The sequence below is a fragment of the Natator depressus genome, chromosome 8 (assembly GCF_965152275.1).
Source record: "Natator depressus isolate rNatDep1 chromosome 8, rNatDep2.hap1, whole genome shotgun sequence".
Taxonomy (NCBI): Eukaryota; Metazoa; Chordata; order Testudines; family Cheloniidae; genus Natator; species Natator depressus.
The window spans coordinates 4932286-5075026 of NC_134241.1; the positions used below are offsets into that span (position 1 = coordinate 4932286).

Here is a 142741-nt window from a genome sequence, read left to right on the forward strand (position 1 = left end):
TCCCTTTGTGTCTCTTCCATGTTCAACCCAAGAGCTGCCTCTAGCGTCAGCTGGACATAACGACAGGTTCAAACCTCAGCGCTTGCACTGGGGTGGAGGAAGCTGCTTCCAGCATGCGTTTGCTGGGCTGTGTAACACCAGTACAGGATCCGCGGGCTGCCGCTGATCCCATCTTTACTACACCTGCCTGCAGCAGCATCCACTTCTGACCGTTACAGAGGCAGATTGGCTTCCATCAGCTCATACAGTTACGTAAGCCGCTGTGCTGTATACAGAGGCTGGTAGCGCCCTCTCTCTTCTCCTCATAGCTCTTGGCTGACTGTGGCTCTTGGGGGAAGCTCAGTGTCTTTTGTAGTTTTACTCACTGTCATGCCAGCGTTAATCATAGCGTAAGGCTGGCTAAAACCCGAACTCCAAACACCTCTGAATCGCTGACGTTTGGAACCAGGTTTTAGCGTTTAACCTGTGGCTTGGGCTCACCGTTAGTGGCAACATGCTGCATGTGATTAGCAGCCTGGTATGATTAGACTAGAAACAGACACCTAGCAGCTGGCTGCTTGTTTAACCAGTTCAAGGGCATTTGGATTTGAAGCAAAACTATGGCACACTACTGCAGTAAATCAGGCAAAATCAGCTGGGGCTCACAGGCAATGAGCTGGCTGCCCCAGTTGCACCTTGCCTCTCTCTGGGGCTGCACTGTAGGTGCCTGTCTGCTTTATATCAGTGTGTGAGAGTAAAGACATGACTGTAATGATCCTCTGGACCAGAGTTTCTCAAGGGCACTCTGAAAGCAGGGAAAGCAATTGTCCACCTCTGATCTGGAGCACAAAATAATCTCTGATGCAGCATAGGAAACTGCATGCAGTTAGGACCCAAGCATCACTGAAAATGTGATGGCATTGTATTCCCTCCTCTTGAGTACAGGGCACAATTTGGGGCCCTGCTGCTGCAAACAGCTATGCATGTGCTTAACTTTAAGCTAGTGAGTCGATCCATTGGCTGCAATGGGACTAATTAGGTGCTTGAAGTGAAGCAGCTCCACACCTGTCTGAAGGATAGGGCCTAGGTCGTCTCACTTTTAAAGAGGCATAGCACAGATTGAAAAGTTTCAGAAAAGGGCAAAAGACGTGGACGTCTATGACAAGACACCCATGACGATCCAGCTTGGAAATGAGATTTGATTGAAGCAGAGTGGAAACATTTACTGCGTCTCCGAGTACAAGCACACAATGAAATGAAAAGGCAGTGAAAGAACTCGATTTATAGCTTACCTGCCATTTGCAATTACAGCCAGATTGCGGGGGCCTTTTTTCTCAAAAGGAATTGATCTTTTTATGCCCACTAATGACATTTGCAGGTCTACACTTTAAGACAGTGATAAGGGTAATCAAGCTGTCATGGTTTAATTTAGATGAAGAGCCTGCAGGAGTCAGGCAGGGATTCCTCTTTGTCTTGTGCTGTATGTTATTAATATTTATTCTCTCTGTCACAGCAGCACCTAAGCCCCCCAACCAAGAAGCAGGGCCTCATTGTGCTAGGTGCTGTACAGAGAAGGAACAAAGGAGGCAATCCGTGCCCCTGGCAGCTGATACACAGGGTTGTATAACTAGCTGGGTGCATCCTATTGACTGGTTTTATTTGCCTGCCTTCCTCTGGAGCGTCAGCTTTTGGCTGTTGCAGGAGACAGGATTCTGGGCAAGGCGAAGCTAGCGCGGCAAGCCCTGTGCTGTATCCCACTGAGGCATGTCACTTTTTTAGTCATGCAGAGACTGCAAAATATGAATGGAGATTAAAAAACAAGCCAATTAACCAAAAGGGAGGGACTGTAGCTGGCACTGGGGGGCTTAAGGGGATATTTCTTAATGGGGCGAGTGGGTGCAAAATCTAACCCTGCCCCTCATCCCAAAAGCAGAGCTGTCAGAGCACTGAGCGGAAGCCTGTACAATTCATCTCATAGCTCGAGGGCAGGCCACGGGGTTGGCTGCCCACTTCAGAGCTGGAATGGCGGGTGCTGCTCGTCCGAACTCTACCAGTGAGGGATCCGGTTCACTGGGTCCCTGAGCTACGGAGTTCGTGCCTCTGGGCGCTGAGCTGCTGGAGGCAGATCAGAGTTGCTCTTCTTGTTGGACACAGCCTGCAGGCAGCTTTGCCTGCGGTACTCCTTGTCACTTGTGCAAACAGCCGGGCTGATACTCTCCACGGCAAGGTGAGCGTCACCCGGTGTGATTGACTGGATAGAGCAGACTGTGAAATGCAGCCACTGCAAATCTGTTCTTAACTGAGTTAGACACGCGTTTAGAGGGACTAATTACAGGCTACAAATGCTGGACAGCTGGGTGGATAGGCCCAGCTGGCTTCCTTCCTTTTCTGAAGGGCAAAGGCAATGCAAGGAGAATGTTTCTGAGTCAAGGGGTCATGCTGTTCTTTCTTTTAAATGAAGGACAAATAATTGATGAGCAGGAGCATGGGAGTTAGGCACTGAAAGACCTTTGAGGATCTGGGCCTTCTGGGAACATCTCCTCTGCAGCTGGTTGGGTGCTTCCCCGCACGGGTAGACAGGCACGTGCTAGCTCACCTCGCGCGCACGCTAAAAAAGCAGTGTGCCTGCGACAGCCTGGGTGGCAGCTTGGGCTAGCTGCCTGAGAACAAACCTGCCCGACACACCGGGTACGTAGTCGGGTGGCTAGCCTGAGCCGCTGCAGCCACTCAGCTACTTTTAGCACCCTAGCTCGAGCCCAGATAGCTTCCAGTCTGCGGAAATGTAGCTTACCACTTGTGCCTTAGTCCCCATCTGTTCAGTGGGGACACCAGCACTGCCCTGCCCTGCCTATCCATGGTTAAGGGTGTGAGCTGCTCAGACAACGTGGTAATGGGGGGCATACTGGAAGCTTTTAAGAACAGTGTATGTGGTCCTGGCCCAGTGCAGGGAATGGACTTGCTAACCTCTCAAGCCCTACATTTCTGTGACACTGGGGTATAGGATCATGAGATGGCTTATGGCAGCTCTGTGCTTATGATCCATAATTCAGTGATTATTTCCCCCACTGTGCTAGGCGCTGTACAAACACAGAACAAAGAAGATAATCCCTGCCCCAAAGAACTTCCAAACAATGTACACCAGCTCCTCTCCAGCCCATTGCTTCATCATGAATCCTGGGTCTCTCTCTCTCCTTCTCTCTTTAGACATCCTTTCTCGTGCTGTCTGCTCCCCACCTGTGAGGTGCGCACGGCCCGGCCAACCTGCTGTGTCTGCCCTCAGCCTTGTTTTCTTGGTGATGCAAGGTCACTTCAACTCAACCCTGTCTCTTTGTCCACAACCAAAACCTTCATTACAACCAATAGCCCACTGATGCTATTTCTTTAGCTTTGAATAACAAAATCCCACCCATAAAAAAAAGCTTGAAGGGATCTGACCTTTAATTAGGTTTATGATCAAAGAGCCACTGTCCAGCAGCAAAAGAGAATCATGTGCAGATAATGAATTAACTCGGCTAGCCAAGCAATGCACGCAGCAAAACGGCTCCTTTAACCTGCAGGGCCATACTTCCACCTTCTCCCAAGCCCCGGTTAAATAAATGGCTTTTGCAGCATGTCTGAAAGGTCATCAAACAATAAAGCAATTCAAATCTAGGAAGGGAACCGCACTGGCTCCATGCTGTGAAAGATTGGCTGTCAAAACCAACTATCAGTAAAGGGGAGGTGATGCGTGCATAGTTCCCATAAGAAACCCAGCTCGGATCTAAGATGGCTGAAGGAAATATTTCCATCTCTTCTTGGCAACCCCCCCGCCCCCCCCATTTATTACCCTTGAGAGTTAAGTTGTCAAAAAATGAAAATAGGAAATTTTAGATGGTGCCACAAAGGTGCTGATGAACCAAAACTCTTTCAAATGCAGATAATTTATGCGGACGTGGGCACCACGGATGGCAAATATGGGGTGAAATATTGAACGGTTCAAGAGAGCGCAGCAGAACTCATTGGACACCCCAGTGGATGTCCTTCACCCCACTGAGAGGAATTTCAGACAGAGAAGACAACTTTGCAGGAGGAATGCTGCGGCCCGAGGAGCTGCAGAACCCGTTGTTGTTGGAGCTGGAGGAGACGTTATCTGCAGAGGGATGGGGACAGACTGAACCTGCTGCCTACCTAGCACTGGGTAGCACTGGGGGCCGAAAGGTCAGAGGCGCAAACGCACAGAAGCAGGATGAGAGAGACCTAAGCACCATTAAATGACCGCAGGCGTCCCCATGAAGTGGAATTACAGTGCCCATTAAGCATTAGACATTATCATTAAGTACCAACGGGCTTAAATAGGTTCCCTGGAAGATGTTTTCATTGAGTCGATTTCCCTGTTAAGCTAGGCTAGGTAGCCGAGGGACATGGTAGATTCTCAACAAAAAGAGGCTGAGTTTCAAACAAGTTAGGTGGACAAATGCATGCTTAGTTTGCACACCGAATGTCTGCGATCAGATAAGTATATACACAAGTGGCCAAATATGGCCATTGGCTTGTGCAGTCAGTCACCCAATTTACCAGTATGATCACCAGAGCCGGTGCTAGGCATAAGCAGACTAAGCAATTGCTTAGGGCCCAAGCAGCTCAAGGGGGCCCCCTATTACTAGTTTGTGTTGTGTGTGTGGTGTGGGGAGAAAATATTCCTGCTTCGGGCCTGCAATGGGCTAGCTGCACCTCTGATGATCACAGTTGCTCCAATTTTGTGCTTGGACATAGCAGCCAGGGGCAGATACAGGCAGTCACTTTCAGCTGCCTTACTCCATTGACAGTTAGAGTAGCAGGAGGCCTATTTTGAGTTTGCTCAGCGGTGTAAAGTCCAAAACTGAGCTTACACCAGAGGAGGATCAGGCATAGCAGAAAAAGGAGAGTTCCCCCGCTGGCTATTTCTGTTCTAAAGCCATCCGTCTTTCAGCTCCTGACAGCAGATGACATACATGAAAATCCTGTCTGGAACCTCTGGGCAGATAGATGCACAAATGTATAATTTACATCTGTATCTGCTGAAGTAAGTGTCCCAATGCAAGCATGAGCACTCAGGTATATGGTTTGAATTTGGGACACTGCAGATTTTTTAGTTCCATAAAATAAATGTTAGTATCTTGAGATAAGCATAATCCTACGCCTTTGCATTAGGCTAATTAGTTGTTTGCACAGGGTTTTGAAAAGGGAAAGGGTTGCATCATTGCTCAGTATTATGATGATCATTGTCAGGCCAGAATCAGCAAAGCACAGGCATCTCCTAGAAATAGGAGAGGTTTTTATTTTTTTTTAATATTGCATATATCTGGCATAAACCAAATGGTGAGTTATACTGTTTTTGAGCACGAACAAAGACATTGTTCCTGTTGTGATGTGTGGGAGTGAAATGCCATGTAACAGCAGAAAATCGAGGGCAGATTCGCAGCTGGTGTCAACTGTCACAGCTTAATTGAAGTAAATGGACTTTTTAGTCCCTACTTTCAGCTGGAACTCTGCTGAAGATCTACTTCAAGCGATAGGTGACTTTGTGTGATGCATAACTTTTTAAAAAAGAAAACATTGGGATACTGCACCATGGAATGATCTTTTGTTTTCAATTCCCTATTGTTACCTTGTTCATCCAGCAAAAACAGGAATTTGTTTCAAATAGATACAAAAGCATGAATATGTTAGCCCCACTTAGGATCTCTGCATAGACCCAGATTAAAAAAACAAAATCTTTTGTGTTTGACTGCTAGTACAGTGTGTCTTGAACCAGCAACATACATTTAAGTGTAGCCCCAAATACAGGGCTAGAAGTCAGTTACTGACTGAACACTGACCCCAGCCCTGATTAGTGTGGATTTGTTACTCCTTCAGCTGCCAGATCCACACAGTAAAATCCACATTGCAGGTGGAGAAGGCTTTGGATTGAATTCCCGTTCTACACATGCAGAAATTGACAATTGGAACCTAACTTTTAGAACATTGTGATCAAAACAGATGGTCAAGTTCTTCTCTCATTTACACTTGTGCAACTCCACTGACTTTAATAAGGTTGCCCCGGTGTCCACGAGAGTGGGATTTGCTCTACAGTTTGCATTTAAAACGTCAATGATAGATCTGACTGCATTTCTACTCAGCATTGGTTTGTACAGTTCACGCTACACTACCCCGCAGGGAGCACCTGAAACTTCAGGGCATGCAAAAACTGTGTGCACACTGCTACACCGCTTTATGGATGCAGATAACTTCCCACCCTGCACGCTGGCCCGCAAATAGGGAGGGCGGAGTCATAGTCCTGCTTCTTCTCCGTCTCAAGAAATGTAAGGAGGAAGCAGCCCCTGCGCTTCTCTCAGTGCAGGAACTGGGAGTCTGCCAGGCCCTATGTGAGCTGAGCAAGTGAGGGGAAGACTTTTTATGCACCCCCACTGCTCGCTGGCATGGCAAGGCAGAATCTGTCCCTTGAAGTTTTAATGAGTCCAGCTATAGATTTGTCTTGTATTAGTTACGTGTCTCCTTCTGTGGAAGGGAAGCTGTGTCAAACCATAGGAAAAAGCCTCCCAAAATCTAAACAGATTAGAATAAATACAGGAGAACAGAACAATTGTCTCTACAGGTGTGGGTCAGCAAATATAGGTTTGAGGAGGCAAGGACTGCAATTGGTAACAGCTGTTTTAGCTTGCGATAAGAAGCAATAAAGAAACCAAAGACCCTGTTGAAATCATGTCAGGGCTGCTGTTCTACAGCCATCTGTTGACGCAGCTGGTAAGAATCGTTACAGACGGCCATGGGGACTCTAGGACATTATAAAATGACAAATCAAAGATTTTATGGCACAAATTGTCTTGCAGATAATCAGATACACAGGCAACCTTTACCAGTTTGCCTAACAGCTTTGCTGGCATTAGCTAAAGACAGCTGTTTATTAACTCTTTATGGAGAGCCCCTCTTTCCCCCTTTCTGATGCAAGAGAATTTAAAGAGATAAAACTCACAGGTTTTTTTGCTAAATTTATTCTGACAATCTACCAATTAATTTTATGAAAGTATGACTCATAATGTTGTTATATAACACAGTCACATTACACTCTACAGAATACAAATAACCAAGACAAAGTTACTTGTAAATACAATCTTGGCTAACGAGTAGAGTTTACAGTACAAAAAACAAATTGAGGTTTGGAAGAGAAGATAAAACAGCCTTGTGATTGTCAGACACATTAGCTGAAGCCAAGAAAAAACATGCATTTTTTTACAAGGAGTTTAACCCCCCCCCCCCCCGACGATGTTTGAGTAATCTTTCCAAAATAAATTTTAGTTAGATGTATCAAAAAGTTCAAGCAGTAACAGATATCACTAACATGGGAGTAACAGGTCAACCTGTTTGGAAACCACTGTGTTAGCGTTCATTATTTGGAAATTATGGGTTCTACATCATCCTGGTTCCCAGTGTCATAGGAATCTGTTCAATACACTCGTTGATGTCATATTAAGGTTCCAACCCTGCTCTGATGAAGTTCAGTGGAAACAAGATTGGGCCCTACACTTCATAAATACTACTTATGTACTGAAAATCCTACAAAACAGCCTCTCTCCCAGAAATGAAATGACTTATTACTATCCAGCACATCATTTCTGTATTTTCTGGCCTAATGGAACAAGTCCTTTCTCTCTGCTACTCAGACACCAGATGAAACAGCTAGATAGGCAAACACAGACTTGGTTTATTAAGAACGCAGTGTTATCTACCTAAACTATACAAATTAAAGAACAGATTCAGTTAAATCGGGAGCTGTTCTCTTACACTGATCGCACATAGCTCCAGTGTCATTTTGTTGCATGCAAGCTGCCATTTTTGATGAGACATCTGTCAATCATTATTGCGTGTCTGCTGGTTTGGAAGTATTTAAAAGAAGCCTTGATTTTACGGTTCCATCTCCAAATTGCATTTATAACATGGGGACAAAAACATCAAGGATGCCGCCACCATATGTAGTGTGACAGTTTGACAGAGGGGCATGGCCAGCTTCTCTGAAAAATAGGCATGGCGAAGTGGAAATCCTATGGCCTGGGGGATGTACAAGGTCAGACTACACGATTACCCCTTCTGGCTGTAACATCTTTGAGCTATGACATTCAAACTCGACCGAAGGAAATTCTTTTCACCAGAATGCACCGTTAGCCTGCAGAATCACTGCCGCCAGGAATCACTGAGGCCAGCGGTTTAGAAGGATGCAAAAAAGGATTGGCCATTTATCTGACTAACAAAAATATCCAGAGTTATAACCATGACTATTTAAGAATAAACAAAGAGCCAAGAGAGGAATATAAACCCTTAAGATGAAGAGGAGCATAAACAACCTCTAGCTATATGAGCGTGAAGAAGAATCTATCACGAAGGACAGGTTATTCCAGATCTACTCCTCTGAAGCACAGCCACCTGTCAGAAACAGGAGATTGGAACAGATGGATCACTGGGCTGATCCAGTCAGCAATTCCTATGTTCCTGATAAACACAGGCCTCTCAGTGAAGACAAGCTCTGCTAGACCTGCGTTGCTTGTGTTTGACTTCAGAAGCTTCTCGGGAAAGAACTTAAAAATGCTTCACCCTCTCGGTCTCTAATACTGACACATAAATATGATTTACTCATGCCATTTATTACAAGGCTGTATTACTGCAGATTCCTCTGCTTTGTAGAATGGCTCTCCTATAACTGTTTGTTATCCACCACCACCCCTCTAAACGTAACCTGAAAACCTCTGAAAAATCTTGAATGTTCCCTCCAGAAACCACTAGTTCAAGTCACCTTTCAAAAATAGGAAGCAAAGAAAGAGATGTGGGAAGCTAAGCGGTGCTCCTGTTGCTAAGTTGTTAAAATTAGATGGCAATATGCTCCCAGCAGTTGTAAGAAAATAATTTGTGGAGTGCTTACAAGCCTTACATACATTTAAATCGCAACTGGAAATAAAGTGTGATTAAAGTGATACACTTGTAAATGTTAAATAAAAAATAAGAAATACAAAATAAAAAAAAGGAAAAGATCAGCACCAAAAAGTGAAACTAGGGGTCAGAGTCTCTTCTACATTCCAGTCCCTAGGGATTGGATCTCCTCCTCTGAGGAATCTCCTGGCACAGGAGAGTCCCTAACTAGCACAGGGCAATGTGTGGTCAGCTCCTGTGCTACATCTCCTTGCAGCTCTTACCATGGGGCTTGCTAGAAATGGAAGAGGGCATGGCCAGACGGGTACTGCACTCCAGTGACTTGCGACTGGCAGATAGCAGAATCAGGGAGCCATAACTAGCCATAACTATCCACAGCTAAGAATCTGGCCCTAAGTTCCCCCCACTTTGCTTGTTAATGTTGTTTAGAAACAACTGCCTGAGACATTTGATCTCTAGATTCTTTTTTTTTAGGACAACCAACTCGTCATTCCTTGCCCACGGCAATGTCAAATACACCACAATCCTTTGGATTTTCTGCAGTGAGTAAAGTCAATAAGGTTCATGGACAGATAATACCAGCAGAGCTGCCTTCCTGTCCTGCCATGTAAAACAGAAACAGGGTACGGCATCTACCAATATTGGTCATTTAACCATGGTGCTGATTATGTCAAAATCAAGATTTAATTTTCCATACGTTACAATGGCATTTTGGTAAGTTTCTGCAGAATCATTAAAACCTTAGAGCCCTGGTTATTCCATAAATTGCTTTGAAACTATGACAATTAATTTAATCCAGATGCACAGTCTGGCACTATTCCTTATTCTAAGTACAGTATGTTTTGATGGCAACACAAAAGCAAAATACACAAAGCAGATTTGCCGAAGCCCATAGTTTTGATGGGCTGCACACATCAAGAGGCAACTCAAAAAGAGCACACCTCTCAAATCGTCGGGACAATAATGCAGGCAGACTTGAATCTGAAAGAATTCAGATTTCTTTGTGTATATGAAGAAACAGTTCACAAAGAAAAGGATCCTATGGCACGTGTTTAGCTCAATTTAGCCACCTCTGATACAGTAACTGAGGTGACCAAGAAATTGAGTGTGAATTATCCCGTTTGTGAAATGCTTCCAGTGGAGTACGTTTGCTTTACAAAATTGTTGCGAAGGAGTATTTCAAATGGCCTCATCTAAGCAGGCTTAAATCTATAGATCGGCACTGAGAAACATAGATGAGGAAACGCACAGATTTAGGTAAAGTTTTGGCACCTCATATTCTGGAAAAAGATTCATTATTTCTTGTGCACATTTGACTAGAGTTCTTTTTTTCTCGACACCCTACAGAAATCAGACGCAGCTTTAATAATCCCACCTCGCTGGATTCAGCAGACCTCTTCTTCGGAAGGTACAGTATGGCAGCTGTCATGGGAAACAGTGTCAATGCTTTGTATTTCTGACTGAAGGTGGACCGATACCTGGACTGCTATTTCTTGACCCTGCTCATTCATGGAGCCATCATCCGAGTCCCCTGCTGGTGAATTACTGCGCTTGAGCTCTGGGTTGATGGGGTAGATCGCATCTTGGGTAGCAAGGGCTTGGGTCTGTTTGGTTTCCTCACCAACTTCATCAGGATCATCAACTCGCACTGCTTCAAAGATCTCCTCCATGAATGCTCTACAGTTCAGGATCAAAGGTGGGAGGGGGATGCTTCTAGCAAGCTCTTCAATGTATCGAGCAAATTCCATGGTCTTAAACTGGGTGACTTTGGCCAGCTCTAAGGTTTTGGCAGATGTGATGATAGGAATGCGCTTGGCGATCTCAAAGGCTTTCTGAAGCTTCTCAGCCCCTTCTGTCCTGAAGAATTCATTGATGGCCTTCTCTGTCTTGCGGAGGTGGCTGCTCATCATACACAGACGGGTGATGTTTAAAATGAGGATGATTGTGAAGGCAACCAGACACACAATCATGTAGTAGATGCTCATGTCCCCGGATGTGAAGATAACCCTCAGGGTGACTGTGTAGTAGGAGGTGCCATTACGATTAGTGGCTGCACAGGTGTACCGCCCGCGGTCACCAAAAGTTACACTGGTAATGTTAAGGATTCGGTCAGTGATCAACCATCTTCCACCTAAAGATCCAAAAGAAACAGGTGCAGTAATGAGACAAAGAGAATTAAGAAAATGTAACAAATTACGCTTACTCCTTTATTGAGATACAGGCCTTGGCACTAAGTACTGCATCTGTAACATAATACAAAGATTCCTCAATGATCATACCTGATGTGGTGGAGATTTTGTTCTGTAGCTTGTTTAGCCTGAATTTACAACTCAGGTGCTATAAGTACACCGGACCCTTGATAGAACGCGGGATTTGGGATCCATGCCCGGGACTGCGTTATAGCGCGGACCGTGTTAAAATGAATTGCAATTAAAGTAATTAAATTTGGGATCCATGGCCACGATTGTATTATATGCGAATTTGCACTATATAGATGCGCGTTCTAGCGAGGCTCTGGTGTACTTTTCTACCGTAAGACTTTGCTCGCATCCCACTCTTTGTTCCATTTTGTATTGTTCCATACAGAGCGGCTGTGCCTTTAGACCGACAGCTCTTTGGGGCACGGATTCCAGTATTTGTTTAGCACATTTTGCCCACGGTACGGTGCTGTGTTTATTTACTGCTCTATATAATTATAACGTCCAATTTTCTATGTGGGTTGACTGAGGCAAAAGTTAAGTGAGCCATGGAAAACGTCACATAGTCAGTAAGGGTACATTTATACACTGCACACTAAGCCCAGGTCTGTGGGACCTGGGCTTGTGGACTCGGTGTTTCCAAGCCCATGCTTGAGCATCCACACTGCATTAAACACCTGCGTTAACAATTGCTGGCCTGTCTCTCACAGCCGTACCAACGCCTCCATATTGCACTGCGCAGACCTTCTGACTTGGGTCTGTGACTTGACCTGCATCCACACTGCAAAACGATAGGCCTTGGATACAAGTCCCAGTGGGGCTTGTACTTTGGTTCTGACTCCCCCCACACCCAGCAAGGTCCTAGCACCTGGATCCTGAGTGCTGCTGACCAGAATCAGACTGAACTGAGTGTGGACAGGAGAGGGGCTTGGGCTCAAATCCGAGTCAGAGCCTGTGTTTAGTGTTCAGTGTAGACATACCCTAAGTAGCTCAGCTGGTGTTAAAACCCATCCCTGGAGACCCAGTCTTTTGCTTTAACCGCTACACAGCTGTGCTTCTTCTACTGACTGACAAAACTCTTGGTAAAAAATAAATTAATAATAATAATGCTGGCTTCACAGGCAATTTCCTACATATTTACTAAATTGGGGAGGACACATTTGTTTTCATAACTCATTCTCTTCATTTACGCTGCTTTCAATTAAATTTCCAGATGGCATCTAAAGATTATTTTAGCTGCACATAAGCTGGATAATACCCCAAATTAATATGCATAGCATTAAGAGGATACTGTCAGGTAGCTCAGACTCACAATTTGACCTAACTTAAAACTTGTTATCTAATGAAGACTGTTCCCCAGATTCTATAAACAGTATTACTTTTTTCTTTTTTTAAATTAAGCACTTAATGGGCTAAGAGAGTGCATCTCCCTCTGTAGCAATGGTTAACTAGCCAAACCATTCCCTGAGCAGTTAAACATCCTGTTGATTTCCATAGAGTTGCTGGCGCATAAACCAGGAAGTAAATTTAATCAAATAATCTCTCGCCTTTAAAAAGGCCGAGAAAGCATGAGAATAGTTTGCCAGCTAGAAAAGGTCACAATTTGAGGAAAATTATTTTTTAATGTATGCTCTTAAGATGTAAAGAGCAGGACAAAATAAAAAATCAGTTATGAAGCTGATACTCTGGATCTTTAATTATGTACCTTTGAACCAAAACAGTTCAGCTCTACAAGATTAAGCATCACAGCAAAAAGGGTGGGCCAGTGGATAGGGCACTAGCCTGGGACTTGGGTTCAGTTCCCTGCTCCACCACAGGTTTCCTATGTGACCTTGGGCAAAACACTTAGTCTCTCTGTGCCTCAGTTCCCCATGTGTAAAAGGAGGATAAACCTCTCACGAGGGTTGTGAAGATAAATATGTTAAAGATGGTGAAGTGTTCAGATACCATCTAAGATAGTAGCAGAGCTTACCTTCATCTCTTTCATTGAGCAGCTGTCCTTTTGAATTGTACCAAAGGATAAATTCATATTGGCTGATGTTCAGTTTACATTCAATTAAAGCACTGGTCCCCTCCTTTGCTATGATATCATGATGTGCTGGAGAATTTGCCACGACTCGGAAGACTGGATGAAGTGAAGCAGTCAGAGAAATGGATCTTGACCCAGGTGTAACTGTCCTGTTAGAAGCTACATTTTCCAGGGCAAAAGCAGCAGGCAGACCCACACTAACAATCAAAGCTAACAGGCAACAACTGAGATTCATGGAAGATTAGAGAAAATTGTTTTTTTCATTTAACTTGGAGTAAGGAGCAGGATGCGTAATATCAAGCTGTCTGCATTAAACCGAGTTCAGTGAGGAGGGTCTTGAGTTGTTCATTGACAAAGAGTTTCTTGGAAATATCTGAATCCTAGTGCACTTTCAAGACCATCGATATTAGTAGTGAAAATGGGAAATCCAACTGTGAAAAAAAAAGAGAATTAGGTTTGTTAATAATACCAAGCTTACGTGGTTTTCAAATCTCATTTCCAGTAAACATATTTCAGACTACAATAATTTAAACTGTCAGCTGAGGGGTTTGGCATCAGAGATGAGCTCAGGGCATGCCAAAGGGATGAGGGTAAGAAGATATTAGCATGATCAGTACTCCAGTCACTTCAGATGTACACTTGTCCTACCCTCCAAAATAAGACATCTCAGGGAGCCTAGGCATTAGGGGCAAAAAGAATGTAACAAAAGGGCCAAAGTGATTAACAGATTGGAAATGCGTAGCTCTCATTGGGATCAAAATGTGGACTGTGTGTATGGCAAAGAAAAACAGTTTTCACAACACGGGGAAGATGAAGGATGAAAATGTAATTTAAAAAAAAAGTGATTTCAAGTCCTGATTTTCCAAAGGGTATCTACTCAGCCTCTTGTTCTGTACCTACAGATAACTGTGGGTGCATTTTATAGCCCTGAGACAAATAATTACCTGATTTGCAGGTACAATCAGTAGTTAGATGCCTAAGTGCTATAAAATGCACCCACAATTTTTTGTTCCTGGAAAACTGTATCTGCAATGATTTGTTTGTTCAAAATGGAAAGTCACTTCTGAAATCTGGCCCTTAACATCGAACTGTTCTTCCTCATGACAACTTTTCTTGCTGCCACATTATCAGACTCCACATTTTTACCATAATTTGATGCTGAAAATATTGCACTAATGGCTACTACTATTTAGCACTTACAGTATGCTTTTCATCTTCAAAGTGCTCTAAAATCTACAAGTGCCAAATTCTGCTCTGCATCTCCTAGTGCTGTCAGAGGGTATTTTGACTAAGGACAGGACCCACAATTTTTAAAATGAAGTTGTGCACAAGATAATGGATGGCATTAGAATAAAAGACCACTATCAATGCTTCTGGTATATATCAGTTTTTTCCACCGACAACCAAGAAGCAAAACATTTCAGTAAATACACTGAACTCCAAGAATGAGTTGGCATGAGAAAGGTTTACATTTGTATATAATTTTCATGAAACCTGACCAGAGAATATTTCTGATCTAGTAAATGTTCTTTGGACTCATCATTCCTCCTAGACTGTCCCATGGCAATGAAAACCAATTTATGATGGGAAAAACCCAAACTAAAATACCCTGGTATCTTAATGAATATCTTACTTCACCCTGTTGAATATCTGACGTCAATCTTTATAGTCTGTTGTTCTTCTACCAATAACACATACCAGCAGGGTTCTATTTCATAACTAGGACAGTACAAAGGATTAAGTAATTCATCGATATGCTTTTTATAAATAAGGCAGCAGGCACTTGATACGTTTTTTTCATCATTTTGACATTACTAGTTGACACTGCTTATAGTAGTTTAACATACCACAGAGGAATAGGATCACGGCACAAAGGATTACTCTACAAATGAATGCACCTATTTTTTGCTCTTTAACTCCTTTATAGAATAGATTAATTAATCACATCCAGGAATTAGGAAATTCATTTACCACATACTATGCCAGCTAAGAATTTTTTATTAAAGGTTATTTGCCCAAGGACAATCCAGATTTCTAATTTGACAAGATAACTTTGTCCCATTATTGGTTGCTGTTGTCAAAAATCAGCTAATTAGAAAAAACAGTATTGTTGTTTGACTCTCCTTCAAGGTTCAGCTGACTGGCATGTCTAAACCTGAGGTGGAATTAGAGTAGGCCCCAACTGTTGTTTCTGTGTAAATCCACTGAATGGCACCGAGCCTGTCTCTCCTCCCCATTCTTTTTTCTGCGTGTCTCATTTCTTATTTCTTCCTTTAGGATGAGGCCGGCAGCTGTGGAAGGAACTCGATTAGTGCCACGCTACTGAGCAGAACCCATTTCCCACAGGCAAGCTGACAAGGAATAGAGCTTCCTCGTTAGCTGCATTCCACCAGTGGCATCTCTGGGAAAGCACTTATGCAAAGAAACTGGTGCTGATCCAGTTCTGCTGGAGCTAGAGCAGGCTGTCCAGGGGGATATTCCGGGGACTTTACTCAGCCCCAAAGGCACACTGTTGCACATACTGGATCTATGAAGCTATTTAATACCTTGGATCCCTCTTTCATCTCCCTTTTCATTTCCCCCTACTCTCTTTCTTGCTCCTGATGCTTTCCCCAATCATCTTGCCTTGCTCTCCTTTTTCTCCTCTCACCTTTGTGCTTTCTCTAACCACCTTACCCATGGCACATCTATCTGCCCCCATCTGCCAGGCGCCCTCTCTGTTCCTTCGAATCCTCCTTGTTCAGCTATTCTTTTTCCTCTTTACTTCTAATCAATAACTCCACAAACGGCATTTCCCTTACCATGGTCCTGAGTTTATCTGGTGTTATTTTGCTGGTAAGCTGTGTGGGATAAGGCACATGTCCTTTTTATTTATGTCTCTGAAGCACCAAGTAACTTTACTACCCTCTCACTTTTATAATGAAATAAATAAATAGTATTGTCAGCACTACAGTTAAAAATCTTGTTTCTCTCGGGTCCATATGTCAGCTGAGAAAACACATTCAGGCTGAACTTGGTATGTAAACATCTTAGTTTAGTAGTAAATTAATGCTTTTAAATGTCTGAGGATACATAACTAAAAATATATAAATCAAAAATGTTAGAAGTTGATGAGTTTAAGATTTGTTTTGTGCTTATATAATTGCAAAACTGCTTTGATTTAAAAAAATATTTTGGCAAGTAACTATTCCAAAATATGAACTAACCACTACTGGTACAATTTAAAAAAAATTAAAAAGTTGAATACGTACAAGACAAATGCAAAGTTTCAGAAGGATATTTTCCACACAGACTTAATCAAGTGACGTGACGTCTGTTCTCATATCTTGTATAAATATGAGAGACACTATTTTATAACACAGAGGTTCTGCTTTTTCTTTAAACTTCCCCCTAACCCACAGGAAATAAAGTGAAATAAACAGTTCTATGTAAAAGAAACAACAAGAGCAAGAAGATTCAAAGTTTATATTGACACACAATCTTTCACTCATTTTTTTTTGGTGGGGTGAAGACAGAACAATAGTATGAATGAAGGCCAAAGTGTTAACCTACCCTTTGTCTTTCATGTCATAACTTAAATGTTATTTCAACTTAGGGGTTGCAGCCTACAGACCCTTACTCAGATGAGTAGGATGCTCTCACGAATAAGCATTACTCATGCGATTAAGGTTTTACAGCATCAGTCCTAGTTTTGTCATATGAGATCTGATTCAATAAAGGTTGTGGAAACCTAGTTCATTTCAAAAAAGGTGTTAAACATAGTTTCAGATACTACATGTTTCCACTGCCAATCTTTGTGGCCTTACTATCTTATTTTTTCTATTTTTTAAAAAAAGATTTCCCTCTTTTTCTTACTGTTGTGTGAAAGACCATTCTGACAGGGTAAAAAAACTGACAATACAGGGGAAACAGTGAAATTGACTATAAGCAAAGTGCTGTCAAATGCTCAAAGTAAACACATTGAAAAAAAGGAAATTATTTTTTTATTTCCTCTCTTTCAGTCACAGTAATCTTAGGAGTGGCTTATAAAAATTATAGCTAGAGCAGTTTCAGATAAAAATGCTCCAGGGGTGAATGTTTTTGGAAAGTATGAGCAAAATCCGGACACATTTTTCAGTTAGGAACAAAACATTTCTATTTTAAAAGGTTTTAAGATTTGTTTTCTATGCAAGTATCATTCAAAAATATCTGAACATTACAAGTGGTGTGTCCTCCTTCCTGAAAAATAGTAACTAGGGCCCTGGTCCTGCACAGACTTACCCGTGTTTATCTTTACACACTGTAGGCCAGATTCTGTATCACTAATGTTGGTGAGAGTTTTGACATTGACTTCAATAGGGGCAGGATGGGACCCTGTGAGCAATCCCACTGACTTTAACAAAATTACTCACAGTACATGAAGTTAAACACGTGCTGCATAAACTTTTGTATGACCAAAGCCCAGAAAGAAAAATAAAGGATAAGAAATGAAAAAAGAAAACAAGCAAACAAAAGGGTGTGTGCATTGGAACATGAATAGTACAAAATATTCCCATTAAGTTTTCAGTGGATATTATTTATGTGACTATGGAATCACATAATAAATATAAATATCAATTTGAACTCCCTATGTGTGGTTTTTCAGCTGCTATTTCTATGTGTAGTTACAAAACTGACTAAGTGCTTGGCTATGAAAATGGAAATATGCAGCACAAGCTGTTGAGTGAATAATGTTTTCCTGCACCGATGACGTGGGTTTTAGCCCACGAAAGCTTATGCCCAAATAAATTTGTTAGTCTCTAAGGTGCCACAAGGACTCCTGGTTGTTTTTGCTGATACAGACTAACGCGGCTACCACTTTGAAACCTGTTCAGTGATTGTTAGTTATGCTGTTAAATGTAACTTTTATACACAATGGACTCAAACCTGCCACCAGATATATACACATAGCTCCATTTGACTTCAATGAGAGTTACAGAAGGTGTATCTGAGGGCAATTTTGGTTCTGATAGGTGCAAATGGAGCATGTTGCAATTACTACATGACAATCAAGTTCTACATTTCCTCAGTTCGGAGTGTTTCAGGGCCCAGTCCCACAACTGCATGTGCAGGTGGACATCCCTGTGCCTGAAGGATCAAAGTCTAAAATGCTAATCTTAATGCAACATTAACATATATTTCTGCAGTCTGTACAATATATTCAGATAGCAGATTTAGGGTATATCTTCACTCCAGAGTTAACCTGAGTGACTGAGTTAACTCCTCTTAAATTAGCCCAGCTAGAGTGAGAGCAATCACACTGCGAAATAACACTGGAGCTTTACAGAGGGGTTGTGTCAGCAGCTGATGAGTTGTGCTAACTTGAGCTATAGTCTAAACCCACTCAAGATAAAAGCACCAGCATACTTGGATTAACGATTTTATGTGGTTGGGATTTGAGTTAAGGGCGACACGCAGGTTAACTCTGCAGTGAAAACAAGTCCTTATTTTCCTTATTGAATCAGACACAAAGAGTATCTTATTATATCAAATCACTGTAATCTCCTGTCTAATGATGTTTTAGAGAATCAGTGGAGATAATTCTAATATCTCCAATGGTTTTCTTGTGATAATTTCTTCATTTTGAATTATTAAATTTAAATTATTAGATTTTCAAGTTTTTTTAACTCTATTTCTAACCTGACATTAGAAACCTAAGTCAATTATTTCAACACCGGAAATATCTAGCAACATTTTCCCTCAGAAGAGTGAGCTAATTATCTTCAGTAATTGCATATGCTAATCCCTATACGTGCAATGAATCTGCATAATGTATAAAACATCAGGAGTGATGGGTCATTGAATTTTACCATTAAATTCTTGAAGGTCTGATTTATTATAAATTGTTTGTCACATTTTCCTTTTTGCAAACCCATTATTATTAAGCAGACAAAGATCTTTCATTGTCAACTGCTGGAAGAGAATGTTTTGCTAAATCCATATTACTCAACCATCACATTTATGCAAAACAGCTTCTGAAGCTGATAATGGAGTTAAAAAGAGGATAAAACATGAAAAGTGCAAACATCACAAAATCTTCAAGAAAGTATTAAAACCAAGGGAAGAGAAAGCATCCACAGTAGTAATTGGAATGGTTTATGTCTGAACCTGAACTTAAGATCAACATATTTAACCTTTACTGAGCCATAAGAATGGTCATACTGGGTCAGACCAAAGATCCATCTAGCCCAGTGTCCTGTCTTCCAACAGTGGCCAATGCCAGGTGCCCCAGAGGGAATGAACAGAACAGGTAATCATCAAGTGACGGTAGCCTTGAACTCTGAATTTTCCTATCTACAACAACAAATATTTAGTTTTCACTTAAACCACAAACCTACTTTTTCATTACTAGAAAATATTCTCTTACTGTATATATCATCTTTGTGTAGCCTGTCAAGTAGTTTGTTATAATACACCTTTGAAAAAAATAAAGTTGAAATTAGTGTATGACAACAGACATTTTTTTCTACATGATAAATGTGATATAATACATTAGAATCTATAGGGGATTTCAACATTGACTTTACGTAAACTGAAAATTGAGCCTTTTGAAGGCCCCACACTGCATGTATTTATGCATTTGCTTAATTCTACTCATGTGAGTAGTCCTAGTGAAATCAGTGTGACTTCTCACATCAATATGCATAGTTTCAAGCATAAAATACTGATCAGTAGGCCCACTGATTTCAATGTGCTTTGAATTAGACCTTCAGCACCTAAAGTCCTGATTCAGAAAAAGACTTTCAATACATTCTTAAATTCATCTCAATTCAGGGAAGCACATAAATCCGTGCTTAATTTTAAGCATGTGTTTGGTTGCTTTCCCGAATCAAAGATTAAGGCTTCAATTGAGCGTTCCGATTCATGCAGGCAGACCCCTCCATCCACGGTGGAGCTGTACGGATGGCAATGGGGCTCTGCAGGATGACTGGGGCCTGTTTGCACAGATCAGTTGACAGGATTGAGGCGTAAGACTTAACCATTCTCTTTCTCCCTTTTCACATTTTATAAGAGGGGCAGACGGCTCTAGAGACCGTATGCTGTCCTGGTGCCCATGTCACTGATAACCATAGCGGCTGAGCGTGAAATAAAGATACATTTCATGTATTTTTTTTAAAACATTGCAATTTAAAACAAATCTGCCAGCAGCTGCACCTTTCTCTGCCTACGTTTTAAAAGCGCATCACTGGCTCAAGTGACATTTTAGAACATACTAAAAAAGAAAGCAAAATCCAGGCAAATCCTGAAACCAAAACGTCACGGCCAGGGCCCCCCGAAGTGCCACGAGAGCCGTGCCGGCACAGGGCGCGGCGGAGCGATGGCTCGCTGTGACGCCACGAGGCCTCGCCAGGCTGACGCGCCGTGATGTCACGACAGAGCCCTGGGGAGAGGGGACGGGTTGGGACACCCGCCATGGGGCTGCCCTGAATTAACCCCCGCCTGCCCCCAGCAGATCTCGAGGGGAACACGATGCGCTCCCCCTCTATGTCAGCCTCACTGCAGAGCACACGTCAGGGCAGTGACGTCATGATCGCGTGACGTCATGCCCGCGTGACGCCGGGCCGGGGCGCCGCACCTTCCCCCTAGGACTTAACAAGGCTTCGCCGAGGGGCCCCCTGACGTCACTGTGACGTCACCGCAACTTACTGATAGGTTGAAGCTGGTGGGAGGCGGGTTTGGCCGGAGCCCCGGGAGCGCTCACGCCCCTACGGTGCAGAGAAGCCAGCGGACCTTTCCGCCCCACTGCCAACCCGGAAGTGCCTCTGCGGCAGGGAGAGGCGGCTTCCGGGTCAGCGTGCCCTTCCGGGGTCAGCGCGGGGGCGCGCCTGTTTGTCCCGCAGTCTCTATGGCGCTGGTCCTCCGGCGGTGCGTGTCCGCGGGGGGCGTGAGGGGGCACGGCTGAGACGTGGCGGCGACTGTCACTGGCAGGGGCGGAGGCGGCCGGGCCGGGGCCTGCCCTGCAGGTGAGGGCCGGGGGAGCGAGGGGAGGCCCTGGGGGGCGGGGGTGCTGGGGGGGATCCTGGGGGTGCGGGGGTGGGGAGTGCTTGGGGGGATCCTGGGGGGGACAGAGGGAGAGGGGTGCTAGGGGGTACTGGGGGGCAGGGTTGCGGAGTGCTGGGGGGGATCCTGGGGGTGGGGGGTACTAGGGGGGATCCTGGGGGGCAGGGGTGCGGAGTGCTGGGGGGGATCCTGGGGGGGACAGAGGGAGAGGGGTGCTAGGGGGTACTGGGGGGCAGGGGTGCGGAGTGCTGGGGGGGATCCTGGGGGTGGGGGTGGGGAGTGCAAGGGGAGACCCTGGGGGAGCGGGGTGCTAGGGGGGGATCCTGGGAGGCGGGGGTAAGGGGTGCTAGGGGGGAATCCTGGGGGGCAGGGGTGCAGAGTGCTAGGGGAGATCTTGGAAGGGGGACAGAGGGAGAGGGGTGCTGGGGGGATCCTGGGGGGGGCGGGGTGCTAGGAGAGACCCTGGAGGGGGGACAGAGGGAGAGGGCTGCTGGGGGGGGATCCTGGGAGGGAAGGGGTGGGGAGTGCAAGGGGAGATCCTAGAGGGGGTCAGAGGGAGAGGGGTGCTAGGAGTGATCCTGGGGGGCAGGGGTGGGGAGTGCTAGGGGAGAGCCTGGGGGGGGACAGAGGGAAAGGGGTGCTAGGGGGGATCCTGGGGGGTAGGGTTGAGGAGTGTTGGGGGAGACCCTGGAAGAGGGGGTCAGGGCAGAGATGCTAGGGGGGATCTGGCGGAGGAGGGTTAGGGGGCCAGGGTGGGGTGTGTTAGGGAGGGCCACGGGCAGGAGGCCATGTTTGAGAAGATATCTAACAGTGAACGTGATCTCTCAAACTAGTCCGTGCTCTAGTCACTTTGGGGTCGTGCACTTTCATCTGGGTGGGTGAGTAACTGGGAGCATGAATGTTGAACCTTGGGAGGGAATTGGAAAGGTATTGCACTTGTCAAGCTTTTTACATCCCGTGTGTGATGGAGAACGTGTGTCTAAATCCCATGGGCAAGGGCTTGAGGCTGCGTGTGTGTTTGTAAAATACCAGGAGCGTAGAAATGTCTCTGGGACATGTAGGTGGGGAATGACGAGACAAAGGGGGAAATGGGGTCATGCACCTAGGATTTTGGAAATGTCATCTTAAATTGACAGAGTAGTGATTTGTCTCTTCTTTTTTACTAAGAGAAAGGTGACCAGTGCATTACAATGTAACAAGCTGATCTGATTGCATCACCAGTGGACTTTCTGGGACTTATAAATAAATGTAAAATGGAATGTTACTGTTTTGATTTACCAGAGATATTTTAGTACACCAAAGTCGGGCTACTTAAAGTCTGATTCCCATAGCAGCCATAAGCTGGCATCTTTTGGCACATATAACGAGCTTCATTACAATGTCTGGTGTTGCATTAACATCTAACTTTTAAGTATTAACTGACTTGGAGTTAATGAAATGATGACTGTTTGGCCCATTAATGATGGGGAAAAATCTCGTTTACAAGTGGTGGTTTATAGGTCCTTATCCAGCAATTGGATTTGTATGGCAGCTTGCGACTTCAGATGCAAGTTGTCAGTGACAATGAATTTCCAAATTGTTTGTACGCTTTAAAAAAGCTCTGCTATAAATGCACAACGCTCAAATAAACGTGCTGCAATTTACTCAACTGCCCAAGTTCTAATAGTGCTGTTCTTTCATATTTGGCAAACGCTTTTCAAAAACAGTCCACCAAAGCCGTCTGGGTTAGTGAGACAAGCCATAGATTAAATTATCTGCACACCCTTTGGACTTGTAGTGCAGCACTTACAGATATTGCTCAGTTCCTTTCCTGCTGGGAGGGTACGGCTCTTAGATAGAGTGATCTCTCGTATTTGGAAGTTTAAAGTCCTGTCACACTGTTTCCTGTCAATCATGCATAGCTCAAACTGACTGAGAGAGCATTCTGCTTCCTTCCCCAGACCTGAGGAAGAGCTTGAAAGCTTGTCCCTTTCACCAACAGAAGCTAGTCCAATAAAAGATATTACCTCACCCACCTTGTTTCTCAAAAAATTAATTGACATATAGAAGGCGAGTGGGAGCCTATATATGGGGAGAGGAAGAGAATAACAGTGTCTTCTCACTTAGCTATTCAAGAGAGCACTGTAGCATTTTAAAGGAATGTCAAAAATATCCTAGTGGGTTGGTGTTATTCTTGGAATCACTTTATTTTCTAGGAGATGTTCTAGTAATGTCTGAAAAAGATGGAAGTGAAAGCCTGAAAGCAGGTGCCTCCCAGAAGGATGAGAATGGACAGACAGTGGAGGAAGCTGGGTCCGTTAAGAGCAATGGTAGGGAAGAGGATGAACCTGAACCTGTGGCTTTGACTCGGAAAAGACCCGAAGCCAAACCCTCCAGCAAGCCTATTGCTGCAGAAGAGCCAGTGGATCAAGCCCTGAAAGTATGTTTCTGTGCTGACTCTTTGAACATGCAGATTGGTAAATTGCACAAACTTTGAACACAGCAGAATCCTGGTTGTGTTGGAAACAATGATGAAGCCCTTTCATGTAGAGTTGTGGCAGAATAGAGTTTTGCACTGAGAAATCCTGAAAATGCATTATTTTAAATGTCATTGGTTTGAATGGGTTTTGCATCAAACCTGGCAACTGGGTCTCTGACTTCTTCCCATGAGTGGCAGAAAGTCATGGCATTATATTAGAACTGCACAGATAGGATAGCTAAGAACTGGCTTCTTCTCATGGGGGGTTAGATAAGGGTGGAACAAATGACATTAGAACACTGACTGTACTAGAAAGGGACAGGATGGGGGGGAATGAACTTGTGAACCTTTAAACAAAAAAAAACAAACTGACCTTCCTCTTTCCTACCTTCCTTCCTGCTTCCATACCCCAACCTTCTCACATTTTGCAACCCCATTTCTTTTTTCTTAAAGTAGAGAAAAGTTACTTTATGGTCAAATACAAATCGGATAGCTCACCATTAAACTTTGATATTGCACATTGTTACTGAGAGAGGGTTGCATGCAGAAGAGGAAGGTTACAGGGTACCAACATTAACGCTTCTGCTATTCATTTCTGCTCTCCCTTTTTCTTCCTCCATTTTTATCGCTAGTACAGTAGTGTCCAAATTCCTTCCCTCCCAACTCCGAAATAATGCCCCACCTAAACTCCATTTAGGGTTTAGGAAGAGATCTTCATTGGAAAGGGGAAAGAGTACCCCACATTTGCACGTTCTTCCGAAGCATCTGGTGCTGGCCACTGTCTGAGACAGGATGCTGGAGAAAATGGACCACGAGTCTGATACAGTGTAGCAATTGCTCTGTTCACTTATTCTGGCCTTGTTGCAGGAGGGTGAACTTAACCCTAACTGAGTAATTGTATGATACTTACTGAAGATCAAGGAGGTCACAGATTGATATGCAATATGTGTTCATGTTGGCTGAAGTTCAGTGTTGTTACTACTGTTAAAAAAGAGGTTCTCAAAGATACAGTTCAGAGATCAGTGAGTCACTTTGCTGTCTTTCATCTCTGTTTCTCTAAATAAAGGTCTCTGATTCCACTGATGCATCTCAGACAGGATGGGGATACTGGGGGAGCTGGGGAAAGTCACTTCTCTCCACTGCCTCTGCCACAGTAGCTACAGTAGGTAAGGGCTGCTGGCATTTTGCTAATTCGATATAATTGGATCAGTTGATGATTACCTGTTTTGCTCATTCCCTCTGGGGCACCTGGCATTGGTCACTGTCGGCAGACAGGATACTGGGCTAGATGGACCTTTGGTCTGACCCAATATGGCCATTCTTATATTAACTCTTTTTGCAGTCTAAAATCAGGCTTCAGTTTTCATGAATGTCTCCAGCTTATGCTGTCTTGCTTGCTTCAAATTCAGAAGCAAGAGTTGGCAAAAATCAAGCACTCTGTTCAAAATACAGGGGAAAAAATCAAAAAGCAAAACGAGAGGTAGGGAGACATGGACAGCAGAATAACTTTCAGGCTTTTAAGGAGCTGGCACAAACAATGGCCAGCTGAGGTATTAAAAGATGTGACAAATTTCTGAGACTTTCCCATCAGTGGGATACAGCATAAAGCTGCAATGTCGGATGAATTCTTTATGCTGGTCAGAAAGCAAGCCAGACTGCAACTGCTTTTAGTATTGACTGTGTGGTTAGTGCTTATATATTTATATCTGTATCTCCAGTGGGCAGTCCCTGGTGGTTAATCTTATTTCTGATTCAATCACTGCTTTCTTAGTGGCTAAAGTGAATGCAGTTCTGTTTTAGAGTTGAAGTAACAGCATTGCCTTCTCTAGGACAAGGTATTTCGAATGTCATCGAAAAAGCAGAGACGTCCTTTGGGATCCCCAGCCCTAGTGAAATCTCGTCAGAGGCCAAAGTTGTTACAGGAGGTCAGTTTTTATTATTAAAAATAAAAAATGTAATTTTTGAATTTCTCCAAATGTGGTCTAAAAATAGCACCATCTTACACTCAACAGATCTGCTCGGTGTGTACTGAGATTGACATCTGTTTACTACAATAATGTTTCAGTGCTTATTTCTGTTAGCTCTGCAGAGTCTGAGTTATAGCAGAGTGATCTTAACTCTTTCTGTCTCACGTGCTGTGGCCCTCTCTTCTGTCTGAGATTTGTGCATTTGCCTGCCTGAAACAGACGATATCTATTTACAATCTTAACTTTTTTGTTGTTTGCAAGTTTTGAAAAATAAAACACCTTTTCCCCCCCTCTCCGGTGCAGGAAGGCAGAGAGCTGAAGCAAGCATTACAGGCGGAGTTGGTGACAGCAGTTCCTCGCCCATCAGTGGAGCTTTCGGAGTTTTATCCACTCTTTCTACAGCTGTTCAAAGCACAGTGAGTGGGTGGGTGGGGAGCCTGGGAAATAGGCTAAAATCACTTATTTTTCTTTGACACTGAAGCCTCATACCAACAAACCTTGATTCTACTCTTTAATTTATCCGGCCTTTCTGTATGGCCTTCAGATCTGCAGCATAGAGTGTGTCACCCCAATGCTCTGCTATCTTTTCTGGTTCACTGTAGAATAACGGGCTAAATTCAAGGGCAGAATCATTCCTGGAGTAACTCCACTAACTTCAGTGACGTTTCTAGGAATGACTCCAGTCCTCCTCTTCATAGTCCTCTGTGGGATTGACCCAAATTACTTGGGGTGGGGGGCGACTCGTCCTACTGACCATAGCTAGTTCCAATGGGACTCTTTACCCTCAAGCGTAAAACTCTGACAGAGCTTTCCTGGTGACTGGCCCATGACTCTAGAAGAGAAGCCTCACTACCAGCAGAGCAAAATGCAAAGCCCACTTCTTCTTTTTGGTTTTCAGCAACCGTCTAATAACACACTTTAAAAACGGATAAATGAACATAGTCGAGCTTCTTCTGACTGAAGGGAAGAGAGAGAAGGATTTTTTTAATGTGTGCATTTTATAAATTCAGGATGGCTGTTGCAACTGTGATGGTGGGCCGTATTCTCCAGCTGAGCACTCCCATTAAAACATTGGCTATTAGTGTCTCTTCCTTGTTTCTCATGCTCTTTACTGTATGGGGATCGGGGTGTCTAGCTTGGGCTTGAAACACGAGCATTTGGCCCACATCACTTCTGGTTTAAATCATATTTTAATAATACATTTAAACTAACTGTAGCTAGACAAACAGAAGTATGATTTACATGCATTCTGTCAATTTGCAAATCTGCTTTCTAGGGGAAGAGTGTTATTAGTGGCGGTTTGGATGCCTTGGAATTCATTGGGAAGAAGACAATGGACGTGATAGCTGAAGGAGACCCTGGATTCAAGAAAACAAAGGGCTTAATGAACAGGAATTCCACACTATCACAGGTATTGGTTTCTCTCAAACCCTGACAGTGAGACTCTCAGCAGTTTGTCTCTCATTTTTTTTCTTCCCTGTGTTTTCCTTTTAAGGAACCTTCAGTATTAGCATCAAGTGAACGCTTCCGAAAATTGTTCACTGGGGCCTTCGCCTCCCTTAGCCAATTTCTCTACGTGCTGATTTGACGCCTCCACTTTTCCTTTTCAGGTCTTGCGAGAGGCAAAGGAGAAAGAAGAGCAGCGGACAGCTACTGAGGTTACCATGGCTACCGAGAAGAAAGCCCATTATGGGTTACTCTTTGATGAGTTTCAGGGTCTTTCACATCTGGAAGCCTTGGAGATGCTTTCCAGAGAGAGTGATTCAAAGGTAATGGCTTTGAGCAGTTTCCTTTCTAGTTCCTATGTGCAACTGAGGAGGGAAAAGGTTATATTTATGCACAAAAACCTGTTTAAAAAACATTATTATGGTTGCAATGTCAAGCACTCAAAATTTGGGAAATGCCAGAATTAAGGTTGCCCGTGCAACCTAATTTGGCCCCCTTGTGCGTATGCATTATGATATTGTCTGATTGTATGATCACACGTAATTAACTCCATCTCCTCACCTCCTTTCACTCCCCCCCCCCCGGCTCCCAGACTCGATGTGCTTACCCAGCCAGTACCAGTTTTTGCACCCTTCAGACTCCTTGTCCCAAATTATTCTGTCTCCCCACTTGCTCTGAGAACACCGGAGAGACAGTCTTCCTCCTCTCAGTACACATGCCCAGATCCAGCACAGCCCAGAGCTGCAATTGCAGGGAAAGTCCTGCTCAGCCTTGGGGCTAGAGCATGCATTTGTAGACGTAATCTTCAGCTAGAATTGAGCTGCTAATATCTAAGAAGTCTCCAGTGAGCATTAGCAAAGTGCAATACAAAAATAAAGACTTATAATTGTCCAAATTGGGGTGGATTTTCACAGGGGTGGCAGGAGGCACACTCCAGACACAAGGGACACCCCTCCCCTCTGCCAAATTTCAAGTCTCTGCTCCAAAGAATTGGGGTGCGAGAGCATTTAAAAAAAAAATCACCAGAAATCAGTGAACATGAGCAGAATGTATTTTCCCCTGGAATGGCTGAACCATTCTAGCTGAAATCTTCCCAGAAAAATGCATCCTGAGGCAGACAACTTGGCGTGAAAAACTTCAGCCCAAGTGGCTAAACAACTGAAAACAGGGTTGTCTTATGGGAAGTGTTAGGCAATCTTAATAATAGTGCCACGAGCCTCATCTACATTATATACATAAAAAATAAGTCTGATGACTTGTACCTTCAGGCTGAGCAGAATGCATGGACAGGAAATGGAAAATGGTAAGCGCCAAGCCAAGTACAGTATGATGTAGTTTAGCCTGTAACAAAGGAGCCACTCTCTGTTTTTTGTTTCCTTTAAATATGAATTTTCCCCAGCTGTCATTTGTCCTCTGGCCAACAAGCCAATGCTTCTTCATTCGCAGCAAATGCCTGTGCTCAAGTAGTTAGCGGCAGGTACAGCTCTCTAGTGTCACCTCAACCCCTGATTCCATAAACCTGACGCTTGATTGGCACTGGGTCACATGATCCCTTCCTTGGACACACAATTCTATTCTTCCTAGCTTTCCTGACGTGTGGGCAGTGTGATATTTTTCAACCTTGGTGATCCTACTGGGTTAACACAAATTGTATCCCAGCTATTCAATTTTTGGCAAATATCAACTGAAACATGAAACATCAGGAAGCCCGGTAAAGAATCAATTACTCCTTAATGGGGCCTGGCAGAGAACTCTGTCCTAAAGGGACAGCTGCATTTGGTATCAGCGTGTCATTAATACTGCTGCACTGTATCATTTCCATCTTGTTTCTCTTTCCTGTTGCATTTATGGCTCTTTTTATGGCTGTGTTGCTCTTAACTAGGTGAAGTCAGTTATAAATGCCCTCTCTGGAGAAGAGTTAGACATGTTAAAAGTGGAGTTGGAGCAGCTCAAAGAAGCATTTTCATTAGCTGAGTTTTATGATGATGAAGAGGAAGAGAAGAAGGGTAAGTAAGGGGATTCGCGTTTACAGGCGGGGCGGCTGGTTTTTAAACTCCAATTTAAAACCAACTAGCCTTCCACAGCAATGTGTGAAAGGCCCAGGTTTGGTTATTATTCAGCTGGTCCCTTGATCCTCAACCTATCAGCAGTTGGGAGCACTGTTGAAAGGCAGTGCCCTTAATCTCTGTGAGGATAGGGAGAACTCCTCCTTTGCAGGGACCCATTGACAGTTCAGGAATGGAACTGATAGGCTCATCCAGTGCACCTTGGGCAAAAGAAAGGAGGTCCCTCTGATGCAGGGTCTTATGAGAGAGAAGAAAATGAGGGGTGGACTTGTGGTGGGGGAGTGAAGGGAGAGCTATGTAGGATATCCCAAGAGATTTACTTCTTCCCAACTGCCTCCTTTCCTGGCGCTAAGGGAAACCTATTAGTAGCATTATCTGACTTCAAAAAAGGCACTTTTTTTGAAAGGTGAAAGTTTCTACTAGTGTTGGCCACACAGTTTGGAGGGACATCGTAAAGCTCTGAAACAACCTGCACAGCAGGGAGCATCCAGTTGTTGAAGCTTTCACTAATTTGAACATAAACGACTTTCTTGTTTCGATTTTACCCAAGTGGCCAAACAAAGAGGGCTGGCGCATTCAGTGTTAGGTACTCTAGAGCCTTATTTATAATTTTTATCTTTGTACATGATGGATCCAACAGGTTTTTTCCTGTTTTTGTCAACATCTGGCCCTGCATATATAATAGGAAAACCATTGGCTTTAAATGGCCTTAAAAATTCTCTAAGGTGCTGTGCAAGCAGATGTCTTCTGAAATGCAGAATTTATGTTGTTTGTGGTTGGATGCTAGCTGTAAAAATAGAATTACCTTGGCCGAAGGCTTGTTAGTCTTAGTGACATATCTGTAGGCCCTCAAAACCAAATAATGCCCAATAAATTGCATTAAGAAAAAACAAGTTTGAGGAGTTTGAATCCTTTGTTGAATATGTTTCAGAGTAACAGCCGTGTTAGTCTGTATTTGCAAAAAGAAAAGGAGTACTTGTGGCACCTTAGAGACTAACCAAGTACTCCTTTTCTTTTTGTTGAATATGTGATTTAAAGATGAATTAAATGCAGCCATTGGTTGTCAGCAGTTGCTGAACCCTTGAGGCATGTGGGCAGAAACAAGCTGCATGGCTATACACTGTATATTTCCTGATTTATCACTTATTTGTGTAGTACAGACTGTCTTACTCTACCGAGTCTTGCCAACCTGCTTTGTTTCCTTCAGGAGACGAAGATTTCACAAAGGAAATAACTGCGCTTTTCTTCGAACTGCACGTCTCAGCCAAGCCGGACAAATTAGCCACGGTGAGTTAGCTTTGTGTCCTCTGATGGCTGGTGGGTAAAACTCAGGAGACCAAGTCCTGAACTCCTGGTGAAGGTGTTAAAAGTATGAAGCACTGTTCTTCCCCCTGTGGATTACAAAATGGTAAGGAGCATTTAAATGTTGGAGCCCTTGATAAGATGAGCCCAGGTCTCATAAGAACGGCCATACTGGGTCAGGCCAATGGTCCATCTAGTGTCCTGTCTTCTGACAGTGGCCAATGAACAGAACTTGTAATGATGAAGTGATCCAACCCCTGTTGCCCATTCGCAACATCTGGCTTTAAAATCATCTCCTAGCTTTAAAAGTGTGCCTTCCTCAGAAGATTATATCTGTAACAATGGCCCTTCTGTTGAAACTACGGAAAAGGAGCAAGGGCTGTCTCTCTCTGTATAGAAAATATATAAAAATTACAAATGTTCCTTATATGTTGTTGAATAATTCATAAATGTCTCCAGGGTTCTCAGTACTGGAATTATCAAGTATCTTATTTACAGTTCATGCACTGGGTTATTGCTGATCAGTTTCATGATCCCATAACCCAGTGTCTGAACTCCTCTTAAGGCAACTTTCTCTCCGTCAGACCAGTTAATAAATTTAGAGGAATGTCTCCTTTTCTTACCCTCTTACAATACCATTGTGGTCCACTGAGTGGCAGTAACATCTGTTGGAAACCCTAAAAAAACCTCTTGATCACAGTCGTGCTGTTAAAACAGCACATGTCGTGGTACATCTCGTAAGAAAGAAAAACAAGTGCCAAAAGTGTGTGTGCACAGTAGCCAGTTCCCTTGTATTTCACTCGACCCACTGCAAAGTTCAGCAGGTAACTGACTTGCTTGTCCCATTTCTTTCCACCAATGTAGGGGTAGTAACCATTTCTTACAAAGAGATCCACTCTTCCACCTTCTGCAGCGTGCAGGAGGATCTCATCCCAGTCTTTAAGTGCCATGCTGATGTGTCTCTGCCTCCTATTACACAGGCAAGGAAATCTGCTCATGAATGGATTGAAAGACTCAACATGGAAACTCCAAAAGAGAGGAAAACGAGCAAAGAAAACCAACAGCTGGATTCAGGGGATGCTGATCAAGATGTTAAAACATCAGTAGAAGTAAGTGGGCAAAGGAGAGAGAGAAAATGAAATCTAACTGTGGAGGGGATGTCAATATAGGATAATGTGCCAACTGGTTGCTTATGGCTTTCAACCCACAGTTAGAATCTTTACATTAACTCCTAGAGATGGGGGTGGGGGAGGGGGGCAGAGTGGAGAGAAGTCTTATTTTAAAATAATAGCAAACCTATTAGAATGAGCTCTTTGTAACTCCTGCAGGATATACATGCATTTGCCATTAGAAGTCTGGCTCAACTGACAGCCTACTCCATTGAAATGTTCCACAAAACTGCAGCATTAGTCCTACATGGTCAGAAGCAAGAGGTGTCAGCCACAGGCCGAGCCAAAGCCCTTTCACAGTAAGTCCTCTGAATTATGCTATAGTACCCCTGGTTAGGTTTGCATCCTGCTGTTGGTGTAGGCATTGCTGTGTGGGTTCTCTCCACAGTTCTCAGCCAGCAGTTTATGCCTGGTTGCATTTATGTTAGAAATTGCTAAGGGCAGTATTGTCTTCACTAAACAGAACTTGACTGTCTTTTGTATATACAGGAATTTCTTGACAGGAACACATGGAGAAAGGAAAATATTATGTGACTGCTTTCATGCTGCTCTGAGAAGGGAATTCTGCCCTAAATGTGTGCTAGTTTAGTAGACAGGCATTTAAAAAGAAAAAAACTGGAGCCCACAAAATACTCTGTTTAAAATAGTGTAAAGAGAGCCATTCTCTTTATATAAAATGATTATTCAGTACCGTTTTGCTAGCCTGTTGCTAGCACATTAGATGCCTAATATTAAAATCATCCTGAGCAGACTTATCTCCCTGATACTGCTTATGACAAGCAGGGACTTGTTTTATTAAGAGGCAATTGGTGAGCATGTAAAAGAACTATTTCTCTTTTACAAACAAGATGACACTTCCTGCTTGTAACTAAAATAGCAAGTTAGTAATGTTCCCTTCAGACCAGGCATTCCTGTTCTCCAAAATCTGCTTCCAAGTTTCAGCTTTGTTCTCTTTTCAGATATTATTTGGAACTTCTCGTTCTTTAGACGCTTTGTTGTTGGACCCTTAAACATTTATATCTATCTTTTCGTTTTTAAAGAAAAATGTACATTTGGAAGTGGGTGATTTTGTTTTGCAGATGACAATGGCGAAGTAAAGGGGATTTTTTTTTTAAAAGTGCCTTTACTACATAATTTTCCTTTTTCCTTTTCCAGAATGACTATTGTGCTATGTAAAGAATTGTGTTCTCTATCTAAAGAGTTCACGACGTGCTTAACAACTGCAGGGGTAAGACCTACTTCTTGTTTAACAGGAATGAGATTGGTTGGTCCCGCTCAACCTCTTGCTGCATTCAAAACAGACTGTAGTGTCCCTGAAATGCCCTCATGCCCTTTTGTTCCACTGCACAGCTTCTCATGCTGTCTCATCTTCTGTATTTTTAAAATACGCAGGTGTGTTATCAGTGAGCTTTGCTGCATCCTAATTCATTACGACCTTCAGATTTTTCACATTATCAGCCTGTAAAGCTAGTGGCTTTTCAGCCTGGATTGGAGTTCAAAGTGAACTTTACTGAAATAAAGTCATCCAGCTCAAACAACTCTTTCCATGCTTTGAGGAGACTAAGTAGCTAATGGCTGTGATGATGAAGGTGTAATTGTTGTAGGGTATTATGTACCCCTCTCACACGTTGGTAGCCGAAATGGTGGGGAAATTCTGTTGTATGCATCTATGGTTTGTGGCCCACCTCTCAGGGATACCTCCATGATCTTCTCCTCTGCAGAGACAGAGAGCTGTCTCTGAAAGGAACCCACTATTTGCATATATGCACAGTGCTCAACTCATACACAAGAGCTTTCCATTGTCCTAAGCCTAGTTCATACCAGCCTACAGTTGCTTTTGTTAGAAATATGTCACATTAGCTTGCTTTAATTCTCCCCAGTTCATCTGGAAGTTCAGTGCACATCATTGTATAAAGAATGCTTTCGGTATATGCTGGGACTTGTGCAAGTCTATATTTTCATATTATGGTCCACATCCTCAGCTGGTGTAAATCAGTGCAGCTTCACTGACGGTGAAAGGGCTATGCCGATTTCTAAAGTAGGTGAGGATCTGGCCCTGTGTTTTGCTGAAAGGAAATGCAATCAGATTGTCAAGTACTATGATCTGTCTCTAATCTTTCCAGGTCAAAGAGAAGGCAGATGTGCTTAACCCATTAATCACTGGAGTGTTTTTGGAGGTCAGTTATGATACACTTACAGCTACTAATGTGGGAATGTGGATAGACTAGTCAATCCCCACTTCATTATCCCTATTCATGTCCAGTTTTCTAAACCATGGCTTAAGACTGCTTCCCCAACTGGTAATTTACAAGTCTTAATAGATATCTGAGGGAGCATTGCTACTATAATCTGTGCCAGATGTGCAATGTATTTGGTAAAGTATAAACATGATCCCTTCAGAACAGTGTAGAGAAGGTGCAGCAGAAGGGAATGTCATTTTGTAAAACGTCTGCCTTTCCTGTCAGCTAATTGGCAATTCTCCTTCAAACAACTCCCAAATTTCAGCCGGTAAACATAAGAGATTCTGCAGATTCAGACAAAACAAATTAGCTTGTCTTTCTAAACATTGTAATTTAATAAGATTTTCAGTGGTAGTCTTGCCAAGAAAACTTGATTCTTGTGGATTTTTTTCAACATGCATCTTTCTTGCAGTTAAATAAGCAGTAACCATTTCTCAAATAGAAGCAAGATAGAATTGGAATATTTGCAAGCTACCAACAAACAAACAAACGTGCTAAAATATTAGAGACAGTCCTTACATGTTAATCCTGGCCTACTAATGAGACTGAGCTGAAACTTTTCAGAGGGCTCATACTATTTTAATTTTTCTAGAGAGAACTTGTTCTAAATTGATGTGATGAAAAATCCATGTGCATTTGTGTGGATGGGGAAGGGTTACAGCTTTCAGATAGTCACATGTGGTGTGAAATGTTGCATTAGAAATTTCAAACTTCCCCACTGAAAGTTTAGTTCTGAGTAGCTATCCCCATTTGCCTGGAGTACCTGAGTAGGGGTTCTGTTGCTTGAAAGCAAAGGATTTATTATTAGCAGAAATTGCTGGTTTCTGTTTTTGCAGCTCGCTTTTCCCTCAGGATCTGAAGCTGTTCACGCGTTCAGGGGTATCGCCTGAGTGCACAGCTGATATTCACAGCCCAGGAGGCTGTGGGGCTCTAGGAATTGCTAGAGCTGTGCAGGCCTGCCAATAGGAAAGTCATCCTGTTTTCTGTTAGAAACTCAGCCCAAGTCTGTTGAACGCCTGTAAAGCTTCCAACTGGACCATGGATGACTTGTGTAATTTGGCATGAAACTTTGTTTCAGTTGATGATAGATAGCTTTGCGTGTGAGCTCCAACCTGAAATGTTTTGTGAACCCCTGTGGCTCAAAATGCTAGACTTTACCGCAGCTCCAGCGATTACAGCAACGGGCTAGAAACTGCTGTGTTCAGACCTTGGACAAGTCACATCATTCAGTGTGTGACAATCCATACGCTTCCCAACTAAAGGGATTCCCAATGGGTAACTTCTGATTGAGGGGGTTAGGAAGAAATGTTCCCTGTTGGTGTGTGCTTCCTTTCTACAGCAGAGTTTCTTATGCCTTCCCCTGGAGCAGCTGGTACTGAGTATTCTAGGGGCAGCATACTGAGCTAGGTGTATCAGCTCTGAAATGGTATGGCAATTCTTGAGTGTCAGTTGGCCACCTTTTGCCCAGTGGGATAAACTGGGGTTTAAAAAGTAGACTTAACTGAAAAGAAATTGCTGCATCTGAAAGTAGTAGCCTGATATTGCTTAGGTATATTAATAATCAGTGACCATATAGTACATGCACATCAAGCAGTAATGAAGACTGGTACCATGAATGTCTCTAATGTAGTTTGTTTTGTTTTGTAGGCTTCAAACAGTGCTTCGTATATCCAAGATGCCTTCCAGCTACTCCTGCCTGTGCTACAGATCTCTCTTATCCAGACTCAAACTGAATTATCACAGCAGTGAATGAATCTTGCTAGTCAAGCAGAAACCACATCTGCCCACTTGATCATTCCCTTGCCTGGGAATGGGGTAGGAACAGAAAATAAACGAAGCTTTAATCACTGGTACCACAGTGGTGATGACAAAATGCTGACTGGCCAGGTCTTAGCTGTACAATTTGTCAAGAGACATGAGGGATGCAGTTAGCATAGTCTAGGCATCTGGGCAATCTGGCAAGTTAAAAGTGCAGGTTGTTTCTTAGGGTAAGTCTACACTTAAACCACTACAGCAGCGCAGCTGTGCCTCTGTAGTACTTGAGTGTAGACACTACCTATGCTGACTGAAGGAGTTCTCCCATCAGTGTAGGTAATCCACCTCCCCAAGACGCAGTAGCTAGGTTGATGAAGAATTCTTCTGTCGACTTAGCTGTGTCTCTCAGGGGTGTGGATTTTTCACACCCCTGAGAGACGTAGCTGTGCCGATGTAAATTCCCAGTGTAGACCAGTCCTTAGTTTTGGCTGACTGTTTATTACTCTTCTCTCTGCGCTCCCATAGCTGAGTATGTTAACAAGCTCTTTCAGGAACGACTATTTTGAGGAAGACTGAAGCTAAATCACTCTAGAGGAAAGACTAGGGTAACTGGTTAATGAGAATTTAACCAAACTCTCCAGCTGAGTTTGAATTCCGAGGCACATACTTCTGTTCCTGCTAAGTGTGTGCTGGGTACAAGATACGGCAAGGTTCAGGGTCTCAGGAATGATTTCAGCTTTGAAAGAACAGAATCTAAGGTCCCTGACGCTCTGTATATACAAAAGCAGCAGCTTGCTGAAGGATGCTGGTCTCTTATGTACATACTGAGTTCTTGGATGGGGCTTGGGGATTTTGACGAAGACTGTGTTTCTCTTTCCTGCAAGATGTTTGCTTCAAGAAGACAAGGGTTGCACACAGGGTTACAGGTGGCCCCATTAGTGAGAAGAAAGCTGTAACAGGACTGATTTGTTCAGAACAACAGGGTGCGTGGCCCTGTAACAATAAATGAAAAGCAACTGGAAGGGATGGGTTCCTGTTCAAGTAACAGAGCAGAGAATTTCTCATTACCTTTCAGTACAACGTGACCCATCAGTCACGGTCTGTGTGTACAGACGTTTGTCACGTACCACTGAAGGAGTTTCTTAGGCTACTGTATAAAAATGGTGCACTGTACTACTTCCTGTCCCAGTAGGAGGCGATTAGAATACGTCCGAGAGGAAACAGCTTGACAATGGCACTGGGACGCCTCATCTGCTCCACAAGTTGCTGTTCCACACAGGGCATCTTTTCCTTTGTGCTTTAAAAACTTCCTTATTTTGTTACTTTTTGCACTCTGTACCTTTTGAGCTTCTTCACTGGAAGGGAACAGCCTCTGCTGCACCGACAGGGAAAGAAAAAGGTGGCTTAAATGGAATAAAAAGGGAGTCCTGGCAGCTAATGAGAGTAGACTGTCATACCTGCGTTCCTCAGTACTGGCTCATCAGTAATGATGAATCTCTAGTCCCAGCCTTAGCCGTCTCCAGGTTTTAGCAGGTCTTGCAAATCTCTACTCTTGGGTTCCGTGCTTCCCTGCGCTCTGCTCCATTGATACAGCTTGTTGCCAAGCAGAGAGAGTTGGTTTTTACTATAGAAACACCTTTTGGCTAATAGCTTCTCCTATTTTGTATAGCTGGAAAAATCCTTGCTTCAGTTTTGGTTGAATGATCAAATCTGTGGATGGATTGACTTTTCTATTAATAAAACCATACATAGAATAAGTGTTCAGGCATTGCCCTGAGAATCCTACATCATATCTGGGGAGAGGTGTGGGGGAGGATCAAAGGGATGGGGAGGAAAGAACACCCCCCCCCCCCCCAACACACATACTCTATGCTCTTTTCTTTCATGGAGCCGTTCTATTCTGTATCGGTTCTTATATTGTGCTCATCACCATAATGTCTGAATACCTGTGAGTCATTTTTTCTGTGGCCAGAAGCTGAGTTAAATGCCAGTGCTGTTTCATGTATCATGAACTGGCAATAACTAATCTGGCAGAATTGCTCTGGGGTGCCAATGCAGTTGTGGCCCCACTCTTACCTTCCTTCTCCCCTGCCCTATGGCTGAGCAGTGTTTTTATATATGTATATAGGAGGGAGGCCAGAGCTCCATTCTCAACCTGGGGCGACAGTTGCCACAGATGCTATCAAGGAAAGTGCACTGATGCTTAAAGTATGCATTGTTTTCTCTTGAGTTCCCTTTCCCAGCCTCTAGCTGTGGTTTTGAGCCCCATATTTACCAGGTCTTATATTGGTACTGGGGTGTTTTATCCCCCACAGTTAGCCAGAGAGAGACAGGCTCCTTGGTGGATGTAAATTCTCTGAGATGTGCTACTGTTTCAGTGATGTAGACTTTATAAGCTCATGATTAAAAGGAAGTTTCTGCACTAACTGACTGAACACTATTTTTGTTCTGATGTCACTGTTCCAAAACCAAACACTGAGCCAGAATCTGGATTAGTACCATGAAGCTGACTGAGCATTTCCTACAGCAATAAGAGAAATGCAAGAAGACAGTCAGAATTAGATGCGTCCGTCTTCACTTCCCTCTTTGACTGCTGCTGCTGGTCAGGTTCAGCTGCCCCTGTTCACAGGGTATGGGATTTTAGCAAGTAGTCTGCATGTTTAGTGCCGTTCTACACAGGCAAGCCCATTGAAAGCAAACGGGAGGCAGAATCAATCTCTGTAGAGAAGCAGGATTAGCTGAACTCGGGCTGCTAGTACCAGCGTAATTGTGTGTGCTCGTCTAAATCCAGGATGTCAAGTGGGAAATAAGCAATGATGGCAAACGAGGTATTTAGAAACCACGCTTGAGTCTTTGCAAAATGCCAACCTCACTGATCAAGCCGACAGGTTGAGAAATGCAGAAAATGATAGACGAGCAGAGCGCATGAAGGAGAATGGGTTTGGATGGGGCAGCAGCAGCTGCTTTTCAAATCCATAGGGGTCTAATCAGAAACACTCCAAACAGCTACATTTCTTTAAGGCATAAGATGGCAGGACTGTCGGGCTAGATATTCAACAGGAATGCACTACAGTAACAAATAGCCAACGCTAGAATAGCCTCATTCTTGCTCATACAAGTAGTCAATCAGGTTTACCAAAGAAAACAGCTATAGAGTCAATGCAAGTGCTTACTCAAAGGCTTTGTCTGGCTGCACTGTTTTCAAATGAATAGAGATCCTGTTACTCAGCCTTGACTGGTGCCTGAACTTGATGAGAGCTGGAAGTAATGTGAGAGCTCCTGGTGCTTGTTCTTTGAGGAGGTGAGAGGCTATCTAGACTAGATAAGGGTCAGATAAGATGGAGGCTGGGCAGTGGGAAAAATGTAATTATTTTCTTTCATTCAGTGAGATTCTGTTACACGTGGACTTTAGAAAACAGCCCTCCACCAGCTGCTGTGCTAATGTAAAAAAAAATAAAACAAATCTGTATTCGGTACTGGATGGAATTAGGATATTTCCTCCCAGGGCTTGCCTGGCTATATCCCTGCTTGTTAATTTTTTTTATTATTAAGATACAAATGTGGATAATCAGAAAAATGTTTTCTGCGCCTGGGGAGTGCAGTCAATTTCCAGCTGGCTTGCAAAGGAAGAAACAAAGGTCTGCTATCAGCAAGTGGTGGCAGAAGGATTGCCAGCCAGGCGACCAAAACCTCGAGTGAGTAAGGAGCTGGGCTGTCCCGAGTGGCTCAGATAAATACTTAAATGGCATGACTCAGAACTAAAGAGAGAAGATGTGGGAGGATAGTGACTCTGAAATCTTTCTTGAAGGTGCCCGAGTGCTAAATAAATCAGCTTGTCTACACAACATGGCAATGTCTTGGTTTTGGCAGTAGCGTTGTCCATGGAAGGATGGGCTCAAGAGTGAACAACTGTACCCCGTTTATGGACATGACTAAAAAGAGTCTCTCAGATCTTGTCTAGATGGGAAAAGTTTTTGTTTGGAATAAATTTAGGTTTTTTGGGGGAGGGGTGTGTGGGAAAACTACCTTGAATCCACACACTGAAAGTTCCTTTTTTTGAACTATCTGGCATCTTACTCTGCGTTAATTAAGCCCCTTTGGAAATGTTAACAGACTGCTTTAATCAACACATCCATGCTCCAACTTATCCTGGCAGAGGCTCAATGCAACAGACTGTAACAAGGTGCACCTGTCATTTGGGAGCTGGCCAGCTGTTTGTACACATCTCCCATGGCACTGCTTCAAGTTAACAATCTGTCTCCCAGCAGGAAAGGTGGGTAGTTGCATGCATGCTAATAGCCAAACTAGACATTCCACCTGGCTGAAATGTCTCAAAACTAACTTTATGGGCGATATTTTACTCCCGCTAGGGATAAGTACTTTGGCTGTGTGACTACCTTCCCCTCCTGCTTTGCTTGGTCTTCAATGCTCTGTTAAGTTCAGCACACGTGAAAGTGATGAGTATCACACTGAGCAGAGTCACGCATAGTTCAACCCTGGGAGCAAACCAAAAAGAGTGTTTCAGCCAACTGTACTGCTACAGTCTGGCCTAGATAGAGAGGCGGTCTCTGACACAGTCGGCTCGTGGGCCTTTTACGGCTTCCTGGGCAATCACTGTCACATTAAATTATATCCAGATGATGTGAGAAATGTGATGGGCTCATGTTGACCCACGCGGTTGAAACAGCGGCGACTGATATTCTGCGCTAGCTGAAGCTTCTGAGTGGACATCAAGCATAACCCCAAGTTGAACAGTTTTAGAGTCCAGCCTGGAGCCGGCAAAGGCATGGATCACCATGATGAGGTCACCAGCAGAAAGGAAAAGCTGCAATCTCTACGTCAGAAGGCATGTTAAGCCACTGCTGTCACCTGAGAATTGCAACGAATGGGGTTGGATCCCGTTGTCTGCTGTGATTGCAGACTGAGTCCCCAGGCTCTCTTCTTTCAGCTGAGAAATTTTAGGTGCACCTCAAACCCACCAACTCCATGCCATAAATACTCACAGCAGATCACATAATTTCCCTGTAGCCTTCTTTGTCCTCTTCTAGAGATTCAAGTTTGTTGTGCTTACAACACTCCAAGCTCCCTGGGCCCAGGTCTTGGATTCGAGCCTGGTCTTGTGCCATAGCAGGATGGGCTTTTTTATATTTCATCTTTAAACTGTACTGGTGGTTGTAAGAGATGCTCCGGGTCAATGGCCAGGAATAACAACATGCAAAGCAGAGTTAATTACATTATAGCAATGCGTTCTTTATGATGCCTTCTGGAGTGATTCCTGTTGAGCGGTAAGCGTTTGAAGGCGTTTGCCTGAAGGGAGACCAGTTCAATTCCGGAGGCATATCTGGTGTAGCTGGGCTTGATCATTAGGAGAATAAACTTTGCAAATTAGAGCTGAGCTCTGCAGGGGCCGCCCAGCTAGCCAGCTCGGGGAATCTCCTCAGCAGAAAGGCAATGCCCATGAAGTTAAAGGCCAGCTGAATGGCTCCACTCTGACCACCCCATGTCGGGACATGCTGGAGATGGATTGGGCTAGAGTGCAATGTGGTCTGGCTATAGGGTGTCCTGCTGCCTGCAGAATCCAGGAGGCACAAGGACATGCCCTCGCTGCCTGAACTCAGCTCAGAACTGGGGCCACAACTTGCAATGAATTATTTACTTGGTGAACTGAATCCTGTGTGTGTGAATTCTAGGGCAGCAGTGGGGGCAAAGAAACCTAATGTTTTAAGACTGAGCTTGATAAATTTATAGAGGGGATGGTATGATGAGATTGGCTACAATGGCTTATGGCCCATCCGCGACTGCTATTAGCAAATATCTCCAAAGCTGGAGTTGTGACCCTCGACGGGAGGGCTCCGAGTCACTACAGAGAATTCTTTCCCATGTGTCTGGCTGGTGGGTCTTGCCCACATGCTCAGGGTCTAACTGATCGCCATATCTGGAGTCAGGAAGGAATTTTCTCCTAGGTCAGATTGGCAGAGTCTCTGGTGTTTTTTGCCTTTCTCTGCAGTGAGGGGCATGGGTCATTTGCTGGTTTGAACTAGATTAAATGGTGGATTCTCTGTAACTTGAAGTCTTTAAATCGAGATTTGAGGACTTCAGTAACTCAGCCAGAGGTTATAGGCCTATGACAGGAGTGGGTGGGCGAGGTTCTGTGGCCTGCGATGTGCGGGAGGTCAGACTAGATGATCATGATGGTCCCTTCTGGCCTTACAGTCTATGAGTCTATGAATTTTCCCCAACCAATTTTACTCATTCAAAGTGGCAAAGGTAATTCCCACTTCCCGGGGGTGTTGCAAGGCTGAATTCATTAATTTTTGAAAGGGCTTTGCAGTTCCACAGCCCTTAAAGTATTGTCATCGTTCTTTCATTGTATCAATATTGTTGGAAATGAGGACGTTGCTTGGAAGAGGAAAAGCAGGGAAGAGCATGTTTAGAACTAATACTTTAAGATTATTGGCTAACTACTGTCGTTAGGTATTTAGCTAGTTGGAACTTGGAATGAAAGATTGCTGCAGGGGCAGACATTAGAGGGTGCCGTACATGAAAGGGAACTGTCCACTCTAAAATATTCATCTGTCTGTCATAGTGTTTCATGTGTCAAGTACACAGCCTTCCTGGAGTAGCTGTCGGCCTGATTGCATATGTGAGAGCGAATATGACATAAGTAGGAGAGAGAGATTCCTGTCTTAATGGCTCTTCAGGCATCCTGGATGACCAGCTGCTGCCATAGCATTCCAAGCCAGGGGGTTTGGATTGAGTCTTAGAAGCCTGTTCCTGCTTCCTCTGAAGTCAATGGCTCAGCTCCCATTGTGCTCAGCATGGCAGGATCAAACACTCAGTGTCCATGTGGTGGGTGTTTCCAACCAACCAACATAGCAGCCGTGAGCTGCCTAGTGTGGGTCAGAAGTTCTTGAATGAGTCAGTGTAAGGCAGGCAGACAGGTTACTGCGCACCTGGGCTGGGTCACTTGTGTTTCCGGGGATACTGTGATGCCAGAGGAGGATGGTGGAACCAGTTTTTCTGCTCTGGCAGTGGAACTGGGGAGGAGACAGTACAAAATGACAAGACAGGAACTGCAGAGCTACTGCTACCAACTGAAAACTTGGGAGGCCACTTGCCTTTTCCCCTGCCAGGTAAGGCCACTTTCTTCTCCTCGGTGTCTTTCTGGGGATTTACAGCCTGGCTTTGTTACATGGGAACTCTGAGCAGTGGGGAAATGCGGGGTGTGATTTTGTTTGATTTCAGGCACTGAGACACACACATTTTTGCTTTGAATCCTGTTCTGCAGTACTTCTGGAGTGGGGAAATTGCTGTTCAGAAAGCAGTCCACCTGGACAAGGCTATAGCAGGGGTGGCTGTTATCATTTGTAAATTCTTTGTGCCCACAGGAAATAAGTAAATACAAATTAACATATTTGCATAGGCTTTATGAATATGCAGCTTTGTTTTATTTGGTCTATAGGGCATTCTGGTTTGACCTTTTACTTTGGTTTATTCAGCCTCAAGGCAAAACTGCAATTTGCCAATTACATGTTTATTGTCGCTGTCTGCTCACCCACTGTATAATCCAATAGTCTGGCGATGTGACTGCAGCCTTTTAAAAAATTATTTTGCAGAAAGTGGGGTGAGCATGAGAATGAGCGCAGGCTAGAACTGGCCAAACAGATCTGGCTTTGGAAATGGATTAGAATATCTATTGCTTTCATCTCAGCCTCCACCCACGCAGTCAAATGCATTGCAATCGAGCATTAAAGCAAACAAGCCTGGCTAAATGCTTGACACTGAGATTGGATCACGTTCGCCAGGGCGAGGGGGGTATGCCCTGCTCCTGGAGATCTAGCAGGACTGACTTTTCCCAAGTGAGTGAAGACTTGTGAGATGCGATATGGGTGACTCCCAGTTGTACATGCTCAGCATGGCAGCTTTTGGCCTTTCCTATTTGCTCACCAATAGCAGTTTCCATTCTCTGCTGATACAAATATGCGGCTGTATGGGAGGTTTGAGAAAGGGAGGACTCTGTGACTGGCTCAGTCTGCTCGCTGCACCCACTTCCCAGGCAACGGATATGACCGTAACTCACTCAGAGTGACGCTGTAATGCTGTAGCCCTTGGGGAGCTCCAAACAACTAGTCTCACCTTAACACTCAGAGACTCGTTGATTTTAAGGCCAGAAGGGACTGTTGTGATCACCTAGTCTGACATCCTGCATAACACGGGCCAGAGAACCTCCCCAGAGTGCTAATTCCTGCATTAAGTCCATGACTGCTGGCTGGGCTGGAGTAGATCTTTTAAAAGGCCATCCAGACGTGATTTAAAGACTGTCAGTGATGGAGAATCTGCCACAGCCCTAGGTGAGTTGTGCCACTAGTTAATTTACGCTCATTTTTGAAACGGGAATGGTCTCATTAAGAGGGTTTCCATTAACCCAGGAAACTAACCATTCTGGAAGGTGTTAAAACATTCAGCGCTCATCCTTAACCTGCAGGTTAAAGGAAAGCAGAAAGGTGAGTGTTGGGGACCCAGAAACAGTCGTTTTAATGCTGCAAAGCTCAGATCAATCCTGAAAATCACATAGTATTGTAACTTCTCTCTCTAACCCTATCCTTGTCTGGGGATGTCTCTTTCCTAGGTGTTCTGAATCGACGTGCGAGAGCCAGGTAGCTGCTGCAGAATGTCTTCAATCTTAAAGAGTGAGCGGCTTTGCATCCGGGCAGGGAAACCACAGCAGAATTGAGTCGTGAGCATGATGTGGGATAAAGGGGTGTTGTGGAAGCGAACTCTCCCTCCATCCTACCTGCTTCAGGCCCACAGGGCCATCAATCCTCACAATCACACATCGCAAGTCACTTGTCACATTGCTAACTGCACGTAACCCTATGCAGTAGTCACTAAAGGGACCAGCTAGGTGTCTATCTGAAATCTCATTTGGGAAGACCCACTGCCAGTTCCTCTTTCCACCCCCACAAGCTCTCCCCTTGTCCTGCTCCTGGAAATATTCCACTCTGCTCCCTGTTGCCCAAGCTTGGAACATTTCACCTACATCTCTACTCTCATGTTGGCCTCCCACTCCCTATGCTCTTCCCAACCCTCTTACCGTAGAGATTATGTTGGGACGGCGAGAGGAACGTCTTGCTCCTCTGAGAGTTTACACACTGCAGAGGGGATCGTGTTCTGGTGCAAATGGAGGTGTTGCAGAAGGAGCTCAAGTGCTAGGCATTGACTTCTGTGGTAAATGGCTACAAGACTCAGTTCTCTGCCCTCTCCCTCCTTTGTGAATATACTAGGTGGAAAAGGGGAGGGTGTGCACAAAGAACGGGCGAGTGTGAGGTTGTTGGGATGGTGGGGTGCAGGGCTCACTTCCAGTTTATGTCTTATGGTCCTCAAAGCTCATGCTTCTGGGTTTCAGACAGCCACCGCAGGGGTCAGGAAGGGATTTTTAAAAACCTCTTAGCGTATTCTGGAAGGGTTGTTTTTGGGTTTTTTAAATCTTCTTCCTCTGAAGCAGCAGGAAGATGGAGATGGGACATTGGTAGGGTGGGCCAAGGCTCTAAGATGGTACCAGGCATTCTGTCTCTCAGGAGCTTGGCTGGTTGGTTCTTGCTCACATGCCCAGGGTTCTAACTGATCGCCCCACGTGTGGGCTCGGGAAGGAATTTTCCCCCAGGTCAGATTGTCAGTAACTTTGGAGGATTTTCACCTTGCTCTGCAGCGTGTAGATGTGGGTCACTTGCCAGGATTATCTGCGTTTATCTCACTTAATCATTTCCCTGCCATTGCAGAGGCCTTGAGCACTGGTGCACCTCGGTCCCTCCTGTTCTCTGAGTGTGGCATGCCATAGCCTCGTCTCCTGCTAGTTGTAAATACTATGGCCTCATTCTGGTTGTTGGGTTTAGTGTGAGGGTGGTGGGTCATGTTGGTGGCCTGTGCTATACTGATCAACTTGATGCATTCTTAAACACAGTCCCTCCCTCATGGAAATGAGGCCCATGTCCCCTCTTTACCTTTGCTGAGCTGGAATCACATGGAAGCCATGCACCGTGTTGTCAGGGGTGCAGGATTGGGGGTCCCTTGCGCTCCTTGTCCTTTCGCTCCTTTCTACCTTGTGCTTCGATGTGTAACACTTGGCACACAGGCTGCGTGGGATGAGCTCCCTCTGGAGCTGGTGGGGAGTGCCAACCGACCTGTCCACTCATTCTTCTCCTCAGTGTTCGGAAGAGAAGACCAGAAGGATCAGGGAAAAGAGAAGGAGAAAGACAAGAAGGAAGAGAAGGAGAAAGACAAGAAGGAAGAGAAGGAGAAAGACAAGAAAGAGGGAGACAAGAAAGACAAGAAAAAGAAGAAGAAGGAGAAAAAGGTGAGGAACTAGTGGAGAATTCCCACATTCCGTGTGTTGTCTGGGCATTTTGGATTCCCCATTGGAGCAGCGTGACTAAAGCTGCCATTTCAGTACCTCAGAAACATTAAGGAATAACAAATTCCAACCTCTTTTTGACTCAATTTCGGAAAGTTTTCCTCCCCCAGCATCGCCTCCAAACACAGCCGAGTGCCATTGTGTGTTGGGTTCGTGCGTGACAAAGGTTCGGCCAGCTCAGCGCTCAGGCGGGTTGCACATCCCTGGTGCTCTTTGGGCAATTGGATGCTGTGATAGTCCCGGGTGCAATTCTGTGAGCAGACTGCGTGGTCCTAAGAGTCCCTTTGGGCCTTATATGCTCTGAATCTCTGTGCGTGTTTGATTTCCCACCTCCTAGGATGGTGGCACTGTGTGTGTTACAGCTAGTACTGAGCATGAAAACCATTTCTCAGGGCAGGGAGGGGAGAGTCAGACAGGCTGTCTGATCATTGCCCCATCTCCTCCCTGCCGAGGCGCTCACCGGGAACAGAGGAAGTGAGAGTTAACATTGGCCTTTGTTGTAAAAGCAACAAAACAAAATGCAAGTGATCACTCTTCCTCCGCCCAACCTGCCAGCAGGAGATGAGCCAGGATGCCTCTGGATAGACACTGACCCCGGCTGGGAAGCTTTGTTCCCTGTGCAGTGGTGCTATCACCAGGGTAGTCATGAACCCTTTCTTCTGTGCCCCTTAGGGAGAGGGAGATGAAGATGATAGCAGCAGCAGCAGCAGCAGCTCCGACAGTGATTCTGAAGAGGTAACTAGGAACTGATCAGTGCCTGGCAGATCTACTGGGCGGGTTTTCCCCTTGCTTTAGATTAGAATGTCCTTGTCCGGCCTGGGTCTGGTCACTACTGTGGCAGTGTAAATTCTTTCCTTTCCTCCTCACTCCTTCTGAGAGACAAGCATCTGCTGGCCGCTGCCAGTCTAGGGAAGGAGGGACAAAATCACATGGGCGCACTGTAAGGAAGCCCTGCAGCTACCATGTTAGTGCTACAGCCGGAGTTTGCAGGTGGTTCTGGGGACTCTTCTTCTTCCCTTTCCTGGAGGTGTGGTGTGCATGGGGTGGCCACCAAAGAGCATGAGAAGAGTTCAGAGTGGGGTGACTTTGAAAATACCCCCATGGGTAAGTCAGATCTGCTATGGGAGCTGCTGAGAATCAGCTCCGAGCACAAGCCTAGAGCTTGCAAGCCCCATTCTGCCTCTGGTACCCAGTGTGAATGCTCACAACACATCTGCAATCTCGGAATCTTGTGAGCCGCTGGAAAAGAGGCTCCACCCCTGAGGTTTTCTGACTGGCTGCCAGATCCACTTCCCCCACAATGCACCAGACAGTCTCCTGAATTGTGTAATGTTTTTGCTCTTAGAAGCCCTGGCGAATGTCATCCCCCAAAGCCTCCGGTTATAAAGGATGCCTGAATGACAGCTAGCCATGTCATGTAAACAGCTATCCACTGGTCTCAGAGGCCCATCCAACCTCTCAGGAAACCTTGTGGTCTGGGTAACACAGCCATCAAAAGATGATGTGCCACAATCACTCTTCTCGTCATAACTGCAGTGGGCTCAGTTCTGCCATTGGACTCATCCATGCTACTCCCATCGAAGTTCTGTGTCCATGGGAGCCGTGTGTTTGTATCAGGGTAAAATTTGGCTAGTGGGTGATGCAAGCCCATTGGTTCTAGCTGAGGATCACTGTAGTTCTGTGTTTATCCATCCAGATGCCATGAGAGTGAGCAAGAGAGAGGGACAAGGAAACACACATCAGCTGCCCAGGCTCTGACACACCCTCTTGTTTCTCTTTGACTGATCCCCTAGGGTCACCATGGTGACAAGAAGGAAAAGGAGAAGGATAAAGAATGACTTCTGAGGCGCCAATGGAGGCCACATTGGTGTTTCCTGCCTTCGCCCAGGTGCTGGGTAGAGTGAAGGAGAAGGGGATCAATCGTGAAAAGATGTACCTGGTGCTGAGGTTTTTTCATCCAAATAAAGTTGTCTGAGTACTAAAAAGACACTCTGTTTATTGACCAGTCAAACTCCACCCTTTCTCCCCATCAGTACTGAGCTGTCACTTCCCTCCTTTTACTAATAATTACCTGGTAACATTTTCAAAGCTATGTACCAATAGTGGAGCAAATTTAATGCGGGCCATTGGAATGGGCACGGGACTGGGAGCCAGGTGATCTGTGTTCTGTCCCTGGCTCTGACCTACTATGTCTCCTTGGTCATGTCACCTCACCTCCCTGAGCCTCTGGTTCCCCTCCCACTCTTTGTCTGCTTGTTAGCTCTTCAGGGCTGGGATTGGCTATTGCTATGTGCATGTACAGCACCTTGCACAATGGGGCCCTGATTTCAGCCAGGACCTCTACCATAATACAAATAATAATGGTGTAAGCTCCATCAGAGCTAAGGGGAGGTATCACCAATTACACCACAACTGAATTTAGCCTATGGACTTCTGCAGCGCAGATTTTCCCTGGGTTCTTATGCAGATGGTGTGACTGTGCACTGTCCCTGAAAGGTTATGGGATGGGTGAATATTGTTATCCCCAATTTATAGCTGGATGCTCTCCTGAGACCAAGGATGGATCCAGGGATTCACCCAAGCGATCCTGCTGCCCAGTCCTGTGCTTAGTCCACTGGATTAGGCAGCCTTTGGCTTTGCATGTGTTCCCTTTCCCTCTGTTCAGTTACTGGTTCCTCCCCCTTCTGGCACTCACACAGCACCTAAGGAAACAATCAGCATGGGCAGCTCCTTTGGAAATCCAGACCTCATGGTCTGTGATGGATCTGTCAGTCAGAGATGCCCAAACACAAGCCAGATATTTCAAAAGGGCACAGAACATTCAGGGCTACCAGGCTGTTAAAACCAAATCTGCTTTGAAATTTGCTCTTTTATGTTAAAGTGAAAAACGGGTAGGTTTTGAATGTTTTGCTCTTTGAAAACTTAAACATGGCCTCAGCACTGAGGTGATTAACCAGGTTCTAGGGCACTCTTCAGCCCACGGTGACACACACAGCTGACAGCTACGCCGCCCTGCATCTGACAGTGACTGATTTATTTATGGCAATCGAGCCATATTCTTATAACCACCACCCAAGGTGAGGGAGCTGCCCTTAAAAATGAGGCATCACCTCCATCTACTGGTGAAATGGGTTTCTTGCAGCTAATCTAAATGTTCCATAACCATTACCCCACATCTGTTTTATAAGGCTTCCCTGGCAAACCACATGGGCGCACAGTCTCTGAGAGACCATAAAAAACCATTAAAGATTCCAAGCAGGCTGCTGGCACTTGTTTTTTCTGTGCTCTAATTGTTTACGTTTTGAGAGTGTATCTCCACACAGTTAGTAAATTATATATGTATGTACAGTCGTTAGTACATTACATAAATACTGTATAATTAATATGTGGTATGAAACACTGCAAAGATCTTACCTAATACACCACAGACCATTTCAAATGGGGAACGCTGCCACAGATCTCTGCTGGCTTTGTAATTTGGCAGCTGGCATGTTTAAACACCACCAGCAGCAGGAGCAGCCTGAGCTAGGCTCCTTGCCCACCCAGGCAACCCATCTATATTAAGGCCCTGATGCTACAAAGTCTTATGCACCTGCTTAACTGACACTGCACTGACTACAGGCTCGTCTACCTGGGGAAACTGACCGGAAAGCTAACCCCGAATAGCCACTGTGCTTTAACTTCACAACCTACCTTACTTCCTTGTGTCGATAAGCCCCTACTTTAGGGCTGGCCACAGCCCCTTATAGGTGATGGGCATCCAGGAGCAGCTGGGGTGTCAAATGCTCCAGATCCCCTCCTTCCCCCACCTCCATTCCCAGTACAGCCTATACTGAGGGGATTCAGTGTAGCACCATTGTGCCACCACCGTGCCAGGCAGGGATATTTTCCACGAGGAGCCTTTCTGGTGTTGTAAAGAGGCCTTCGAGTAAGAGAACTGGGCCCTAGGTTTTAATACCGATTGCAGTTTTTAGACTGTAAAGTCTTAAGGGAAGAGATCATATTTTTGTCATGTATTTGTACAGCTGCTAGGACAATGGGGGGGGGCCTGATTCATTATCGGTGTCCATCGGCACGACTGCAATACAAATAAATAGTACTAATAATCATGAACTGAAGAAATACCATTTGTACAAAATAAAGCGAGTGCTCTCCAAATTTGGAAGATCGGTTTGCTTGTTTTACAATGAAAAGTATATTTTACATTTACTTTGCTCAGCAAAAGGGGAAAAAAGAATTTGTTGCTAAAATGGATTTCAGACAAACAAGTGTTTAAAAGCCAGGATCACTGAGGTTTTATTTAAACCAAAGAACACAACTGCAAATATTGGTTCCATGTAACATATACAGCAGGCTCTGAAACAGTCACAACAAACAGCAGAAAATAAGTTACAAAATACTGCACTAATTATAGACTTTGGTGAAAAAAATTATAGAACGGGGGCAGGGGGAAGAAAAGGGGGAGGAGCTGAATTGCTTTTTCAATGCACTGCAAGCAGTTGTGGTTTACTAAGCAAACACCAAATCGAAACTTTGTGCTTTAGTTATATTTAGGCTTGGATGGATTCGATTTCTAATTGGTAAATGTCAATTTCACCATACACACACAAAGGGATGGAAAAATATTTCCACTGATGATAATCAAAAGATACGGAGAGGCAAAGTAAATGAAATGCTGCTTGAGAATGCAGCGTTTGATTTAAGGATACTTACTGTGTATAGTTTTGACGTGTGATGCTGACAATTTGTGGTTTACTGGTTATAAAAGTTTTTAACGTTCCGACCTGCAGCAGCTACTGTCAGTGAATGATTATTGTGCGCCCCCACCCCCACTGTCTGATCCTTCCCTAATTCAGCACAACTGTGAACATGTAGATCACTACAAATAAAAACAAACGCTGAAAAATAAACTGATGTTAGTTGTCAATATTATTACAAAAACGACCGCCTTCTCCCAAGCCCAGTTCGATTAACATGGAGCCCTTAATAGAAAAGACCGTTACTCAGCATTCTCTGCTTCCACTTCTAACGTGCAGGACACGTGGCAGAGATTTGGCCTAAAGCCAAATATTTGATACATCAGAGCATTTTATGCTCAGCTGAGGCCTTACTCAAGGCCAATGGGCTTCTGCGGGAATACTTTCTGCGCAGCCTACAAAATTAAGGGCTTCCGTGTGCCTTTGCTTCACGCAACCATGAGGATTCCCCTTCACCACTGAGTAGCTGGTGATGGATTCTCCAGAATTACAGACCTTTGTTCCAGAGAGTGCAGGGGGTTGTTCCTCTGATAAGTCCCTCTGGGGACAACTGGGTGGGGAGTGGGCAGCAGGTTGCGGCACAGTTCTGCACCCCCATCTCCCAGCCAGCAGTGGGTCCAGCTGCAAATTATTCTCCCTTGCCACACTGCGCAACATGGGTAAGGATTTAAGAGGCAGAGTCCCCCTTCCCCACGGGGCTGTGCAGCTTCTCCGCCCTCCCCTCCCCTTTATTCCAGCTTGCCTAAATTCTGCCAAAATCCATGGTTACATGTGTACGAACATCACTGTTGTGGGGAAAGCAGGACCGGGCGCTTAATTTGTTTTGCTTTGACAAACCCAGCACGTTTCAAAGGCCTCTCATGCTCGGCACGCTATATAATTTCTATGACTAAAGGCTTTTGCTGTGGCAAGCAGTGTAAGGTTTCCTGGACCGAGGCACTGTCGTGTGAGTGATGACTTTCTTCAGGCACGATTTCTGTACATGTTGGTCTTCCTCAGGAGCTGAACCTGTCCCAAATCCCCAGCATCCCGATGGCCTTGGCTAGATCATGGCATGTACAGAATACCGTCCGCATTGTATTACCATTCATTATTTGCACCTCGGAGCCTCTGTTACAGACCAGGCCCCCATTGTGGTAGGTGCTGGACAGACACAGCATGTGCAGCTCAGATTATCATTGCACAAGGAAGGAGCAAAATCATTCACTAGCTTTGCTCTCATTCAGAAAAAGTCTCTACAGGTAATGACAGATTCCCTCTCCCCCCATAGTCCAAGGATTATTGTGGAAGGAGCCAGTTCCATTATTTCCATGGCCCTGGATTATTGGGGCATGACTCATGCAATTGGTTCAAATCAGAATGATTCCTTTAGTGATTTGCAAACAAGAGGGATAATATTTAAAATTAATTGACGTCCCAGTTCACCCAGGCGAATAAACCCGTGCTGGACTCTGGCTGAAGCCAATGGAATTTAAACACTTGCTTAGAGTTAACGATGCACATCAGAGTTTTGCTGGGTAAAGAGACTTAACTGAACTGGGGCCTGAATATGCAAAAACCAGGCAAAACGTTTTGCTCTTGCAAAACCTCACTTGCCTCGATGATTTTGTGAATGGTACCGAGTCTTGCATGTAGTTTTGTACTATCAGACTGCAGTGCGTGGATAACTCAGCTAATGCCCCGTAGGTCTCTGCTCAGGAAAGGTTAGTCTTTTATTGAAACCCTCATTTAACACCCAGCTCTTATATAGTGCTTTGCAAAGAAGGTCAGTATCATGATTCCCTTTTTACAGATGGGGAAACTGAGGCAGAGAGAGGGAAGTGGCTCCCACAGCAGACCAAGGAATTGAAGCCATGACTCCTGAGTCCCAGTCCTGGGCTCCATCCGCTCCATCCGCTAGGCAATACTGCCTCCTTCATCAATGCACTTAATCAGGTGTTGAAGTGCCTAAGTGGTCCCCCTGGGATGCCTCAAAGTGCTCTGCTGAATCCGGACCTTATAGAGAAGGAATGTTGCGAAAAAGAATGACTCTAGCAACCGAAATGCCACATTATGTAAGGCTCCTGGGTGGGGTGTAGGAAGAAGAACAACAAGAGAAACCGGCAGAGTCATAGTTACTTAAGTCCCATCTTGTTTACATATGTTTACTCATATTTATATAACACTAGTGTTATCGCACTAGGCGCTCTTGAGGAGTGATACGTGGGATATGGTCCTCTCACCGGGCTAGGCCTCAATGCATGCGCTGTCGCACCCAGGCTCAGCCAAGGAGGTTTATCTCTTTAACCAAGTTTCTCACACAAATAGAAAACAGTCTGAACTCTGTCCTCGGCCCCAGGCTTCACAGCCACCTTTCCCAGTCCCTAGGGTCTCTGGCATGCCAGCTCCTGGCAGCTTTCCAGAGCCCCAGCTCCAGGGACTCACCACAGAAGCTAGCTCCCCACAATGGAGTGGGAGAGAGGCTGTGTCCCCTCTACCTTCTCTGGCAGCCAATTCTAAGAGTTCTTTTCTATGTGGACTAACCCATTACAGGGAGGGAAGCCTTTGTTTTTTTGCTAAACACAGTAAAATCTCAGCCACTGCAGGTATTTGCATCCGTGAACATAAAGCACATGGTTCGTTCACCTCAGCCACCACACACACAGTCCGTTATTTCCTCTCCCCTGTAATAAAAAGCTCTGAGTTTTACAAGGGAGCAGAGAGAGATGCCACCGAATCTGCCCACTCAGTGAGAAAAGACAGCTGTGGATCTCTGGGTAGGATGTGGATGATGGAGTCTTCCCCAGCTAAAGGACAAAACCAAGTTGGAGAGGACTGACTGCTGCAGGACCTGTGGATGGTGGATCAAGGAGCAGGACCTGTGGATGGTGGAACAAATGACCTATCTAATTAAACAGAGTTTATAGGTGGGGGGATCTCCCAGGACACGGATAATTTAGGATGAGCATCTAAATTAGAGACTAACACGGCTGCTACTCTGAAACCTAAATTTTGGAATGTTTATCTGAGCCACATTTCAACTCTGCAAGGGTGTCCCATGGTACCATCTTCCTAGTGCGCAGAGTGCTCCAGGAGAATTTGCTGTGTCGTTTGACTGCTTGGTGTTTAGAAGGAGAGGACGCTTGTTTGATGTGTCCTCCTCTCCATAGCCTTGCAATACCAGCGCTGGGGGTTGGATACATTTTACAGCCCTTGCGATTCTAGAAGCAGGGGCAGGATTATTTCAAGGGGGAAAGGAGAGGTCAGCCTGGGAGTCCCGATCTTTGAAGGTGTGAAATATGTCAAATTAACTCAACAGCAAAAGCACCTGGCCTGGCTCCCTGCTCCAGATTTTATGCAGCTGAACAACTGCTGAGTTTGGCTCCCTCTTTCTGTACACAGACCGTCTTTGCTTGGCTGGGAGAGAGCGAGGTCATTTTGCTTTAGTGTTCCCATTACTCACACACCTCAACGGCACCACTGAAGCCTGCTGCTCATCTGCCGGATTTAACTCTCATTCACTCACCGCCAGCATGCTGGCTGCTCTCCGCTTGCAGTGACCAGCCAGCGCAAGGTTCCATTCAGGGATGCTTTGGCCATACGCTGGAAACATCGAGAACTGAGGTCGGCCTAAGTCTGCCCCTACATCACAGGAGCGTGAACCTTCCAGCACCTTTTCTGGCGTCCCTCTCTGCTTGATAGAACCCAGGACTAGGCCCCCAGGTGAATGGCTGTGTGGGGTGCAAGGGAGGGTCTGCCTCATGGTATTCAAATGTGGGGTATTTGAAGATTTGGTACTATTGAGGGTCTCCCAGCTCACGGTTCATCCTTTCTTGCTTCACTGATGGCAGCTGATCCTCCTCTACTGCAAGCGTATTACTAAGCCTCAAAGCAAGCCCCCATGTGGCTAAATACTTCCAGTTCCATCAGAACTGTTACAGTCACCTTGACAAAGATCAGCCCACGAGTGAGGTCTGCCAACGAAAAGGTACATTGCAGTTTGGCAAAAAGAAATGTCCATTTTTTTCTGCACTCTCTAAAGCAGGGGTTTTCAACCTTTTTTCATTTGCAGACCCGTAAAGAATTTGAGTGCAGGTGCGGACCCCTTTGGAAATCTTGGACGTAGTCTGCGGATCCCCAGGGGGCTGCGGACCACAGATTGAGAAATCACTGTTCTAAAGTAACTCTTAGCAGAAGCAGCAAATGATCCATGTTATCATCAGAATTCTTTGCTCTGAGAGTCCCAATCTCTGTGTTATTACCCATTATAAACGCTGTTTAATTAGATAGGTCATTTGTTCCCTCTTGCTATGAAACACCCAACTTCTTTTTTATTGTCTGAGCTAAACAATAAGAGAAAACAGAACTCATTTCTTGTAGCTGAAGACCCTGAAATGTCTAGGCCTTTTTAGCTCCCTGAATGCCAATCATACCTTGTGGTGCTCTCCTGTCCCGCCCATAATATATCTTTCTAAGGTTTTTGCATATGGTTATAACAAGAATCCCTAACTTACGCTCTTTTTTTTTTTGTTAAATACCAACGATAAGATGCTCCCTAGTTTTTCTCCACTTAACTGTGCTCATTTTTGTCAACTTTTCTAGGAGAATCTGATATACTGTTGAACAAATTGTCTTTTCCCTACAGTTCTTTATTTGCTTCCTGAATTTGGTCTTTCGGAAGAATGGAGACATCTCATGATTTCTAAAGCTGAATACCACAGTTTTAAAATCCACAAAGGAATGGCGGCAGGTTTATCCCCTTTGCTGAAACATCCAGGAAGATTCGTGTTTTGTTCCAGGGGATTTGCTGGGACAAGTTTCACTACAACAAGATCCTGGTGGAGTCACCTCAGTGGAAAAAAACAACCGGGTCCCTTTAAAAGGTGACTCTTTGGTGTGTTATGAAAGCAGCACGCTGGTTAGCAATCTGATGGAAGAGAGCCATGAGTCACTTATACAAGCATGATTCACCTGAAGTCTAAAGTACAGGAAGAGGAGCATGCAAATAAAATGGGCAAAAAAGGAAAACCACAAAGGGAAAAGGACCAGAACCCAGGGCTGCAGAAGTTGCAGCGTGCTGCTAATGTACATCCAGGCTTCAGAAGTCTGAGGACTCCGCACTGGCCACCTCCAACATTCCTAGCCACAGACTCTGCAAGTGGGTATTTATGTTTTGAGCAGGGACAAAGAGGCAGCCTGGCTTGTCCACATTTTGGGCCTCAAGTGCGGTCTGATGTAGTTCACTGTCACTCTGGTGTGTATGTTAATACTAGAGCTGGGAGAAAGTCAAGGGCTTGGGTTTTTTTTTTCATGCCATCTCAAGCAAATCATGTCTCCAGTCTCCACCTGGAAATGTTGCTTTTCCATGAAATTTCAGTCCAACTAATATGTTCTTCCCCTCCCACCCCCCCACTGAATCGTGCAAAAGCACAAGAAGCCACCTGCATGTGGAATTCTGCACAGATGCAATAGTGGGGCAGCAGCATTCACAGGAACGTTTCCTTTGCACAGAGATGGGAGGCTGCGGGACAGCGTGAGCAAAACTGCAGGGCAGGACTGTGCGACACTCACATTGGTGAGCATTTCCTCACCCAGCGGGCTTGGATGAAGTCAGTGAGGCCTCTGGGGTGAGTAAGGGACCACCAACGGGAGTAAGGCTTGGGCAATCTAGCTCTTCCTGGGCCAAATTCGCCACAGTGACGCCGTTGACTTCAATAGGCTACTGCAAATTTACACCTGAGTGAACTAAGAGCCACGTTTGGTCCATTATGTATACATACCTCTGACCACACACATACATTTGGCATGTGATGGAGATGAATGGGATGCTCCACCTTATGCTGGGGACCAGGCTGCTCTTGTCAGCCCTTGGCTCATCCATCCTGCCCTGTGCATAGCTCAGCAGGAGAAAAGGCACTGGCCCTTTGTATTTAACGGCTCACCTGGTAAATGAGCTGTTCCTTGGCAATCGAAGCAGGTTGTTTTAATGGAGACATCACTCCAGACAAAGACTTGGCCATCTGTTCAGTCTCCCAGCTACACGCTCCACCCGCCCACCGTTCACAATTTCACTACACAAAGCCAAAGGCGGGTGGGGAGGGAGCCCATGTGCTAGCTGCTGACGTGTACTCTGCTGGGAATCATGAGGCCTTTGACGGCTGAGTGGGAGCCCAGCAGAAACAGCTAGCGGGGTGCAGGTTCTGTAGGGTGTGTTAGGATATAGATATTCAGGCCTGCCTGTAAAGGCCTATATTTTAAGAATGTAGGTATATGTTTATCATTTAGCTAGTAGTAGAGGTATACAAGAAAGAATCTGTGTAAGGGCCTTTTCTCACTGTGACAGTCTGAGGCCCTGTTCTTAGGCCAATGCCTTTGGCTAAGCAGCAGAGGCAGCCATAAGCTGGGAAGCGACCGGTCACCTCCTCACATTCCAAACTAGTCAATCTGGGGCTGTTAGGAAGGGGATCCGATCTATCACCTCCAGAGAAAGGGAAGAGCCTAGAAGATGTAAAAGGAAATTTAGGTTGATAGTTTTCTGTCTGGTAAGAACTCACTTATCAATAGACACAGCTGGGAAACCCTTATGTCTTTATAGATGTAGTTGTGATATCCTCACTTCTGTATTGTTTTGTCATTATAGTTCCCACTTTGCTATTGTTTATTTGCATGGTCTCTGTCTGATTTTGTGATTGTTTCTGTCTGCTGTATAATTAATTTTGCTGGGTGTAAACTAATTAAGGTGGTGGGATATAATTGGTTAGCTAATCATGTTAAAATATGTTAGGATTGGTTAGGTAAATTTCAGTAGAATGATTGGTTAAGGTATAGCTAAGATTATTACTATATAAATTAGGGGCAAACAGGAAGTAAATTGGGATTCGAAAATAAGGAAAAAGGAACTTGGATTTAAGCTTGCTGGAAGTTCACCCCAATAAACATCGAATTGTTTGCAAGAATGCATCCGATGAAGTGAGCTGTAGCTGACGAAAGCTTATGCTCAAATAATTCTGTTAGTCTCTAAGGTGCCACAAGTACTCCTTTTCTTTTTGCGAATACAGACTAACACGGCTGTTACTCTGAAACCTTTGGACTTCGGGTATTGTTGCTCTCTGTTCATGCGAGAAGGACCAGGGAAGTGGGAGAGTGAAGGAATAAGCTCTCTAACAGGGTGAGGGATGAGTTTGTTGACCATTTGCTGAGTCTCGGACCAAAGACATTAAGGATCACTGGATTTGATGCCTAAGGCAGCCCTCTGTTTATTCAGTCAGCTGTGGTAAGATTGTCATCCAGCCAAACCCACATCTAGCATACGAGTGCTACACAAGAGGCATTGCTGGGCATCAGTGTTCAGCACACACCCTTCCCTGGACTTCCCACGCAGATTAGTCCTGCTAGAGCAATCTGCGCAGGTAGGGGGTGTCGTTGCCTTTGCTTGCCCTGGGGGCATATACGTTCAACCAGATTTACCTCGTCCTGATCCCCAAGGCCTCCCCTGGGATGCTCCATAATCTCTCTGGGTTCTTACACAGATCCCATGACTGCAGCTAGAAGTAAGTCTGCTGCGAAAAGTGATATTTGTATGTCTGTTAATATCACTTTTCACAGCAGACCTACTCAGCCCTAGCAAGCTCGGGGACAAATTAAGCCCTGGATGGGGAGGTAGGTACAGAGCCAGTGGGGGCATGGGCGATGGGGCACTGGGGGAGACAGTGGGGACCAGATGGGATGGTGGGGGTGGGCTTGGGCCAGAGCCTGCCACCGAGCAGCCAGGGAATGGAGCCCAAAGTCCCACACCCCGGGGACAGAGTCTGAAGCCCCATGGCTGGAGCCTGCCATCTGCCACCCCAGGGCTGAAGTGCAATCCCACCACCCCCGGGAAGATGGGGAACTCACTGGCTGCCTGCTCCTGCAGGCGGTGTCTCTCCAGAGGAGGGTGGGGCCCAACCACTGCTGGTGGCTCCTGGGGAGGGGGCTGCTGTTTCCCCCCCTCTGCCCCCATCACTGCCCAGGAAGCTGTGGCCGCCAGAAAAGCTCCTGGTGGCTGCATACGGCCGCGGTGGCCGCATTTGAGAAACACTGCTCTAATCACTGTATCCAATTTCAAAGAATAAAGAACCACGAGAAGCATTTGAAGTGTCTGTATGTGTCAGAGCAGGGCAAATACTGCAAATACATTTCATAACAATCTTCCTGAACTGACTAATGAGTCAGCTCTGGCCATGCCTGTAGCCTGGCTGTGTTCACTTTCCAGGAACTCTCAAGAGGTCACATTTTTATTCACATGAATGCCTGCGGAGAGCGTGCGCTAAGCTTGCAAGCTGGAGTATTCACACCCAGAGAGGTATGTTTAATAATAGATGGGAAGCTGCTTCAAAGAGCAGGGGGACGGAATTCCTTCAAGCCCTTCACCAGATCCCTGGCACAGAGGCATCTGAGCCATGTCCCCCATATCCAGGACCTCAGATGAATGCATAGTTCCTCTGTGTGGCTGGGAGGAGAAGAAATTAAATTTGAGCTTGGGTCAGCAACCAATAAATCTGATGGTTTTTCTAGGAATGATGTCACTTCAGGCAAAGTCCGTTTGATTTAGCAAGGAAAAAGATTAACATTTTCTTTAATTCCCTAATCCTGTTTATCCGATCCCTCTTACTGAGGAGATCAGGGCTGCGGTGGCTTCTTTGAGTTCTTCTCCAGATGATAAGACTTTCAGGGACTTGAAACAATGCCACTGAACATACGTGACTATTCATAGCTAAGTGACAGCTCAAATTTGGAATATCAAATACCAACCCCTTGCAGCAAACTGTCTGCGATCAGCCCAAGAGAGAATAACCGTCCCGTCAAAATTCAAGTGCTTTCAAATGGTTATGACACATAGAATGCCAGCCCGTCGCAAAGAGGAGGCATTTATTAAAGAAAACTGCTGCAGCTGTAGACACAAACAAACAGGCTTCCACCCAGCTGGTCTTTGTTTACCAGGGCTTGTCTGGGTCTCTGCATGGCAATCAGAGAAATCTAGTGGTTGAATTATCTACTGCAAGTAAATGTATCGTTACACAAAGAACAGATACATTCCATGGACATATGATCCCCTGGCAGTGGAGAAAAGGGCTAAATGAATCATGCCAATTATTTGCTGCCAATTATTTGGATGTATGGGGATTAAAATAATTGGTTCCACCACCTGTTACATTAACCCTTAAAAAACAATGGCTACAGAAACTGAAGTTTTCTGATTTCCACTGCCTTCAATATGGGGAAGACAGTTCTTTCCATAGCTGCACCATATCTTCAATCCAGCTTACTCCAAGGAAATGTAATAGACAAAATAGATGCCATGAGGTACTCAGATATGATGGTGATGAGGATCACACAAGATGACAGGTAAATAGATAGGGGTGTGTGGGGGGATAGCTAGATATTTAGCGAGATAGGTAGGGGTGGGTGTGTGGATATATAGATGGATCCTATAGTTTATTTGCTGAATAGAGATACAGAAATAGGGATCTGCTTTCCTAAAAAGTGACTGAAAATTTATTTCTATATTACCTATTCCAGTTTAGTATATACCTATTTAGCAGTCCAAGGTGCTCACTGCAGACGTCTATGACATCTACGTTCACAGGCAGTGCCTTTAGCTTTGTGCTGCTAAATTCACCTCTGCCCTCATTCCTCTTAATCATGAGCTTGTTAAATCTCTACAGCCAGTTGTGATATCAGATTTCACGTACACACATAGGGGCCAAATTCATCCCTGGTGTCACTCCGTTGACTCCAATGCTGCACCAGTGAACAATGTGGAACATGAGTACTTGTGGCACCTTAGAGACTAACCAATTTCTTTGAGCATAAGCTTTCGTGAGCTACAGCTCCCTTCATCGCATGCTCATGAAAGCTTGTGCTCAAGTAAATTTGTTAGTCTCTAAGGTGCCACAAGTCCTCCTTTTCTTTTTGCGAATACAGACTAACACGGCTGCTACTCTGAAAAATGTGGAACATGTTATCCAGGATAATAGCCTCTGCACATACTGATTGGGTGGACAAGCTCTGGGGGGAAAGGAGTCAGTTAAGATGGTTGGTAATGATCACGCAGAGTTCTCTACCCTAACCTGGCTCTGGGCTGTGCACCATATTAAAATTCCTACTGTGCTTTGCAAGTATCACCTAGTAAATCAATGTAATTTGTACTGTGTAACCCACTGTGCAAAACAGGAAGTTCTCACTCAGTTGGTTAATGAGAACATGATCACTGCTGGGTATTTAAGGTGGTTTTTAAACTTTCAGGCCAAAAAAGTCAATGAAAGTAACAGGAATTTGATGTCAGGAAAGTGGCTGCATTTGGCTTTCTATGGTATGAAGAAAAAACTGTCCAGTGTGGGGTTAGGGGAAATGGAAACAAAACTTCTTAGCAGCAATGAATGGTGTGAGTTCTGGGTAATTGCCCTGCTGTCCAATCCTCGACCAGCAGGAAGAAATCAGCTGTGAAGGAGACTGGGCCAGATGCAGAAATTTTTAAAGGGACCCTTTCCACCTGGAGAAGATCTCCCTGAGAGAGGATGTATTATTGTCTGCACAGGGTACAAGCCAAGCATGATGGGTCCAGCTAAACTATGGTTTTGGTGGTTTTTATGCATATGACCCTATTTATTAGGTTGTAACCAACAGCAAAAATTAGCCCAAATCAACCCGCAGGCCTGCTTCAAAGCCATGACTAGCCCCACACCTGCGGCTGCGCTCAGGGTTGAACGACAAACAGTTAACCAAAGGAACTCCCCTTCCCTCTTTCTCCAGTCCATCACTAGTTATTTCAGCAATGGGCACAGTATTCCCATACCCCATAGATCCCTCTCAATTCAGCCCCCACTCCGAGCATGTGCTGAGAACTGCTGAAATAAGGTCCCTCTTGCTAAATGAAGGAGTGAGCAGAAGGGGAGGTTCTTTAGTAACAGATCTTCCATTCAAACCCTGGGCACAGCCTTAGGTGTGGGGCTACTGCTGACATCGCCAGCAACAGCAGCATCATGAGAGAAGGGGCTAAGTAGCCCTGGATCCAGAGACCAGGACCTGCCGCTCTTGGTGATCAGGGATATATTTCCTTATGCATTCAAAGGTGTGGACTATTGACCGGGGCAGGTCAATATTAGGGAAGACAGTTCCTTTGCTCTGCACGAATTTCCCACCCCACATGCGGTCCCCAAGCATGCCTAGTGGGGGGAACAAATGCAGCTGAAAAAATACCTTGAGCTTAAGGTTGTTATATTCTCAGTAGTTACCCCTGCTCTTAGGACTAGCCGATAGATGGAGCAGCATGGGTCGCCGATGCCGAATATCTGACCTTCACCGAAAGGCTTTGCTTTTCTAGCGCTGTTTGCTGTTCTAGCCCCCGACCAGCGTAAAGGACCCGTGTGCGGGTGTCTGTTGCCAGGGGGACGGAATACTGTCCCCACTCTTCGGGTTGAAATTATAACACCGTCTGCTCGCCCCTTTGTGCTCCACGCTCAGTGTAACTTGAAATGCCGAAGGGCACAGTCCACCCAGGTATAAAACACGTGCATCACATACACCCAGAGAGGAGATCTGGTGAGCAAGTTCCATGCCCTTGCAACCCATTACACAGCCGCTCTGGTCTGGTCCGCAATGGCTGCATCTAATTCAGCCAATGCCTAGAGCCCCCCCTTTTTCTGCCTTGGGAACAGGTGGAGGCTTCCGCACCTTTACTCATGCTTTCTATTCATTTGCTTAGTCTTTTTTTAACTCAGGGAGCCCGCAAAGAACAGACAAACCTCCTCCTCCAAGCAGGTTGGATATGCAAACATACTTTATATAATGTAGGATTTGCCGAGCCGCAGAGAGTACAATAAAATTAATAGGGTGCCCTCATTTCCCCAGGAATGCATTATATAAAACGGCCTTTGCCACGTCATTGTACTGTGGAATGACAGAAGACTAGATTAATAGTTCTCCGGGCTAGCCAGAATATCATATCGCCTTCATGCCCCACACAGAGACGCATGAATATATATGACAAAATGTCATGTGACTATGGATCTATACATTTCTAATTGCATTCTAGTGGAGGGGAAGGGTGGTTTTATGACTACAGAACGGGACTGGTATGATCTGGATTCAATTCCCAGCTGTGGGGTGGACTCGTGTGTGGCCTGGAGGAAATCTCTTGATCTCCCTGGGTGTCACTTTCCCACCGCGCTAAGAGGGATAATAGAAAGCATATTTTCTCCCACCCTCTGTCTGTCTTGTCTCTTTAAACTGCAAACTTTGGAGCAGGGATGGCCTCCGACCATAAGAAGTCATTACAGGAGCTGGCACAATGAGACTGCTCACAGCTCCGGGTGCCCCGGCGAGGCAAACAAGAGTATGGAAAGCGAGGGCGCAATATGGGAAAGAAATGCGCACTCGTCCTTCGTGAATGTGATGATTTCCTCGCGCTCCCTCGGCGCCTATCGTACACTCTGTACCTTCCTCAGCCCGCACGGACATCCGTCTCTCCAGCTCCGGTGAACTCCCCGCAGGGAGCCAAGCCCTGGCCCAGGGGGGCAGTGCCTTGCAGCCGAGCCGGTGAGCGGGGCGCAGGCAGGAACACTGGCGCGGCAAGCGGAGCGCTTGCATAAGCCGCCCAGTCCCCTCCCAGGTGGCCTGCTGGGCACCGGCACCGCACGAACAGCCCAGGGGGATGCTGCAGGCGGGCGCGGGGGGTCAGAGGCTCCTTTCCCCCCAGACCCTCCCCCTGGATGCCGCGTCTCGCCCTCCGAGCCAACCCCAGCCCCTCCCGTCGGCGGTTATGAAACGCCGCCTGCAAGGTTCGTTTCACAACAGGGGCGGGCCTGAGCCGGTCGCCAATGGGCAGGCGCCGGAGCCGCATCACATGGGGGCTGCTCTAGATTTTACGTAATGTAGTTTTGTGCAAGCAACAAAAGCGTTTGCAAGCCGCGGGGGGGAGGGGAGGGCAACACCCCCTTCCCCCCGACAAATCGCTCCTCGGGGATGGAGCCGGGCTGCTCCAGCCCCGGGGAAGTGGCTGCACCCACCTGGCCCCCCTCTGCCTTCCTCCCGGGGAAGAGGAGGGTGGGAGGAGCAGCCTCCTCCCCCAGGCAGGGCAGCAGAAGGGATGCGAAAGGGGAGATCCGGGGAAACCTGCTGCTTGGTCAGAGCGGGTCGGAGACGGGGACCCCGGCACGCAGGAAGGGGGAAGGAAAAGCGCGGAGGGGGTGTCACCCGCGGGGAGCCCGAGCGAGCCCCGCTGCCCCCCGGGGGGTGCACGCCAGCCAGGCGCGGCGGGCGAGGATGGGGTAAAGGGCGTGGGAGGGTCCTTGGGTGCATCCGGATGGGTCCCGCAGCAGCAGCTCCCCCGGCGCGGCGCTGAGCCCGGGCAGGGGCTGGGCGGCCGGCGAGCCCGAGGAGGAGGCAGGCGTCCGAGGAAAGCGCTGGGGGCAGGAGACAGGGGCCACCCCGAGCAACCTGCGCGGGTCCCGGGCAGCCAGGGGAAGGAGAAGCCAGGACAGAGCTGCGCCCCTCGCCTTGTTTAGGGGCGCAGCCCCGCTCCCCATCTCCCCTGCTCGCCGGGGCGCAGTGTCCCCTGCTCCAGGGGCGCATCCCCCCGCGCCCGCCCATGCGCCGCGCCGCTGCCCCGGGAAGGTCGCGGTAGCTCCCCGCGATGGAAGTTTTCCTCTGCCCCGCTTGTCGGTTTGTCCTGTGGGACCCGGTGACCGTCTCCTGCGGCCACTCTTTCTGCAAGCGGTGCCTGGGCGACGTGCTGCCCTCCCGCTGCCTTCTGTGCCGGGGGAGGTTGAAACTCCTGGGCGTGAGGGCTGTTCAGGGCAACGTCCTGCTGGGCAGCCTGCTGGAGAAGTGCCTGGACCGGGACACCAAGCTGGCCCGGCTGCAAAGCCACCTGCAAGATCTGCTCAGGAGCCGCGACTACAGGGCCGCTCTGAGGACAACCCAGAAGGGGCTCGAACTGGGTAAGCGTGGCGGGGGGTCAAGGGTCTGGGGGTGGTGGGGAGGGAGGCTGGTCAATGTCTGGATCCGGGCACCCAAACAAAGCGAACCCCCACCCGTTCCTGGTTATGTAACTTCTCGCCAGGCGCGCCTGCTTATGAGGCTGCGGCGTTTCTCTCGTTATCAGTTTCCTGTCAAGGAAGAGCCGCTTTATTAGCTGAGATGGGAACCCCACCATCAGAGCTCCGCGCACGAAGCCGTGACTTCGCCCGGTGTCACCAACGGATGCAGCTGAAGCCAACCTCATTTTCACCAGGCTTGCGCAGATGAAGGGCTTAATTCCTCCAAACCCCACCCCGTAGGACTTTTAAAAGAGCACTTTTATTATCATCTGTGCCAAAGCTCCGAAGTTCAGATAGTGACAGCCCTCTGCTTGTCATGCAGTTGCCGATATTTTCTTTTGCAAGCCCTGCGCCCTGTTTACGTTATTCCCCTGCACGTATATAGCTTCCCTCCATGCATGTGAGCAGTCATTGCTCTTCCTTCAGGGACAACTTCTTCAGCAGGGCGAGGGGTACAGTTGCTGGGGCAAATTCCGCTGTCAGCCACTAGTCCAAAGGGTTTCATGTGTGCAAGTGGCAGCGGAATCGGAGCCATTATTTACAGGGGGGGCTGTGAGTTTATGAGAGGATGGGAGGGGAACAGCTGGGTTAGAAGTTGGAAGACCAGTAGCTGCAGAGTGCTCACATCCAGCGGTGTGTCAGTCCCAGAGGAAGTTCTTTGCCCAGCTTTGCTGGTCACAGGGGCTGGAGCCATTTGGAAAAGGGCTATGAAGATGGAAAATCATCAGCAGGGTTGTGAGACCATCACTGTGTATCCACCCACAGTTACACCTGTCTGAGTCACCGCTGCCTCTTGGGAGAGTGCAGCCACGGCAAAGACTCTTAGCCAAGGTTTGACTAATTCTCTACTCTCCCAGGTCTCCAAGGGCCAGGGCTGGATCCTGCAGTCTTCTTTTAGGATTGACCTCCAGGGGAAATTTGCCGGCAGGATCAGGCCCTGTATTTTCTGAACATAGGAGGGAATGTGGATTGCTCCTAGGACAGCAACAATACTGAGTACCACTTAGCGTTCAGCTAGAGTTTTGCATTTCCAATGCATGGCACAAACATTGATTCATTAATCACCATAGTACCAGCACCTGGGAATGCAGTGTTTCTATGTAACTAATTTGCTGATGGCTAATAAATCCTCACTGTGTCCTGAGCAGATCCTTTTATCCAACATATTAACAAAAGGCATGCATCACTTTTCAGCATCACGATTGCTTGATCAACAGTCTTGAAGCAAATGCATGCCTGTGTGTTAATTAACATTTTCATTACTGTTTTATTTTACATCATGGGATTCCTGTAAAAGAAATGTAAGAAAAATGTTCAAAGTTCCAAATCCTTGTTACACTATATGTGTGCTCCAAAGGTTCTTGGTTCTGTGCTTACCATCTCCCCAACTTGTCTTTATTCTTATCATTTGGATTGCTGTTGCACCAGTCTCCTGGTGCTCGGCATTGTACAAACACAGAGAAAATATTCAATCCCTGCCCAGAAGAACTTCCCATCTTGGTTATGGATACTGCCTGTCTATAAACAACGTTTTAAAAAATTGTATTATTTTCAAGGGAAATGAAAAAGCACTTTGCAGTTAACCAAAGGCAGTGGTTTGTTAATCCATCAGCTGCCTTATGTCACTTTTGCCAATGAGCTAGTGTATCAGTGGGAATTGTGGACCTCTCCTTAACTTATAGGGGCAATCAAGATTATGAAATACCATTAGGCAACAGCCACAGACGTAAAACAGAACATTCACAAAAAGAACATCTAGCCAGATCTTGAACTTTCCCCCGCAAGCTCAAGTTCACATGTGTCTCGGTGCACGTGGCAAATAAACCCGATCTGTAGGCATCATTAAACCTGTGAATACTAATGGCCATGGCATTCTGTCTTTACACACACATGAAGGGGACAGGTGAAGTAGTGCAAAATAGTCACACCCTAGCTCTTCCCCTCTGGATTCTGAGCTCCGCTCAGGCCCCAAATGAAAAATGAGTTGTGATTTCACCGTGGTTTCCATTTCTCCTCTTAACAAAACACACTGCACAGCTCAGTTTGGTTGGCAGTCCTGGCTCAAAGACTAGCATTGGGAGGAGGGGCTGCATCTCCTTCTATTATATATATAGTACTATCACCCAGGAGAGGAGACCCAGTCAGAGATCAGAGCCCCGTTGTGCTAGGCACCGAGCAGATAAGTAAGGAAAGGCAACTGCTACTCCAGAGAGCTCATTCTCCAGGATTATGACAAGACACAACAGGTGCATCCGATGAAGTGAGCTGTAGCTCACGAAAGCTTATGCTCAAATAAGTTGGTTAGTCTCTAAGGTGCCACAAGTACTCCTTTTCTTTTTGCGAATACAGACTAACACGGCTGTTATTCTGAAACAGGTGGATAAAGAGACACATGGGGATGTGGGCAAGGTTACAGTAAAGACAGGTATGTTTGCATGAATAAATAGTCTCATTGGCCATCATAGTCACAGCTGTCTGCCCGCCAGGACTGCGGCTCATTGGCAGAACTGCATCAGAGCCTAGGCCTGGAACGGCAGAGGATTCAGGTACACTGGCAGTGTTGTGTGCTTGGGAAACGTACCTAGCAAACCAAGCCCAAATCCGCTGCACACCCCAAATACCCTCAGGCTTATACAGAGCAATCCACCAGAGCATATGTTCAGAGCGCTTACGATTGTTTTATTATGGAGAAGAGAGCGCTGCTAACATTTCAGCAGCGTGTCTTCTTCAGAGCGGTTTTGCTAGAATCTCTTATCTGTAGTTAAATTACTATAACTGCTTGGAAAGCGTTTCCAGTTTGTTGCTCAATTTTAGCCCAAGGCCCTTTTCCTCTTTGGCTACAGAGCAGTCCTTGGCTGAGTTTTCTTAGAGCTTAGAGTGGGAGTTTAACACTCACATCAAGCAGCAGATTTTTGCCCCCCTTAGTCATAAAATCGTAGAATCACCGAAATGTAGGACTGGAAGGGACCTCGAGAAGTCGTCAAGTCCAGCTTCCTGTACTAAGGCAGGGCCAAATAAACCCAGACCATCCCTCTCTAACCTATTCTTAAAAGCTTGCCATGATGGGGATTTTACAACCTCTCGTGGATGCCTATTCCAGAACTTAACTACCTTTATAGTTAGAAAGTTTTCCTAATACCTAACCTGAAGCTGCAGATTAACATCACTTCTTATCCTGCCTTCAGTGGACATGGAGAACATTTGATCACCATCCTCCTTAGAACAGCCCTTCGCACATATGAAGACTGTCATCAGTTCCCTCCTCTGTCTTCTTTTCTCAAGACTATTCTTTGTCCACAAATGAATTTCCAGAGGTGGATGCCTGGCCACTGCGTTTATGTTCACTCAGAAGGATGGCACCGCGCCTGCCCTTGTTATAGCTTGGTTCTGGGTCGCTGCTGTCAAGCTCTCACTTTAACGCACCAGGGCAGCCCAAACGAAACCCACCCGAGTAAACCCCCTGCAGGGTGACGGCTTCCCCAGCACAAACACGGAGGCGATGTTATCGAGCTGGCTTTTCCTCACATTCCGAAGTTAGAATCTGGAGTGGTCGGGGAGATGAGCCTTCCTGGGAGTGATGGAGAGCCAGCAGTATAATTAGTGCAGGGGTATTTTCTCTCTCTAATCTGCTGTGCATCACCAGCTGTGGATTACAGAGACGGGCAGGGGGTTCACAGCCAGGCTTTCTCATTGATTAAGCTTGTACCCATCAGCAGTCATGTAACATTCTCACGAGGAGTGACTGAAAGAGAGAAAAAGAAAAGGAGGACTTGTGGCACCCTAGAGACTAACCAATTTATTTGAACATAAGCTTTTGTGAGCGACAGCTCACTTCATCGGATGCATTCAGCTGTAGCTCACGAAAGCTTACGCTCAAATAAATTGGTTAGTCTCTAAGGTGCCACAAGTCCTCCTTTTCTTTTTGTGAATACAGACTAACACGGCTGCTACTCTGAAACCTGAAAGAGAGAAAATATTCATAGACAGACTGCTTGGCCAGGAAAATTACCAGCACACTGGGGGATAGGTGGCCCCCTCTGCAAATTAATATATGGTATGACCGGTTGACCCAGGGAGCCTTTTAGCTACAAGTCATCGGCTGAAATCCAGCCTAGGTCAGTAGGGTCTGAAACTAATATCATCTTATGCTTATCTGGTAACCTCTATGAAATTAGAATTGGGGGTGTTAGTGAACAAGTGGCCATGTGACATCAGCAGTCCCCCTGGAATCCACAGTGGAAGTGCTGGAAGAAAGGCAAACCTTAGAGGTGATCCCACCAGGTCAGTGGATGAGGCCCAGTGTAAGCGTCTGTCCAGGAGCTAGCAGAGGTCTGTAGAACTGGCACTACGGCACCTTTCGTTGGTACTAAAGCGGGGAACTTCAAAGGTGCCCAGCTGCTATTAATCTGTCATTGAGAACTGAATTCCTCGCTCCCGTAGGCTGCTTTGGGGAATCTCAGTCTAAATTTATACTTGAAAACATAGAGCCAGAATCTCAGCAGGTGTAAATCGGTGTAGATGCATTGAATTTATGCTGATTTACACCAGCTGGGAATCTGGCCAATAAGGGATACAGATTCCCTCTCTTTGTTCCATATTCCTCCTCCATCCATCTTCCTTGACATGGAAATCGCAAACACTTGGTCAGACGGACTCAGAGGCTGTCTAGTGTCCCTGCAGCCTATGGGTCCTCAGCCAAAATGTTGTTTTGTAATGTCTCACAGCAGCATCGCTCAGTGACTCACACCCCTGGGCCTTCTATGGCAACAGCCCACCACAGGGACTATTTATATTCTTTCTCCAGCCACAGAAGCACAGCTGTGTCCCAAAAGACTGCTCCTGGATGTCTGGAGAACAGCCCCTTCCCCCCCCCCCCCAACCTTGAACCAATAGGTCCTGTTCTTGAAAGGCAGCTCTAATATGCATGGTCAGATTCCACTCAGTTGAGGTCTTGCTAAGAGATTGGGTACATCAGGATAAATTGGAATGAAGGGAAATTGAAGGCTGGATATTTGGGGTGGGAAAGGGGAATCCCTAGGTTTCGTAGATTGTTGAATAGTCTCTGAAGGGATGCTGGCTGTGATTCAGCCTTATTACACCAAGCACCTGAGATTAAAAACCAGGGAGCAGTTCAGCATTAGCAAGGAAAGGGACTAGATGAAATGGAAGCTCTGATTCCCTGTCTCTAAGCAGTCTGATCTGTAACTGATTGCTCTGCTTGTTATTCTGTCCTTTTCCCATAGCCTGTGTCTGGCTCATCTATTCGGGAGAGAGATTGTCTCTTACTCTGTGTTTTTACAGCACCAAGCACAGTGGGGCCCCAATCTTTGCTGGTCCTTAGGCATTACGATAATAAACATGATTCATTATTCTAAGGGTGGGTAGTTTACTTGGGATACCCTAAGTAAGTAGAACTGGTCAAAAACTTTCAGTTGAAAAACAGTTTTCTTCATGTTTTATGTATCATTTTCATTTTTTACTGATCAGTTTTCAGTTTGTTTTCTTTTGTTTTTGACGCTTGTACCACTCTGGATCGGACCAATTCACCATGCGCCAGGCTTCTGCAAAAAATCAGAAGTACACCCTAAATGAAAAGTGTCTATTTGAAAATTGAAAAAAAAATCATTTTTGAGAAATTTCCAAACCATGGGAATATAGTAATGCAGATAAAAGAAATCCTTGTAAATATTTGTGGATCAAAAATGAAAAACTGGGCCCATTTTGAAACCCAGCAGAATTAAAACAGCTTTGAAAATTTCAGAGTTTTCATGAATTAAGGTCTGGAATTATAGAGTCTTTAGCTTTGTTGACCAACTCTAGTTTAATCGTAGCCTGCTTTTGCATTACCAGTTCCTGTTATAAAATATTGACATCTGTGACTCACGTCAGCCTGGATCATCTAGTTAGCTGGATAAGATCTCTTAGTCATGTGTCTGATGTGAATATTCTACTCTGAGAGTGCTAACCTGCATATTCATTGCCTTACGGACTCTTCTGCATCCTGGCCTGAAATTAAGTCATTAACAAAAAATAATTAGGACCAACAGTGTGAATTTAGTGGTGACAGAATCATGGCGTAAGTTGATCAGAATGCAAATGCAAGTGTATGTGATAACATAGTGCAAGTCTCACCGATTTGGCATACAATGAGTGTGCAAAACAGTTGTCACAACTGTTTTATCCTGTTGGCTGGCTTTCCTTCTACACCCTCTCCTCCACGCTCCGATGTGCAAGCTATGCTTATTTTGCCTTGTCCATCCAATGCCAAGTCAGTGCAAGTTACACTACTTACCCCTGACACCTGTTTTCTGACGTTGTACACCCCCCTTCCTCCCAGCTGCATTTGTCCAGGAGATTTCCATAGGACTTGCACCTGTTTGCACTAGGTCAGAATGTGGTTTGCCGTGTATAGGAGATCCTGAGTGCAGACCTTGTATTAACGGCACTGAGGGCTTCTGCCTGCAGCTCCTGATGATGTTTCGCTGAGGCTGTGCCGGTCGGAGGTGTATGTGGCCCTGCAGCAGTATTCAGAGGCGCTGGAGGATTTGGAGGTGGTGTGCCGGAGTGAGCCAGAAGAGTTTGAGGTGCGTCAGTGCATGGCTAGTGGGTTTGTTCTGCTACAAGAAGGTGGATGGGGCACTTGCTGTGGGCTACAAGGGCTCCTTGAAACAAAACGTGGTGCAAAATGTTGAGCTTGAGCTGTGGGACTGTAGCCGTCTGCTCACAGGAACAGGGGGATTTCATTCCTGGGACGGTTAGAACTCTAAATAGGGGGTTAAAAATGCTGGCGAGCTCTCCCTCCCCGCTTCTCCAGAGGGCTTCATTTGACCCCAGGCATCTCATAGAATCATAGAATCATAGAATATCAGGGTTGGAAGGGACCCCAGAAGGTCATCTAGTCCAACCCCCTGCTCGAAGCAGGACCAATTCCCAGTTAAATCATCCCAGCCAGGGCTTTGTCAAGCCTGACCTTAAAAACCTCTAAGGAAGGAGATTCTACCACCTCCCTAGGTAACGCATTCCAGTGTTTCACCACCCTCTTAGTGAAAAAGTTTTTCCTAATATCCAATCTAAACCTCCCCCATTGCAACTTGAGACCATTACTCCTCGTTCTGTCATCTGCTACCATTGAGAACAGTCTAGAGCCATCCTCTTTGGAACCCCCTTTCAGGTAGTTGAAAGCAGCTATCAAATCCCCCCTCATTCTTCTCTTCTGCAGACTAAACAATCCCAGCTCCCTCAGCCTCTCTTCATAAGTCATGTGCTCTAGACCCCTAATCATTTTTGTTGCCCTTCGCTGGACTCTCTCCAATTTATCCACATCCTTCTTGTAGTGTGGGGCCCAAAACTGGACACAGTACTCCAGATGAGGCCTCACCAGTGTCGAATAGAGGGGAACAATCACATCCCTCGATCTGCTCGCTATGCCCCTACTTATACATCCCAAAATGCCATTGGCCTTCTTGGCTACAAGGGCACACTGTTGACTCATATCCAGCTTCTCGTCCACTGTCACCCCTAGGTCCTTTTCTGCAGAACTGCTGCCTAGCCATTTGGTCCCTAGTCTGTAGCGGTGCATTGGATTCTTCCATCCTAAGTGCAGGACCCTGCACTTATCCTTATTGAACCTCATCAGATTTCTTTTGGCCCAATCCTCCAATTTGTCTAGGTCCTTCTGTATCCTATCCCTCCCCTCCAGCGTATCTACCACTCCTCCCAGTTTAGTATCATCTGCAAATTTGCTGAGAGTGCAATCCACACCATCCTCCAGATCATTTATGAAGATATTGAACAAAACCGGCCCCAGGACCGACCCCTGGGGCACTCCACTTGACACCGGCTGCCAACTAGACATGGAGCCATTGATCACTACCCGTTGAGCCCTCCCTGATCTCCCTGATCTTGTTTTGCCACAGTTCTACGAACCTCTGCCCTGCCCTGGAGAGAGTTAGAGCTGTCCAAAGGAGATGGGGAGGGGGTCCTACAAATATTTAAGAGCAAAATTTGAATCTGTTATCAAACAGGATGCACCTAGCAACTTATCTGCTGGTGCACGAGGATTCAGCTCTGGGACTCAGAACTCTCAGAATATCAGGGTTGGAATGGACCTCAGGAAGTCATCTAGTCCAACCCCTGCTCAAAGCAGGACCAATCCCCAATTTTTGCCCCAAATCCCTAAATGGCCCCCTCAAGGATTGAACTCACAATCCTGGGTTTAGCAGGCCAATGCTCAAATCACTGAGCTATCCCTCCCCTTCTCCAGCTGTTGCAGTTTTAGAGGGTCTTCCCCATTAAGCCTCTTCCCCCCTCCAGCTCCAGGGTGCTTTGCCTTTTGGCCACTCTTCCTGAAATTCATGGGCAGATCAGCATCCCATGAGTCTTAGGGCCTGATCCAATGCCTGTTATAAAAATTGAGACTCTTTCCATTGACTCTAATGGGCATTGGATCAGGCTTTAACTTGCTAGACTATCAAGCGCACACCATTTGTTTTGTGCATTGCAATGCTCCACCACGATGCGACGCCTCTGTGTTGTCATGTGATGCTGTAAACTATCGAGCCTTTGAGGACAGAGGTTCACAGGTGGGAACCCTTCCCTCATCCCTTCTCTTGGGAAATCAGATGGCATTTTCCAAGGTGCTTTTGGCAGGAAGTTCATCCCTTATATAATTAGTGTTGCAAAGGCATAAGGAGACCAGGCCATTTTTTGTTACCGCTGGCACAGCTGTTGTTCCCTTGTATGTTGCCAGGCAAAATAGAGTTGTTTTCTCTATGGTGAGATCTCCTGTGGCTCACTAAATGCTGGAAGTAGGTGCTTTCTTCTTGGCTTTCTCCCCACAGGCCAGGTACAACAGGACATTTGCTAGACAAGCCCAGTATAAAAGGAGATATATGCATGGCTCCCTCCCACCTCCAGCGCCCTGCTAGAGATTTCAGGCCAGACCTTGAAGGGGAAAGGCAGCTCGGTCTCCAGCCTGCCTGCTTAAACTGAGCTGGCTGATTATGCCAGACTATGGGCCCATGGTTTCTTTATGACACAGGCTCTTGTTCACCACGGGTGGAGCTGACCTCTTTTTCTTTGGCCCTCGTTCAGCGTCTGTGAGCAAGAGAGTAGCATGGCCTTTTGCATAATATGACAGTGACAAATGTTCATGCCGTTTGATTTTTCTGAGCTCACTTGCCCAGGTTTTGGAGAGATCTGGTTTCTCTGGGTGTGTTTGCACAATGTGGGCTGGATTCTCTATGGCGTTGTGGCCCCTTTATACTTCTCCAGCTACACAAGGGCAGCCAGATCTCCCCATGAGGGAGTACTCTCAGCATAAGTGGGTCCCCATGGGAAGAGCGGGCATGGCTGGCTCTGTGCTATCTTCCCTTGCAGCCCACTGTGTACCAGGGGCACATCAAGGAAAAGAGAGAGCATGGCTGGAGTGAACTGGAGGTTTGGGGGCTGTGGGCAATCGGATGTAAATTACAGCAGCCTTGAGGTTGCTCTAATTTACACTGGGGACTGAGCACAAAGGTGTATTTGTCCCCTCATTTTCTGCACTGAGCATTGCTTGGCTGGAGTGCACCATGTGGCGCTATGTCTTTAATGGCTGTACTAATACAAATTATACAGAAAGATGAGAGGATTTTTCTTTTCAGTGTCACAAATTTTCTTTGGACTCCAAAACTGCCAAATTTCCACCCAGATGCAAATATCTTACCCTCAGCTCAGCTTAATTTGGAGCCAGGTCCCGGCAGTGCAGGGGAAATGCAGTAGCCACTAAGGGGTTTCTTCTAGCCTCCCTTGGCCTATAGTTTGGAAAACTTTCATGGTGGCCCTTCCCTGTGTCCCTGGGGGATGTCTGGGAAAGGGACAGCTTGCAGAGAGCGGCAACAGAGATCTAGAGAGTGGATGGGAAAATGTGCTCATTGTGCAGAGGATCCAACCTTTGAATCCCACCACCTTCTAGCAGCCCTGGTGCAGCTGGTTACCAAGCCGGGCTCATGGTCCATTGCTAATTCTGAACTCACGCGCTTGCTCTCTACACAGTCATCGGGTGTGTCTTGCTTGGAAGCACATTAACCAAATTAAGTGTCAAGTTGCAAATATTGAATGTTGAACCCCGCTGCCAGTCTGGGGCTCCCGTCAGGGGCCCCTGTAAATGTAAGATTTACTCCTGGCATGGGAAACCTTAAATTAATGAAGACTTGGCCCGCCACTTCTCAAAGGTTGCTGACCCCTGTTTTAGCACCACAGAACAAACACTCGCGTGTGAGCTTAAAGAGTAAAGTTATGAGCCAGCAGCAGTAGTAGGTCGCTATCCTATAGAAAACCAGCCATATCATGCAGTACCCATGTTGGCAGTGTGTTAAAAACACAGCCTCCAAAACATTCCGTATTGCTCAGTGGGACTAGCTGCCTTCTTGTCTTTTCCATCTGTAATTTCTGTGATTCTTGGAGACAGCAGCAGTACGGCGTTCACATTTCACCACACACGGCTTTTTATGACATTCATGGGATTCATAGCTCAGTTCATGGGGCTTCTCAGAGGGAAGCCGAAGTGGCCATTTGGGGGTTTCTTTTAGGGGGTTCCTCAAGGTCTGCGTTGGTGGGCAAACTTGTATTAATGCTGCCTGTTGAGCTGATACAATGAGGACTTGGGTTTCTAGGGCTGCCAAGCTCGCGCCTCTCAGGGGCATGAGGTTCCCTTTAAAAGAAAACAACCAGCTGGTGACTAATCCGGACGGGGAATCTGTATGGCTCGGTCCTATTTGCTTTGCTCCTCTGCAGGGCTATTTCAGGAAAGGAAAGGTGCTGCTGGAGATGGGGCAGAAGTCCGACGCCTTGCTGCAGTTCCACCATTGCCTTGCACTGAATCCCAGCTTCCCTGCCGCTCAGCGCGAGATGGAAAAGGTGAGTGTGCCCCGGGGCCTTTCAGCCAAGAGCCAGGCCCCACTTTAAACCTGTCGACTTCCCCAGGAGGTAGAAATCTGGGCATGGGTTTCAGTGCCCTTGCATAGAGCAATGAGGTGCTCCTTTCCTCCCGGAGACTGGGCATCCTGCTCCACCGAGTCGCTAACCCTGCCAGCGTGGGAGTGAGGAATAGTCTCTTCCTGAGGGCAACTATGAACAGGCTTCCTTCCCCTCACCCCCCACCTTCCCCAGGCAAAAGCCTTGCAGTTTTCCTGTCCAGAAAACTGCCTCTCGAGCCGCAGCTCCAAGTCTCTGGCCTTGGCAATGCTTAGCGGAGGCACTGCACCCAGGCTGGTTAAGAAAGAGCAGCCTAGCCAGCCCGGAGTGTGGGGGATCTCAGTGCAGATCCTGTTTGGCCGGCATCCCTCCCCTTACAGAAATCACCATGACCTTTGGCACCGCTTGCTACCCCTGGCATGCTTCCATGGGCACAGAGACGTTTCCTCCATCCGAGTCCAGGGCGAGGAACATGGTTGTGGGTGGAGCGGTTTGCAGTGCGCCTGCCCGTGTTGTATCAGTTTTGTTGGCAAAGTCCCCAAGGCTGTTAATCACCACCGTCATATTCGCTCTCTTCTACCGCCCTTTCTTCCCAGCTCACTGCACTGCCCAGGCATTAATGTGGCAATGGGTAGAACTGGTGTGTCACTGCAGCAGGAAACCAGGATTCTGTCCAGAGGCTTTGAAGATGAGAAATTGGGCTTGGATCTTCATCTCTACCCTGTCCTATAGCCATCAGGCATGGCTGGAGTTTGGTCCTGCCTAGCTTCTAGAATATATAGGGTTGGGGGGGGGGAACAGAGGGCGTTGAGGGCTTAGACTTTTCCACCCCAATCTAGAATCCACATTCCACCTTATGGTGTGCTTTCCCTGCATCAAACATGTGACGTGACTCCTCTGCCTGCAGCTCCTCACGCAGGATGACTCCCCGCTGCCCGGCACTGTTGTGGAACTACTGAGTGCTGCCAGCCTGGACTTTAAAAGCTCCAGCTCAGGGAAGGAAGGAGCAGGCCCTCTGCTAAGGCCCTCTGCGGCAGGAGAGTATGGGCAGGTGAGGAGGCCTGTTGGGCCCGCTATGGTTATGCGTGCAGGTGCAAAGATCAGGTGAAGATAGTCACTCAGAGGGGTGTGTGTGTGTAACCAAGAGCGCTGTCGTGTCTTTCTCTGGGATTGGGAAGGGGGTGAAGGAAAGACGGAGGGAGTTGCAGCTAGCAGAGATTCAGCACCGCAAAGGGGTGAACAGAGCGGGTTGAACACCGGGAAAGCGATACCCCCGCATCTCGTGAAGGGATTGGGCAGGTATGAGAACGCGCCCATTTTCCAGATTTTCCCCCCCGCCGTGTTTTTGGTAAGCAAAATATTTCCAAACTGATCTCAGGCAACAAAAGATGTGACAGCAAATTCCCCCTCCCCGTGTTTCGTTTTTCGAGGAAAAAAAGGGGGGGGGGATTTTTTGATGAAAAGCTTTACGTGAGGAAAAATTCAGGCCAGCTCTCTTAATGAAAGCGCCTCTCCTGTTGTTACTTTACCCTCTCTGGGAGACCCCGCCAGTTGAGGAGGGACGTGGAGACGGGGGAGTGTGGGTTCAGGCATACCCAGGGAGTGGGCGGAGCTTGGAGAGAGTTGGCCCATGTTTTAAGCACAACACTGGCCATCCTCTGCATGCATGATAGGTGCCCCGGTTGGATAACAAGGGGACAGCATCTTTGTTCTCCTCTGTAATGTGTGTGTGTTTCTCCTCTGTAGTGTGGGTGTAAAATCCTTCCCTGGGAGCTCCCATGCCCAGCATGAGTGGAAAATCCTTCCCCCTTGTGACTCAGTAGTGCAGACGTGTCTATGGGGAATGCAGGAGAGGCAAGGATATCAGGCTTGACTTTTTATTTTTTGTGATCCAGGATCCAGAGAGAGAGACGGAGGATGGGAAGGGGGAAGCTTTGTCTGAACTTAGCCAGTTGGAGCCTCGAATTCCCCAGCAGCCTGCCTGGTGGCTGAGGAGAAGGAAAGACTCAGGGACTTCGACAGAGAGGCAAGAGGGGAGATCATTAGGTAGGAGGCCTTGCAGGCACCTGGAAGCCCATCGAAATGCCGCGAGTGTGTGTGTCACCCTGTCCTCTATTGCAGGGGAAGTTTGCAGGCTCTCTCTTGGCATTGGGACCTACGGTAGATAGGGCTTAATATTCACGGAGAGTAGAAGAGTCTCAGTGGTTGTGGAAACCCAACATTTCTTAATGAGGCTTTGTCAGTCTCCTCTAGAGTGTGTCCCCTCACCAAGCCGGGTAGAGGAGTCTACTCCAGAGACTTCTGACTGTATGTGGTCAAACTCCACCCTAGAGTCACACCCTCTCAGTCTCCTCATCATAGGAAGTACAGAGCAGAAGGCCATGACCTGAACTGGACAGTGTCTATCCCCCTCACCTGGTCTCGTAGGCTGGGGGGACTGGCTGGTATTTGGATTCAGGTTGGAGTTGTATTTGGAAGTACAGCGTCATGTGGTTGTGAATTCCATCCCATCCCATTTGTACTGTGAATTCCCTTCTTCCAGCAGATGTGCTTCCAGCACATTTAGCAGAGTGATTTCCCCATGCATACTCTCACTTAGAAAGGCGGCTGTTAATGCCGCTCCAGTTACAGTGTGTCCTCCACATAGACAGGCTTAAAAGACAAGTGCAGTTACTTTGCTCTCAAACCAGAAGCCCACAGAAGACTGTGGAAATATTCCCAATGTCTTCCAGGGGCTTTGGATCAGGCCCTCCATTCCGGAGTGAGAAACACTTCCTGTCCTGTACACACCAGGGGAAAATGTTTTTCCAAAGTATGAACTTGGCCTTAGCTTTGGGCATGATGGCTGCCGCAACACACACACGCAATTAGATAATGCTACCTGGCACTTTGGCTTTTCCTCTTCAAAGCATTGTCTGGGTAGTAACGACTTACACCTCACACCACCCGTGGGAGGCAGAGAATTAGTTTCATTCTCCAAATGGGCAAACAGACCTAGAGGGATGAAATGACTCACTCAGGCCATGCAGAATGACTCACTCAGCGGCAGGGCAGAAATTACTGCTCCTGGTCTTACGCTTGCTTCACTAGACTTGAGATCCAGGCCACGCTGCCTGCTAAAAATGTTACATTTGAAATCCACCCGGCTGAAACCCTGTGGCTGTATGCTGCAGGAGGGCAGATGAGGTGATCACAGAGGTTCCTTCTGTCCTTAAATCTATGAAAACCCCCAAGCGTTTCTCAGAGGGCATCACTCATTCCTCTGCTCCTAGGTATTGGAGAGGAAACAGCAGGAGCAAAATCTAGCCATCGCCTCGAGCCAGAGCTAAGGGACCTACTGAGCGTGTCTGACCTGGAGTGCTCCCTCTGCATACGGTGAGTCACCAAAGGGCTTTTGCCGAGCGGGGGGCCCAGTTTGCTGGCCCAGGTCTTTTGCTCACATCTTGCTGCTAAATTTTGCATACCCAAGCGCAGGCAAAGCTAAACGAGGGGCGCACGATAAAGCGCGCAGGACACGGATAACAATGTGTGGTCAGTCCCTTTGATGTCGATAACAGAGTCCGTTACCACCAGCTCGTGAGTCAGTATTCCTGTGATTCACTGTAATGAAAACACTAGGCACCCATAGGCTGAGGCTCTGAAGTGAGGGGTGCCTTCTTTAACTGGGGACCATTGGGCCTCTCTGTTGGAGAGAAACTCCAGGACTGGAATAGCCCAGGGCAATGGCAGAGCTGTGTGTGCAGAGGGGAGGAAACTGGTGCAGAATACAGCACGCAGCCAGACTGGCTTGTTGGACAATATAGAGCAGGGAACGGGCTGGGGCCATGTGATTGAGTGAGTTGATAGCGAAACCAAGTGAAACTTGCCAAAGGGTGTGTTAAATTAACTTCATTATCCACTTAACTCTTCGAGTACCTGGAACCGTTACACAGCTGTCCTCCTCCCCGCTCCTGAAGGCTCATGTGCGCGCAACAAGAAGACAAAGACGTTTGTACATTGCAGCCTGGGCCTGAGGCTGCTCCTAATCCTTTCCCTGCTCCTAGTAGCTACACGGCGGGGTGGGGAGTGGGGGGGTTCAGCCAGCGAGTGGGCAGCGTGGGAAATGTACCACCCCCACTGTAAATGAACTGAGGAGGGTGGAGTTAAACTAGGGGTGAATTTGGCCCAATGTACCTGAAAATCACCAGTCGTTTAATCCCAGGACTGTTTTTTGAGGAGGGGAACGAGGCATGTACAAGTGTCCAGAAGCCCAAACTGTAATGGAGAGAGAGAAGCCAGGAGAGAAATGTTAGCCCAATGATTGGCGCTTCCATTGGGCAGCACGTCCTGGCCTGTTAACATCTTCTCCAAGCAGCGGGCACTGGTCCAGGGCTCTCTGCTCTATGTCACTCTTTGGTCCCTACTCTCTTGCTGGCCCATGACCTCTCTCCCTTCCCTGGGTTTGTCCCAAGTAATCTGTTACTCTCCATGTCTGGGTGGACCCTCCCCTCCTCCGGGGGAAGGCTGTTGGGGCCATTTGGTGGGACCCTGCCACCTGCTACGGAAAGTCACATAGGCCAGTTGTTAGCGCTCTCTGGGCGAGGAGATCGCTGGGAACGCTCTGGAGGCAGCATGCTCGGCCTTCGTCGGTGCTGGTGGGATGGAGCATCTTCCATTGCCTAATGCTGACCGCCCCGGTTGCCTCCAGAGGAAACCCCTGCCCTGCCACTAGGCAGGTGCAGTGACAAGACAGCGTGTGTGGGATCACCAGGACTCCAGCAGGGATGCTGTGGGGCTGATCTCCGAGGTTTTAGTGGTTTAACTCCATCGATTGGAGCCCAGGCTGCCGATCGGGGGAAGGTGATTTATACTTCTGATTAAGCAGTAAGCCAGCATCACAGACAGGCTTCACACTGGAGCATTCAGCTAACTAAGCAGCAGGCCAAGGTGAGCATGTTCCCTCACAAACGGCTGGCCTCTCCCAGCAGCGAGAAAGGAGATCTGGGACACGGCTTGCCCCTGCAACAAGGAGAAGTGGTACATGCGGCCTTTTCTCCGGGTTGGGTCTGACTGTGCTCTGGCTCGGTGGAGCTACCCTTAACGCCCACCAGCAGGGACGGGAGGAGAACTAGGCCTTGTGCTTGGATATGTTGGCCAGCAACAGACAGGACCTGAACAAACAGCTCTGACAGCGCTCCTCAGTCCTGACCTTAAACCTGTGCTCCCTCCTCAGGCCTCTGTTCAGCAGAGACCTATGGCCGCACTGCGCTCAGGCAACTTGTCCCTGAGCCATGCCCCCGTGACCACCCTGGGACTTCAGATCAGCCTCTGAACCCAAGAGCAGTGGCTTGAAGCACTAATCCCTCTGGACGACCCAGCCCTGGTCTGCAGCTCGAGGGCTGGTTATTTTTTAAGCCTGAGTTCCCTCGATTAACAATAATAATGCGACTAATCCATTAGGGTAGACGTCAGTTCGATGAGAGGAAATGGTCTGTGTGAGCCAAGATGCTGCACAGAGCTCGGGCCTCCTGGCAAATTGACTGTCAAGTGCTGGCAAGTTCTGGGAATAACCTGCTAGGCTGGCTGCTCCTGGCAAAGGGGAGATGGCCATGTGAGCGGAGATGTTCAGTGATGTGTGAGGCTCTGGGGCAAAGTCATTGAGTGTCATGGGGTCAGGTGTCTTCCAGACACTGGTCATACTCAGCTGTACGTTTCCTTTACAGTCAGTTGCCTGCCAGGAGGCTTGGCTGTTAGGGGAGTGAGCACCAGGTGCAGGAGAGCTGACTTGCATTGTAGGATGGAGGTGCTGGGCAGGTGTCAGAGGGTGAATTCTCTCTGTCTATGGTAATTCTGTGGTTCCATTTGCCATAGCCTCCGGCTGCCTGACCCTCTTAAAGCTATGTATCCTCCCAGCACCCCTGTGAGGGAGGGAAGGGCTGTTAGTCCTGTTTTACAGATGGCACCTGAGGCAGATAGACTGACTGTGAGTCTGTGCTTCCCCCGTTCAGCCCCTTCCTTCATGGACCATGGAGGGAACGGGATTGTCTGCATTGCCTTCAGCATGCTCATAACACGCTGCAGTATGATAATGACTGTTGTCTAACCTCATGCTTCAGGGCTTCAGCCAGTCACTTGCTGGGGTCAGGAGGGAATCCCCACCCCCAACATACACTTTGAATCTTTTTCCCCCCAACTTCCTCTGAAGCATCAGAGATGAGCCACAGCTAGAGACATGATATTGGTTGGGGGTGGACCAGTGCTCTGAGCTGGTACAGAGAATCGTCTGTCTTAGATGCCTGGCTGGTGGGTCTGGCTTATATGCTCAAGGTCTAACTGGTCGCTATAGTCAGGGTCAGGATGGAATCTGCCCCCACTGGCTGGCTGGGACCTTGGGAGTTTTTCACCTTCTTCTGCAAATGAGGCCTGGCTCCCCTCCTGGGATCACAAAGCTCTGTCTCACCTACTCAGTTCCCTGCCATTGCAGGGCATCGGTGGGATCTCTGTCTTGCTTGTACTTGATACCTACGGTACACAGCAGTTTAGTCTCCTGAGGTTTGAAATGCTTGAGTTTAAGTGAAGTCACTGGGCTCGACATAGCGGGATTTGGGTGCAGGTTAATAGCCTGTGATACAGGGGCGGTCAGACTAGATCGAATGGTCCCTTCTGGGTTTATGAGACTCACCCAAGAGGTCTATGGCAGGGCAGTGCTTGAACCCAGGTGTCCGCTAGTGCTCTAACCAGTGGCCATCCTTCTTCTCTAGCTCTAAGAGCTCCCCCCTGCCCCCCAGCAGTGAGAGCAATTCATAGAACAAACTAACAAGCAGATCCCCAGTAAAGTGCTCGTCCCCTTTCTGGGGTGTAAGCACGGCAACACAGTCTCCTCTCCTGTTGGCTCCAGCCTCCGCCAGGTCCCCAGTAAAGCATCCTGACAGGTCGCATAGCCGGTGAGTCCTAGGTGCCATAGGGCACAGCTGGAGCTGTTAAGAGCGTGGTGGGTCCTTCGTGAGCTCTGGCCACAGAGAGACATGTGTCAGTGGCGGGCAAGATGCACCTCTGGTGGGTTTGTGAGCGGCATAGAACTTGATCGCTGTTCTCCCGCAGTGGCTGCACCGCTGCCCCCTAACACCTTGGTCACGTGGCAGCCGGAGTGCGGTAACTCCATCTGCCGCGGGCTGCCCGCAAAGCAGTGCCCTGGCTTTGGTGCAGACTGCAGCAGCTCAAAGTGTGCGTCCGCGAGCCTCCCACACGTCCTTCGCACTGGCTGCCCAGAGAGCACACATGCTTTGCTGGCATACGAAACCTTAACTAGACTGGGACCCAGCTACCTGGGGGGCCTGCTCTCTGCTTCTCTCCTTCCTGGGCTTTCGGTTCTTCTAAGGCCAAATCGTGGCCTGTAACTCCACGCACCCCTCTTCCACCCTCCTGCCTTCGGTTTGCTCAACCTTGTGCCTGTGGTTCTGCAGGATGTTTTTTGAGCCAGTGACCACGCCCTGCGGCCACACCTTCTGCAAGGAGTGCCTGGAGCGCTGTCTGGACCACAGGCCCAACTGCCCACTCTGCAAACAGAGCCTGAGAGAGGTAAGAGGAAGCCTCTGGTGACTCTGTGGGTTGGAGCAGAAGGGAGATCGGAGCACTGCTGTTAACACGCTCCAGCTGTAAAAGCAGCAGGACTGGAAGCAATATTGGCCAGACTCGGAGGGTATAAGACTAGGACTGTGCTGTACGTTGGCAAGCACTGTTCTCTACCAGATGGGTCTGGGTCTGCTCATGTACATGTGATCATATAATGCTTTTTCACACAACATGCAATTAGACTGTGGAACTCATTGCCACAAGACTAGTTGAGGCCAAGAATTTAGCTAGATTCACAGAGGCACTGCACATTTATATACATCTAGGGTTATAATAGTGAAGGCTAACAAAAATGGAAGGGGATTAAACCTTCATGCCTCAGGGATTAAGGGAATCTCTAACTAACAGGGATTAAGAGGAGACCATCACAAAGCAGATTATCTCAGGGGTTTCTTGAAGCTTCCTCTGAAGCATCTGATATTGGCCACTGTCAGAGACAGGATACTAGACTAAATGGACTATAGGTCTGATCCAGTCTGGCAATTCCTTTCCTATAACACCTAATCCTATTACACCTGTGGGAAACCCTCCTATAGCTGGAATGGGAGGGGCCTACATCACTGGGAGAAGAAGATTGTGGGCTCTCTCCTTCCCATTCTTTGATCTGAAATGGCCTTTGGCTCCATGAGGGGTGGGGATAGTTCCCAGCTTCAGTTGGGCCCCTGCACTTCCCTGAATGTTTTTGACCAAGGTTGTACTTCTTTCTCTTTCTCTCTCTTCCAGTATTTGAAGGCTGGGAAGTACAACCCCACCGTGCTGCTGGTGGAGATCATGGCGGCCACCTTTCCCTCGCAGCTGGCAGACAGGAAACGGGTGCATGAGGCTGAGATGGCAGAGCTCTCAAAGTAAACAAAGAACGTCTTCAATATACGTTTGTGGGGGTGTGTGTGGAGAGAGGGGCGGGAGAGCGAGTGTACGTGCCTGTACCATAATGTGGACAGGGAAGACCTTCAGTCTCAAAGGGCCCTTCAGAGAACAGAGAGGATCCCACTGAGAAGCTGCTACCTGGTGGGTTGGTGGGGTTCTCTCCACTGGGCCTCCATATCAGATCAGCTGGACTGCTTCATTGGCAGAGTTATAGCCCCCTGGATGATCTGAGGCGATGATTTACTATTCTGCAATGCCAGAGCATTGTTTCTTCATGCATCCTTTGCCTCTTGGTGGAATGCAGTATTAAAGAGCAGGTTTGTGAGAATGGCCAGGTCCTGCTAAGTATAAATTGACTCGTTGAGACTGATGAGACTCGGTGTCCTGTGCTTTTCCATGTGCTGCTCTTGCCACGTCCACACGGAAAAGGGGTGAAGTTTCAAAGCAGTGACCAAGAATTTCTTTCCTGTCATCCCCTTCCCTGCAGCCTGACCAAGAACATCCCCATCTTTGTGTGCACCATGTCTTTCCCGGGCATCTCGTGCCCGCTGCACGTCTTCGAACCTCGCTACCGTCTCATGATGCGGAGGTGCCAGGAGACCGGCACGAAGATGTTTGGCATGTGTATGTATGAGAGTGGGAAGAGGTGAGCCACAGACCAAGGCACCAACTGCAGCTGCATTCTCATCCCTCCATCTGTGATCCGCTCCTCCCACTACCCATGCTTCATCCTCTCAGACCTATCGACTACCCCATTTTTTGCTGTAGACATGTCAATTCCTGTGTCTTTATCTTCCAAAATAGTAGCTGTCAGTCTAGGGGCCCTGTAACGTCCACGGGGGGCCACTGTCAATGCTGGAAGAAAGATGGTCCAGTGGTTAGGGCCAGGTACAGCAGTGCTGTGGTCTACAGCTCTTCCAGCATTTCTGTTGGAAATCCCCGTTAGGAGAATGATCCACATGAAGGGAGTTTGGAGGGTGGGGAAAGGAAGCCCCACAGATCCTCCAAGAGGCACCCCTCTAGTTCCTTTCAGAACAGCACTGACAGGCTCCAAAAGGCAAAACCCCTCTCCCCTGGTGGGAAGATGGTGGGCTGCCCACCTGGGTCACAAAGGTCAGAGATGCTCAGGGCTCCGGCAATGATATGCAAGAGCCCTGAGTAAAATATATCCATAGTCACCGGTTGCGTAGCTTGGACATAATTCAGTGTCCTGGACACTGGAGGAATCACTCCCTTGCAGATGTATGTGGCTTAGTGGAGGGTTTTACAGATTGACACGGAACTTCTCTGTGTGTAGGGCCTTCATCCAGCCAGTTACTGGGGCTTTTTCTTCCTTTTTTTGTGGAAAGACGCTCTCGCATTGCTCTCACGCCTAAGCTCCCTCTCTCTCCCCACCATACTCCCCTCTCATCTGCTCCAGTTTTGCGGACTACGGCTGCATGTTGGAGATTCAGCACATGGAGTTCTTGGCCGACGGGCGATCCCTGGTGGACACGATAGGAAGGCGTCGGTTCCGGGTGCTGAGGCGGGGACACAGGGACGGTTACAACACTGCTGATATCGAGTACCTGGAGGACGAGAAGGTGAGAGCAGCCTGTAGGGCTGCTGTATAAATGCACAGCAGGGGCAGTAGCAGTCATTCAGGGGGCAGACCACCGGTTGAAATGGGGCTACCCCAGAACGGTGAATTCTGGCGCACGGAAACGTTCTCTCCAGGTGCGTTTCTGGGGCTCAGAATTTACGTTCACTCCAGCCATCTGCTGCCGGCTCATCCCTTGCTGCTCTATAATCTCTACTTCCCAGGCTTGGAGCGTGCTGGGGTTTCCAAGAACGGACTTCAGCCGTTTCACCCACGTTGGCCTCCTTGCAGCCAATGCCTAACTGGCTGCCCCCACCTCTGTGCTGCAGGCCAGGTTCGTCATGGAGGGCATCCCTTCCCCCCGCTGGCCGTATAGCTCACCAGTGGCACTGGTGGTGCTGAATGAGGAGCCAGTGCTGTGCACATGGGATCGGCCCCCTCCGCGAGTGAGCTGACCCAGGCCAACTTCTGCTGGTCGCAGCCTTTCGAGGAGCCACTAAATGGACACAGTGCTGTGGGGGCGGGTGGCTGGGATGACATGCTGGGTTGGCACTGCCTGCTGCAGAGAGGAACCTCACCCGTACTCGCGCTGCTCCTGCACGTACTATGTTACTGAACCAGTTTATCTAAAATCCCTGTATTGCTTTCTTCTCCTCTCCTGTCTTCACCACTCCTGCACTGTCTCCTTCCAACTCCCTCCCCCTGATCTCTCACCCCCTCACCGGGTGCTCCCCATCACTCTTCCTTTCATTCTGCTTTCATCTCCCCACCGGCCAGGTGGAAGGGGAAGAGCTGGCCGAGCTGCAGCTTCTGCACGAGTGCACCTACCAGCAGGCGCAGAAGTTTTGTGAACACGGGGATGCTGCCTTGAGGCAGATTCTGATGCACCGCGGCCCCCTGCCTGAGAAGGAAGAGGACATCCAGGTAATGAGGGAGTTGCTGGCGAGGCACCTCTGGGAGGGCTGCCTTCTTAGAAATAAACTTACAGATTCCACAGATGCAATGGCCAGAAAGGGTCCTTGTGAGCTCTAACCTGAGCTCCTGCATCACCTGGAGCCCCATGGTGGAAGTAGAGCATGCATTTAGAAAGACATCCAGGCTTGATCTCCAAGTGGAGGAGGATCCGCCGTGTCCCTTGAAGAGCTGGTGCAGTGGTTCATTACCCTCACTGTTAAAAATTTACATCTGATTCCCAGCTTGAATGTAGCTGACTTCAGCTTGCAGCCACTGGATCCCACGATGCCTCTGTCTGCTAGATTAAAGACCTCTCATAGCGGAGAGATTCCTGTGTAGGCACTTAGAGACTATCATGAAATTGCTCCTGGGTGAGCTCCTTTACTCTCTCATCGTGAGGGGTTCTCTCGAACTTGAATCACTCTTGCAGATCGACTCTGCACCCTCTCTGATTTTTCAAAATCGAACAGGCACCAAGCAGAAGTCCATCATTACGAAATAAAAGGCCCGGACGTCCAGGTCAGGAGCAGCAAAAGGCACTCCAGGTCGAGAGTGAGGTGCCTTGGTGGAGCAGTGTGTGGGGAGCCCAGGACTGGACCATCAAGGCTTTCTGCAGGCCACACCATCGTACATTAGCAGACCTGGGGGAAGAGGGGGGCGGAGTTTGCACTCCATGCTACTGAGCAACAATACTGGGCTGGCTATTTTCTGCCCAAATGTATGTTTGTTTGTAAAAGTGCCAACTGGGGATCAAAGCCCCATTGTGCTGGGTGCTGCAGCTTGTCCCTGCCCCAAAGAGCAATGTATTACTCTCTCCTTTTTAAAACAAGAACAGGTTTGAGGACAGTAATATGGTCACACGGGAAACTGAGGTATTCTGCATGCCAAGATGAATTGCTTGGGGATCTCATGGCTAAACCCTGCAAGGGGTCTGAGCTGGAGCAGGGAGGGCCAGGGGAGGTCCTTCCAGTGGATATATCTCAATGCCAGGTGCACGACCACGAGTTTTCACGGGCACTGTCCTGGTGAATATATCAACCGTGAGACCCATTTGCCTGGTTTTAGAGTATATGCTGTGGGACAAACCAGTCCCCACAAAGCTCTTGCTGTTTGGCAGGGACCCGAGAGGGGACAAATAAGGCAATGTGGTCTGCCTCGCCTAGTAGTCGCTCCTATTGCTATTTTGAGAGGGTTTCCCTTGCTCAGCATCATTTTTAGTGCCGGTTTGTGACCCTCCGCTATCTAACAGGCGGCCCACAGATGTTTTTAAACTGTTCCTGGAATCAAAATAAAAAAGGTAAATATTTGCGGCTCCTTCAAGGAAATAGCATTTCTGGCTAGGGACGAGGTGCCCAAAGGGCTGGATCCGACTCGCTTGTCACATTCTTCTGATGGATTCAGACTCTGCAGAACAGAAGCTTTCCTTTTCTTAAGCAAGTACATTTCTACTGGTTGCAAAGATTCTCTTCTGAACGTGACTGGACTTTACGCTGCTTTAGACAGCCTGAAACTAGAGGCAGGCGCTGTCCTCATTCCCCCTAGTGGAGTGTTTTCTCTTAAACCTGGTTACATTTTAAAGAGCATTTTTTTCAGATTACTTAGGTGCCCAACTGCGCACCTAAAGGGCATGAATAGGTGCTGCAGTGCTGCATTCAGATCCAGGAGCTGCATGTGCAGATGACCAAACAAAGGGCAAACAAAGGGTCCTAAAGATACCCTGGGTAAGGCTTTCCCCACTGAGAACGGCTGTAGGCCAGTGGTTCTCAAAGCCGGCCTGCTGCTTGTTCAGGGAAAGCCCCTGGCGGGCCGGGTCGGTTTGTTTACCTGCCGCGTCCACAGGTTCGGCCAATTGCGGCTCCCACTGGCTGCCGTTCGCTGCTCCAGGCCAATGGGGGCTATGGGAAGCGGCGGGGGCCAAGGGATGTGCTGGCCGCCCTTCCCGCAGCCCCCATTGGCCTGGAGCGGCGAACCGCGGCCAGTGGGAGCCGCGATCGGCCGAACCTGCGGACGCGGCAGGTAAACAAACCGGCCCGGCCCGCCAGGGGCTTTCCCTGAACAAGCAGCGGGCCGGCTTTGAGAACCACTGCTGTAGGCAACACTCTCCTTTCTGCAAAAGCCACTGGACACAGTGCACACTGTTGTGGGGTAGCCCCAGTGGGGCTGTGTGGATATAACAGAGGAGAGGATCTGGCCCCCTGGTCAGCAAAGCAAGGAGCCATCTGAAGACCCAGAAAGCGGTGTTTTGAGTAAGGAATTGCCATGTTTGCACCCCGTTTTCTGGCCACAGCTGCACTCTGGAGCACCGTGTGGTATATATGTCTGAGTCTTTCAATTCTGGAGCCTGGATTCTGTTCTGCAATGGGCCTGGCCCTTGATGGGTAACTAAGATGTCCAAGTGGACACCTGAATAACAATGGTCTGATGGGGCGATCCTGTCCACTAGGGGCATAACGCCTCCTACAGGATATCCCACAGGTCCCAGGCCCTACTGCCTGGGCTTGTGTCAAGCTCCCATCCTCTTTCTGAACTGCAGCTTTCTTCTCTCTCTCCTAGGCCGCCAAAGATGGACCAGCTTGGTGTTGGTGGCTTATTTCCATCTTGCCCCTGGACCCATCTGACCAGCTCCGGCTCTTTGCCACTACCTCGCTGCAGGCCCGCCTCACTCAGCTGAAGCACATCCTGACCGGCATCCTGCAGCACCGTGATTACGGCCACCAACTCGCAGACGTCCGCCCGAGAGGCAGGATCTAAAATCTGGGGCGTTGCCGGTGCCTTGGCCAATTTGCTCAGCACTTTCTTTGGGAGGGCCGGGGATGGAGATGTCACCGGTTTTATTTCTGTGTTTGGCCTCCATGTTTTTATTGTCTTGTCATCCTCACACCGACCTTAGCAACCGGCCGCGCGCAAGCCTCTCCGGCAAACAGAGCTGGCAACGGCATGCAGAGGCAGCTAGAGTCCTTGAGCCATTAGTGATATCACGCCGTCCATGCAGTCTTGATAAGCTGCTTAGGGGATTTAGGAGCATCTCAGTAGGTCTAAGGAAGGCAGCAAGTCTGAAGGTGGGGCCAGGCTAAGGACACTGGCTTGCCTCTATGAGCCAAAGCCACATGCCAAGCTATTTTGGTATCGAGAAATCTCTCTCGAGGGCAACCAGAAATAAATGCCAGGTGTCGCATTGTTTTGGGCTCTTCCACAATCAGGGTCACTAGTGTTTGCTAGTTTGTCCCAGTCTCTGCACGCTAGGTGAGGAAAAGGGGTTTTAAATGAGTGGAAGAGTTGTAACGGGAGGGGGGAGGTTTCAATAGCTTCCCGTGAGTTAGAGTTGCTGTCTTTAATCATGAGTTTGATCTGATAGTCCATAAAAAAAGAGTTAAGTTAAATTAATTAAATTAAATTAAATAATCTGATCTTCTCAGGTCAGCTTCTAACAGCTGCTTACGTCCAAAAATCCTGAAAGAGAAGTTGCTATTTTAATATATCCAGTTCAGAATGTTTCCGACTTTCAGGTTTGCTTCCTTCTCTGCTTTCGTTTGGGTGTCTGAATTTGCAGGAAGCTTCTGCCCCATATTCAGTCTGGCAATGCTAAGAGATGTTGCTGCGTTGCTCTCCTCATGGTCAGCCACCTGCTTCTCATGGACTCAGAGACTTTAAGACCAGATGGGACCATTGTGATCATCTAGTCTGACCTCCTGCACATTGCAGGCCATAGACCCTCAACCGCCCACTCCGGTCACACATAACCTCTGGCTGAGTTATTGACGTCCTCAAATCATGGTTTAAAGGCTTCAAGTTTCAGAGAATCCACCATTTACAGTAGGTTAAACCTGCAAGTGATCCCTGCCCCATGCTGCAGAGGAAGGCAAAAAACCTCCCGGGGTCTCTGCCAGTCTGACCTGGGGGAAAATTCTTTTCCGACCGCAACTATGGCGATCAGTTAGACCCTGAGCATGTGGGTGAGACCCACCAGTAGACACGTGGGAAAGAATTCTTTATAGTAACTCAGATCCCTTCCCATGTAGTTTATATCTGCTGCAAGAGGAATGCCATGGAATGAGGAAGGCAGGGAGAGTTTGCTCAGATTAGAGATGTGCCAAAGAGGCCGCGGTTGGATCTGGATTGAGTTTAAAATGGGATTCTGCTTCTGGGCCAGCTCATTAAGCTTTGGGTTTGAAGGCACCAAAATCTCAGGCAATTTGGCCCACAAATGATTTTATGAGATTTCCGTCATCTTGGGCGATGGAAATAATGTGAGATCAGCATTTCTCGTGATATTTCTGCCATTTTGGGCTGAAAGCTTTTGTCCTGAGATTTTGGCTGCAGTTTGAACCGAGATCAGAAGATGAGGCCCTTCCAGTTTTGGATGCAACCTTCAGATGAAACTGATAGAGACAGGTTTGGGGCTGGGGCTTCAAATCTAAATGTCCACAAATTCAGAATGGTTCGGATGAGTGGATCTGGGATTCTTCTGGCTAATGATGGGCCTGTGATTCTAAGGTTGAGCTGGATCTAAACTTCTCCGTAGCAGGAGAGCAAGAGTCTGAGTGCCTCTAACTAGTTTCCCCTTGTCACTGAATACAATAGAATGAGATGAAAGGTGGAGGAAATGAGGGTGAGCTAGGACTTTGTGGCTGCTTTTCTGCAGATTATCTAGACTCGTTAGTTTTCTCTCCCAACAAGAAGATTATTTCTATGGGGCTGGGTTTAATTTTATTTAGTTCTTTATTTTAAAAAATAATCAGTTATTCGCTGGGTTACAGATTTGCCAGGATCTTAGCCCTGCCTGTCCCATCTGCCCCAACTACTATCGGGGGGCTCCATGTGCTATCGGGAGAGGCCAGTCTAGGCCATGCTGGAGCAAGGTGGAGGAGCTCTTCCTCTCTTTTCTTTTTGTCTCTTTTTGCGCCACATCCTCAGCTACTCCCATTTACACCAGCAGAGTATCTGGCATATGAGCTTGGATCTAGAATGGTTCAGGTGATGATCTCTCACCGTGTTCGGTATTATTTGTACCATGTAGGAAAGGATTGAGAATCTCCAGCCCCCATGCCTGCTCCACCCTGATCCCCTCAGCTAGTTCAGGCACCTCTGCTCACCCCCACCACCCTTCCTCCCCCACCCCTCCAACGTTGGAGGTTTGATTCCCTACTTCCCGACAAAGTGCCTTGCTTGGGGGATGACAATCCAGATTAACTGAGGCCTGCAGTTCCTGAGAAGCTAAAGACAGAATGGGGTGGCTGGTAAGGATGGGTCAAAGCTGGATTTTTGTCTTCACCCCTGGATTTGGCCTTTCCCTCTCCTGCTTTGCACCTGTTACTACAGCACTGGGCCCATGGTGATCCCCAAAGGCGACCGTAGTGGTGGGACAACTGGGTGTGAGGGGCTCTGGCTGCCTGGCCTGTGTGGGAACCCCCGGAGTTTTGGGTAGAACGACAGCAGGGGTGTCCATACAGAGGGGCTGCAGTGTATTACAGAAGGGATTGGCTGCTGCTAGGAATGGAAATATGAAGGGGATTTGAAAGCCAATGACAAACACACAGTTTTCTCTCCACTGAACTTTGGGAAGTGCCTTTATTTTATTTGTGGTGGGCGCAACCAGTTCGCCAAGCTGATCAGAAGGCCTGCAGATTCAACTGGCTGCAGATTCGACCGGCCAACATTGTTCACCCTACACCTTGTTCATCCCCCGGGACCCACCCGGTTTGCTGTCATGCCTATTCTGGCAGCACAGATAAGATGTGATGGGGGCAGTGTCTGGAAGTTGCTGCTAAGACTTTCCCATTTAGCAGTAGTGATCTAGCTTAGCAATTGGCAAGCCCCATGGAGGGTGACCACCGGAGCCACTTCTCCTTCCAAGTCCGCGTCTGGTAGAGACTCGTTGGAATCACTCCAGTTTGCTTGGAGTCCATTTGGATTTTTATGAGCAGGTTTTTCCTCTTTGAACAAAACTCTCCATATTGTCAAAGAAATAAAGGAGAGTGTTTTGTGTGGTGCCTGTTTGAACACTGACTGGGTTGGTTTGATTCCTTCCCGTGAGTCCCGCTCAACCAAAGCTTGAGCAGAAGCCCTCATGCGACAACTGGGCCCTGGCAGACACGTGGAGCGGTAATGCCCCTGCCCTAAGACATTCACAGTCTGGGTTAGATACAGCACTGGCAGGAGAGAGGATCGGGGTGGAAGGCTGAGCGAGGAAGACCTGGGAGGAGGCTAGGGAGTGAGGTTGGTGCAGTGGAGGAGGTGTGAAGACTTGTACACAGGGAGAGCTATAAACACTCTGGGAGCTGATTGTCTCTTGGGCTCCGTTCAGCTGCAGCTCCTCTGAGGGAGGTGGCTGCTGGGAAATGGCGGGCGTTCCACTGATTCCAACCAAGGTGCTATGAAATGCACCCATGTTGGGCAGCCCTGTTCCCACAGCATCCCCATTGCTTCCCAAGCCAGAGCTGCAGTTGCAAACAGCTGCCCCAGCTTTTGTGCCACGAATGCAGGAGGGAGTGTGTGCAAGGAGCTTCCCTGCACCTTAGGTGCACTGCATAAGGGCCAGAGACAATGGTAGTCCATGCATGTTGGGGCACATGGCTGGCAGAGAGGAGTGGGAGGGAGACGGCATCATCCAGATCCACCAGCTCACAGAACTTGGCAGTCCTGCCTGCACCCACCCTCTGTGCACTCTCCTGTGGCGGGAGTGAGCTCCTTCGGGGGGCTTAGGTGCCACAGCGCCCTCTATGGGACCAAGGGTCACCACCTAGCCCAGTGCGATCACTGATAGGGTGCTAAGAAGTGGCTTGATAAAGAGCCACCCCCCAACCTCCCCCTTAGTAAAGCTCCAGGAGAAACGCCATCTCCAGGGAATGCCACTCTGGCTGTTATGGCATGTGGTGGCCTGGTGCCCACCCGTTCTCCAAGGGTGATGTTCTTAGAATCTGCCACCCACAAAATCCAACAACGAAAAAGAGAAAGAAAACCTATTCCTGTCTTGCCTGTTGCAGAGAGCAGCACCAGCCCAGGGTTCACCTCCTGCTCAGCAACTGGGGAGAGCGGGAAACTGGGGTGGGCTTTTCAGTTAAAGGCTTAAAAAGAAACTCCACAAAGGGTAGGAGTATCCACCGTGCTGCAGCAAGTTTCTAAGGAAATGTCCCCTGGGGCACGTACTCCAGCCCCAAACCTGGCCTGTGTCAGGCTCATCGCTGCAGGAGGCTCTCTGCAATCTTCATCAAAGGGCTTGAGGGCTGGGGAATCCCTTTGGGATAGAGCAGGAGGGGCAAAGGCAGCTAACCACATGCTCACTCAGGCCTCGACTCAGCAAGCCCTAGCACGAATAGCCTCCACATTGACTTTGAACTTCAGTACATTGTGGAGTTAGGGTCTTTGGCTTTAGTTAAATAATGAAATAGTTTGAACCTTTAAATGCCCGCAGCCGTGTGGTGATGGTCCCGCCATGGGAGAGGAGTGGGGCAGTTCCCAGGAGCTGGCCAATCACTGAATGCTCTGGGCGAAGAGGAACAAGAAGGTGGATGCTTTGGGAGCAGAATGCCAGATTAGCTACACTTGGCAGCATTCCCTGTGCTGTAGAGGAAGGAGGGGAGGCCGGTTAAAGGTTGTTCGCAAGGAATTGCCGTGGAAAGGGGCAGCCACAGGATGATGCAAAGGCAACCGATGGGGAAGTTCTCTTCCCGCACAAGGACGCTGTGCCTTGGATACTCCACCCGCTGCGGAAATCTAACCACAATCAGCCCTGAGGCTGAGGTAGCACAAGTGTGCCCAGCCACCCCTTCTCCCTCAGTCTATTGAGAGAGGATGGAGACTCAGCGACGGATGATTCACAATAATATTAAAGATTTTGCAAGTTCGCTTCTCTGTACAGCAGCGTGTCTGTCCCTCTGCCCCCTATGGGGTGGAATGTCTGACTTGCTCACGCCCTGCGACTCTGCCGCCCTCTAGGGGCTGCAACCTACAAAGAGGATCTGTGCCCTGGTGCGCGATGACGGGGATTTTCCTTTAGCACAAGTGGGTGCGGGCTCCATCTTTTGGAGCAGGGCCTGAGTTCAAGTCTCACTCCTGCATTGGGGAGGGAGATAGGGGGTGCTTGTAGTTTCATGCGCCACTTCCCCAGCTGCAGCCAGTCCTTGTTGGCATGAGTGGCTGTACATTCCACCACGTTCTGCCAGGTTTCCCCCCCAAAACAGCACTGAAACCGTGAGTGTCAGCAAACCTGATGCAAGTTTCAGGGTTCCTGTTTCCCTACAGTGCTGCCTTGTTTCCACTAGGTGGCACGAGGGAGCTGAAGACAGGCCAAAGGGAAGGGTGGGAGAGAAAAGAAGTGGTACACTAGGTCACTGGAGTGTATGCCTGCTCCTTTCCTTCTTAGGGTGATCAGAGAGCAAGGGTGAAAAATCGGGACGGGGCTGGGGGGTAATAGCCCCAAATATTGAGACTGTCCCTATAAAATCAGGACATCTGGTCACCCTATTTTCTGCACCCTGTCCCCCTAAAACATCAGTGCCTCTGACCCCCAAATCAATGGTACAGTCACAGTAAGCATGAAGGAGTCCCCCATATGTCTATGCATGTACTCATCACTATATATGCAGTTCAATATATTTGGGTGTATAGATATGCATGTTGATATGTTTACACAACAGACACACACACGTCAGCTCTTTACATGTCATTAATCGTACATGCTGGCTCAATTTCTTATGTGATCCAGAAATGAATCTCCCCGTTCCTGCCAGTGGTGTACTACTGAACAATTGTTTTTGTCGGCCAACGAAGCCGGTATGGTTGGGAAGGCAATGGGGGGGGCAGTAACAACACGGAGCCAGGTTACCGCGCTCTAATCTGACTTGAATGTAAGTCTGTCCCTGCACCGATCAGCCCATCTGGTGCATAAGGCTCAGATGTGGTGTTGTCGGGGCGGGTACACATACCTAGGCAGAGACTGCAGCTGAGTAATAGCACTGCAGTGAGGAAAGGGGTAACTCACATGCCAATCTCCCCATGCTGTCTATGCTTCGCTAAAGATAGAAGTGGCTATGCTGGCCCCCAGGGCCAGATTAAGACCTTTAGAGGCCCTAAGCACTGAAAAGATTATGGTGCCCCCCATATGTAACTCAAATAAAAACAATACTATACCATAAAATACAATTTTATTTTTTGAAATGACACAAAACTTAGATGTATGCTGAAATGAAAATAGCTTCTTTCTAGATTTTCTGATTGCAAAATTCTGGATAAGCTCATTGAAGCTGACTCGACGAAGCATGTCCGCTTCCATACACAATAGGGAAAGTGAATCAAGTCTGTCCTGACATATTGTTGTTCTCTGAGGGTTTTTTATTCTTTTCAGCTGAGAAAAAGAGCGTTCTGCAGAGCAGTTAGTAATCATCAATGGTAGAAAAACATGTCGTGCGATCTCTGCATTTGGAAATACACTCTGTATTCCCTCTTTCAGTATTGTGTCATGAAGATCAATGTGACTGAATTTCATTTTTCCTGTTTCATTAAACGTTGCACGCATATAACAGTGGAACTGCCGTACTTCTCCACAGAGATTCATGTTCAAGTCAACAGGGTCTGAGTCAACGAGCTTTTGGGAACCTCATGAATATTGTTCGTCAGATAAGTCCATATCATTTAGAAAAGAAAATCTACTTGATACTTCGTTGTACACTTCACCTCTCCTCTTCATCTGAACTTCACGTGTATCAATTACAGTGTAGTAAGTAGATACGAGAAATTTGTCTCTAGGATTCAGTGCTGTTTCTGATACACTGCTATCATTTGCTTGTTTTTTCCTGATTCGCTTGCAGGACTGGGCTTCTTTTTAGCTAGTATCAGGCAAGATATCTTGATATGTCTTCAAATCTTTCGACATCATTCCTCAAAGTGTATAATTGGTCTGCTAATGATTGACAGAGGTCTGCACACGTTTTCAAATCCAATTCTTTCTCTTTTCTCCTATTACTTACAGCATGAGCAGGTTCAGTCTCTGACACATCCACACCTTCTAGAACAATGTCTGGTTTACCACCAGGAATAGGATGATCAGTTACAGTCTCTGACACATCCACATGTTCTGGAATGGTGTTTCTTTCCCCAGTAGAAGAAGCGTCAGTCTCTGAGTGCGTAATGGAGTGTAAGGAAGTCTGACAAAGTTCTGATTTTTCCCATGATGACTACTTCGATGCTTTTTTAAAAAAATCAAATATCAATTTTTTTAAAAAAATCTCATTTTTTTTGGTGCCCCCTGCTTTGCTGGTGCCCTAAGCATGTACTTAGTCTGCCTATTGGGTAATCCAGCTCTGCTCGCCCCCCTGTACCAGGAGCCATGGATGGGCATGGGGCACACACTGCAGCACCAAGGACTTGGAGGTGTGGTCATTGGGGAGGTGGGTTTGAAAGAGAAAGAGGGCACAGCCATGTGATCCATCCCAGTTCAATGTGCTCCCCACACATTAGCAGAAGGCCTACAGGGGCCATGGGCAGCACCAGCCACTTTGCCCCACAGCTCTGTGCCGGCCGCTATGTGTGTCCCAGGCTCTTTTCAGGAAAGACAAGCTCCCTGCCCCAACGAGCTGACAGTGCAGATCTGGACACCCTTCACTTTCCACGTTGGTTGAGTGGCAGTGACTCAGCTCAGCCATGTTATGATTTTTAATGTGTTCGGGAACCCTGGTCCCTGCTTAGGACCCCATTGGGCCAGGCACTGTATAAACAGAGAACACAGAGATGATCCCTCACCCAAAGAGTTTATAGTCCAAATAAGATTAATTAGTGTGGTGAGGATTGGCACTCTGGGCCTCTTCTTCTGCCTTACTCCCAACTTCTCCAGCCTTTTTCCTTTCCCTATGTTTCCTTCTAAGTCTTTTCCTTGTAGTGATTTTAGGCTTCCCTTTAATCCTCAAAACAAATAGTCCTAATAATCCCTAGCTCCTAGGTAGCACTTTTCTTCAGTAGATCTCAAAGAGCTTCACAAAGGAGGTCAGTGTCAGTCTCCCCATTTCGGAGATGGGGAAACTGAGGCACAGAAGTGCCCTACATTGCCCAGCAGGCCAGGGGCAGCACTGATTAGAACCCAGATCTCCTGAGTCCTTTTGCCTGCCTCCAGCACTGCACCCAATTCCTTTCCTCCTCTAACCTTGGTTGGAGATGTTCCTTCTGCAGCCTGCGTTTTACATCTGATAAAAGTCCCCCACTGCATCGCCTTACTGCCAGACAGCATGTGAATTGCAACACCCTTGCAGGCAAAACTCTGGAACACTCCCACCATGTGGCAATTTGGCGGTACAACACTATTGCTATGAGCGGCCAGGCCGGTAGAGGTCTCTTGCTCACTCTGGAATAATAAAGAGATTAGAAAAACCCCAGATTGGATTTCTCCATCTCACCTAAACTGGGACTTTTATCTCTCTTCCATCAGCTGCTTTCACGAAGAAACCTCAATAGCAGCTTCCCCAGTCTAGAGGCTGGGCGAAAACTAAGCGAAGCAGGCGAGTAATTAATACAGCAGGTGTCTGGCTGGGCCTTGTGTTTCGTTAGCACTTGGCTTGGCTCCCAACTAATTGGACTGGCCAGTTCTTGAGAGAGAGAAAAATAAACAGATAATGGTTCAAGTTAAGGTCCGCAGCTTGTTAAAGACAAGCTTTTGCCTCAAGTGAACCAGATTGCATTTTAAGGTTAACAGAGGCAACCAGAGGGGAAAAACAAAAACAAACCACCACCTAGTTTGCTTGAAGAAATAACATCAACTGGATGTGTCTTCACTTCCAAGCAGGCCCACCCCTGGAATAGACTCAGACCCAAGCAACCACCAGCCACAGGAAGGCCACGTAAGCCCCTGCTGGAACAGTTTGAATGGAAGTGGCCAGCACCCTCTGGAGAAATGGTTCCCATTATTTCCTCCAAGCGGACTGTACTGAAGCACTCAGTGAGTCACGGCCTTTTCCTGCCCAGGACCACTCACAGGTCTGCGTCCGGGGGGCCTTGGTGCTGCAGTCCAGCGGGAGCATCCCGCATCACCACGCAACCCAGGCACTGAAGTGAAGGGGCTCTCTGTCCTCTGGGGCTGGGGTCCTGGGAGTCCCGCAGTGAGGCGTCCCTCCTCCAGCTTCGATTGGGTTTTATTAAGGCTTGCTTTATCTCTGCCACTGCCTTAACATTTCAGGAAGGAACCTCCAAGAAGCAAACACAGAGCTCAGCGGAGGCACCTCGAGTATGGAGCGGCTGCCGCGAGGCAGCTTGCGGGTTGCATGAAGCTCTGCGGCGTGGCAGTTTGAAATCTGGGCCATGGAGACGTATGTAGCGGGAGCTCTGAAATCAGCAGAGTCTGGCTATGTCCCGGAGCTCACACACATCCGTCTAGTGAGTGCAGCTGAAATGTGCTGGGGGCCCTTCGCTGGTCAGAGCCTGACCTTGCAGGCCCTTATGGACGTGAGCAGGCTTCACTCAATGGGACCGTTTGCCTGAGCGCTCCTGGCCTTCATTGGGTCTGGTGGTGTGAGTGGTTGCAGCCTCGGGTCCTTGCTTAGTATTATGAGGGATTCCAAGCTGAAGGGATCTGCCAGCTCCTTAGGGCATGTCCAGCAATGCCGTCTCCTGGGAGTGATGCCAGGATGGTCCAGGGGTGATGGAGTGAGGTGGGATTCCTGGACACCCACAGCACCCTGAGGTCACAGGTCAACAGCTAACATTTGCTCTGTGATGTCCTGGCAATACGGCCACACGATATTGTAACACAGTGGCCTTGTCCTTGAGGGCAACACTCCCTGCCCCTCCTTCCCAGGGCTACTGTCTGCCAGTGCCAGAGAGAAAAAAACGGCTCCCTTTTGTCCCGGGGTATTAAAATGCTGGCACTGCCTGGGTGCAACAGGGCTCACTCCCTGATCCTGATTCACCTCGCTTACACTCAGTGTAAATGGGGAGTAACTCTGCTGACGGACACACCAGTCATCCCAGGGCAGCGGTAACAGCTCTGGCTTTATTCTGGTGCTAATGTCAATGAAGATGTGTGTTAGAGAGAGCGGGTGCAGGAATGTGCCCGTGGCACGTCAGCCTAGATCCCCACCAGCCACTGACGAAACCTCCCTTTTCTGAAAATGACGTATTCTTCTGAGCCTGCACTTCTAGTGTCCTTAGCAGTGCAGACCTCCTCCTCCGGGGCGGGCTTCCTACATATTACAACAGGCACCAGCTCGTCCATAGGCAGCTGCTCTGTGAGGTGATTCACAGATGTTCACCTTGGCCAAGCCAGCAGGAGCCGGACTAAGTTCCTCTAAGCCACAAGTCACCCCTTGTGCATCACACCCTGTTGATGTCTGTGGGAGTTAGGCGCTTTTGAAAACCCCACCAGGTTCCTGTCTGTTTACTTAGCTGCCTAAATACCTTAGAATCATAGAATATCAGGGTTGGAAGGCACCTCAGGAGGTCATCTAGTCCAACCCCCTGCTCAAAGTAGGACCAATCCCCAACTTAATCATCCCAGCCAGGGCTTTGTCAAGCCCGACCTTAAAAACCTCTAAGAAAGGAGATTCCATCACCTCCCTAGGTAACCCATTCCAGTGCTTCACCACCCTCCTAGTGAAAAAGTTTTTCCTTATATCCAGTCTAAACCTCCCCCACTGCAACTTGAGATCATTACTCCATGTTCTGTCATCTGGTACCACTGAGAACAGTCTAGATCCATCCTCTTTGAAACCCCCCGTTCAGGTAGTTGAAAGCAGCTATCAAATCCCCCCTCATTCTTCTCTTCTGCAGACTAAACAATCCCAGTTCCCTCAGCCTCTCCTCATAAATCATGTGCTCCAGCCCCCTAATCATTTTTGTTGCCTTCCGCTGGACTCTTTCCAATTTTTCCACATCCTTCTTGTAGTGTGGGGCCCAAACTGGACACAGTACTCCAGATGAGGCCTCACCAATGCCGAATAGAGGGGAACAATCACATCCCTTGATCTGCTAGCAACGATCCTACTTATACAGCCCAAAAATCTTTCAAAAAAACCTTTCAAAATCTGGCTTCACATGACTTCCCCTAGGTCTCACAATCAGCCTGTGCCCGCGCCAAGATGTGAACCGACATCTCCTGGTTCTCAGTGTCTTCACCATAAGATCATTCTTCGTCTCTAGCTTCTTTCTGTCAATCGGCTTTCTGGCTTGCCCAGCGTGGAGGTCTCAAAGCACTGCACTGGGCGCACCCCACCAGCTGCCTACGTCACAGGACCCAAATGAAAGTCTTGTATCGGCCGAAGGGGGCTGAAGAAAGGAGGAGCCTATTTGTAGCAGAGCCATGAAGATGGTGGAAAGCAAACAAACAATCTCAGAAGGTTACACCACTGAGGCCAGTTGGGGCTACCCCTGGGTGGCCGAGAGAGCAGAATTTGATTCATTCCACATAGTGTTCTGTGGCACTTGCTGTTTTGTATTTAAAGCATACACGGGAGACTCAAGGCATGAGGGCAATTCCATGCGGCGGGCTCACTGCAGCAGACCAAGTCTCGGCCCAGTTCCCACGTTCGCTGGGAGTGCTTTCTGGCCAGAGTGACGCGATGCCATTGTTTGCGTGGCCTCAGTGCTCCGGTTCGCATGAGGAGGTGTCCGTACGTAGCCCTCCTTTCAGATTCGAGCCACTGCCTCTGTCATCAGAGGCCCACGTCTCTGTGCCAGCTCTCCAGTTGGGGCGCTTTCCTTCCTGTGAGAAAGGGGCAGCAGCTCGCTGGGCGAAAGCCCTGGGCAGAGGGAACGTGAAAGACTGAACTTGAGGGCTGCCACTTTGCTCTTCTGCTTCAGCTTCCCACAACTTCTTGCACAAAGTGCTCCCCTGGTCACTGAGGTCACCACAGACTGGAGAAAGGCTGATGTAAAAAAACCCGAAAACACAGGCCTGAGAAGTGCCTGTAAGAGGCCCATTAAAAAAAGCCAGCCTCTCATTCCCTCCCCATATTAGAGCCAGGCAGCCGTTAATAGCATGGCACGCTCGGCTGCTTATCTATAATTACAGAGCAGCCTCCTTCTCCTCCCTGTGCTTACACACCAATGAATTACCTCGGTTGAACATTTCAGATGGAAAGGGAACAGCTAGGGGCTTCTGAGGTGACAGCAAAAACACGGGGAGTTGGAGAGGGCAGGAAGAGGCTCCTGATCAGGTGATTTTCTCAGCGGGGGTGCAGAGATCATCCCATTTCCTCCTGTTTTCTCATGTCCTGGGGCAGGGAAGCGGTTCTACAAGATGCCAGGCTGGGAACCCTCAGACACAAGGGTGATAGGCACGATATCAGAGCCCCGAGAGCACAGAAAGGAATGAACGCCCTGAGTGACATGCATGAAGAATGAAGGTCTGACTAAGCTACTTGGTGCGGGTGTATGGACAGCACCTCACACAGAGGGACCCAGATGACTGGGTCCTTCGGGTGCTATGGCAATACAAATAATAAATAGCAATAATAACTGATGTGAAGCCTATCAGGGAGCTGCCAGCTGTGGTATTGGAACAGGTTTTATAGTGGGGGGTGCTAAGAGCCATTGAACAAAACTGTAAACCTTGTAGATGATGGAAACCACTTCAAGCCAAGGGGTGTTGCCACACCCCCAGCACCTTCAGTGCCAGGACCCCTGGCTGCCAGTGACTGGTCTAAGGGAGTAGGATGTATCAGAGAGGAGTTTCTGGTCCTCTCAACTAGTTCACACTCCTCTCTTGCATCATGGGGCCTTCCAATGACAGAGGCTGCAGCCCAAGGCACCTACACAATAACAAGTCAGCCTCAGGATCAAAGAAATGCCAACGAGCCGAAGCTGCTGCACTACTAATCATCCCTTTGCAGAGACACGTGGCTCATCAGAGGGTGCCGAGAACAAAACGGACGAGCAGGGGTGTACAGTGGGACGGCTTTACAAGTCGGTCTCATTGTTCTCGTGATGCTCGAGTGCTTCTGCACCCGGCTGCAGCAGTACGTGGGAACCATGACCGCTACGGCTGCTTACATCAGGTTTTGACTGAGATATGTGGTGCATAGAGGCAAGACAGACAGCAGAATGACATGACCTTAGGGCCCAGGATTGGATAGTTCTATGGCACTCATTTCTATCCGGGCTGGTAACTGAGAACTCATGGCCCAACTCCACAACTGGTGTCAATCTCCAAGCATTTACACCAGCTGAGGGTCTGGCCCCGTAACTTGAATGGTCATGGCTCCCTTGGACAAAGCAAAACTTAGATGGGGTGGGATCTGAGTTACTACAGAGAATTCTTTCCTGGGTATCTGGCTGGTGAATCTTGCCCATATGCTCAGGGTTTAGCTGATTGCCATAGTTGGGGTTGGGAAGGAATTTTCCTCCAGGGCAGATTGGAAGAGGCCCTGGAGGTTTTTCGCCTTCCTCTGTAGCATAGGGCACGGGTCAGTTGCTGGAGGATTCTCTGCTCACTGAAGTCTTTACACCACTAAACAATAGCGCAGTGCAATAGCTGACAGTATTGTTATTCTGGGGGTTGGGTGAAACCTTGTTGAAGGGGGTAGTTGTAATCACCACCCTTCATTCTCAATAAAAGTAAGACATAGTTAAACTCCTTTAGGAGTGGGATAGCTGAAACAATGAGAGCCACCACCCAAAACGCATGCAAGGCCAATCAGAAACTGAGCTATGTGGGCAGAGGGGTTTCACTGGGGACTGAATGCAAATGCAGAGGGTTGTGTATTGCTTTGGAGGAACTGTATGTATGAGGAGAGGCAGCCAAACACACCGGAGAGGCAGCCAGAGAAGGCAAGCAGAAAGCCAAAGGCAGCCAGAGAAGCACTTGTAGTGAGACCCTGAGAGAAAGCTAAGAGAGAGAAAGCTTTTTGGGCATAGTGCTGGCTGGAAAAAGAGGCTTGGAGGATTGACCAAGGAAACGGTTTCCTGTTTGAGTCATACGATGTTCAGGGAAACAGAATTTTGTGAACATTCTTTGTAGAGAAAGGATTTCATCAAAGAAATACCTGTTTCCATCATCAATTTCTTCCCCTGACAGAAACAACGTGCAAGGCACCTAATGCTACCTAACTGCTTGGGTCAAAGAGTGTGCCAATACAATGAAAACTTGGACTCAGGTTTCTACTGCCGGGGACTTTACCAATACTGAGCAATGAGGTTTGCTGGTCTGCACTGAAGATTCTCCAAGCACCCAGTTGGGTTTCCGTATTAATTGCAGACAAGGGTTTCGAAGCGCGAGATGGCCAAGCAGCTGCGTGACCAGCAGAGAAACCAGCTTGCTTCCCAGCAGTAATGGCACAGCTCTGATTTCAGACAGTTATGACAGCTGCAGGCTAGAACACTGCTTGCAATAAAATACCAGCTTTCCTTTGTTCATAGCCTCTTCGAGGCAAGAGGAACCCAGCAGTTTACGTGGAGCTGCTTGCATGCACAGGGAGACCATTAACCGTTTAGCCACATATCTAATCCTATCTCAGCTCCTGGCCTTTTATTCCTTCAGTGAGCAACTAGGCCCCTTGCCTGTAAATTGTCACATGGCTGTGCCACAAGGGGGAGGCTACTTGTGAGTGCAATTAAGTGTTAATTATGGCTAATTTTGTAGTAAAGAGGAGCCCAAAGAGGTTAGTGACTTGGCCCAGGAAATCAACTGGAGTGGAATCAGGAGGGCCGACTGCCAGGACTCTGCTCTAACCATTGTCTAACACAGCCTCTTTCTGAGTCCCTAACCCGCAGCTTACATACCATTAGGCACCCATCAGCTGTTCATTCCTTCTCCCACAGAGCTTCCTTGCTGCTGATTTATGATTTCATTAGACCGTTCAGCTGAAGCAAAATATTTACAAGATGATTAAATGGCGAGAAGATGGGAAACTCGTTAAAAGTGGGGGACTTATATAAATATAATGTTATTAAAATCAAATGTGACTTTTCGCAAGGACAGCTCTCTAAGCTGCTCTCTGTTTACCTTAATTGTCCCCCCCCCATTAATTTGAGAGTGAGACTTGTACAAATTGAGATCCACAGAAGCCAGCGCACAAAAGCCTAAATAAATTTGATTAATTTCTTTCAATTACGCTGGCATGTTTGGGGTAGTTAATTATGTTTCCTAGATTTACCGCTTCCCTTTGCGGGAGGGCTGGGAACGCGAACATGCCGGAATCAGTGACAATTAGACGGCAAAAGAGATCTCTGAACAATCATCATTTTCGGATGATTTGCGGGAACAACGCACCATTGAGGGGCAATAGGCGAAGTGATGCCTTCCAACGCTGGGCAGGGAAAACTAAGGAAAGGCAGCTGAGGAGCTGGTGAAAGGTATCTGGTGAAGTACCTCTGCATTGCGTCGCTGAGTCCGTTCCCCTCTGTGACATGCACCCAGCATCCTTCATTACCCATTGCTTCCCCTTCAGCAACACTGACAAGGGGAAAAGAAGCTGCATTTTCATGCCTCCTCCCCACCCTGCCTGTGAAAAATGGGGCACCCCAAAGTTAGTGGGGTGTGGAAGTACAGATAGGGGTTAAAACCCTCATGATTATGTATGAACCCCAGGGGGCATCAGCGTAACACCTTATAAAAAGGCATAACCTGGCCTGTAGGCCATGGGAGACTCCAGAATGTCAAGCACTCGTGAGGATGATGACGATGAAGATGATAAGGGAGACGATAGCTGACACGCAGGAGATGGGAGTGATGCCACTCAGCGGGTTAAACCTTGTGTATTTTCTCTGTATCTGCTGTTGTATTTCAGTGTTCACGGGACTGTTTATCTCCTTAATGGATTTGTTAATAAAGGACTTTGTGAAATTGCAATTGTTTCTCGTGTGCTCCTCAGGTCTCTCATTCTCATAATATTGGTAATCATCTTCCTGATGCTGTAGCTGCCCTGAATTTCTTCCACCTTCCTCTTTCTTCATTATTGCTAACAAGGTGGAGGAATAGATCTGTTCAGCTTCTACCTACAGGGAGATGTCTGTTACACTCAAGTTCATCTGGGCAGGTTGCCTTCCATAAACCTCAATGTTAAAAAGAAGAAGGAGAAAGTAACGGAAACTAAATTGTGTCATTACTGAAAGGCAGCAGGTGGACGCTGTCTCTCTCTCCATTCTCTGATCTGCAGAGGAACACCTGTTTCTCCTATTCAGTTCTGGACCTGCTTTATCCCTCCTGTGGACTCCATGCCTTCGAGATATGAACACCCATTCTCCCCAACACGCCATTGATACTGTGCTGCCAATCCCATGCATTCAAAACTCATGAGTCAGCCCCCCAACCCCCGAAACAAAACAATACATGGAGGGTTCTTTTTATTTGCCTTCAGGTTTCTGGGCCGTTAGGATGAACTTGGATGACTCTTGTTCCAGCTTTTCTTAGCAATAATAAGGCATACGTTCGTAACAGTCAGAGTGATTAAGCACTGGAGCAATTTCCCCAGGGTTGTGGTGGAGTCTCCATCACTGACAATTTTGAAATCAAGGTTGGTTGTTTTTTTTAAAAAATCTGCTCTGGGAATTATTCTGGGCTGTCCTCTGGCCTGTACTGTACTGTACAGGAGGTCGGACTAGATGATCAAAATGGTCCCTTCTGGCCTGGAATTTGTGAATCTATGAAACAATGTGGGCTAGAAACATACTTTTTTTAAAAATGAAAGCTGGAATCCCTATGTATTCATGGGACTCCAGGAGCTGGAGCTGTAAGAAACACACCAAATGTCTTGAGACTGATGATCAAACCATGAGCACCATTCCACTGGGAACGACTGACACTGTGGCTGTACCGGGAATGCTTTATGGTCCTCTGCGCATGGTCCTCTGTGTAGACACAGACCTCATGAATCCCATTTGACACGCAGGAGAGCTTGCATGGCATTTTCAAACATGGCCCAAGGGAACTGGACACCCAGCTCCCAAGCTACTTTGAAAATCCCAGCCTTGGTTTTCATCTCCTGGCTCCAGTCATACGACATGGATCAGGGTTACAAAAGGACCCGTGTCCCACTGCGATGGCGGAAGTCAAGGTACATGGATCCAGTGGCTATGGTGATGCTTCCTGACCCCTCAGCCTAGGAAAATGACCCATTGCTGACAATAGGTGCAGCGGACAGGTCTGACCCCAGTTTCTGACATGGAGCTGATTGTGGTTTGCCCTTGTCCTTGCCTGCAGTTAAACTCTGCTCAGCACTGGTTCGTCTACACCTCTCATTAGCAACAGGCCATTTTCTTAGTGGAGACAAGGTTGCTTCCAGTACCGTGGGCCCAGTCCTGTCCCCACTGAAGCCAATGGCAAAAGTCTCACTAACCTCAGTAAGGACAGTTGGCACAGTCCCTTTGCATCTATCTGCGTTAAGTGCATCCCATTACATTTATTGTTCGGGCCGAGCCCTCGGGTGGTGTATTTTTAACAGCAAGTGGCTGATATGTTTGCTCAGGGGTCATCTCACGGTCAGCCAACATGGTTTGGGCCTCTGCCACTGTGGTCTATGAGGACGGGAATGTTGTCTCAGGGCCCTGAAGTCTGCCCGTCTGCAGATAGGACATTTAGGACACCCTAGAGGCTCCTTGGGGAGAGCAGCTTTCAGAAGCCGAATGATTTATTGTCTGCATGGAGTTTCACTTTGCTAATGTGTGCAGAAATTGGCAGTGTGGCAAAAGCTGCCCGAATGCTTTGCAAAAAGTGAGTGTGGCCAGGAGCCTTTGGGGGACTTCGATCACTAGCCCCATCTCCAGCTGGGGAGGCTATTGTCTGACACTCCTGACTTTCTCCTGCAGGCACTGAGCTGGATTTAATCCTGGAGTGGAATGAGCAGAAAATCCTGGTCAACTGGGGGGAGGAGGGGGAGGGACATCCCTGGTGGGCTGCAGACACCCCCTCCCCCATGCAATGTCCCCTTTGTGTTTCAGCTCTCTGGTATATCCCCCCCTCAACACACAATACACCCCCCATTCAGCTGTGTGCCACCGCCACACTTGCCCTGCTGCAGAGGGCGCTGTAGGGCTGGACTGGGGCAACGCAGGGGTGGGCCAGAGGAGGGAAGGGCACAGTGGGGTTAGAAGGCCTGGCCCAGGCAGTCTTGCACCCCTGCTATTCCCCATTGCCACAAGCTGCTTAGGGACTAAGGCAGTAGGAGTTACAAGTTAGGGCTGTCCAAGCCTGTATCTTTGCCCCCCAGCAGCAGAATAGGGGAGGGATAAGCAGCCTGCCCCGGATGACTCCGACCTTATCAGGTCTAATTCTCTGCCACCTCCCACTGGTGTAATTTTGGAGCAACTCCATTGAAGGCAATGGAATCACACTGGTGCAAGCAAGAGGAGAGCCAACCCCAGACCCTCCCCCTCACCTCGGGGAGGCACAGGGCCAGATCCTCAGCTGGTGTAAACCATCATAGCGCTTTACTGGAGCCTTGACAGTCTACACCGGCTCTGGCTCTGCTCCACAGCTGACGTTAGTCACTCCAAGCACCTCATCTCAGGCCCGTGGCCTCAGCTCTTGGGTGAACTCTTCTTGTTACAGGGCTTCTTTGGAACAGATTCCCGGGACTGGGAAAATGACATTGGGCAAATGACAAGGGTGATTTCCTGGCCAATTCTGGAATCACCCAGCTTTCCGTTTTTTAAATGCAGAAGCTGGTTATAGCTTTTTGCGGGGATGGGTTGGAGGCTGGAGGGAGGGGGAGGAGAAATCTATGCATAAAAGTAAAAGGCAACCCCTCCCTAGATAGTTTTTTTTTAACTCTTCCAAAAGTAGCCTGAGGTTCTAGCCAAAGGGACTGCAGCCAAAATTTCCGTAGCAAGCATCCGTGTGGAGCATGGGTGAGGGATGGTAGTGTTCAAATCACCAATGTGGGAGAAACAGGGCTTGATTCACCGTTGCCCCACATCAAGGGCCACCCAACTAAGCACCGAAGCAAGTAGCCAGATTTTCAGAAGAGCTAGCCTGGTCAGTGCTCCTTGGGCATTGAGCTAAGGGCTGAGTGCTGAGCATTTGAAAACCTGGCCCTTGGTGAGCTGCCTAAATGGGAGCTGAGCTCTTAAGGAAACCCCAGCCTTAAATGTTGGGTGCTGGGCACCTGGAAACATGGGTCCTCAGTGCAAAGGGCTGCAGTGAGCATGCCCCAAGCCCGCTATCTCAAACATAGGAGGGGGCAGAAGGCAGCCAGTGGAGGACAATGGGGAGAGGAGACAGAGGAGGAAGCAGGCAAGAACTGCACTGGAAAAAGCGGTGCCTGAAGACAGTTTTCACAGGCACGGAGTATCACGAATGACTCGGGCGGGAACCCTATCATACCATTCCAGTGCCAGCAGGGACCCTTTAAATACAGATCCACAGTCAGAGCCGGTGCCACCTCCTCTAAAGAGGGCATTGAAGGAAACAGCAGCAAACCCTACTTAAAGCAGCAGACGAGCTTCTCTCCCCTGAAAGCATTGCTATGAAGATTACTAAGCAAGCGCAAGCTTTTCAGCTTCCAAACAAATCCATAAGCTCCCACGAAGCCCTCCCTCCCACAGACGTGCAACAAATCCAAAGGCCAAATATAGTGAGTCATTTTTTTTATAGGGCAGTTTGATTGAAGCCAGAATATTTACCCTGTTTGAGCTTTGGATTTGCAAGTTTAAATCTTTCACAGTCCCAGGTGCACCTGAAAAGATAAGGGAGTTAGCAGGGATATTTCCATGGGTTTTTAAAAAAATATTCTGAGATCGTTTTGAAGGAGCGTCTTACGAGTTCAATATCTATACATTATCTCCTGTTATCATTATTCCTCCTCAATCAAATGAACTCCTGAAAATGGAAAACGACTTCACTTAAAACAAAAAGAATAAACACTCTCCAGTTTCCCAGCTCCTCCTGCTTTTTACTCCTTATGCTTGATAAGAGCTTATATAAGAGTGGGAAGCTGCTTCATAACCTTGCAGACTGAAGGTTCCCGTCAATGAACACAGTATTATAGCAGGTATAGAAGAGGCAGGGGGCGAGAGGCACAAGAGATAAGTGTAACAGCCGCTTGAGAACACTGGCTACTTAGAAAAGCTTATGATGGGGGAATGAATCACTGAAAACCAGAAAGCAATGGACCCGGGAATATCCAGGAGTGATTTGTTTTGGAGGCGAGGGACAGGGGGGAATTGCTTTCCATTCTCCCTGCTAATAACAGATTCACAGAAAGCCTAAAATTTGCTTACAGACAGGAGCTCGGCATGTCCAAAAGTGCTGACTTCCCCTGCTCAGCTGGGCTGAGTTTTTTCACTTCTCCCGGGTGCCAAGTGAACAGGAGTTTGCCTTGTTTATGGGTAGGTCTTCAGAACAGACTTAACTCGGGTGATTGGCTCCATGTCTGGGCCCTTGGGTGAGCGTAGCCCAGGTGTGAGCACCTCCACCACAAAGCCTTACCCAAGTTACTGTGTCCTGACTGGTGCAGTGCTCTCCCACGTATGTTGCTAGGACTTCTAGGGCATATCCCCGGTTCTTCACACTGCAGTAAGCTGAGCCGCTCTTTGATGCTTGCCCAGTGAATTGTGGGAGGACTTGTCTGCGCTTCTGGGCACGGGGGTGGGGGGGAATTGTGGGAAGGCACTGGGGGGCTAGCCACACTTGAGTGATTTTACTGCCATTCCCACTCCAAAGTGGCTGGGTTACCAGCCCAAATAGAAGTCACACTCAGGCTTTAGCTTACAGACCCATCAAGAGAACCATGCCACTTACATACCCAGATCGTAAGCAATCTGGGGCAGGGACCATCTCTTTATTCTGTGTTAGTACAGCATGGGGCCCAGAACCAAACCGGGTGGGCGAGGTGAAGATGGTGACTGACTAACCTATGACCTGTTGAAAAATCAGTAACGGATATTCAGACCCAGCAATTGCTTGACACCAACGTGGTCTGCCAGAGAAGAAAGACTAGACACTGTCTGGTTTGACCATCAAAGCTGAGATTAGCCCTGGCATCACTGTCCTGCGACAGCCAACTTGATAGACATGGATGGGGTGGATGGATGGGGACGGCTGCAGGCTTTATGGATTCCCAAGCCAGCTCTGCCTTTAGGGGAGTTCCATGTTAGCGTGGAGAGAGGAAATGGCCAAAGGGGTTAGTATACTAGACTCTAGGGAGGGAGGTTCAAATAAACAGCCGAAGCTCAAAGGAGAAAGAGAATCTGCTGGTCTTTCCCTTGCATCTATTTACAGATACTGCCAAAGCTTCCACACAGCCAGCTGGTCTTTACACAGGAATAGTAGGAGGAAATGCTGCAGGTGGGCCCTGAGCATCACAGGGAGAGAGAGGAGGTTTGCATGGCACAAGACAGTATGCTGCCTTAGGGATAGGCAGTGTGACCTTGTGGCTATGGCTTTGGGCTGGCAATCTAGGGGTCTGAGTTCCAGTCTTAATTCTGCCACAATTTTGAGCTAATCCCAGTGCACCATGTGTCTATTTAGGTGGTGATCTCTTTGGGGCTGGAACGGTCTCTTGCTACATGGATGCCCAAAGCCTAGCACAAATGGGCCCTGATCTCACATGAGGCCTTTAGATGATACTGTAATAAAGAATAATAATAGTCACTCATTTTCAGCTGCATTATTGCAAGATACTGCCCACTTATACAGAGTCCTGAAATGGGATGGGATGAAGCCTTTGATTACTTCTGAGGGCTTTTTCTCAAAGAAGCCTCATCTCCTGTTGTGCTGTCTTCCAGCACCAGGGGTAGCGATGGTATTCCCTAGCAGTCACTTAGCAAATGCTGCCTACAGCACCTTTGAGCGACAAAGCGAAGTGCCAAAGAGACGCTGAGTGCTGGTCTCGCGTTCGGAACATTAGGGAGTAATTAAAATAGTTTTTGAAAAAATTAAATTCATAAGCGAGATTCCCAAAGGCGTTGGTCAGGGACCAGGAAATGAAGGCCTTAAAAACAGTGATGAGACTGAGAACTACACTGGGAGTTGGGGGGATCGGCTGTTATGACTCAACAGAAAGAAGAGAGTGAGAGTTTTGTGGAAAGAGCATCGGGAGAACAAGCAATTATTAACCAGGCAGGATAATGGCTGCTCTTTTGGGGATATGAGCCTTCTATTGATTATTATTGATTATTATTTCTGTTGCTGCTAAAAGTGTCTCTGAGGAGCTGCACCCTGAAACAGGCTCTAAAATGGACGCCTCTTTGCTCACCAGTTCTGCTCCTGGTAGTACAGGTGTGGCACACAGAAGTGTGTATCCTTGCAAGGACAGATATTACTCAGAGTCTGAAGAGCGGAAGAGGAAGTCTCCGTGCATGGTTGGGTTGAAGGGTTCTTTGCACATGCAACAGACCAGGCGGGTGTACAGGAACGCAGGGGGAAAAACCTGGCCTTTATTCCCGGTCACATGGCAATAGTCATGGCTGCAAATGGTTATAGGGGATAACTTATGCACCCTGTTATATGAAATGCGTCAGCACCACTTCTCTTAGACTCCTTTTGTAAATATTCACACTCAGAACTGCTGACAAATCTACAAGGTTCCTGTTTTTTGCTCCTGTTAGCCCTTCTGAGCCAGCGCACATGAGAATGGCTGGTCTGGAGTCTGGTCTTCCTTTTGCATCAACAACGGAATTATGTACTAAGTTCCAATCCCTGAGGCCTGTGCAACTGCAGTGACAGCACTGGGGCTTTATAGGTGACCACGAGGACAAAACCAGTCTCTGGCTGTTCACTGTTTGTTATTCCTTGCGTGTGATTGGTCCCCGAGTCATCTGGTATTATTTCTGCTTCATGACTGGATGAGCAAAACATTGCAAACAATACCATTTGCGCATAGAAAAGGATGTTCCCATGAAGAACAGCTATTCCCCCAGCATCCTGAGAACAAAACCTGGTGCTCACGAATGTTTGTGTGGGAGCAAACAAAGAAAGGCCCAGACATGGCAGCACAATGGAGTTCCATGGAAGTTAAATATCCACACATACTTTTTGGCAGTGCTCACTCACCTCTACACTGGAGTATGTTTGGCCACCTTTGCTCAAGAGATTGCCAGCCAGGGCTGGAAAGCAGGAAGCCAAGACTGAGGTGCATTGGCAGAGCTGGGAGAAGGGTCCAGGGCTGGAAGTGGTGCAGGTGGGGACCGAGGAGCACAAGCAGAGACTGGGGGGAGGTATTTTGTAATGTTCCTTGCTGTAGCCAGTGCTGTGCGTCTGTTGCTTTAGGGACCAGTAAACCACACTAGGAAACCAAATCGCACCTCCCAGCTCATTTGCAGACATACCCTTAGGCTCAATGGCATGCACCGTGCTGGCTCTTAGTCAAATCCTCCTGCCCTTCAGGGAGATAGAAATGAATCAATGAAGAATATTAAATAACAAATAAACCCACAATGATTTAGCATTTCCCATAAAGGTCAGAGTCCTCTGTGGGCATCTCTTCGCTCTCTGCTTTGTCATTGCTCTGTGCCTCATTCGACGGAGTGCCGAGCTCTTTCTTGTCATTTCATTTCCTCCAAGGTCTTTGTGCTTTCTGCACCGGGGTCTTACATGGGTGGAATAGAGCCTACTGCAGAGGAAAGGCAGGCTAGCATCACTGCTTTGGCTTTTCCAGGGCTGGCCTGGATCTTCAATTGATCCTGCAGTGAAACTCAACTGATTCACTCAGGGGGAGCCAGATTCTCAGCTGGAACTATCATGATTTTATCGCCTTGATCCGCGTAGGGCTTTCTTAAGGCTCTTTGGGGCTGCACTGATGTTGTTAAGGATCATCCCGGGCACGTGGGGTAGAGTTTTTCTCTTACTGGTATTTCAGAATCGGGCACCAGTTCAATACAGCTCAGCTTCAAACTCCTCAAAGTGTTTGACTCTGAGGATCTGATTTGGTGCATTACTAATTCAGCTCCAGATCTGGGTTTGGATTCTGGTCTCCTGCCCCATCCCCTTTCTGCAGTTCAGGGAGGCTGGGATCCAGGGATGATTCTACTTCTAATCTGATTCTTTTGGCTCAAGAAGCAACATGATTCTGGAGCTAGCAGCAGGCATTGGGAATCCAGCTGTTTATTAAAGCACACTTCCACATGACAGGCATAGCGCCAATCCAGCCAGACAAGGAAAATAGATGGGAAATGAGGCGTTTTCCTCCCTCCACTGTTTAGCCATCCCTCATGTGGCTGCTTGCACAATCACTGCTGGAGAGAAGACAGATGCCTGGTTTGTGAAGTGGGTGATTAATAGGAACACAATAGTGACCACAGGGGCATAAGGAGCATAGGAAATCAAGCACATCCATCCAGCACTTGGTGCCTGGAATGTGTGGAAGAGGTGAGTGGCCATTTTGGAATGGAAGGGACATATGCCACCTGTCCTTCCTCCATACCCTATTGGTTTGTGAAAGCAAACTTTTGTGAAGGGGCCTCTGCTCATTACAGATGAGGAACATACTTACAGGTGCATTTAAACCCAGTGATCATTCCTTTAAGGCACTAGCTGCAGGAGAATGAGAATGACTGTCCCTCCATTCAGTCTGTCCTTCTCCATCCATCCCATCACTGACCCCAATGCTTTGGTGATCATTTAATCTCTGAAATTAATGCATTCCAGACGCAGCAGCCTTTAGCAGGAAGATCCTAGGTTTCTTGGTTCTGTTTCGCTGTCGGAGTGGGCTCCCTAATTTACATCACTATCAGTTATGTAATTTATCTGAAGCAGGGTTTTCTTTTCTTTAGCAATTTCTGGGATTATGAAGAACCGAGATGGTACCTAGATGCCATGGTGATGGATGCATCACAAATACACAAAGAGGTAGCAGCCTGTTACTCTATACCCAAAGGGGCAATCATGTCCTTCCAGCCAGGATTAAAAGAACCAAAAAGGAAGAGCAAAAGTAAAGTCTCCCTGAGAGAGCATGCTACGTGTGTCTTCTCTGTACTTCTGCACTGGCCTCAGCACAAAATGGCTGTCAGTGTCCGCAGACAGCAAAGTCCTTGACTATCTAAAGGGGTAGGAAAGAACCAAGGAAAAGTTAGCTTTGCATGTGTGCACGTGCACAAAATCTCAGGTTCTCTCTTGCGATCGCTGCTTTTTATTTTCGCAGACACAGGTGACGAATTTAAGTCAGGACCCCACAGAATACTTACTGGTGTCTGCAGTTACTAACTAGTCCATGAAGACAAAGTGAAACTCATTTCACAGGAGGGGCCACTGGACTGAGAGTCAGCAAATCTGAATTTTATCCCTGCCTCTGCCAATCGCCTCTTTGTCTCTCTGCTTCTCCTCCCATGCTTTTTCTGTTTTGCCTCTCCCCTTCATTGGTGGTTTTTAAGAATAGGTTACCTGTCACCTATCAGGGATGACCTAGGTATACTTAATCCTGCCTTGGTAAGGGGATGGACTAGGTGACTTCCTGAGGTCCCTTCCTGCCCTGCATTTCTATCATTCTATTTCGGTATACATTTTTCCAAGCAAAAGTCACGGCCACAGCAGGCACCACCTGGTGCAACAATAGACTTGGTATCAGATTATAAGAATTTATCAGCTATGTGTCTTAGGCCCTAGACTGCAAACACCTAATGGAGATTCTCTTGTAGCTTGAGTAATAGGAGCCTGTGCTTTTGAGGCAGAATGATCTGAGCTTTGCCTCCTCTATCACCGTGAAATTCTGAATGGTTGTGGTGTCCAGTGGAGGTGGAATCTCAGGTAGGCTTCATTGCCCACTTGTTGAATTTTCAAACAAATATCTTCCTGCTTTCGCCCATTCTGTCCCTCTTGCTTACAAGGAACTTCCTGTAACCATCCCGCAAAGCTAACTCATTGTGCTCCTGCAAACTCTCCTTTGCCAAGTGACACCAGTTAGGTAGCTCATATACTGAGACCAATGCCTGTCATTCTGATCAGTACTTGTGCTCCTCCATCTGTCTGTTGGTGTCCATCTGTTGTCTTTTGTCTCATGCTTAGACAGTAAGGTCTGTGGGGCAGAGACTGTCTTTCTGTTCTGTGTTTGTACAGTGCCTAGCACATGGGGTTCTGGTCCCTGACTGGGGCTTCTAGGCATTCCAGCAACAGAAACAATAAATAATAATAAGAACAATCATTAATAAATACATAGTCAGGAGACCTGGGTTCCATTCCTGATTCTGCAACTGACCTGTTGTGTGATCTTGGGCATATCCCTTGTCTCTGTGCCTAGACTTCCCATCTGTAAGGTGAGGATAATGATACTTAACTTCCTTTTGTAAAGCTATGGATGAGATGTGCCACATAAGAGCCAAGTATATTAACTGGTAGCTTTCAACTAAGTGATTCCAATAATCAGCTGGGCTTTGTCTCCATTCTAACAACAACTCTTCTTAAATCTAACTCCTTTATTTAAAGTGCCACTGGAAATGATGACAGTTGAAAAGTCACAGACACAATCGTGGGTCCAGCCAGCCTTCCTGGGACTCCTTCATCCTGAAATTTTAACGAGCATTCCTGGAAAGACACAGTAATTAGCACCAGAGAGAGAGAGAGAGAGAGAGAGAGAGAACAGAAGAAAACCTTTGAAGGGTGCCAAGTCGTTGAGAGGCAGATCCTGCTGCATAAGAACTCAGGAAGCACGGACATTCTGGGTATTGCTACAAATGACTGAACTGTGCATTCCAATTATTTTCCTCAAGTGCGTGGTTAACTGACAAAAAGAAAAGGAGGACTTGTGGCACCTTAGAGACTAGCCAATTTATTTGAGCATAAGCTTTCGTGAGCTACAGCTCACTTCATCGGATGTTGCACACTGATCAGACTGGTGTGTAATTACACAATACTATTTCTGCAAACAGGCCTGAGGTTGTGTGGGCACACCCACTGACGCCGCCTCTGGAAACGTGGCTTTAGTGTTTCTAGTTTTAGCGTCTGAATGACACTGTTTAGGAGCCTGATCCAAACCCCACTGAAGCCAATGGAGAGACTCCCTCACCTCAGTCTGCATTGGAGCAGACCCTTAGAGACTATGGCTAATTGGAAGGTCTGATTGCTCTGAGACACCGGATGTCTGTAAACCTTGGAAACTAGAGCAGAACTGACAGGTTTCAGAGTAACAGCCGTGTTAGTCTGTATTTGCAAAAAGAAAAGGAGGACTTATGCTCAAATAAATTGGTTAGTCTCTAAGGTGCCGCAAATACTCCTTTTCTTAGAGCAGAATTATTCATTCAGATTTGGGGTGGGTTCACGTTTGGTTAAGAAGGCAGATGAAATAATGAGAGGAAAAGCCACAGTGAAATTTGAACACCAAAACCAGAGGCACTCGTTATCCCCTTAAGGAGGGCTGAAGGGAAGGTGGATGCCAGGAAACTGTTAGGAGAGGTTAGCAGGCTTAAAAGCAAGAGGGCACCAGCTGAATCTGTAGTTTCTGGCACAAGAGCCCCTATGGAAGTACAGTACAGGTGCAGGAGACAAATGGTCTGCTAGGAACTCTGTCCCATTACAAAGAAGTGCTAGGGCTGAGGAACTGTACAGCTGGCTGCAGACACTCAGACTGCAGCTCACTTCACCAGTGGGTTTTCACACTGGCTATTAAAACTTAGCCCTATGCCAAAGCCCCAACCAGCTGCAAACAATAATGCTCTTGAGAAGTACCAGCCTGGCTGTCCTGGGGCGTGGTGCCCTCTGTGACTCCTCAGAACTAGTTCTCCAAATCCAGGAGCAATGCAAGCTTCCCCCACCCACACATGGGGGCAGCAAGCTTCTGCACCTCAGCCCTGGCTGAAGAGATAGTTCAGTCACTGGGTCTGATCCTGTAGAGGCTTTCCACATGGAACTGGTCTCCATGGGAGTTCTTTGCACAAAGGATTTCCCCAATGCAGAGTCCTCTGCCCTTGTTTAGCCCTCAGCTTGTTTCAACAAGCCTGCCAATGGGCAAATCGTTGCAGTGGCTTTCAGCATGGGGACACCTGGTCTGTTGGATAATGGGTGGTTTTGCACAAACCAAAAAGTTGCTGTGAAACTGATCAGATGGGGATAAAGCTGATACAATTGAAGCTTTTAACCTGTCTGTGAAACTGCTCAGGAGGTGCCGTAAGATCTGGCAGCAGGAGAGACAGCAACTGGGTCTCCTTACTAACCTTCTCAGAAAAAAAATATCAGCTTTCTTATGCCTATAACTTATGGCCCGTTCCTGCAACCATTACTGACTCGAGCAGCCACACTGCAGTCACTGAGACTACTCATATGAGGAAGAGCTACTGGCTTCAGGGTGGCAGGATCAGCTCCCAGAAGGACTGAAGGCTTGAAATCTAAGGGGGAAGTAACCCAGGCATGGGCTCCATCTGACAAGGGTCTGAGCTAATGGCATTGGAAAATGTGCAACATTTTCCCATGAGGCGTCTAGGAGGACACAAGTTTGGGCCTAGTCCAAAGCCCATTGAAGTCAGTAGGAGTCTTTGCATTGGAGTCTGTGGGCTTTGGATTGGACCCTTAGACACTTTAAAGATGACAGAACTTTTAGCAAAGGAAATAGGGTCTGCTCCTGCCTCCTTTCAGCCAGTGCGGATTTTGCTCTTGATTTCGCCTGGGAGCAGGATCGCGCACTTTCCGTGCAACAGCATAAGCTAGAGAGATCATTTGCAAAGTCAGATGCAATGCAAGTTGTCCCGAATGCACATATTTAGTTGCAGTTTGAGATCAATAATTGCAGAGAATCACTGAAATGTAGGGCTCGGAGGGACCCCGAGAAGTCATCAAACCCAGCCCCTTGCTCTGAGGCAGGACCAACTAAACCTAGAGCATCTCTGACAGAGGTTTGTCCAACCTGATATTACATCCTACATCCTACAAGGATGGAGATTCTACAACCTCTTTTGGAAGCCTGTTCCAGTGTTTAACTAGCCTTACTGTTAGAAAGTTTTTCCTAATATCTCACCTGAATCTCCCTTGCTGCAGACTTTGCCCATTACTTCTTGTCCTACCTTCAGTGGACACAGAGAACAGTTGATCAGCATCCCCTTCATAACAGCCCTTCACATATTTGAAGACAGTTATCAGGCCCCCTCCCCACCTAATAATTCTTTCTCAAGACTAACCACGCCCAGTTCTCTTAACCTTTCCTCACAGGTCAGGTTTTCTAAACTTTTTATCAGTTTTGTTGCTCTTCTCTGGACTCTCTCTCCAATTCGTCCACATCTTTCCCAAAGCGTGGTGCCCAGAACTGGACACAATGCTGAGTGGAGCGGGACAGTTACCTCCCCTGTCTTCATATAACACTATAACATCCAAGAATATTAACCGTTTTCACAACTTCCTCACATCATCAACTCATATTTAATTTGTGATCCACTGTAATCGCCAGAGCTTTTTCAGCAGTACCACCACCTAGCCAGTTAGTCCCCATTTTGTGGTTGTGCATTTGATTTTCCTTCCTATGAGAAGTACTTTGCACTTGTCTTTATTGAATGTCATCTTGTTGAATTCAGACCAATTCTCCAATTTGTCAAGGTTGTTTTGAATTTTAACCCTGTCTTCCAAAGTGCTCCCAACCCCTCCCAGCTTGGTGTCACCTTCAAATTTTATTTTCACTCCATTATCCAAGTCATTAATGAAAATGTTGAATAGTACCAGACCAAGAACTGACCCTGCGGGACCCCACTAGTTACACCCTCCCAGTGAACCATTGATACCTACTTTTTGAGTATGGTCTTTCAAGCAGTTGCACACCCACCTTATAGTAATTTTTATCTAGACTGCATTGCCCTAATTTTCTTCTGAGAATGTCTTGTGGGGCTGTGTTGAAATCCATACTAAAATCAAGCTATATGGTTTAAACGTTTTGCACGATGTTAGTCACAACCCACCCCTCGAGTCTGTTTCTGTGTGTACACTGGGCACCATTAAAAACTATTTAACTGTTTGGCTGATGTGATCCTCTCAGCATTTCCTCATTCTAAGGACAGATTTGCATGATTTTAAGGGCATCCACAATACATGTGTGGGATGTTCAGTGACATGACAGCTGATTCTTTCTAGTTTTCATGCTGAGCCTGTTTGCCCTGGGAGCATGCGGACACTGCTGCCGTGAAAGCAGGAAACACTGGAAGTCTAATTTAAAGGCTTTACACCCACAATTCTGCCCATTCTTTCTGAAGCAATCAGCTTTGAATGGCACAGCATGTGTGCAAGCTACGCGGGCATTTGCAGGAAAGATAAATAGAAACAGAGTTTGCTTTTATTAGCTTAGGAAAGAGCCACGCCAACTTTCATTTGGCCTGCAGAGTACCAACAGACCTGGCTTACCTGACCAGCCAGCTACCACTGAACAGCCCAATAAGTCTCATGGCTAAAATGTCACCATGTTTTCCAGATCGGGATCCTAATATCTCGGAAATCTCTGTAGGCAGATGCCCCGTAATTTGCTGCTCGTTGCTTCCTCTGGTACTGGGGATGGATCTGCAGCAAACAGATTTTTAGTGTTCCTCTGGTCTGGGAGAGGTTTGTTTCCCAAACATCTGTGATCACTTGCTAAGAAGGGACATTGTTCTCTCTCATCTATTTTCTGCTTCTCTTTCATGGCGCCAGGTACACGCTCAGCCTGGGACCAAGATGGAGAGGAAACTTCATTCTGACCCAGGGGATACTTTTTTTTTGGTAGGAGGGAAGGACGGTAGGAGACAGAGAGAATCAACTCCTATAACAACCACATTTGCCAAACAGAGGCTCAGACAGACTTTGGGTCCCATCGTGATTGTCTAGAGAGAGAAAGGTGGGAAGGAAAACAGGCACAGAGATGGGGTCACACAGCAGGGCAGTGGCAGGACAGGGAACAGAACCCAAGTCTCAATCCTGTACCATAGCCACTAGACTGTGCCACCTCTCAACCTGCGATATCCTAGGAAATAAAATGTACATGAAGGAAAAATGGCGCCTTCCGAAAATAGGAAGCCCAGACCATGGGACACCCAGATTGCCCATAGAGCTGATGTTTGTGAATACAAATTGCTCATGGGGACTTCGCTGCAAAATGACTCCAGGTGTGGATGTCAGTGATCCTCTCGGTGCATGCAGGTGCCTGCATCAGCAGGCCTGGCTGGCAAGGCCACCATGTAACGTGTTTGCTAATGAGACAAATGGCTTTCGTCTTTTTTTAGAGGACTGGCAGTAAAATATGTCTGAAGCCTAATAACAAATCTCACAAAGAACTGCTTTCTTTGGTATGTAATTTTTAAAAAGTCATCATTTGCTCCGCCCCAGAATTTGCTGAAAGCACTCCAAGTTTTTCTTTGTTACCGAACAAAATAATTGCCCAATTAGCAATGCAGCTCACACTTCTCGGGGTGATGGGTTTTTACCTAGAACAAGTACAGAATGTAACACTTTGCTTTTCTAAAGTGGCAAAATACTCTTGCCGGCTTTTTTAATTCTGCATTTTGCAAATACACAGCGGGGTCCCCATGAACTTAAAGAAACAAATAGTCACCTCTTAAAAAGCTGAACTCTCTGTTGCTGCCAAAGCAGCCAGCGGAGGAAGTGCACGGCAGCTAATGAAGCCAGATTCCAGGGGTGGGGTTTGTGTGTGAACATCCCCTAGCACCCTGGGGTCCTGGGCCATGCCCAGGACTCCTAGGCTCCACCACAATACAAATGATTAATTAATGATGATGATTAGTAGTGGTATGACTCATGATGGGGGAGGACAGAAAGTAAATGAAGCAGAGACTGACTTTGCCTGCAGTTCATTTTTAATTCTAAGGAAAGGTGTGGTTCGAAAGGGGCGGTGCTGGGGTCGCTAGGACTCTGGGCTAAGACTCCGGAGACCAGTTTTACTCCTGCCTCTGCCATGGCCTAGCTGTGTGACTTTGGCTAAGGGCTCGTCTCCACGTACAGCGTTAGAGTGGTGCAGCTGTAGCGCTGTACTGAAGACACGCTGACGGGAGAGCTTCTCCCATCGGCACAGTTAATCCACCTCCCCGAGGGGCGGTAGCTATGCCGTGGGAGAAGCTCTCCTGTTGACGTAGCGCTGTCTACACTGGGGGGTTAGGTCGGTATAACAGCATCGCTTGGGGTGTGTGTGTGGATTTTTCACACCTCTGAGTGACGTAGTTAGACTGATAGAAATCTGTAGTGTAGACCTGGCCTTAGTCAGTTCCCTTCTCTGTGCCTCTGTTTCCCCTCCCATCTGTATCTGTCTTGCCTACTGGGACTGTAGGCTCTTTGGCATATCCACTGGCTGACAGGTTGTCTGTACAGCCCCCACCACACTGGGGCCCTCAACTCAGCGGGGGCTTCTGGGTGCTGCTGTGATACAAATAATAAAGAACACATCAGTAGAAAGAAAAATGATATTTACAAGCTTCTAAAAAGATCTTCCAAAGCAAGAGAAGTAAATGATCCATGTAATCCTGCTGAGTAGTTTCTCTGTGCTGCTGTTCCTTTGACTGGTGTGATGGATAATTTAATAGACCATCAGATGGGTTTGCTGGGGCTCAAGATTGGAGACACGACAGAGCAATTGGAATGATTTTTTCTTCCCTCTCCCCAGGCCTGGGATCTTACCTCCATGTGGCTGTTTAGCTCTAGCGTGCCAGGAGGGGGAGCAGGAAGGCTGTGTAGTGCTGTGGGATTGTCAGACACTGCTCATTCCCTTCCGCAGAGCAGCCTGGAACCCAGGTGCTTGCAGTCGGTGGGCAGAGAACACAAAGCAGCTGTCACTGCTCTGGCTAGGGACTTGGGACAATTGCATGTGTATATTCTGCTCCCCTGTCTGGGCCCTGCATCAGACTGCCATAGACAGCTCGGTTACACAGGTGCCTCCATGCCAAACCAGAGGCAGAGCGAGGAATGCTTCAGGTCAGGATTCAGGTGCATCAGCAGCGCTGTGTGTGGGGACCCAGGGCTGGAATAGCAGGGGGGTTGGGGGATCAGGATTGAGGTGCATTGACAGAGCTGTGTGTGTGTGGGCGGGGGGTGGGTAGCCAGGGCTGGAACAGCTTAGAGTGAGCCCAGATCTCACCAGCTTCAGAGCAGAAGAGCAGCCCCATCTCTTCGCGTTTGCCTTTCACAATGGATATCTCATGATGGCCCAGCAACGCCACTTTTATTTGCTGTTTTCATTACTTTCTCTCTTCCAATGCCATCATTAAAGGCAGTAGTGGAGGATCCCAGTTCTGCTGATTGGATTTTGCTTCCTTAGTTCTTTTCATGGCCCAAAACCATTGTGATGGGCGTGATGCAAATACCTGGGTAGACAGACAGCTGTGGTTTTGCAAAGTGGTACTGAGGTGTATTGGCAGAATGGGTGGGGAGAGGCTCCATTCCTCCTCCAGCTGGATTTTTAGCCCCCACTTCCTGCCCACACCCAGGCAGGACATTCCAGGGAACCAGGAGACATCTCCTTGACCTCCCCCTGCCAGGCAGCACCACATGGGTTGCAGTGCTCTGCTGGCCAAGAGCTCTGAGCTTCGGGAGCACCTACAACAAGGGAAATCACTGTGTGCAGGAGCCATGGGGCACTGGGAAGGGGAACGGAGGCGAGGTTGGGTCCATCCTGCCAAGTGGCACACGCCCCCTCCAGAGCCCAGGCTGAAGGTCCTAATCCCTGCCACGGCTTGGGGCAGGGCGTCTTGAGCTGAAGCATGTGGGCATATTCACATTAGTAGCACATATGCAAATTGCTAGCAAAGCACTTAGCGTCGAGGTCAAACAATTTGCATGGCATGCCACAGGTAGGGCAGCTGCTGGCGGGTGTATAATCCCGGTGCTGCAGCTCTGTCCCAGCACAGTCATTCTGGTGGATTCTGTTTGAGTAAGTCACGAGTTGCCCCATCCTTCTCTCCTCCCTGCCATCCTGCCCTTCTGTCTGCGTTGTGCTGACAGCATTTCCATGGTGCTCAGCGTGGCCTTCCAGACACGGGGCAAGACGGCAGCTTGGCAGAGACTTACGCGGGAGCTCCTCCATGCAGTCGGCGTGTTAGTGGCAACAGGGCCTGGCAGGAAACGGAGGCTGAGAGAACTGGCCGGGGTTGGAGAGATGGCGACGAGACCACGGCCTCCTTGCTGCTTGTCGCTCAGCACCGGAGAGAGAGGCTGAATAAATAACTAAAACAAACATGTCAACCAAACCAACTTTCCTTGGCCCCTGCGCCCCGGGGCTCTAAGTCACTCACATCTTACCCAGGGCAGCTGATTAGCAGAGCCATTTCTCAGTGGCAAGGCAGCGCGGGATGTGGCAGATCACACTGCAGCAGGCTGAGGTGAGGAGATCGCTTTTTGCCCAAAGCCAAATTGCCTTGGAAATTAAATGCTCCTTTGCCACAGAGGAAGCAGAGTTCTCAGGGCCCAAGCAGACCCTGTCACTGTGAGAAAAAGCCGGTGGCTATTTTAGCTCTGATAAGAAGAATCTAGCATCGGCGGGCGGCGGGGAGGAGGATACATAATGCCCTGGACGCTGTCGTTCTTTCAAATCAGAGGACAGACCCACCATGCTTGCACCAGAGCTGGGCCGTGGGTTGACTCCGCTGGCTGGCTCAGATTCGTGTGCCAACTGCAGAGGGCCTCTTTGCATTAATAGTCGCTGTAGGCAGGGCGACCTCAGCTAACAAGAGCGGCTGAGGAAATTCCAAAGCTGAAGTTAGACACCGTCCTAATCCCGCCTCAGGTAGCCCTGGGATAACGTAGCCCCTGTAGGCCGTGAGATTGCTCACTGAGCCCCGGCAGCATGGAATCTGGGCAAGCTCACGGCTGAGGGAGAGCCATGTTCTGTGTGGTTTTAGTAAAGCCTGAGGTGGGAGCCAGGGGCCTGGGGGGAAAAAACCCAAGGTGCACACACACACGCAATGGATTTTGCGTCGGTCAGTGCTAGTGAAAGGTGCTGGCTTGTTTGATTCCCGCATTGGCAGGAAAAGCACCACCCACAAATGCAATAAAGATCTTCCCCTAAAATCGAAGGGATAGACCACAAGGATCAACTGAGTACAGGGGACAAAACAGGAAGGGGAGTGAGGCTAGGGGCCTGGGAGGGGACACTAAGCAGAGAACCCTGGACAGCACCCAGAGGTGTGAAAGGCACTAGCCTATTTAAGTCCTAGGAAGTCACCCATGGAGTGGCAGAAGCCACCCATGGAGTGGAAGCCCCACCCCTCAGAAGAGAGAGGGGCCACAGAACCAGGATTTCATGGGCAACAAAAAAAGTCAGCCAACAGGAATGAGCGCCATAGGGTCAACACGAGGGAAGCCTGAGTGGAGATCCCCCGACAGCACCCACTGTGCCAAGGAGGCGTGAAAGGCACTGCGAGCCCTTGAGACTAAAGTCCTCTCTGGCATTGCTCCACAGTGCAGATACAGCACAGGCAGAGCGAGCATCGCCATGCTGCGACCGAGCAAGGCTCCTTGACTCTGACCAGAGGATCTCCCCTGTAGAGACGAGATGGCAATTCCTGCCCAAGGCACTTCTAGCCTTTGCTTTTCCATTTGCCTTATAAACTGGGCTTGGTCATTTCTGGGTTCCCCGGTCCAGCCAGAGAGAGTTCCTACGTCCCCCACCTACCCCACCTGCACATCAGCAGCTCCGCTTTCTGGGCCCTTGTGTCCCTTGGGCACTCATCTGTCACGTGTACTCTTAGCAAAGTTCTTTTGGCCCAACAAACTTTATTACAGGCAAATGTGTGTCTGAACTAAAGGTTCGTTACAATCCAATCAAACCTGTAGTCCCTGGCTGGCCATTTCTCTTCCTCTTCCAGTGCTGTTATCTCTTGGGCAGGCTTATTGGAGGACTCTTATCAGGCTTTCTAGACATTTGTGCTAATGAGTTCCTGTGCATCAGCGATTTCTCACTGCCAGTGTCTCACCTGGCTGTGCACAAAAACAGCTATTTTCCAGTTGCGCCCCAATTCAGCCACTCGAGATTAGAGAGCTGAAAGAGCTGGATAATGGGAATAGAATGAAAAGGGAAATGTTGGGTCTAAGTAATAAAAGTAACAGCAGTCAGGCAGTGGACAGCCAGAGATGCCGGAGTAAATCAGAACCATGAATGATACTTTGTGCCTTTTGTCCTCGGATCTCACAGTACGCTACACACGCTCAACATGAATCAAGTCCCTTACCTCTGAGAAAAGGTTATTATTCCCACTTGACAAGAGATGGACAAAGTGATGCTCAGAGAGATCAAGTGGCTTGTCCAAGGTCACAGAGTGAGTTGGTAGCAGAACCAGGCTTTGAACCCAGATCTCTTGAGATACTCCCTATTTGATTACAAGTGGATCATATTGCCCCTGCTTAATCCTTTTCTGCTTTTCAGCAGCCTCCTCCTCTGGCTTCCCCTCCTCCCTTACTTAATTCACTTTCATCCTGTCTTCCTTCCCCAACAGCTTTCTAAACATATCACAAAATATTACTGACCCCACTGCACACAATTTTCTTCCACCCAGAGATTCATGTTTAAGAAGGAGACTACTGGTCCAAACACAATAGGAATTGCTGGCTTCCCCACATCTTTCATCCCAAGTTTGAATCAGGCCCAATTTCTCCATTTTGGAGGAGTTCTGACTTCAGGTAGCACCAGTTGGTTATTTCCACCTCCAAGGTTCCAGCTCCCACTGGAAGCAACTGTGCCAAAGTACCACATGACAGGGTAACAAGCCTTGTGGATGGGGGGAAGCGGTAGATGTGGCATATCGTGATGTTAGTAAGGCTTTTGATACTGTCTCTCATGACCTTCTCATAAACAAACTAGGGAAATACAACCTAGATGGAGCTAGTATAAGGTGGGTGCAAAACTAGTTGGAAAACTGTTCCCAGAGAGTAGTTATCAGTGGTTCACAGTCAAGCTGGAAAGACATATCAAGTGGGGTCCTGCAGGGATCAGTTCTGGGTCTGGTTCTGTTCAATATCTTCATCAATGATTTAGACAATAGCCTAGAGAGCACACTTATAAAGTCTGCGGACAACACCAAGCTGGGAGAGGTTCCAAGTGCTTTGGAGGACAGGATTAAAATTCAAAATGATCTGGACAAACTGGAGAAATGGTCTGAAGTAAACAGGATGAAATTCAATAAGGAAAAATGCAAAGTACTCCACTTAGGAAGGAACAATCAGTTGCACACATACAAAATGGGAAATGACTGCCTAGGAAGGAGTACTCAGAAAGAGATCTGGGGGTCATGGTGGATCATAAGCTAAATATGAGTCAACAGTGTAACACTGTTGCAAAAAAAGTGAACATCATTCTGGGATGTACTGGCAGGAGTGTTGTAAGCAAGACACAAGAAGTAATTCTTCCACTGTACTCCATGCTGATACAGCCTCAACTGGAGTATTGTGTCCAATTCTGGGTACCACATTTCAGGAAAGATGTGGACAAATTTGAAAAAGTCCAGAGCAGAGCAACAAAAATGATTAAAGGTCTAGAAAACATGACCTATGAGGAAAGATTGGAAGAACTGGGTTTGTTTAGTCTGGAGAAGAGAAGACTGAGGGGGGACATGATAACAGTTTTTAAGTACATAAAAGGTGTTTTGAGAAGGAGGTAGAAAAATTGTTCTCATTAACCTGTGAGGATAGGACAAGCAGCAATAGGCTTAAATTGCAGCAAGGGAGGTTTAGGTTGGACATTAGGAAAAACTTCCTGTCAGGGTGGTTAAGCACTGGAATAAATTGCCCAAGAAGGTTGTGAAATCTCCATCATTGGAGGTTTAAAGAGATTTTAAGGAGGTTAGACAAACACCTGTCCGGGATGGTCTAGATAATACTTAGTCCTGCCTTGAGTGCAGGGGACTGGACCAGATGACCTCTCGAGGCCCCTCCCAGTCCTATGATTATTACTATCTATGAGTTGACAATACAGTCTGTGGAGTTAAACCCTCGCCTGCGGTCCAGTTGTTTCCAATGCCCACACAACCTCTGTGCTTGAGACTCAGATGAAAACAAAATTATAGCTATAGGGTAAATAGAATTCTTTAAGCATCCTTGGAAATCTATCTAATGAGGCTTGCGGTGCCCTCAATGGTAGGTCAAGTCACCACTCTCATGCCACCCTCCCCCACATCCCTTTACCCCACCCAAGTTGCTAGGAGTGAGTGCATCTTATCGCTCCAATTCTAATGATGCTCGTTATGTTCTGCTTTTTGGTGTGGATGATGGAAAATGGCATGGCCATTCGTTGTCTCTTACTCTTTTTAAGTATTAATTTCCCTTTTTCCCTCCCTCCCCAACCTTCTCCCCTCCTCCCCCCGTGCTACCATCCTTTGATGGGCTGGACTTATTAAGACCGAAAGGGATTTGCCATGTGTCATTTTCAAAGGTCTAGGGTCAGGAAGATTTAATTGCTGGATTTTTCACAGAGGGTGTTAACATTTATTAAAGTCAGTTTCTCTGATTTCCTTTTAATGAGACGACAACTGTGTGCATGAGATAACGTTAGGTTCAATCGTGTGGGACTCGCAGAAGGCTTAAAATAATCAGACCAAGGGAAAGAAAAAAAACAACCAAACCACACCAGTTCACTCCACCTCTTAAACAATTATGTAGCAGCAGCAAGAAACCACAATAATTTCCATGGGAGGTTGCAACAAGGCCAGGCGTGATGGTGGCTTTTCATTTTATTTTTAGATGCTCACATTGAGAAACATGGTTTTTTATTAAAAAAAAGGCAGAAAAACTGAATGGCCAACAAAAGTGTCTTTTAGAAGGAAGGGATGGGAATGGGGCTTTATACTGAGGGAGTTCTGCTTCTTTTTTACGTCAGCTGCATCGTACGGCACGGCTAATCTAGTTTGTGATTTTCAACTTTTAGGGCCAAATTTTCACAGGAGACGTCTGAACTGCAAACTGCCAGCATCTGTGAGTTGGCCAGTTGGTATGTATAAAACCCTGAATTTAGGGGTGCTATTGTGCAGCGAGCTATCTTGTACCTGCAGCTACGGACCTATGGATGAATGCTGGCCTATGCCACCGGGAAAATTCAGAAGGCACCTTAGAAAAGTTAGCTCTGCAACTTGGGTCCTAAATATCTTCCTAAGCTCTATGCCAGCATTTCCCAGTGTGGGGTGCACTTCTCTATGGGGGTGCAAAGGACTAGTCGGGGAAGGGCACAGAAGAGGTGTGTAAATGAGATGCAATGGCCTCTAGCCACAAGGGGTGGGGTTGATGGGGTTGTGACCACTCGGAGAAGGCCCGAGCCCACTTTGTGGTGCAGGGGAGGGAGTTTTGGGTGGATATCTGGGTAGGAACAGCTCCAGACTTAGGACTTTTAGGAGGGCCAGAGGAATGATTTTCCCTCCTCTGTCTCATCTCCTTCCCTACCCCCAAAGTACTTAACTACCGACTCCAGAGCACCCAGCAGTAATAATAGAATGAAAGGCTCTCCCCATGGCTGACCTTTAAACCTACAGAGATGCAGGGCAGTTTATCACACACCCAAACAGACTGGAAGAGCTCTTTGGGGAAGGGGCTGCCATTTACCGCTTGCTTATATAGAGCCAAGAACAAAAGGAGCCCCACCTGGTGGTGGCCTCCAGGCCCAACCGCAATATAACTCAGTAATCAAGTGGAACACAATTACTCGAAATTCACTGAAACGAATGTGCTGTGTGTCTTCCTCTCCTTTGCTCTCCTCTTTCCATGTCTTTAGCTGCTTTCCTCTCTCCTTCTAGCTCCGGCCCATTCTATCCATCTTCCTCCCCTTGTCTCGTGTCTCTCTATTGTTGTCTCTTCTGTTGATGTTATTCTTCCTCCCCTGGACCATATCTCCGGGTCTTCCGTTGAAGAGCAGCAGCCCATCTCCTTTCATTTGCTTTGTCTCTTTGTTATTTTCCACCCCATCTCTGTTGTCCACCCCTCCTCTCTCCCTCTTTTTGTGCTCTTCCCAACTCACAAGCCATTTGTGGGTCTCCCTGTTCCCCTCATCCCCACCCCGGGATATTTCACGCTCTCCTTCGCTCTTCTTCCTAGCATCTTCCTCTCTCCTTTTCTTTCCTGATGTCCCCCACCCCCTCTCTCCCGGTAGGTCCAGAGGGAGACACCATGAATTACCAATGGCCGTGGGAAAGAATCCCAATCCCAGACTGTCCTTTCCATGCTGGTGATGGTGAAAGTTATCTAAAAAGAGCTAGAACATTATTAGCCCCGATCCTTAAGGAGACCTAAAAATCACGAGGAGAGGGGATATGATTCTGGGCTTTGCTGTTCTCAAAGACTCACCCTGTACACTAGTCAGATCGGCCAGAGTGGAGAGGTCCTGTCTGTATTTTGGACCCAGAATGAACTCCCCCAGAGCAGATACAGTGCTATTTCTCAAGGCCATTTGATTGTGCCTGGCGGCTTTAGAGGTTCTCTCTCTCTCTCATGCAATTAAGCCCTGTGCTTTCTTTTCAGTCTGCTAAATGAAGCCTAAATGATCATAATTGAGAAGTCACTGTTTCATTTGGCATTATTGCTCCACATATGCACATTTCCAACAGCTGCTTGTTCTAACTGAAAGAGGCGGACGGCTTGCTTCCTTTGGTTTAATGGTATTTTTCTCCTCTTGAATCACTAACTGATCTGTCCCACAAAAATAGGAAAAAAGAGGAAAGCATTACAAGCCACAAGGTTTGCGGGAAACCTGGGTTTGACTCCTAAACCTTGCCACTCACTCTCCACGGTGGTAGGGAGTAGGAGAGCCCGGGAGGTAGGCCTTGAATCACACTGACCCATGGTTGCCTTGTTTAAATGACAAAGAAGTGTCATTGATTGGTTTTGAAGAGAGCCCTGGAACCATTGCCTCAGCCAGGAGATGGAGGGGTGAGAAGATTATTAGACTGTGAAGGTGCCTCTACCCTACAAACGTTTTTCAGTACAGGAGCAGCCATGCCAGTGCTAGAAATGGTGTATTAGCTTAGACTGGCTGTGGACATTTTCCACACTGTATCATAGAAACAATGCTGGAAACCGGCTACGGAAAGGGATCTGACCTTTCTTGCATGATGAGCAGACTCAGTGAGAAAAGACAACTGGCTGCATTTATGAAGGGGGTGTTCTAGGAGGTCTGACTTATATCAGCACCATGGCAGAGCTGGGCCTGCACCCTCCCTTCCAGGGTGGAGGTCGGAGCTGATTTCTGAGAAGCTTGTTTTCATTGGGCAGGGAAAGGTAAGGGCACCCCCAGATTTGGATGTCAGAGCTGAAAGTAAGAGTAATCCGCTTCCTCCCTTCCTCCCTCCTTCATCTCAACACTAGTTACATCATCTCAGATGGAAACAGAAACATTTCTGGCATCAGAGAGAAGGTGCTGGCTAAAAAAGAGTTGATCCAAGTGCTTGGAAAGGGGTGGGAGTAGAATACCTGAAAAGTTGCAGAAAGAAAAAGGACAAGAGGGATGGAGGGAGGCTGGTGTCACTTGATTTTTGCATCAACATGGTTCCAGCCTCTATTTTCCACGTAGCCCCATCGCTCAGTGGCTCCTCCTCTGTCCACACATAAATCCTCTTAAAGACCCACTTCTGCCGTGCTGCTTGCCATGAATCTAGCTGACTTGTATATTAACTGCCCACTGTTCCCTTTCTCCTAGCCATTTGCTGCTCCTGTGTCCTTAGACTGTGACCTCCACAGGGCAAGCACCGTCCTTTGTGAGTGTTGGTGTGTGCCCAGCACATCAGAGGTGCGACCGTAAATAAACAATTCATATCCATTTGGAGGGGAAGTGTACTTTGATGGGCCCATTCCCCCTCTCCAGATCCTCTCACCCTGCCTAGTCTGGGGACTCAAAAACATCAGCGAATTCATCTTCCCGGGGGATTTCTTCTTTTGCTCGGTTGCTGCTGGCTTGCTTCCCGAAGCAGCCAGCACCTGCCTCTCCACTGGAGTTGAAGCCGTGTCCTCACCCCACCTCCTTTCCCTCTTCTCTAGGCTCACATTTTGTAAATCTTTATTTCAGAAGATGGATCTAGAGTTGGCGCCGTTCCAAAGTCACCGTACACCTTAAATCCCTGCCACTTCCTCGACCCTCCTGGAAGGAGCGGTCCAGCTCAGGAGGGAGATGCCCTGGAAGGACAGCTTGGCTTGCTGCTCCACTCTGCCTTCTGCCACCGAGGACTTAGGACCTGATCCAAATGCCACTGGAACCAACCAGAGCGCCAATAGGTTTTGGAGCAGGCCCACACCCAGTTTCTCCCTTGGCTACTCGGGAAGGAATGGAATGTCTCCTGCCTGCAGGGTGCGGCCTGTGCTTTGTGTCTCTTCTCCCCCAGCTTCCTTTGTTCTGCCTTGCCCTCCCACGGGGTTCCACTGCCCTACTTTTGTCCACCCTTTTCCAAGCAGATAGGGCAAATGCTGTGTTCAGTTAACGAGGTTTGATTGCTGGAAGCACCAGGAGGCAGGTCATTTAGAGCAAGCAAATTAATTGAAACCTACACGTACATAGTCAATTTATTGCTGGGAAAGCAATTACCACAACGGTTTGGCCCTTGCTATGTAAGGAAGCAGGACACATTAAGCTGGTTTAACAGCTGCCTTTTATTCCACAAGCAAGAAGAGTTTATACCACCGGAATCTTTCCTTTAGTTCCCATCTCCCAGGCTCTTGGTCTCCTGGCTTTGATCTTTAAAGAGACAGTACTCTATGACTGCAGTTATAAATTAAAGCGATGGAATTTTCCGGCGCCTTTGGCAAGGACGGTACGCACAAAGAGGTCTGTCTGAAAACAGCTAATGGTCAGATGCTGAAAGAGTTTTCCCTCCTCTGTTCTTCTTTGAACAGATTGATTTGGGGGAGTGTAAGGGAATGTGCTGTGCTCTGGGCACACGTTGTCCTGAACATGACAGGTTGCGATATTTACTACTGAATCAGAGGCTTCCCTTTTACGGCGCTTGCTTGTAAAAGTATCTGAGAATCCAGAGCAGAAATATAATCTTTATTGTTTGAAGACGTAAATGCAACTGGAGGAGCAGGTGGAAGAGAGGTCATTCCACGTCAGAAAAACTCCAGCCCTCCAGGAGAATTCTGGCAGGGCCAAGACCCTCCACCAATGAGAAACAAGAGAGGAATGTGATATCAATAGAACAACACTCAGTGACAGTTCAGGCCCAGAGAGGAGGGCACCGTTTTCACGTAACCGCTGAAAGTGGATACCTCCACATAAGAGTTTTCATGGTAACCCATCTGCTTTGTTTAGCCAGAACTGGCACGCCAATGTCTTCCGCACACACAAAATGGGGAGAGTAAAGCTTTAGACCCCTCCCTCAATTTATATTGTCTCCTACTACAGGGGAGAAAAGCCCCAGATCTTTTCCCTACGCTGGAAATCACTGAAGGTGGGTGGATTGGATGGGGAAAGATGGAGGTGGGAGAACCTCAGAAAAATCTGGAGTGTGGAAATAAGGTGTAAATAAGCATCAAGAGTTCAGGTGCTTTTGAACACCGTTGGACTTTTGGGGGTTCACTCATTCTTAACTCCAAGGTGTAAAACAGGCAATCCATTGGGCACCAGGGAGAACAAGACTCTGCCTTGAGATTGTTGCGCACTACAGAGTCAAGGAGTGTTCCTTTATGATGCATTCAAGTCATGTGCCTAAGAGTCATAAGCCATTTGGACACATGGCCATGGGAACTGAAGTGAGACCAATTCATTTCAGAGAGGTCACCAAAGGCTGTTAATGTGCCAAAGTAGTTCCTTAGTGTAAATGCCTTGTAAATTATTAGTATGGAATTTAGCTATCAAGGCACTCTCATAAGTAACATCCTATTAACTCTTTATCGCTTGAAGGAAGCCTTCACATTAAAGAGCAATAGTTCTGAGCCAGGCTCCACTGGAGAGCCGACAACCCCATTAAACAAGCTGTAACGTTTTCCCAATCATGCTTAATTGCTTCAAAGCTGATTGGTATAAAACCTCTAGGCACCACCTTCTAACTTCCATACAAATTAAGGGTTTTAAGCCTCCTTCCCTGCGTTCCTGCCAAGAGAAGGCTCAGTCTGAAAGGAGCAAGTCTCAGGACCGTATTTACAATGAGTATTGTTCTCCGCACTGAGCTGCTTCAAGCCAGGGGAGCTGGTAAGCATGCAAGTGCTTGCTTGTCTTCGAGGCTCACTAACAATGGGAGCCGGAGAAGGGTTTTGCTCCAGAATTACATCATTGGCACCTCCAAAGGGAAGCTGCATACTCAGAGGAAGCAGCCAAAACTCATCAGAAAAACAGCACCTGCAACATCTATGAGTAGCCGCGGCTCTTTGCATTTGTCCCCTCCCCCACCTCTCTTGGCATTAGTGTGATGTTCAGTACATGCAATGCTTCCTTGCTGTGTCTTGTTAAGCTGCAGGCTCTGGGGCTAGCTCCATCACAGCTCATTATACCCTACATGCCATCCACACTACTAGCTCTTGCTCATCTTTTCCCCCATCCACCAGTCTCTCTTTTTCTCCCTTCTTGCTATGCCCCTTGCCCTCTTCCTATCTCTTGCTCCCCTCCCACCTCTTTCCTGCTTAATCACATTGCAGCTTTTCTAGCCGGACGGGTGGCCCGTCAAAGAGTAAGACGCGTGGAAGCAGCGGACGTGGCAGACCCAGAATTTGCACAGCCTACGTCCGGAAAGGGGAGGCCACTAGCAAAGAGAAAGTTCTCCTGTACCTGCTCCTATCAAAGGCACAGGGCGGAGCCCCTGGGCCTTAATGGGTTTGTGTGCACCACACGTCTCATGCTTGCTCCAAGAAGGTTATGAACTCAGGCGCGTTTTGAAAGGAGTACGCCTGCCATGGACTGCCGTTTAGGTGAGACTGGGCCCAGTGCAGCAGGGCAGAAGTAACATAAAGGAAATCAGCTCTGAGGAAAGCGCAAACCCACTGAAATTTAGACTGTAAATTCAGGGCGGGGACCGTTTCTTTATTATGTGTATGTACAGCACCCCGAACAACGGAGCCCTGCTCTCAGCTGGGTCCTTGGATGCTGCCCTAATACAAATAACAGGATTCTCAATTTGGAATGGCTGGAAAGAGCCCCTTGTTGATAGACCCCATTACAGCAGAGAGAACCCATCCAGATTTCCCTTCAACCACAGCCCCCAAGTGCTGGGCATTACAGCCAGGAGCACAAGCCCTCAGGAGAGCTGGGACAAGGGGAAGGTACTGTATGCCCCCTTTGTGCTCCCTGGGGTTTGTCTGACCCATACTGGAAGTCAGAGCACCTTCAGGGCATGCAACAGGCCCCCAGGGGCCTGTATACTGGGCGCGACCCCTGGCATGCTGCTCTGCATCTAACATCTTATACCACGGTAGAGAGCGGCATAGAGCCCTGCCTGGGGAGTCCTCCATTGCCTTGTTAGGGCACCGCTGCACCACCTGAAGAAACAGCAAAGCCATTTTTCAATGGCTATTTGCCACCCAGCTCTGCTCTACAGGTACTTGAGGGGGCACTGTTGGGTTTGGAGCATGCAGTACCTCAGTGGGTGTGAATGGACACGGGGGGCACTAGGATTTCCTGCAAACAAGAAACCCAGTGGGTCCTGGGGACAGACCAGCTGGGACTGGAAAGGAATGCCACGCAGCTAGATGGGGCAGAGCAGCTGAGTTGTACGATAAAACAGGGGAGTAAAGGTAAAAAATGTCTTGCCCCTTTCAGAGCCCACCCCAGGAGTTCCCTCTGCCAAAGTAACAGTCAGCACTGAAGAGAGGACACTGACACTGCCAAACTCACCCCCGTCCTACAGCACATCCCTTTATAGTGTGTATGTTGTTTAGTTAATTTGCTACAGCTGGCCCAGCCTTGCTCCCCTGCCTTCAGGGCAGGTAATTGTGACCCTTTCTCTAGCCATGGGGAAAAGGTTTACCCTTTGTCTGCCAGGCTCCAGGCAAGGGTCTGTAAACCCATCATAGCCACGCAGGCCCCTTTTGTGGACTTGGGTGAGCTTGGTGATGAAAGTGAAAACTCTGTCCTTGTAAGTCATTTCTGCCTGCCTCCAAGGAGCAGAAGGAGCACAGCTGTTGTGATTTCTTAGCCAATTACAGGAACCAGCAGGCTGGTTTCACTGCAGTGAAGGCAAAGCCACAAAGCTGGGGCAGATTCCTCCCCCCCAAGCCCGTATAACATTTTCCTGTTTCAACTTTTTCTGTAAACATTTCAAGCTCCTATAGTAACTTAATAGACGTCCGGATGGAAAGCACACTCCAAGTGACGCCCAGCTGTGCAGGCACTTCCCTCCTTTATGACCTGCATGGATTAAGTCAGGGCATAATGTTAGGGCATAATGAATGTATTTAAAGTCAAAGGTTGACTCCTGGTATGAACACACATGTGTCTTCCTGGAAGTAACGATTGCTGTATTTCCCCCAGAGGGTTCAGGTGAACTCCCACTGCACCAACTAGCTGCTCACAGATAGCTGGTCTTGTGCTAAAGACACTACAGGAGAGAGCTATGGGCTGTGGGTTCAGTTCCTGTCTCTCCCCTCAGGCAACTTCTGTAAGGTATTTCTGCCTCAGTTTCCCCTTTCTAGAAGGGGGCTAATGATCCTTTCCCAGATTGCAGGTGTGTTGTGAATGGAAATCCACACCCAGGGTGTGTGTGTAAATACCCAGAAGGAGTGATCCTTGTTCTCACTAGCCCTGTTCCTTGGCTGACTCCCGGTGGGTGTTCTGTAAGCATCTCGATGCAAAAGCTTGGGCCAGCAACAGCCACCCTCTTGGCAGGCTGTTGAATTCTGTGCCTCTCCTTGGTGATGCTGATGCACCCCTGGCTTCCTTTCCCAGACAGGGCATCAGGCAGTTCACCCACAACGATTATTATCTGTTGGGCTCTGCGTGGTCCCCTTGCTGAGGAGCCAAGCTGCCAAGAAGCTGCCTGGAGTCTGACCCTCTTCAGTACATGGATTTTGCTTAAGTGCACAGAAGGGCAATTGCTGAGGGCAAGAAATGCGCCCTGAGGCTGAGGGGATAGGAAGGGTTGTGTTTTGGAAAACAGCAGGATTTGGGTGGCTGAGGGGGTGGGAGGCTTGTCCGCTGTTGTGTGGGGATCTGACAAGCAGGAGAGGGCACTAGGTTGGGGCGGGGGAGATTTTTCACTATGTGGGTGGCCTGTGATCCCCTCTGGCCTTCCAGATTCCATTCCCTCAGGCCTCCTCTCACCCCCATTTTCCAGCCTCCTTTTTCTCGGCAGAGTCATCTGGCATCTGCCCTTCCTTAACAGTCAGAACATTACAGCCAAGTGCCATGAGAGCAAAGCCCCAGTTTGTTGGCTTCACACTGGTTATAAGAATTGTCTCATACATGAGCCTCAGCAGCTGCTCTATACTGGCCAGGGGCACGCTACACTTTCCCCTCCCACAATGAGCCAGGAGGGAAGCAGGCCTACCAGATCGGGGGTTGGCCTAGGAATCAGGGGACCTGGGGTCTATTCTGGGCACTGCTGGGGTATGTTGGGCAAGACTCTGCCTCAGTTTCCCTCACTCTGTCTGCCATGTCGATTGAGCCTATAAGCTTTTTAGGGCAGGGACCATCTCTCACTATGTGTCTTGGCTGCACCTAGCAACATGGGCCCCTGATCTTAGTTAGGAGCCTTCATGGGCTACCATAGTAAAATAATGATAGGCTCCACAAAATGAATTCAAGGGGCTGCACCTTCCCCCACCCCAGGAATGACTGTGCTAAGCTTTCCTCCCAGGACATTTTAATTAATAATTTTTTAACAGTGAGAGTAATTAACCATTGGACCAACTTGCCCAGGGTCAGCTGGATTCTCTATCACTGACCATTTATAAATCAAGATTGGTTGTTTTTCTAACAAGATCTGCTCTGGGAATTATTTTGGGGATGTTCTCTGGCCTGTGTTATACAGACAAGATGATCACAAGGGTCCCAGCTAGCTTTGGGACCTGTGAAATTGCTCTTACAAGCCTCAGACCAGCCATTGGTGCTGAAGAGCGGGTGAGTTGGCTCAGTTTAGCAGGAGAGGAAAGCTCCCACTATTCACAATCGGCCAGAGGAGTCAAGTCAACTGGAGAAGCAACTTATTATTTTTCTTCCTCCACCCTTGGCCCTTCCAGAACTCACATAATCACTGACTGATGTTGTACCTTAAAACATCCAGAGTGCATCAGGCCTCACTTTAAAGCCCGAAAGCGCACAGGCCAGTGGCCTGGAGCTTTGGTGGAACTTACTGGAGATATGCTGATAGCAAAATGCCCAAAGGAGGATTTCTGGGAGACGTAGGGGGTCCATGTGGCTGGAAGGACCTCGCCCAGTAACCTGTGAAAATAAATACCTCTACTGTCAGCTTCCACCAGCTCTCAAATGACATAGAAGCCTCATGCAGAGGGAAGAGTAGCAGGGAGACACGCAATCCTATGATTGACAAAACAAAGGTAGCATTTCACACGACAACAATTGACATGGCTGATCCTGGCTGTTCCTATCTTTTGCTGCTATTAATGATCCTTGTGTCTGAATGACAGCCTTGTCTCTTTCCGGCTAGCTCCTCCTCCTGGGTGATCCTGCCAGGAACTCATTACCAGCCATGGTTTGTGATGATAGTCTGTTGCCATGGAAATTGAATGTGATGTCATCCATTCAACATTTTGACTTCACACTGGAGACAGAGTCCCTGTACCGTTGGGTAATTAGCAGATGGGCTCAGAAAGATGGTGGCAGCTCTGTGAAAGGTGGATGGGTCTCTCTTGTGAGCTTGATACGTTGGAAAGTTTCCTTGAGGTGAAAATGCCTCTAAATGAAACATGAGAGCCAAGCTGAAAATGCAGGTGTGTCAGGAGAGCAGTTACAACAGGGTTGTCTCCGGACACTGTTAAAGCACTACGTTGTCTTACAGTGTGGATTGGAATCTTAACCATCCCACCGAACCCTGTTAAAGCCTTGGATAGTCCACGATGTAATTTATAAAAGGGTATAACAGCTTTGGATATGGTTATGGGTCCTAGGGAAGATGTGGGCATATTAATGTCAGGACCCAAGAGGTGAACCAGCTCCAAATCAGGGACAATCGTGCTCCATCCACCTGACATTCCACCACACAAGGGTTAACACATTTCCCTTTGAGCGCTCAATAAAAGCTATCCTAATAGTTTAGCTGTTCTCCTTTGAAAAGAACAATTAACAGCACCAGAGGTTGCCCTTTCATCTCGCTGTATGGATTACCACACTAAAGGGAATTGGTTATGAGGATAGAAAGGTCCTGACATTTCGGTCTTGAAGGAGCTGCTTTGTGAGTAAGTCTTTGATTTGTTGTTGTTGATATTTTATTTTTAGCTCTCTCTCTCTCTCTCTCTCACACACACACACACACTTTTAAATATCAATGGCTGTCCATTTCAGAAGATCTATATTTTCTGTTAAGTTTCTTTAGAAATGTCAGGGGTTTTTTTGTGTGTCTCATAATATATCTATATTTTTATTCCCCAAACAAAAATACTTTGTTATCCTAGAGCTAAGGTTGCTCAAGTGTAAATATGACCAATACAATCACAAAAATTTAACGGGAAAAAAAGTTTCCCAAAAATCTCACCACTAGTTTTTCTTTATTTTTCATCAAAATTTCTAATTTTGATGAAAATGTCATTGAATATTGAAAAATTTCAACAAGCAAGTAGGAAAAATCCTCATGAAATTGTAAGCAATATTTTTTCCTGGGTTTTTTTTTGTTTGTGTGTGGAAATTAGAAATTTTAATGAACTATTTTGTCAAAAAATTGAAATCTAGAAAATGTCAACCCACTTTACTAGTTAAACCAATATTCACACCCACCAACCCATATCCATGTACTCACCCATCCACCAACAAAACTCCTACCCTTTATCCCCTGAATATTCACAGACTCCCTAGCAATACAGTAAGTTCACAATTATAACACACGTAGTCACCCACAATGCATATATCCAATTCCTTGTAACCACACTGAACCACAAAATCTCAGGCAGAGCAGGGGAGGCAGGCTGGATGGATATACTATCAGTAATACATGATGAATTTGAACAGATCCTTTCACTTCTGGCAGAAGTAAAACTTGTCATGATGAAGGAGAAGGAATAACTTTTGTTCCATTTAATTCTTTGCATTTTCGATTGGGCCTGTGGCTGAAATGTGGTGTTAATGGAGAACATTGTGAAGTTTGGAGTCGATGGTGACTGAGGTTATGGACTGAGGCAAAGAAGAATGCTCGGGAGTATATTTACTGGAAGATCTGTAATCACAGGCTACATCTACAGTGCAATGTGAGTCCAGGGCTCAAACACATGCTCAGGCCTAAGCCCCCTTCCTTCTACACCCAAATCATGCTAACCCAGAGCCCCAGGACCCATGGGTTGGAGGGTCTGATCCTGAATCAAGCCAGGACCAGGGTTCAAAACCTGTTGCTTTGCAGTGTAGATGCAGCCCCACTAAACTCATGCTCTGGGAGTCCGCCAAAAGTATCCCACAATTCTTTGGGCCAACTTCCTTTGTCTTCTGGACAGTCAAGTTTGGTGGACAGTCACATTTTCCCACACTGCACTACAAAGGGCTAGAGCAGCCATGTTTTGGGAGTATGCTAGGAAGTCTGGGATATGGGTGGTTAGATTTGGGCCTGCGTAATGCAGGGTAGACACTGGAGCCCTACATTAACACACCCAGTGTCTGCTAACTCAAGTTCGGCTAACCCTGGGCTTACATTGCAGTGTAGACACACCCACAGAAATGTTGGTCTGGAAGGATCTTGAAAGGCCATTGAGTCCAGCCCCCTGTGCTGAAGCAGGACCAAGTAAACCTAGACCATCCCAGACAGGTGTTTGATGGGAATGCCCTGGCTGCCTTTGGCAGACTATTCTAGAATTTAACTACCCTTATCATTAGACAGATTTCCTCATATCTAACCTAAATCTCCCTTGCTGCAGATTAAGCCCATTACTTCTTGTCCTACCTTCACTGGACATGGAGCACAGTCAATCCCCATCCTCTTTAGAGCAGCAGTTAACATATTTGAAAACTATTATCAGTAGGGTGACCAGATGCCCCGATTTTGTAGGGAGAGTCCTGATATTTGGGGCTTTGTCTTATACAGGCGCCTATTACCCCCCACCCCCGTCCCGATTTTTCACAATTGCTGTCTGGTCACCCTAATTATCAGGTCCCATCTCAGTCTTCTTTTCCTCAAGGCTAAACAGGCCCAGTGTTTTTAACCTTTCCTCGTAGGTCAGGGTTTCTAAACCTTTCATCAGTTTTGTGGCTCTTCTCTGGACTCTCTCCAATTTATTCACAGTTTTCTTAAAGTGTGACCCCCGGAACTGGACACAGTGCTCCGGCTAAGTCCTCCCCAGTGCTGGGTAGAGTGGGACAATTATCTCCCATAATTTATGTATGACACTCCTGTCGAAACACCCCGCAATACACTCTTTTGAAAAGCTACGAGGTGTTTTATCCAGCAAGCATTATCGAAAATTCAGTTGTCTGCTAAACAGCAATGATGGCAAATTTGGAGGCGACAGCCAATAACTGAAAAGTGCATCGGAAGGAGTTTAGCCCTGCTCCGTGAAGCCAGAACTAAAGAGTCACTATGAACGTCTCCATGCTATCGTTTCCAATTGCACCACCCCAAGCCTCAGTAAGAAGAGACAATACGAATGCATTACAAGGTCACAGTAATCATACTTCATACTTATGCAGGGCTCAGAGGGCTGGATTGTGCCTTTTAGCACAGCCCAGAGCAAGGAATGGTGGGTAAGTTGCACCTCCCCAGGAAACCCTGAGCCTACGGGGCTCCTTTTGAATTGGACACAGTCCCTCCCCTGCTTCCTCCTTGCTCTGGAGGTTAGTCATTTGTGGCTGGCCTTTACCAACTGCAAATTATGTCATCCCCCTCCATCCTAGCCCCTACCCGCCTGTGCCAGCTCATCTTGGCTCCAGACATGTAGGTAAAAGCAGAACTATTCACCCACTGAATCCCTCCATGGAATAGATGGGGCGGGGGAGAAACCCCCCAATAGCATGAGTAGCTAAGCCAGCCTTCCGGGCAACAGGCATTAATATTCTCCTGCAGGAATAGACCAGCAATAAATGACTACCCCTGTGGGGAGCAAGGCGGCATTGTGACCCAGAGGCATATCTGTGAGTCACAGCGCCTCCTGGGGCTACTCCAGGGACAGAGCAACAAACGCACTCCCATCCCCTTGCTCAGGGCTGTGCCTCAAGTTGCCATCCAGCTCTCACTGAGCAACATCCTCCTCTGTCACTCATTGGGAAAATGCTCGATTCTATTACAGGCCGTGCTGGAACACGGCGTTGCCACCTGCAATTGCTGTCAGTGGCGGCATGAGGCTTAGGGCAGAGCAGACCCAGGTCTTCTTGCTGTGGTTCTGTTTCTTTGGAAGGGAACAATAAAAACATCTCAACTCCTGTAATTTGTGCCGTGAGAGTTCTTAGCAGTGTGTCACAGAATCAACAGACAACAGAAGGGGAAAATAACCTCCAGCCGTGGTTCAATTCTTCTGGATTGCTATGGATCACTTCGTAGTGACGCTTAAATGCAAGGCACATTTTCTTAACAAATAAGAATCTAATGGATTAGGTCCCATCTAATTATGCATTCTGCATTAAGCTGGTGCACCCACTGTCTGCTGCTGCTGGCATAATTAAACTTAATATACTTTTAATGATGTTTTCTTAACTCATGCATTCATATATGATTAGAATCAAATGCAGACAAGCTGTCACCAGTCCAGGAGAGGATCTTTTTGCAGGTCCGGATGGCACTCATGCTGAAATATTAATAATGCAGATTTCAAGGTTAACAACATTGGTTTCGAAGCGGGGAATGCTTGTCATGCCAGCTGAGCTAATCCGAGACAACAAAACGGCAAGCCGTTCAAGTCCCGCCTCTCTCTGTCCTGGCACTGGGAGAATGTGAGTCTTACTTTGTCAGGAAGATAGTGTTTGTAAAATAAAACTCAAAAGGTAAACTAACTGCCCTGGGAGCTGCAGGCAGCAGCCGCTAAGGGAGATGCACATCGAATGCCTTGACCACTGTCCTGACTTCTGTGTGCTTTGTGGTGGTCTCTGCCTTTGAGCACTCAGTCTTCGCTCATCTCCCCTGGGCTGGGTGCTCAGTCTGCAGGGGTGCTGGAACAATTTATAGAGTAGGGGTGCTGTGAGTCACTGAACCAAACTGTCAACGCTGTATAAAATAGAAA

General features: G+C 47.5%; 3 protein-coding genes across 4 annotated transcripts; 2 read left to right on the plus strand and 1 right to left on the minus strand.

Annotated features, from left to right (window-relative positions):
- Window positions 1–6994: 6994 nt before the first annotated feature.
- MFAP3 (microfibril associated protein 3) lies at window positions 6995–20949 on the minus strand. Its single transcript, XM_074960250.1, has 3 exons — window positions 20809–20949; window positions 13087–13574; window positions 6995–11047 (listed from the first exon to the last, which is right to left on the minus strand). Exons 2-3 carry the CDS (start codon window positions 13376–13378, stop codon window positions 10302–10304), a joined length of 1038 nt encoding a protein of 345 aa, XP_074816351.1. The 5' UTR covers window positions 13379–13574; window positions 20809–20949; the 3' UTR covers window positions 6995–10301.
- Window positions 20950–20972: 23 nt separating this feature from the next.
- FAM114A2 (family with sequence similarity 114 member A2) lies at window positions 20973–47898 on the plus strand. 2 transcript variants are annotated; one of them, XR_012640485.1, is made up of 18 exons: window positions 20973–21125; window positions 23358–23581; window positions 24687–24786; window positions 25450–25545; window positions 25891–26003; window positions 26864–26998; window positions 27198–27356; window positions 28916–29039; window positions 30307–30386; window positions 31382–31510; window positions 31730–31869; window positions 32726–32798; window positions 33694–33747; window positions 35458–35625; window positions 44195–44255; window positions 45771–45919; window positions 46649–46711; window positions 47770–47898. XR_012640485.1 is itself a non-coding variant. In XM_074960249.1 (14 exons), exons 2-14 carry the CDS (start codon window positions 23372–23374, stop codon window positions 35557–35559), a joined length of 1515 nt encoding a protein of 504 aa, XP_074816350.1. In that variant the 5' UTR covers window positions 20973–21125; window positions 23358–23371; the 3' UTR covers window positions 35560–37999. The 2 variants fall into 2 exon arrangements, 1 of the variants encoding a protein (XP_074816350.1); XM_074960249.1 differs by lacking the exons at window positions 44195–44255; window positions 45771–45919; window positions 46649–46711; window positions 47770–47898 and having other exon boundaries at window positions 35458–37999.
- Window positions 47899–64258: 16360 nt separating this feature from the next.
- LOC141991868 (LON peptidase N-terminal domain and RING finger protein 1-like) lies at window positions 64259–93767 on the plus strand. The gene is made up of 12 exons (XM_074960251.1): window positions 64259–64691; window positions 71256–71374; window positions 75567–75689; window positions 76654–76797; window positions 77642–77792; window positions 79019–79121; window positions 83189–83303; window positions 84081–84202; window positions 84712–84870; window positions 85645–85807; window positions 86581–86727; window positions 89311–93767. The coding sequence occupies exons 1-12, from the start codon at window positions 64385–64387 to the stop codon at window positions 89506–89508; spliced, it is 1851 nt and encodes a 616-aa protein (XP_074816352.1). The 5' UTR covers window positions 64259–64384; the 3' UTR covers window positions 89509–93767.
- Window positions 93768–142741: the final 48974 nt, after the last annotated feature.

Bases quoted from the DNA above. Each gene is read 5' to 3' on its own strand.
- MFAP3 (XM_074960250.1), bottom strand. From the start codon at position 13,378: ATGAATCTCAGTTGTTGCCTGTTAGCTTTGATTGTTAGTGTGGGTCTG. The intron at 11,048-13,086 runs GTAAGCTCTGCT...TTGGATCTTTAG, and splicing joins GCTCAATGAAAGAGATGAAG to GTGGAAGATGGTTGATCACT.
- FAM114A2 (XM_074960249.1), top strand. From the start codon at position 23,372: ATGTCTGAAAAAGATGGAAGTGAAAGCCTGAAAGCAGGTGCCTCCCAG. The intron at 24,787-25,449 runs GTAAGGGCTGCT...TGCCTTCTCTAG, and splicing joins TGCCACAGTAGCTACAGTAG to GACAAGGTATTTCGAATGTC. The intron at 26,004-26,863 runs GTGAGTGGGTGG...TCTGCTTTCTAG, and splicing joins CTACAGCTGTTCAAAGCACA to GGGAAGAGTGTTATTAGTGG.
- LOC141991868 (XM_074960251.1), top strand. From the start codon at position 64,385: ATGGAAGTTTTCCTCTGCCCCGCTTGTCGGTTTGTCCTGTGGGACCCG. The intron at 76,798-77,641 runs GTGAGGAGGCCT...TTTGTGATCCAG, and splicing joins CGGCAGGAGAGTATGGGCAG to GATCCAGAGAGAGAGACGGA. The intron at 86,728-89,310 runs GTAATGAGGGAG...TCTCTCTCCTAG, and splicing joins AGAAGGAAGAGGACATCCAG to GCCGCCAAAGATGGACCAGC.